Source organism: Dipteris shenzhenensis, chromosome 10 (assembly GCF_047967505.1).
Source record: "Dipteris shenzhenensis isolate YYH24624 ecotype China chromosome 10, Dip_SZ_1.0, whole genome shotgun sequence".
Lineage (NCBI taxonomy): Eukaryota > Viridiplantae > Streptophyta > Polypodiopsida > Gleicheniales > Dipteridaceae > Dipteris > Dipteris shenzhenensis.
In genome coordinates this window covers 56,489,100-56,633,278 of record NC_141605.1, presented here as the reverse complement: position 1 = coordinate 56,633,278, position 144,179 = coordinate 56,489,100, and the positions used below count along the sequence as shown (strand labels likewise).

Genomic DNA, 144,179 nt, shown 5'->3' with positions numbered 1-144,179 from the left:
GTAGCTTCATCGTCTTTGTCCTCGCTCTGCTCTGCAACCAGATTGGCATGTTCTTTGGCTTGTACCTTTGCCATCTTCTTGAAGCAACGATCCTCTAGATGGCCAAGCTTCTGACAGTAATTACATGTAAGAGGTTTTCCTTTCTTCTTGGGCTTATTCTTGAGAAAGAATGCTTTGCCAGATTCAAAGGAAGATTCTGCTTCCTCTGTAAGCCTACGGTCCTCATCAATGAGATGAGCTACCATATCCTTAAAGCTCATATTGCGGCTGACTCTTAGGACAGCAAGGATCTCATTGTACTTGGAAATGTCTTCAATACTTGAGAGAAGTACAACAACTTGATCATCATCTTCAACAATGGCTCGGATGGCAGATAATTGTTGGAGAATTGACCCAAGATTGCTCAAGTGTTCATTGAGGGTTTCAGTTTCCTTCATCTTGAGCTTGAAGAGTTTTTGTTTTAGAAATACTTTGGAATTATTGATCTTATTTCCAAACAAATTCTCTAATTTTTCCCAAACGTCATTTGCAGTCTTATCAAAATCCACATGGTGGACAAGGTTGTCAGCTAAAGCTAGACAATGATAGCCATTGCTTTATCATTTTGGTTCTCCCACCAACTGATTCTAGCATCATCACTTTGGGGTTTTGGCTCCTTGCCATTGGTGATATTCCATATCCCTTCTCGCATAAGAAGAAGCCAGAGTTTCGTTTGCCAAGTTGGGAAATTGCTCCCTGAGAATTTCTCGATGAACGAGGAGTTTTTTATGCTATCCATTGGTGGGAAGGTCTTAGTTGTTATTACAGCCAGTGTCTAAATCCCTTACAATGTTTACTCAAATTTTGCAAAAAAAGCCCCAAATTTTACATGGTGGAAGCTTCAATTATGCCAAAGGAAGACACAAGACAGAAAAGCCCTAAATTTTTGGGTTAGGGTTGCTGCAAAATTAGGGTTTGTAGAAAATTGGGGCTTTTCAAAATTTCCTATAGCATAATGTTCTAGCAATAGTAGGGAAGCTTCAGACCATAAAAGCCCCAACAAATTCACCCAAAATGAGGCAAAATTCTTGAAAATCGCAATTTAGAGTTTTGGGCTCAGAAATGGGCTGGAACAAGCCGCTCTTCTGGTCGTCATGGAGCAGAAATGCTGGGCTTGAGTTGTGGCGGCTGAAAGACGACTCCCGGGCAGCAAGATAGTGCAGCATACCTCCGAGTTCACAGTAGGGAAATGGACCCGGCAGGTTGGAACTGTTTGCAGAAGAGCTACATTGAGAGGCGACATACGAGTCGATGGCCACGGTCCTCACAAGGTCGTCTGTCGCCGGTATATGCGAGACGCCGCCAACATCATCGCAACGACACCTTCATAAGTCATTGGGGCAGAATGCTGCTGTAGAGCAGAGATAGATGTGCTTTGCGATTGTAATCCATCTTTATTCTGCAGTCCACGCTCGTCCGATGATCAATAGCGATGACCCAACATCGAGCATGCCGTTTGAGCTTCCCATATCTAGCCTTGAGCAGAAACATCAATGCTTAAATCTTTCTAGAGATGGTCCTGCAAAGGTGTCGCCCATCAAACTTGAAGCTTTCTTGGACAGGATCGAAGCTATCTCCATGAAAGATAGCAATGGACAATAGCGGGCAAAGCTGGATTAGTGACCAAGACTAGACAGTTGTAGCTTCATCGGGGCAGAAGAGTGCAAGGGATGACGAGCAGAATGGTGCAACATCAGGGAAGATAGTGGGTAGAACTGGAACGGCCTGCTGGTCAACAATGTAGAGATGGCGACGTGCGATGGAGACATACGGCAATGTTATCGCAGAGACATGGCAGGAAAATCGTGCGTGATGAGGCAAGGCTCAGTTAGGGAAAACCTTGCTCTGATACCAACTGTTCAAAATGGAAAAAGGGTGAGAGACAAGATCTGAGGCACGAACTGATGTTGATGGATTGTGTTATCACAGCAAGTACATAGCCTCATTTATAGGCTGGGCAAGCCTTATCTTCCCACACAGACACCTCATAGATGAGGTCACACACAAGAGAATCTAGATCCTATAATCTAAGGGAGGAATCACACCTACCACATGAGGTGGCACAAGTGGCCTCAAGACTCTTCACACTCACACAACTGTAGGACACTCCTAGGACTCTAGGACCACACACACACACTAGGACTCCGATTCGAACACAAGGTACCCGTTCCAAGGCGAGCCAATACCGGATAATGCATAGTGGTGGCCCCAACTTGTTGTGGGATTGTCTTTGGCCACCTTCTTTGGCCTTGTAAGCCTGTCCACTAGAAGATTAGAGCGCTTCGCCGCGCAGGCCAGTAGAGCTGGCTCAGCCCTACTGGCATTATGAATGCGCAGCCCCATGCTTCCACTCTCCCCCTTCCCCGGCGGGGGACTGTTGGACTGGCAGGCTGCATGAAGCTTCGATGCATCCTTGCACTCCTCAAAAGTCCCTCCCCAACTGTTATCTGGCCAGACCATCTCTGCCTTGTTGATTCATATACAGTATACTCACCATCTACAGTGTGCGAGCTACCACTTGATGCCTCCATAGCAGCAGTAATCTCGGATCCAATAGCGTGCACCACCTTGTTTTCCATGCTACGTTGCCTCCCTTCCGTCGCTACGTTGCCTTTCCTTCCCTTGAAAGTGCTTGGCTCATTGGATGGCCTGTTTGCATCTTGCCTTCCATTCCACCCAGTTGGTTGCTTGCTGAGATTCCCTCTATTGTGAGACAAGCAAGCTCTGGTTTCATCACACTTTCTTTCCTCATCGTGTAAATTCCGCACCATCCGTTTATCTGAAGCGTCTAATAGTTCCACAATTCCTCGTTTATTTTTCCACGAGTTTCATTGGTTGAGCGACAGCAATGCTACTAGCTTGGCTTTATGTCGTACTTCGGAAGGTTTTTCCTGGCGCCATGTCTGATTTCGGGCAATCTACCTGCTACTTCTCCGTGTTGCAAAGCTTTTAGACATTGTGAATCGTTGGTGGTGGGAGCAGGGAGATAATCGACTCTGTGTTGTGTTTGCGTGTATTTGTTTGTGTGGTTATGTTTAACCAACTCTTTATGGGTATGTGAGAATGTATTTGTTTCGTGTATATTAATCTCTTTGTTCCATTTTGTAAATTTGTAAAGATTTTCATATAGGGTAATGTTTACAGTTTGCATTTCTGTTTTACATTATTATGAATTGCTTGTTCCTGCCTTGTGATTTCTTTATGCTTTATGCTTTCTTTATATTCTTGCATGAGAGAGAGAGGTTAATAATTAATTTAGTTATTATTAATTCAATTATTTATACCCTTGATCTTTGTGTTTTACATTAATATGAATTGCTTGTTCCTGCCTTGTGATTTCTTTATGCTTTATGCTTTCTTTATATTCTTGCATGAGAGAGAGAGGTTAATAATTAATTTAGTTATTATTAATTCAATTATCTATACCCTTGATCTTTGTGTTTGCAGTTGAAAGATGGCATATCATCTGCCGTTTAGCTACTCAAGCTCCCCACCATCACAACCTCCTCATTCCCAACACCCCCCTCCCCATGCTTTTGCAAGTTCATCTTCTTTGCATGCCCCTAGTGTGCAACACAATGAAGTGCAGGTGACGACTCTCAAGATTAAATATGTATGATCATAGCTTGGATGTTGTTCCTTCCACGCAAGAGAATGTTGTCCATTCTGCAATGTATTCTTCCTTGCATCCTGATGCCTTGCGTCATGAAGCAGTGGCATTAAATACTCCACCTCCAGCAGTAGACTCTCAAGCTTTAGATTCTACCACAGTACCTCGTGCTCCCAAGTCTACCACCACTAAGACTCTAAAGCCTAAGACAAAAGCCAAAGAAAGCAAGGAAAAGGGGGTGGGGAAAGGGAGGTTGAAATGGACTTTGTGTTGGGGTAAAGGTCAATGGCCCAGTCTATACCCCTTTGTATCATACATACATAATAAGAGCTTACTTTGATTTGGGTGAGTTAGCACCCACCATTTTTCGGTGTTCTCCCTTTCTTTGTTGCTCTCCGATAAGATGACCTCGCCATCAACTGGTATCAGAGCATGGTTGAGCGAAGCCAACAAGGAGACTGTAGCATTGCGGTGTTGCTATGCCAAGAGCTCGAACTTGCTGCGTGGAATCTCCTACTGCTCGTGGACTGTCCCTGGGAGCTGTATTTTGACATATACTAGCTCGTTCTCGGGGGGGGGGGGAGGGGGGGGTCACTCATCATATGTAACCCTATCGCGTGAGTTCAACAGAAGGACATTTTTAATATCTAATTTTTACAAAAGTTAATCTACATAAGGGAGTATTTAAAACAAATTTGGGAAAATTTTACAGATTTGTATAGAAAAAGGGTACATTTTATTAATGAAAATTTTACAAATAAAGGATTTTAGAAATAGTCCTTGAACGCACATGATATAGAGGGTTTATACATAGTGACCCCCCCGAGAGCTCGTTTTTACTGTTGCAGTCTTATATATCAGGTTGCCTCGATTGTTCCAGCAGTTTATTGCCTTGTTTGAGTGGGGGAGAAGGAATATTATCCATCTACGGTCAAAAATGACCTGCTGCTCTATAATTCCAGCCTATCCGATCTTTATGGACAGTCTGTTGTCTTGTTTGAGCAGGGGACAAGAAATATTATGTATCTACGATAAAAAACGACCTGCTACTCTGCAATTCCAGCCACTGGAAGTTGCTTTTTTTTTTGCCCAAAAGCAAAAACGTTTTTTGCTTGTGGCAGATTTCAGTTAATCAATGGCGGCTGGTACATTCAGATTTCAATTGAGTTTATTTCAAGTTGATCCATATCAAGCCAAACGTTGGCTGATAGTGATTGCTTACAATTGATGCATTTTAAGCCTTTATTTGGTTGAGAAAGTAAGCATAAGTGGGCAATGTTTTTCTAAAGTTGTCCTATATCCCAGGAAGGGATTATTTTTTAGTGTAGCACTCTTCCCACTAAGGGAATTTTTTGGACAACAATTTAATTGTTGGACTATTTCATTGTAGTTTATGGCTCAAATGCCTCAGAAAAAGTTGGTGATTGGCAGTTTGCAATCTTGTGACAGCAGTAAAAAGTGAATAGGTGGCTGTTTTCAGAAGTGAATATCAGACAATTCATGAGGAATTGTATTCTGAGTTGAATTAAGAAGTTTTAGTTTTTTGGACAATCTACAATCTTGTTTTTAAAAGCGTTTCAATTCGAGATTTGGAGAAAAAGTTATGATGCCTGGTATGCCCATGATTTATAGTTTTGACAGTTAATGATAGTAGCTAGAAAAAGTGAGTAGGGGTTGCATTTAGCAGTGAATATGAAAAAATCCATAATTAATTTGGACCTATAGTAAACTAGAAGTTTGTAGATCTATTGGTTGTCTACAACTTTGGTATGTATACCAAAGGAAAACGAGTTACGGTTGGGAAGATATTGACAATTCAAAAGAGGCCAAAACTGTTGTAAACTATTATTACAGCAGTAAAAGTTTGCAGGTGGTGGTTTCCAATAGCAGATATAAGAAAATCTGTAAGGATTTTGGACCTGCTATAAACTGAGAAGTTATAGAGTTTCCTACAAGCTACATTTATTCTGTTTTACACTTTTTGCATCGGAGCTACCGTGCAAAAGCTATTGGCTAGTTTTGGGTTGATGCATTTCAAAAGTTCTTAGCATTTGCTAAAAATCAGTCGAGCAAGAAGATCAAATGCTTGTGCATTGATAACGGAGGAGAGTATACCTCTCATGCATTTAAGAATTTTTGTGAGCTACGTGGCATCAAGTGGGAGTTGACTACTCCTGAGAATCCTTCTCATAATGGGGTTACTGAGAAGATGAATAGAACTATTCAAGAAAAGAATATAAGCATGCTTTCTAGTGCCAGTCTACCTCATGGCTTTTGGGCTGAGTCTATCAAGACAGTAGTACATCTTATCAATAAATTGCCTAGCAAGGCACTAGATGGAAAAGTGCCAGAAGAGGTTTGGTCAGGCAAGCCACCATCTTATGGGCATCTTCGTGTATTTGGTTGTGAAGCTTATGTTCATATCCCCAAGGAAAAACACAGCAGCCTTGATCCAAAGTCAAGGAAAAGCATTTTTCTTGGATATGGTGATTTAGGCAAGATGGGATACCGATTGTGGGATCCAAAGGCCAGGAAGATAGTACGCAGCCATGATATTATCTTTAATGAGGACAAGATGCACAAGAAGCCAGAGAAGACTATTGAGATACGCAGAGTGGTGTTTCAGGAGGATGGACAACCACCATATGAGAGGCATGCATAGCCTGTTCCAGATGATGCTGGGCATGGACAACCCATAGATTGTGAGGTGGGAGAGCCACATCTAGGTGAACAACCTCAGGTTATGCAAGAAAATCAGTTGGGACCTCAAGATGCTCATGGTGAGCAAGTGTTGACACATTCCACTAGAGTCTCACGACCTCCACAGAGATATGCTTCATCTCTAGATTATGTAATGTTGACAGATTGTGGTGAGCCTTCATGCTTTGAGGATGCTATGTCTAGGGATGACAAGCATAAGTGGGAGAAGGCTATGCAGTCAGAGATGGATTCTTTGATAAATAATGCTACTTGGGATTTGGTTTATTTGCCAAAAGGAAAGCATGCATTGCCGCTGCAAATGGGTTTACAGGCTGAAGATGTCTCCAGCAGATGCATTGCCTAAGTATAAGGCAAGGTTAGTAGCCAAGGATTTTAAGCAGGAGAAGGGTATTGACTTTGATGAGATCTTTTCCCCAGTGGTGAAGATGACTACCCTTCGTACAGTGCTTGCATTGGTTGCCAAAGAGGACATGGAGCTTGTCCAAATGGATGTAAAAACAACTTTTCTACATTGAGATCTTCATGAGGACATCTATATGTAGCAGCCAAAGGGGTTTGTTGTGCAGGGCAAAGAAAGGATGGTATGCAAGTTTCAAAAAAGTCTTTATGGCCATGGGCTGAAGTAGGCTCCTAGGAAGTGGTACCATAAGTTTAATGCATTTATGCGATCCCAAGGGTACACACAGACTGATAGATCATTGCCTCTACATGAAGAAGGCATCAAATGGTAGCCCTCTTGTTTTAATTTTATATGTTGATGACATGCTTATTGCTCGAAAATCTACTTTGGATGTGGATGCCTTGAAGAAAAGGTTGCATGAGATCTTTGACATGAAGGATTTGGGTGATGCCAGTCACATACTTGGCATGAGGATTGTTCGGGATAGGAACAAGAAACTCCTTCATTTGTCATAGAAAGAGTACATTAGCAAGGTACTTGAGCGTTTCAATATGGAGAGGGGGAAGTCCACAAGTACCCCGTTGCCTCCATATGTGAAACTCAGCCAAGCGGACAGCCCTAAGTCAGATGAGCAGCGGGCTGAAATGGCAAAGATACCTTATGCATCCATAGTAGGAAGCTTGATGTATGCCATGGTTGCTACACGTCTACATATTGCTTTTGTAGTGGGAGCTGTTAACAAGTATATGGCAAATCTTGGCAAGAAGCATTGGGAGGCAGTTAAAGGTATCATGAGATACTTGAATGGTATAAAGAACATGTGCATTTTCTTTGGGAGGAAGGACACATCTATTGTTGGATATGCAGATGCTGATTTTGCAAGTAATGTAGACACCAGGAGGTCTACTATAGGATATGTTTTCTCATTCACTGGAGGTGCAGACCCTAAATGCTTAACCCTATTTTTTATTCCCTAAATCAAATTTGGGAGGCCACTAAGACCCTAGCAACCATATGCATCATTTTTAACCATTAAAAAACCCTGAAAACCCTAAATCCGACATCATGCGACCAGACACCATGCGACCAGAGCCCAATGTCTGAAATGATGTACATGGTTGCTAGGGTCCCAGTGGCCTCCCAAATTTGATTTTTTTTAATATTTTTTCCCCAAATTACAAAACCATAACCCTAATTGTTTCTAGAAATGGAGTGGCAGGGGCAAGTGGCAGTGGCAGGATGTCCTGAGTTTAAAATCATAAAATTTGGTTGGGTTTTGTACTCTAAACCCTAAACCCTAAACCCTATTTTTTATTCCCTACCAGTTGAAGAAAAAGCAATGATTTTTTTGCTCAAACGGAATCTAGAATTATACTGATGATTTTGAATCACATAATGAAGCTGGCAAAGCTACATACCTTTTCTATCTCATCGCGAAGTGCGTCAGCTACAGTGTCCAACTGGACTGTCCAACTGGACTCCCTTTTGTGGTTGGTCTTGAACTTCATGTTGCCTTGAGGTGCTAGCTTCTACATCTCTCTCCCCGAACAATTCCCTCTGCAAATTCATGAACTACTCATTGGACATGTCGTACTCTGGTGCGGCATCCTCGATTGCCTTCTGTGTTAGTTGGATAGCCTCTAGATCGGTGAGGCTTGCTCAAAGCATGCAATCTCATCGATTGCTGGATTGACTGGAGCATCAAAGTCAATGACATCATCAAAAGTGTCATTTGAGAGCTGACATAGTACCTCATCCTCTCAAAGACCGGTTTCTTCCATCACTTCCAATAGGGTAAGGTACTCCTCACCCTCAATCTTGATTGGATCAACCGAAGCAAGGTGTGGCTTGGTTGCTACCTCATTTGGATTATAGGTAGAGGATGGATATGCACGAGTCGGATATGAAGATAAGATGACCTCGCTTTCAACTTGCTCCTTAGCTAGGCTAATAGTATGCTCCTCAGGCTCCAAGTCTAGGTTTAGGTCATCTCCTCCATCACTTGTTGATGGACCTGAGCTGCTCTGCCAACATCCTCATCAGACTTGCTAGTCGGAAGGAGATCGGTAAGGACTGCATCTCTCTCGATCAAATGAATTGGGGAAGATGAATCATCCCCGATGGGAATAGCATACTCACAGAGAGAGATAGGGGCATTATCCATGGCCCTACCTAGTGTCTTCTTGAAGTTAGCACTCTGGTCAAAAGAGCTCAAAATATCCAATGAAACCCATTGGTGAGAGGAGTTAGCAATCACGACAGATGATAAGTCTATCAAAAAATTGAAGAGAGGGATAATCAACAGGAAGGAGAGCTTCCACGTGTGACTCAAGATGGAATGCCTTGCAGAGGATAGGATAAACCTGATCTATAGAGGCATGGGAATCAATGGATGAAATCCACTAGTCAAAAGCCTCTCTAGGGGAAGCCATGAGTGTAGGAGGATGCTCAGGAAGACAAAAGAGGAGGCTGTGAAATGCAAGGTTACTCGAGAGTGGAAAACTGAAAATCTAAAAATGACCTTAGAAGTGTATTTTATAAAATGGGCATTGCCCTTAACTCTCTCTCTCTCTCTCTCGTTGCCCTTAGCTATCTCTCTTTCTCTCTCTCATAGACCGGCAAGGTCTTCTGAGGATGTTAATATATCTTTCTTTCTTTCCCTCCCTTTGTGTCCCTCATTGCGCTCTCTCTCTCTCTCTCTCTCTCTCTCTCTCTCTCTCTCTCTCTCTCTCTCTCTCTATCTATCTATCTCTTTCCCTCCCTTTGTGTCCCCTCTCTCTCTCTCTCTCTCTCTCTCTCTCTCTCTCTCTCTCTCTCTCTCTCTATCTCTATCTATCTATCTCTTTCCCTCCCTTTGTGTCCCTACTCTCTCTCTCTCTCTCTCTCTCTCTCTGACACCTGATCATCATCTTGTTGCCTTGTTGCCCTTAGCTATCTATATCATGGACATTGATTTTACATATACACTTTTTGTATTTTGTTAGTGGCTCCACCCTTTGGATCAGTTGTATCTGTGTTTTTTTTCAATCTCATGGTCTCTCAAAGACCTTAATTAACTTTCTTATTTTTCTCTTTCTCAACTTAGAGGTGCAAATGACTAAATGCAATCTTAACTCTCTCTCTCTTCTCTCTCTCTCTCTCCCGACCTGTTTCCCAGCTAGTGGAGGACAAAGTGTGGTGGACTATGTTCTAGTTTCCACAGATATAATACATCTAGTAGCATGTTACAAGATAGGCTCAAAAATGCCTAAATCGGATCGTACCCCTCTCTACATCGAGATGCACATACCCCATTTGGCAAAAGTTAAAACAGCCACAGTAGAAAATTGGTCCCTCCGCATGCACACAGACAAAAGGGAATATTATGAAGAGGCTGTAGATACATTGCTCAAGAACACATGCATGCTAGATTGGAATAGAATGAGGGAAGCATTATTCTCTACTGCACAAACAGTTTTGGGACAGAGAAAAAATAAGAGAACTTGTACAAAAGGGCTACCATGTAATCGGTGGTTCGATAAAGAATGTAAGAGCACCAGACTGAAGATAAAACATATGCCAAATGGGAGTGAATGTAGAGAAGTTGAAAGGCTCTTTCATGCCCTCAACCGGAGGAAGAGAAGGAAATACTTGGTGGATAAAGAATGGGAAGATGCCATAGAGTTTGCAAAGAACCCGAAAGGCACTTGGAGGAAAACAAAGGGAAGAAAAAAGGATGTTCTGGGAGATTTTACAGCAGAGGAAATGCTTCAATATGTGAAGCAATTATACATGCACCCAAATGCCCCACCTATGGTTGTTGAGAGGTTCTTCTACAACGGTCCAGACATTTTCACTATAGATGCTGTAAATGAAGGTCTTAAAAAAATGGCCAATGGGAAAGCACCAGACACTCTACATTTTCATATTGAGATGATCAAGTGGACAAAGGATTATACAAGAGGGTGCTTAGCCCACTTGCTTAATGATGCAATTAAACATGGTTTCCCACCAGACTGGCAAGATAATTGGATAAAACCCATCTTTAAAGGGGGAGATCGCAATTAGCTCACCAATTACAGGACTATCATGGTAGGATCCATTATGGCAAAGCTCTTCAGCACAATTATTGAAAATGAGCTGAGTCTATGGGTTGAGCTGAATAGAAAAAGAGCCATTGGACAGGCAGGCTTCAAGAAGAACCACAGTACAGCTGATCATTTGATTACTTTGAGGGTACTAATGGAAGAACGCAGGCTAAGAGGACATCCCCTTTTTTGCTGCTTTATTGATTTTACAAAAGCATTTGACACTGTCCCCAGGAACCATTTGTGGGAAAGATTGGTGCATTTAGAAGTGCCTGATCATCTGAGAATGGCAATCTTCAGAATGTATGAGAAAGTAGCATGCCAACTAAAAGGGAATAATGGGCTGTCAGCCACATTTTATAGTAACATGGGAGCTAAACAAGGCTGCCCATTATCCCCAAGATTGTTTGGTCTATGCATAGACAAGCTGGAAGAGTTAATTCATATGATGCTATAGGGAGAGTAGCCAACGAGTCCCCAGATATGTGGATATACCATTCTACTATTGCTTTATGCAGATGATGTGGTCTTCTTCTCTTACGCAGCAGAGAATATGCAACGGATGATGCACACCCTCCATAAATTTTGCATGGAGAGTGGTCTAACAGTTAATGTCAATAAGACCAAAATGATGGTAATAAAGACAATACATCCAGCCAACATCCCAAGCATTATGTATGATAAGAAGGAAATCGAGAGGGTGCAAACCATCTAACCATAGATGGGGAGATTGTGTTCACAGGAGGATTGATGCAGGGATGGGGTAAGTACTACCGCTTTGAAAATGACTGCAGAAACAATGACACCACGAGATGGGATATTAGGCGTGTGCTATTTGATGCGTATGTCATTCAAACAGTGCTTTACGGTGTGGAGGTATGGGGAGGCAACATTTCAGCATCAAAATGGAATGACATTGAGAAATTGCAAAAGTCATTTCTCAAAAGGCATTTAGGAATTAAGTCCACCACACCATACTCAATCATGCTTCTTGAAGATGGTTGCAGACTCATTGAGCTGAGAGCACTGGAAAGAGTCTTCAAATATATAAAGAGGATTCAAGATATGCAAGCACATAGGCTACCAAAGAGAGCATGGGAGGCAAGCAAGAGACCTCAAAAAACAAACAAGAGCAAGATGCTATCATCTAGATGGGGGTATGACATTAAAGGCTGGTTCCAAAGATGGGAAGTTGCTTCTTACCTAGATGCAATGCCAAGGGAAGAGGAGAAAAGGACATTTTCTACAGCCCTTTTAGAAGCACTACACAGTAAATGGCAATCATCGAAGAAAAGGACCAAATATGAATATTATTGTGAGAATATCAACCCCAACTATTGGACCACATACTCTCAGAAAGAGAACAAAGCACACAAATATATATGCACACCTATCTCTCTCAGGGCAAGAAGAAGCATCGCAATCATCCGAACTCGATCACACTCCCTAGAAGTGGAGAAAAAAGCATGGGAAGGAGTATCAAGGGAACAAAGACTCTACCAGATGAAGTGGAAAATGAGGCACATGTTCTTTTGACATGTCAGCGATATGAGCATCTAAGAGAAGATTTCAGCAATGTCACGCAGCATCACAACAGTTTGGAGAGCTTGCTTTCCCATCCTCACCTTGCAGCCTTGGGCAATTACATTACCAAGGTCCTTGCATACTGTGACCAATGTATTACACAGGTAGCAACATGCTAGCTGTCCACTCCACCCTTCTTCAAAGAAGGAGACTTTTTGTAACATTCCATTGGGTCCCATGGGTCGATTTCAGGCCCCCAGAGGATGATAATAATAGTTTCTTTCTTCTTCTTCTTCTTTCTCTCTCTCTCTCTCTCCCACTCTCCATCTCCCTCTTTCTGTCCCCGTCTCCATTGTCGTGGACATTGATTTTACATATACACTTTTTGTATTGGGGGTTTTTTCAATCTCATAGTCTCTCAAAGGCCTTAATTAACTTTCATATTTTTCTCTTTCTCAACTTAGAGGTGCAAATGAATTAATGCAATCTTAACTCTCTCTGTCTCCCTTTGTGTCCCTCCCCCTCCATCTATCTCTTTCCCTCCCTTTGTGTCCCTGATTGCTCTCTCTCTCTCTCTCATAGTATATCTCTCTCTCTATTCATACATCTAACAATGTCTCATGGTGGCTAGGTGCATTATTTGTGTCCCTGACTGCTCTCTCTCTCTCTCTCTCTCTCTTTCTCTCTCTCTCTCTCTCTCTTCATGCATCTAACTCTGTCTCATGACCAGGGACATAACAGACTGGTTCATATGCTACATAGCAGGTCACCCCCAGCTTTAGAAACGTTTGTCTATAAGCTTTTCAAGCACAGGAACTCACCTAAGACATAAAGGTAGTTTCTCTTAATACCCTCCCCTCCAAGGGAGGAGTCTTTGTGTACGAGGATTTTGTATTGCTCAGGTCCCATAGGCCGATTTTTTGGTCTTCAGAGGACGATAATACATTCTTCTTCTTCTTCTTCTTCTTCTTCTCTCTCTCTCTCTCTCTCTCTAATTACTATCTATCTCTCTCACACACTCTCTCTCTTGCACAATACAGATATACAAATATCCACATAGATTTAAAATTATAAATATTTATCGCTTTATCATTCATAGACCATAGAGAGCCACCGATCTAGAGGTGCAGACTTAATAAATAAAATATTAACAATAAATGAAACAACACTTTGTATTATTTATGATTTCTTTTCATACATGTAACAATGCCTCATTGCCAAGTGCATTGTTGAAGCACTAAGGATCCAAGAAACTGGATATTATGAAATACTTGCCATCATGTCTCTACTATCTCTAGAGTATGGGGGGGGCAACAATTCTTATAAAGGATACTTGTCTCATACCTATATCTAACTTTGCAATTATCAAGTCTAAAATAATAGTCTTGGGGAGGGCTTGATGTTGCCAACTATAATTCTTCCATGATAAATCACATGGTCCACTCCTCTTCCAATTCCAACATTAGATCAGGATGTCCTTGCCAATAAATTGATACCTCGACAACAAGACTGTGAGTCCCATCGTACAGATCATCATCCATTGCTTCCCATTGAAGGTTCTTCCATCTAAACCTTCTATATGTGAAAGTCATGAAGAGATTTTTCCTTCCAATGAAATACCTACAAAATTTGGGATCTGTTAATACATAGTATCCTAATCATTTTTTATACAAATAAGAATTGTAAGATTTGCTCTCCGAAATGTCACATCTAAAGTGTTCAACTGACATTGTACTAAATCTTCAGCATGACGTGTTCTTGTTGTCCATCCATTGTCAAATAGCTCAAACAACCAGTCCATTTCTGAGCTCTTGCAAGTGTAAGTAATCTTTGTTTTCCTTAATTGCTTACAACTTGCAAAGAAATCTACAAAGCATGCAAATGGAAAAAACCAACTCAACCTAGCATTTCTTCCACTAGTAGTTGGCTTTATAGCATTTCTCACATCATTTAACATTATATTTCTATATGATTCACTTATCTCCATGCTTGGAAGTGGCCATTCTGGACCATCAAAAGAGGGCAAGGGAAAAGGTTCTAGTCTACCGTATTGTCCTTCTTCATCTGGCACAATGAACATTGAGTTGTAGAAGAAGATCCCATCCTTTTTTAATTCTGATAACTGTAAAACAAAAACAAGGCATAAGACAATTGTGTCAAAGTCCCCAAATACATGCAAATACTCTAAAAAGCAAATGAAGTACTAGTACACTTTGAAAAACTTACAATTGGGCCTACGATATGGAAGTCCTACATTCGGATGCACATATATGTTTGCATGGGTAAAGACATGGGGCTAAATATATACATGTGTCACTATGTTACTGCCAGGAGAAATTTCAAAATCTAAGATCCTTCCCTTCCAATGTTTGGAGATGTCCATTACATCCTTCCGACCCACTTTGTCACACCCATGATTAGTGGGTTGCATTGTTTCCAAGAATATTTCCTGTAGAGCTGAGGAATCCATTCCCCATGCTCATCCTTAATATTCTTCAATACAACAGACTGTAAACTACTTCTATATCTATTATTTTCTACTTCCATAGTTTTTGCCCCTATATCATATGATTAAAATTAGCTCTTTCAACTTCCAAAGACCCTCCAAATTTATGTGTTCTATTCTCTCTTTCTCTATATCCTGAGCCTTTCGAGTGAACCAGAGATGCTCCGCAAGTACCGTCATCTTGTACGCACGAAGAAACTTCACTTCGTGCGTCGGAACGAGGAGGAGCTACTGAACATTCTATTCAGTAACAACTCTAAGGGACAGTCCCCCCCACCACTCCTTGACACTCACGCATGGTCTGATTATGCATGTACGCTCTACGATATCCCAAATCAGCCAGTCCCTAACCTATCACATATGCCTCGCCCCACATCCTGCACCCTCTTCACTAGGGGGGGGTAAAGAATGCCATAATGAAACTTCATAATGGTCGAGCGAAGGATCATGAGGGACTATGCACTGAGTTCATTGCATATGGGATTAATCTCCTAGCCCCAATCTTAGCCAATGTATATAATGAAGCTATTTGCTTGGGGTTTCCACACACTTGGACCATCAACACTATCTCACCCATCCACAAGGCAGGGGATCCCATGAACCCAGAGAACTACAGGACCATTATGATTGGACATGTTGTGTGAAGGTTTTTGAAAACCCCAAACTCATCTTGTACATGTGTACATGTGTGATGTTCAACTTGTGTGTGTGCTTGCTGGCGTTCAATCAAATTTTGTGTAAGCAGCTTCTTTCGAGTACAGCATGTCTAGAGTGATGGTGTTGATCGTGGATGACATATGTCCATCATAGTAGTTCTTTACCAAGTGTTCATAGTGTCATGAGTGGAGTTTCATGTTGTGGTGGTCATGGGAGCACTCATGTACTCAGTGTGGGCGTCATGAATGTGTGGTTATATGTCACAATCAAGCTTTAAAGGCTTTGATGGAAGTGTATGTGCAAGGGAAAAGGTGAGCCTAAGGTTGGAAATGTGTGCATTAATGGCCTTGGTCTAAGTTTTGTGGGAAAACTTGGGAGTGGTAAAAAGAAAAGCATGAGGTGGCAACTCAAAATGACGTGGCTATTTTTGAAAGAAGGCAAGCCATGCATGCAAATGTGGCTACGTGAGGAAGAAGGGGAACGTCTAGATGGAAGCTGGGAGGTACGTAGAGATGGCATCTGTGGCGATGTAAGAGAGGGGCTGGAAGGGACGGTCGTTGCCTCACGGAAGCTTGTTGATCTAGGTGGTTGCATTTTTACAGGGCGAGAAGGAATGTTCTGGCGGGAACTTCAGAATTTGTCCGTGGGAGCAAGTTGGGGATGTTGTTTGAAGGACGGGCAGTTGCTCTAAGGCTGGGGGCTTTTGGACGATGGGGGCATCGCCACTACACAGGTTGGAGAACATTGAAAGAGGCGTGAGCTCTGTGAGCTTTGTGAGCATGAGAGAAGTCGTGAAGCTAGAGATGAGCGACAAGCTGTAGCAAACTGGCGTGGAGAGTGCGGGCTGTTGCTCTTATTGGGAGCTACTGGATTTGAGCAAGACAACTATGCAGACAGGCTGGGAGGATCTCACGTGTCCATGAGCTCCATGATGACAAGTGAAGCCACGCTGCTAGTTATCTTCACGTGAAGGAGACGAGAGGAATTACATAAGCTCTACTGGAAGAAAGGGCTATTGCACTAAGGCTATGAGATCTCTACGGTCATGGCAACTCTATTGTGCGGGTCTAAAGGCTCGTGGGCGACACAGAGGGTGAGCTCTATGAGCAAGTTGGCGGCTGTGGCGAGCTGGGATCCTGCTGGGTGTGAGTCGAATTCTTTTGCTGGGAGTTTCTGGATCGGGGTCAGCTTTTGCTTTGGAAACTCCTGGACTGTGGAGAGCTTAGGGAGTTGGCTGGGTGCGTCACTCCTATGTAGGCCTAGAGTCCGTGAGTGGTTTGTGCTCTATGAGAAGAGAGTAGCTGCATTGCTTTGATCCCTTGAAGATGACGCGCGGTGGGTGTCCTACTTGAAAGTTCAGTGATTGTTGTAGTTGTAAGGAGTTTGGGCTAGGCATGTCTTTTGTGCTACTAGAGGTCCTTCGAGGCAGGAGGTACGTGAGCTTGCATGAAGGCATCGGCTATTGTTGTCGATGGGAGTTTGAGTTGGACTATGAGAATCTCTTTTGAGAGAGCTTTGGGTCTTGGCTGTGGCATCTCTAATGGCTATAGGTCTCTACTATGCGAGTCCAAAGTTCTTGAGACAAAGAAAATGTGTGCTCTGCGAGCATGGGAGAAGCCACGAGGTTATGATCACTGTTTGAAGGATAGACAAGTGCCATCAATCCAAGTGAGACGTGAATAGTCTGATGCGCTTGAGAACCCATGCACTACTGAAAGGAGTACTGTTTGTAGAAGATCTCCAAAGTTTCAGAGTATCAAAGGACCAAGCATTCTCAAAAGGCCACTAAATGCACGTAGGAGAAGAGTATTACTTATTGACATGCTTGATGAATATGGTGGGCAAATCAGAGGCAATCATGATGTGGGATTTCTTGGCTTGACACGAAGGAAGATCAAGTTCTACATGAATGGAGATGTCTTGTCTTGAGCAACCTGTTTCCTGATGAGAAGACAGTTCTGAAGCTGCTGTGATTGTCTGTTCTGAGCAAGCATGATATGAAGCTATCACTGTGGGCTGTGTGTTTTGTGACAATGGATGATTGCTGGTCAATGAAGAGGGGACTTCAAATGACAGTTGAACAGATCTGAAAATCATCAATCTTCTGTGCATCCTAAATTGTGGTTCTTTTGTATGTTCCTGAGCTTGAGCTCACAGTCAGTAGGAGAGCTTGTCTTGAGCTGTATAATCAATTGGGTTTTTTAAGGTTATTTGGTTTCTAGAGGAAATGTGGCCAGAGTATGAGTTGTATATAGAGGTGTGTAGGGACAAGGATTTTCAATGAAACTTTTTACCTTCTGATGATGTTGTTCATTTGCTTTAAATGTGGATGAGGGTGGCTGTGAAGGCGGACTAGGATCTACTGCTTTTGTCCATCCAACATCATGTCCAAGATTTATGCATCAGTACTTGATTCTGAGGTCAGCAAATTTGCGGAGTGTCAAGGACTTAGAGCAGCGGGACAGGCCGGTTTCAGGCGGGATCATGGGACCATGGACCACATTCTTACACTCAGATGTATCATCGAGGAGGCGAGGGCACGAAAGAAAAGGGTTTACTATTGCTTTGTGGACTTCCGCAAGGCATTTGACACCATTCCGAGAGCCCTACTCATACGACGCCTAAAGGATCTGAATTACAACCAGGAGATCATTTGGGCTGTCATGGCACTTTATGAACGAGTTTCAAGCAGGGTACGGACAGGATCTGGATGTGGACAGATGAGATCATGAGCACTATTAGGGTCAAATAAGGGTGCCCATTATCACCTACCTTGTTTAGCCTCTACATACGAGCTCGAGATAGTGATGCAGACACAGGGTGGGGTAGGCTGCTCTCTCGCGAGCACGCTGATCCGAATATTACTTTATGCAGTTGATGTGGCTCTCTTGTATTCCTTAGCAGAGGGGCTCCAGAGACACCTTGACGCACTATAGTCCTTTTGTGAGTCTCATGATTTGAAGGTCAATTTGGGTAAAACCAAGGTTATGATCTTCAATGCATCTCGAGCCATCATGTGCAATGAGCATTTCGCATTTGATGGGTCCCCTGTTGAGGTAGTCTCATCATACACCTATCTGGGGGTCTTCTTTCTCGAACCCATCTTCACCATGAGACCCGCGATGTAGGCACGCCTGAGCAGAGGATATGCTTCATTGGCTAGAATAGAGAGACAGTGCTTCTGCTCTCACTTTCAGGATCCACGGACCAAAGGGTTGTTTTTCAACTCCTTGGTCTGCCCAGCAGGGATGTATGGCAATCCATGCTAGGGGCTAGACTTGTCGGATACAAAGTGGGCTAGGGTGGAGCGGCTACAAGTTCTGATGTTATCATGGATGATCCGTGGTAAGCCATCCGTCCCTCACCAAATCATTCGGGTGGAGTTTGGGTCACCCCCATTATAGCTAGATGCTGTATTTCAGGTCATTACATATCTGTACCGAGTCAGGGAGTATGGGGACTACACATCCGGGCGTAGCAAGATACCATGGCTAACGTTGTCCTCTTCTATGGCACTTGTAGCAGGGGGAGATCAGAGATGCTGGTATGCACGCACAGAGAGATGATTTGCAGGACTAGGGCTCCACATGGATAGACTACCTCCTTTCCAGTACAACATGGATGCTCCTTTCTCTCACCTCCTATCACACGAGGTCAACCAAGTTATCCGTGAGGATCTACTGTAATCTACACACATTCCGGACTTGGCTGGGCCCGAGTGATCTTCTAGTGAAGCTGGGCTTCTACAGAGATCACTTCTTACATATCACAGTGGAGGGTTTCATTGATCCACCAGGATACACGCACATTCACCTACCCCACTTGCTAAGGATCTCCCTTGGGCAGTTTCAGGTCTCTTCACACAGACTTCGTATCGAGAGCGGTAGAGCAGAGCAGTTACCCAGGGAGAGGCGCATATGCACAATGTGTGATATGCAGGAGGTTGAGACAGAGGAGCATTTCATCTACAAGTGTCCTGTTTTACTATGAGATCCAAGGGCGTTTCTACTACCTCTTCAGAGATAGTTATGGGATGTTGGCCTGTTTCCTCTCCTACCCAGACCAGTGATGTTTGGCTAGTTTCATTCATGAGGTGCTCAGACACCGCAATAGGATACTCTGAGCACAAAGACAGGAGCAGGCTCTCCCTCGATTGATACCTCTCAGAGCTCTATCACGGAGTTCTTTTAGCCAGATTACTTTCACGAGGCGAGACCTCAACATGACCGTGACCCCCAGAGCCTGTGACCCGACAGCTCAGACAGAGGGTTGACTCACATATCATACTTGGGGACATCCCCTCCTTGTTTAGGATAGGAGCCCGACCGACGGGGGTCACAATGGCCTTGGTTAGACGTAGAGCTACGACCAGGAGACGTACCTGGACTGCACCCTTGAGGGGGCGATAGTGTTTTATTGCTGACTTCATGCCTCCACCTCCACAGCCTCATCCATCCTGATGTCCTGCTATTGACGATGATGATGATGATGGTTATGATGATGCTGAGATTAATATATATAGTCGAGATATGACTATGTTGTACTTAGGACTTAGTACTGCCATTTTGCATTTTTTTGCATTCTACATTGGTGTGGATGCTCGTTTAGTAGCTCCACTACCACAACTCATTGTATCAGGTTTTTCACAGTCTCATAGACCCATCGATCTTCCGAAGACTTTAATAAACTCTCTCTCTCTCTCTCTCTCTCTCTCTCTCTCTCTCTCTCCTTTAACTAAACTTCTCACAAAAACAAACAAAATATTATTACAAAAAACATAGAATACTTCTCTCTCTCTCTCAGTCTATCTTCCAAGGTACCCCTCACACAAACAAACATCAAATTTTTTTGAAATACTTAGTTTATGATATGCTCTCTTCTTGCACTATTTCTCCACAAACAAAGAAAACATTATCAATATCATATCACTTTCTCTCTCCCTCCCAAAACTCTTTGATTAGGATCTCTTTTTCTTGCTTCTTTCTCAAATACTTCTAAAACCTAGCAGTTTGAAATACAATCTCTATCTCTCTCCCTCAATCATCCCCTTAACAGAAGAAAACATAGCAGTTCGAAATATAATCTCTCTCTCTCTTTTCCCTTCCTCTATTCACCCCTCCTATACTAGCAAAGAAAAAATTGACTATTTTCTATCTCTCTTCCTCACTCATCCCCTCAAACAAATAAAAAATCATCGTAGTTTCAAATGTAATCTCTCTCTCTCTCTCTCTATCTATCTATCTATCTATCTCTATCTATCCCTCCTATACTAATGAAGAAAAAAATGACTATTTTATGTCTCTCTCTCCCTCACTCATCCCCTCAAATAGAAAACAACATAGCAGTTCAAAATAATCTCTCTCTCTCTCTCTCTCTCTCTCTCTCTCTCTCTCTTTCCCATCCTCTATCTATCCCTTCTATACCAGTGAAGAAAAAAATGTTGAAAATCGTCTTGTAGTTTTAAATATCATCTACCTCGATCTCTCCCTCTTTCCTGTCTCTTGTAACAAGCATATAGACAAAGCGTGATACAAAAACGTATCTTCTTAATACAAACAAAACTTTCAAGGCGAAATCACTCCATTACCTAGAAAGTATGTGTTCCTTCTTCTGGTGTTGACTCTATATATTCCAAAAAGGTAGAGAAAGAGCCGAAAATGATTAAACACCCGTTTTTCTCACTCCTTCCAGGCAGATTTAGGTCGCAACTTCAGGAGTTGACTCTCTATACTCCAAAAAGGTGAGGAAAGAACCGAAAATGAGAGAACACCCATTTTTCTCTCCTTCCAAGCAGATTTAGGTCACAACTTTGGTTTCTAAGAGAGAGTGAAATAAGTAAAGAATGAATAGAAGAGAAGAGGGATAAACAGAGCTTAAACATAAGTTTCTCTTAGAGATTTTCGAATGTGGAAGAAAAACGTGATCAAAGAAGAGAGAGAGAATGACTAAGCAAGAGTGGAAAGAAGATATTTTGAAACCGACTGCTAGAAAGTGGCGGGAATGAATGTTTGAAACGTTTTGGAAGAGAGAGAATAGGGAGAGAGCTGGTTAGGAAGTCAAAGTTTGGGCCAAATGGTTGAACCAAATGGAAAACGTGTGCATAGTTCTAGCTAGGGGATAGTTTGCTATGGGAGGAAAACAAGGAGGCCTGACATGGTCAAGGCAGGCCTGCCATGGTCAGGGCAGGCCTGCCAAAGATAATTTTTTATTGTGAACCACCAATGACGTTTTTTGGGGTATTTTGAAAAAAAACTAAAATTTCCCCTAGATTTGGGGAGCCTTTGTTACAGAGAAGTCCACATGGCATAATCTCCTTCATGGATACCATATTCCCTTATCCAAGACTCTAATATTTTAGTAATTCTCCAAAGGGCCCCTTTTTGAGTCCAAAATTTTTGTAATGTCAGGGATTCAAATACCTCATTCATGAAATGAGTTCCTTGGTCACTTACAAATTCAATTGGGCATCCAAGTCTACATATGATATTTTTAAATAGAAACTTCGCCGCACTTCAGGCCGAGTTGTATCTCATTGCCTTAGCCTGAACCCACTTGGTTGCATAATCTATGGCTGCCAAAACATATTTGTTATGCACATATTGAGCGGTCTTGAATGGACCCATGAAATCCAATCCCCATCTTTTGAAACCTTCCCCAAGGTTAACTTGGTTGAATAGGCATATGATCTTTTGGAAGCATTTGGCATGTGTGTTGGCATACTGTACATCTAGCACATCTAGCACATCAAGCATAACATTATTTCTTTTTTCTAGGAAAATGCATGAGTATTTAAATAAGTTTTCCCACCATATCCCAGCTTGGAGCACTTTTTGAGTTGTTAAATCTCCACCAAAATGACCACCAGCACGCCTAGAGTGAGGTGCGGTGAGGAATATTTCTGGCTCATGCAGCTATACCCATCTATGTAATATGCCATTGGCTCCTTGGTGATACAAATAACCACCAATTAAGGTGTAACAATAGGCTTTTATAGTTAACTGTCTTCGCTTGTCCTTGGTCATATGCTTGGGAAAGGCTCCTTGAGAGAGAGATTGCATCAACTTATCATATTCAATATCCACAAAGCTAACAGCAAAGAACCAATATTCTGATAACTAGATTGAAACACCTTGAGTTTCTTCCAAAGCAAGTAACTGAGCCAAGTAGTCTTCTCTTGCATGGGTTTTTCCTAGTTTGTGAACAATTCTAAAGTTGAACTCTTGTAATAAAAGCATCCAACAAACCAATCGACCTTTAATCAAGTGTAACAAAGGTTGGTAGTCAACAAAAAATACAAATTGATTACTCATCATATAGTGGAATTTTTGCACACTATAAAGCATGACAAGTTCTTCCCATTCACCGTGGCACTGTAATTGCACTTAGCCTGAGTCATAAATCTGCTTGCATAGTAAACCGAGTAGTCTAGTTTACCTTCCTTCTAGGCCAAAATAATCCCAATGGCATAAACAAAAGCATCTACATAAACATGAAATATTACATGCCACCTTGGTTGCCACAGGATGGGTGTTTCAATAGCCCTTTTTTCTAAATCATTGAAAGCTATAGCCAGCTTCTTGGTCCACTAAAACTTGGTATCTTTTTTTATCATTTCATATAAAGGGCCACTAATTTTTGCAAATTCCTTAATGAATCGTCTATAAAAGCTGACGGAACCCACAAATGATCTAAGTTTAGTAAGATCCTCTAGTTTCTGCATCTTCTTAATAGCTTGAATCTTACCTAGCTCAGTGCAAATGCCACCTTTAGAAATCATATGTCCAAGCAATATGCCGACACATACACAGAAGACACTTTTAGCCAAGTTGAGCGATATACCTCTTTGACTACACCTAGAAAAAACCTTGCCTAGGTACATGAGGTGTTGACTAGCTTTTGAATACACATAGAAATGCTCCAAGTAAATAGCAATGAACTTGGTGAGATAGTCCCAAAATGTGTCCACCCTTGGCCTTCAAGTGCAATTGATATCTGGTATACCCATTGTTAACCATCCATGAATGAGTACATCTCATGTTCATCAGAATACCATTTGTGAAAGGAATTGGAAACGTATTTGGTACCCTTTGAGTATTAAGCTTCTAGTAGTCCACACAGACTCGGAGCCTCCCATTCTTTGGTACAACAACTATCAAAAATAACCAATCACTCAGATCAATGGCATATATGAATCTTGCCTGAAATACTTTATCCAGTTAGGCTTCGACTTGCTTGGCATAATTCGCATTCATACGGTACCGGTGTTGCCAAATGGGTTTGGCATCTGGAAGCAGGGGTATTTGGTGCTCACAGATCTCTAGTGGCACTCCCACATATCTGTATAAGTCCATGCAATGGCACCAATTGAATCATCAATATCGGTAAGTATAGCTTTGCATCCAAGGTCCACCTCCCATCTCTCAAGAGTGTCTTTGAGCAACTTGAGATGTTCTTGCCATAACTTACATTCGGCCCGAGTATGATTCTCACTACAACAGAAACATGTAACAGGATCTTTACCTTTGCCATTCCTTGCTTTCTTGTTGCTCTACTCGGCCTTAGGCAGCAGCCGTCCCTCCTTGGGCTTGGCATCTGTGGTAACTTGGTTCACATCGATAGTCCATTTCTTGGCAAACCAACATTCAGTCTCATCATGGCCCCACTTAGTGCATACATTGCAATACTTTGTGTGGCAATCTTCTTCCGTGTGTCCCTTTTTGAAACATTTATTACACCACCTTTCACTAGAGCTTGGCTTCTCTCGATAACCCATCTCCTTCACGGCTCTTTATCCTTCTTGAATAAATCTCCCTCATCATTACTATTCTTCTTCTTCTTCATCTTGGACTTGGCTCCGTGACTTTTCTCTAAGGCTACATGCCGATTAAGAAAATCTTCATATGTCTTAGTAGGATTAACAATTTCCAAGGACCGAATGTTGTTCGTGTACAGCCAATCAAAAGCCAAGCCCGCAGTGAATCTATGCCAAGCTAGTTAATCAAAGCCCTCATCCTTAACACAAAATCCTGTAGGGACTCGCCTTCCTTTTTCTTGAGCTCACTCAATTTAGTGTGAGCATTCTCTTCGTTGATTTCCTACTAGAAGCCCTTCAAAAATACTTCAATCATGTGTTCCCGATCTCGAAAATAGCCAATCCAAAATTTGTTATACCAACTTTGAGCTGTTTTAACCAAGGTACAAGGGAAGTAACTCATGTATTCCTCCTTGCTCTTAGCACTGTTAATGTGACACGCTCACACAAAACTCTACAAGTGTCTATATGGATCTCCATCATCGGCTCCTTTATGATTTTGAAATTTGACCTTAATTAGAGGGTTTCACCTTGGGTTTCACAACCACCGAGTCCAATTGTGGTTCCTCGATAGATTCTTCATCCGCGTCCTACTACTATGAGGGAAAACCTCCATACTATGTATGAAAGTGGTCCTGAACTGGAGGGGTCAATTCTTCTGGGTCAAGCCCACCTTCGATGCAAGTGGTCTCGATCCTCCACATACTGGCACTTTAGGTGCGACTAGGCTTGGCCCTCGTGGTGGTCTCCTAGCTCAAACATGTCCTTGAGGAGGTATGGGACTTGGTGCTTAATGTCAAGAACTTGGCATAGGGGTTCTTGGAGTACTCTACTTGGACACAGGAAATCTTCCTAGTAGAACTAGGCTTGGAGTACTTGGCCTACATGCCGGACCTTGGGATGTCTCCCGGTTGGCTTGGGGTCTCATACATGGTTCATCTCTTGGTCAGAAACCCTTTTACTGATGCAACCACATTCCTATTCTATCTTTGACTCACAGCGGACAGAATCCTGCTGTTGTACTTAGTTGGGAACTTATCCTAGCTCCGATCCGAACCTACTCCCAAGTCGTTGACTTCGTGTGAGTATGTGCTCTTCGAGTTCTTCAACATGAAGACTTTCTGTAGATGACTGCTTTGAATCCTCCATTTTAGTTCATCGTAGATGGCTTCCTGTAACCGGTTCACTTTTGATGTCAGTATAGTAGTTGAATCATGCCCCTCCTAGACCATGACCCGACCATGATCCATCTTTCCATGAGATTGTTCAAGCTATCGGGGGTTTGCAACTACACTGCGTGAATCCACCCACTCATCCATACCCATTCTGGAATTCATTGCAACTTCTATGTATCCTAAATCTTGCCACCCTTTCTAGCCTCGGCGCAAGTATTCCTCTCTCCTGGATGCATATCATTGTCTTCTTTCTACACATGAATCAAGCATCTCGTACTGCCTGGATGATATGAAGGGTTTTCTAGGAGCACTCCTCGGTCCAGACACCAGTCTTTAAATAGTTATGTATGATTCTGAAATCAACAACAAACACTTGGACGAATTTCCTCGACCAAGTAATTTTCGTAACTCACCTCACAGGTTAGCATAAATTGTTGCTTGGTGGTTCTATTTGTGCACTCAGAGCTAAGACCCTTATTCTCAATCCACTCAATTTTGCCTACTCAAACCTTCCAACACATATCCTTCCCCAACAAGAACGCCAAATGGTGATGCTTACCTCTCGAGTCACCTGGTGTCCAGTGCTCGATGGAGATGTGTGCGTAGTACCTCAGTGGAAGATGCTCTCTCTTGCACTCCTTGGTAACTGGATGTTGTAGAACCACATCGTGTATTATCGGGGTCTACGTTGTGTGGAAGAAAATCGTATGAAGATGGGTGAAAAGAAGAACAACGCAAGTACATAGGTATATTAAGCAAATGGCAATGGAATGTAATACTTGTATTAATCAAAGACACTCGGCCAATACAACCAATAAGGGCTTCAAAGAATCATGCCTCAACTTAAGGCGAACTACTCACCCTTCCCAACAAGACTCTGGACTCACTCAGACTTGCCTCTCATACAAGACACTATGAGCCAAAAGCTCGTTTCACTAATACAATCAATAGCTTATAGACTGGTTCCATCTACCAGGCAGTTCTAGCAATCGACTTACTAATTTCAAACTAGGAACCTTACTGAACCACTAACTACTATTAGACCGCTTCGATGTTGACGTGCTACTTGTCCTTGTTGCTCGAAACCCCACCGCTTGGCGCTTGGCTACCAGTTGAGCCAACCAGGGTTTCTGGTCACTCGATGCCTCGTCAAGTTCTTGAGTCAACCAAGAGTCAACAAGCACTAAATCAAAGGAGGACCATTAGTCTATCTTCCACTAGCACATTTTCAAGTTCAAGACATGGACCATTGCAAAGAAAGATTCTAGAAGCCAACAAAAGCAAACATAGTATATGCATAGGACATAGTTTCTACACAAAACAATCCAAATAATGGCAATCAACACAAGGACAATCACATAATGTAGATATGCACATAAATAATGTCAAAAACCAAGGGCCAACGTAGTGACAAAGAAAAAGTTACCACAATCAATGCCAACATACAAAAGTTCGAATGTGACAAATAGACTTGTGCAAATCCTGTATATCAAGATGACATCACAAAATTGGGAGAGGAAAAAAACTCAACATCATCCCTAGCATTATGTCATGCAATGGCCAATTTAGGCCCATTTTTTTAATGACATCTTTGAGGAAGATACAAATGGCATCAACCTGGCAACATGTCAAGAACAAAAGAATAAAGTGTATCAACAAAAATATACATCATGCAAAGTTCTAAATTCAACTTTGAAGACAAAAAGCTCTTATTGATCAATATGTTAGAATATGAAAAACATGAATCCAATGCCAATAGATTCGGTATGGCATCAATATGTAATTCACTTCGGTGGCCTCAAGGTTACGTGGACATGGTTGCACCCTCGTAAACCTTTAAGGTTGAGAAAGGTGCCTATTCATTCTTTTCAACTAATGGTAGTGGTACAGTTAGCCACTTATGTGTGTGCTTCTAGTCGTGCCCTCCCTCCTCCTCTCCTCTTCTCCCTTCTACTTTGTCACCTTGCCATTCAAATAATAGCTTTTCATGCACCTCAAAGTGACTTCTCTCAATTCTTTAAGTGCTTGTAGTTTTTCTATCATCTTCCATAGTTTCTTCTCGAGTATTGTGTCAAATGCTTTCTTGAATAGTATAATGCCTTATTCTTACCCTTAGCTCCTTCTAATATAGCTCCTATCACAATGGGGTGGTCAATAGTAGAGTACTTAGGTCTTAAACGAAGTTGAGATGTTGCCCTTATCCTAGTTTCTATCACATTAAAGCTTTTCCATCTACCATAATGTCTTATTGTTCTTTGCATCCTTCTTGTCCTCCCCCTTTGAAAATTGAGACTATTTGACTTATCTAACACTCTTTGGGAAAATCTTCCTCCAATGTCTTATTTTCTATTTATAATTTCTTGGACTTATAACTCTCCCCATTTTAGCATTTCTACTGAGAGACCCTATAGGTCAAGCACCTTTCCATTAATTTATTCGTCCCCTTCTCATGTGTATGATTTGTGTGTGCATGGAGTGGATGCGTGCAAATCGCAATTGGATATGTCCAAATCTTATGGGGGTAAATATCAAATCCCTCTTTACAATTATGTATCACAAATCTACGAATATCATTAAATATAATTACATTGTATGTGGTATTCTGCACGTGCATGCATATGTGGGTATTGTGCATGGGTGTACATGTACGTGTTGTGCGAGTACAATTAAAAATTCCTAGATGAGTTATAATTAGTTCTTAACTTGGGTACACAGGCACCTCTAATCTATGAACGGTCCAAAGACTACCTCTTTAACAATTTCAATCAATGATTCCATTAAACTATCTAATGGCAAGTGGGTTGTGGGTGCTAAATGCCCTTCTTCAAAAAGTGAAAGCTCATTTTTTAGCTTAACTTTCAGCCAGATCTCTCTAAGATTTCACATGTCAACCAAGTTGGATCTAACTTGCGACTACTCAAGCATACGAAGCTCCCTCTTGCACCTCAAAAGGGCCCCAAATCGATGAGATGGCCGCAGTTGCCTCAGAATTGCACCCTCCAAAAACACTTAGGTTTTAGACCATAGCAAAGGCAACAAAATTCGGGTTGCCATGCATGTCTTGAATTCAATCGCTAAGAGAAACATGAGGCACAGTTTTCAAGGTCTTAAACTGCATTTTCAATCAACCCGTTCACTTGCTAGCTATCTCTTCATTGCAATGAAAAAGCCAAGATAGCTCTCCTCAAGTTGGAATTACCTACATAGGCATGCTGGCTGTAAGAACTGCCTACGGAGCAGCCCACTACTTGTTTGGAGTAACATTATTTGTCCTAGAATGCATGTTTGAATTCCCCTTGGTTGATAGACCTCTCACATCATCTTAGCGAATTCTGCTTTCACTTCATCACCATACAAGACTAGGAAACTACCCATACAAGGTGCAAGCTCTCCCATATCAAGGACATGCATTTGCTAGTTTAAGAAGCACCATGGTCCACCCTGATTTCCTGATAGTAAGGGAGAGTTGGTATAGTTGATGGGGAAGAAAGTTACAACTCACTTGTATAGTTACAAGCACTTAACACCAAGAATTTTGGAATAACTTATTAGGAGATGATTGGGTCCCTCAGTTTGGAAATATGGAGCATGCTTACATAGACTGGATTCTCCACTATAAGGCCTCAATAACGGAAACAAATCCTATACTGTCCAACAAACACTCGGCATACACAGAAATCCACATCCACAGGGACTTCATGACTCTAAAAACGCTATGGGCTGACCTACTTCATACCCCTGTAGGCATATGAGGATCTTTCAAGCACCCCATTCTGCATTTCCATTGCTCCAAAACAAAATGGGTGAATCTGAGATGATCACTCCAAAAATGGCTTTTAGTTAAGGTATGTTGACTGAAATGGTGAGTTCAGAAATGTCCTTAGCGCTCCATCAATGTCTTTGTCACTCAGTGTTTTCTTAAAGTGAGTAAAGAGTTTGCCAAGAATATCATCTTCCATAATAGAGATCAAAAGTTCACTAAAACATCCAAACCGTGAGTAATCATTGCACGAAGAATGTACTAATCTTGGTGATATCCAGAATCTACATTAATATGATCAAAGCTAGAGCTGTTGTGTTAATCAAACGAGCTAGCCTTGAGATTGCTTCATGAGAGGAACAGCTAGAATAGTGTAGCAATGGCATAGCATCGATGCTTATCAATACATTGCATTTCAGTGGGCATTAGAGGGGTTGCTTCTGGAGGGTACCAGCTTTCCGTGGATATTTTATTGGAGTTTGTAGCTCCTTAATGCACAGTATTGCTGTTCGTTGGCCATATGGACCTTCAGAATCCACTGCAACAAACACAGAGAACATGATCGTGTAAATATTAGGAAGGGGACAGAGGAAAGCCAATGGAGCAACTGTTTCTAGTAAGGTATAAAAGATCTCAACAAGCACATATACACAGTTTCAGTTAAGGATCTGTGGCCGCCGAGCTGCTAGCTCCCTCCTCCCCCTGCTGCCCCTTCCTCACCTCCCCTCCAGCCCTCTGCCTCTCCCCTCCGAACCCCTTCTGCTTCCTTCACGCCTCCTCCAGCATCTTCTTCTACCTCCCCTTCTTGCTCCCCCCTACAGCGGCTCGTGCGGCCTTAGGGGCGCCTTCCCTCCCCGCTCCACCCCGCGGCTGTTCACGCGGCCTCTAGGGCTGCTTGCGCCTGGTGGCTGTGAGCCCCTAGGGGGCTGCTAGCGCAGCGCACTGCTGCGCCAAAGGCACGCCTAGCAGTGTGGCTACTCGCACAGCCATTGTGGCTGGCTGGGTGCCAAGAGCACCTGGGCCCTCGGGCTTGCGCCTCACCTTCACCAGCCCGAACTGGTGGGAGGCCTCTCAGGCAAGGGCGGCCTCCAGGCTGCCTTCCCTTGCAAAGCGGTCATGAACCCAATCTCGGGCTGCTCACTCCCTCCTAGAAGGTTTCTTTGTGATTTAGAAGCTCGTCCACAAGGCCTTCCAGTGCTCAAAGAAGCCTTAGCAGGTGTTCGTTTGTTCTCAGGGGCCACAATCGCTTTTCCCCTTTTTTCTCTTCTTTTTTCACTCCGCAGCAGGTGGTTCTTTGCATTATCTTGGAGCAGAAGGTTCTTGGTGGTGGCCTCGGTCTGGCCAAAGGGGCTCTCATGGCAGCACCCTCGAATCCCACTACGGGCAAGATCCTTCTCTCTCCGCCGAAGGATAAACAACAGGTTGAAAAAGCAGTCCAATCACTGCAAGACAAAGCAGTGGTAGGCAGGACCATGGGCCTTACTCCTACAAGGTGAGAGGTTCATGACTAGCTCCATGCGAGCTTAGCACTAGAGGGTGACCATAATACATATCCAAGAGGTCGCCATCTATGGTAGGGGAGTCTTTCTCCTATAGCTGCGCTCACCGGAGACTCCCTTGACCCTTGTGGAGTAGAGTCTAATCTTCCTCGGCCAGTACTTGGTATATCTTTTCACTTCATAAAATGGTCTTATGGTGGAGGATATGGACACGACACAACGGGCACCACGCTTTCTAGTGACGCTCCACTTCCCAAGGCCCCCGAGAGAGTACAGATCCATTCTCCCATCCATTGGTCAAGCTTTTGGCACGGTGTTGGGAGTCCCCACCGGACACAGCAACGCGGCAATTGTGACGGATGACGGGGTCCCCAGACTCCAGCTAGTGGTGGAGTGCCCAAAGTCGCTCCCAAAGGAGATCTACCTCGAAACACTAGACAGAGGGGGCTACGCCAGAGGATAGAGATCTCATGGCTTCCGAGCTAGATGCCTTCGATGCCTAGCAAATGCACCAAAGACCGCAGAGTGTGACACAGGTAGTGAGACCTCAACAAGCTTATAGCCAGCAGCACCAGTGTCAGCAGCATGAGTCACAGACCCCATCCGAAGGAAAGTGGACCAAAGCTGGGAAGAAAAAGAAAAAGTGAAGAAAGTAAGGTGAACGGAATCACAGAAGGAAGGCAAAGGCGAAGGAGAAGTTGCAAGCAGAGAGCAAGGCTGCTTCCCAAGCGCAAGATGTGCAACCAAGGAGCGCCCCCTCAGCGTGCCCTTAGATGCCAAAGGACAAAAGACTTTCTTTGACCTAGTGAAGTAGGCTCTGACGTGGCAGCTAAGAAAGGTGGCTCTGATACCATGTTAGAAACATGGTGGAAGGAGAGAGAGAGAAAGAGAGAGAGAGAGAGAGAGAGAGAGAGAGAGTTAGGGTGTGAGAAAATAATGCTCCAATGAAAACATGAAGAAGGATTTCATTCATCCATCAAGTATGACAAGACAAGTGAAGTACAAGCCTTATGTAGGCTACTCACTCACACTCTAGCACCTAGTGCATATGGGATAAGTCCCATGATGACACGTGGCACTCACACACATAAACTATTACTAGATCACCTAGTACTACACACTAACACTTCACACCAACACACTCTTTGACTATGATATCTCCAACAGGGGACTCTACCACTTATCAGCTACGCTTTTTCTTTTTTTTTTGGAGACGAACTTTTTGAGCTTCAAGTTCGTGTGCTCCTGTGAGCTTCCCCTCCCTACCGCCGCTCGCTCTACCTCCCCTTAGCTCCTCCCCCCGCCGCGACCACCTCCGCTCCCTTCCCTCCCCCTCCGCCCTCGCCCCCCGCCCCCCCTCCCCCTCACCCGCCGGCCACCTCGCTGCGCCCCTCCCCTCGCCTCGCCTCGCTCTCGCCCCCCCCCCTCGCTGTTCTCTCTCGCCCGCCGCTCCGCTCCAACCCGCCCCCCTCACTGTTCTCCCGCCCCGCCCCGCCGCGCCGCTCCATCTCCCCTCACCCCCGCCGCCCCCTCCCTTCGCCTCTACTCCCCCCTTCTCCCCCGCTCCTTCTCACCTCACCCTCGCCGCCCCCTCCTTACGCCTCCACCCCCCCCCTTCCCCTCGTCTCAGCCGCCCTCTCACCCCCCCTCCGCTCTCATCCACTCCGCCCCCCTCCGCCCCACCTCGCTTCACCCCTCCCCCCCCCTCGCTTCGCCTCACCCCCTCCCTCCCCCGCTCTGCCTCACCCGCCGTCCCCTCTCACCTCACCCGCCCCCCCGCCTCCATTCCGCTCTCCCCGCCCCCCGCTTTACCTCTCCGCCCCCGCCACCCCCCCCCGCCCCCCCGCGCCCCCCCGTTTTTCCCCGCACCCCGATCCCTTCACCCCGCCCTCCGCTCCAACCCCCCCCGCCCCCTCACCCCGCCTCGCCCGCCTCACCCCCAGGCTCCACCTCCCGCTTCGTCCCCCCTTTTTGGGGTGGCAGCCTGTTCATACTCCCCATCGGAAGCTTGCAGTTAGTCTTGGCGGTATGGCGGCCCCCTGCCCGGATCCGGAGGCCCAGTCGGACCCTCCCTCTCCAGATGCCTACCGCGTTATCCTGACAGAGCGACAGTCATCTCGTGTTCAGGAGGTTGCCATTGACTTTGCGCGTACCTCTGTTTACGGTAGAGTCATTGGTCACTCCCCCTCCAGGTTAGCCATCAGGGACTGGCTCCAGTCCACTCTCCTGCTAGAGGATGGCCATATTGAGGAGGTGGCCCTTATGGGAAGGGGCATCTTCTGGCTCAAACTCTCCACTGAGAAAGCTGCGAGCAACCTGATTGCCAGTTCCCCCACCTCGGTGGATGGGAAGATTATCATGATAGTCCCGTGGTACCGTGGATTCAGCGCAGCGGAGTTCGATGCTCGGTTCCGCATACCTCGACACCCAGTGACACTTGTTTTTCCAGGGCTTGCTGCAGAGTTGCGCCCGATTGTCAGGGACTTGGGCTCCCATTTTGGCTGGGTTATGCACGACACCTTTGCCGACGCGGTGACCACGGCAGGAGCCCCCCGAGTCCGAGTGGCGGTGGCGGATCCTGCGACTCTCCCTGCTGTGATCGAGATTGTGACAGGTGCCGGCAGTATCACCCAGAGCATGATAGTCACCGGACAGCCAGGTCAGTGCCTGCGGTGCCACGGCTTTGGGCACTTGGCGGCTGCTTGTCCACGTTTCGCCAGCTCGTCTCGACCTCCCCCGCCCCCGACCCCTCCGCCCCCACCCCCACCCCCTGGACAGCCACGTCAGGAGGAGCCGAGACAGCAGGAGTCGGGTCCAGAGGTAGTGGGCGGTTGGACCGAGGTTAAAAGGAAAAGGGGAAAGAACAAGAAGACTTCGGATAAAGGCAAGGAGGCAGAGGTTACCCTTCCTGCAGCAGCACCCCAGAGACCTGTCAGGCAGCCGCCCCAGGGGTCTGGGAGAGCTTCTTCTTCGACGGCAGCCCGCCCTCCACAGCCTCAGTTCCCCCTCTCTCCCGTTCCCCCGCCCTTTTCCTCCCCGCCCCAGCCCCCTCCCCAGTCTCCCCCCCCCCCCCGTCGCCCGACCCGCAGTTTCAGCCCCCGCCTCCTCTTCCTCAGTCTTCTCTTCCTCCCTCTCAGCCCCAGCTCCAGCTGCACCCCCATCCCCCCCCCCCCCTGGTCCCCCTCGCCTCTCCCTCAGAGTTAGCTGCACCACCGGCTTCCCAGCCGTGTGCAGCCCCCGCTCCACCTCCTCCACCTCCTCCGCCAGTCGCCTCCGTGGAGTCAGAGCTGCCTATCCCTCAGCCTCCTCCCCCTCCCCCCTCGCTGGCAGGACACCCGGAGTCTACACCACCAGTGGAGCAGGCTTCCCTTCCCGCTAGCCCCTCAGTGGTAGACTCAGTTGGGTCTCAGCTCCATGAGAGAGAGCTTCCGCGAGACTTCTACAGATCTGGCCCCTGGGACTACCTGGATGTGGCCGACCTTGGGACCTTCCCGGCTTGTCTCGACATCAGTATTTTCCTGCTCCGCAAAGGGGCGGATGGGAGGATTGGTGCCTTGGCTCCCAGGGATGGCCCTAGCTTCGCTTTCACGTTCCTCAGTGATGGCACCGAGACCTGGACAGACGACTCGGTTTGGGAGGCTCTCAGAGAGCAGACGCACGCCCAGGTGTGTTCCTGGATAGGCCCGTCCGGTGGGCAGCTCCTCGAGACTCAGTGGTCCGAGGGCGACGTGCGCTTGCGGTGGCGTTGCGCCGCCAAACGCTTCCGACTGATAGTGATCCTCCGACCTCCCCTGTCATGGCCTCTCCCCCAGGATGTCAGAGCTTGGTCCCAACAGAAACTCCGAACCTTCTACGGGATGACCTCTTCAGAGATCTCGAGCTGGCTCGAGAAAGCATTTGCTCATGGCACCAAAGGCCTCTCGCCTTTGCTGAAGGTGTTGAAGAACGGGCAGGACGACCCCGTCTCCCCCTCCAAACCTTCTCATAAGCGGCAGCGCCTCCATTCCGATACGTCTGGTTCTTCTTCGACTTCGACCGCGAGCAGAGAGTTGTTCGCAGCCCCCCTTCCCTCTCCATGAGCTTACACCTCGTATCCTGGAATGTGAACGGGTTTCACTCCTCTGGCACCCGTGGTCCCAGGAAGCTCATTTTGCGGCAGGAACTTCAGCCTGCAGTGATTGGTCGTTTGGATGTACTTCTGCTCCAGGAGCACAAGCTTTCTGTGGCTCATTCCCGTAGCTGCGGGAAGATTCTCCCTGGACGGTCCTACACTTATTGGGAGCCCTCGATCGGCGCTCAGGGGAGGAGTGGGGGTGTCTGTACTTCCGTGTGCGAGCAGTTAGCCCAGGGAGTTTTTGGTCACGGCACGTTGATTCCTGGCCGAGCCCTTTGGGTAGGCCTGGACTTGGAGGGATCCAAAATAGGCATCCTCAACATTTATGCCCCCACAGACCTCCGTTGCAGAGCCACCTTCTGGAGGACACTTACAGGGATTCTTCCAGACATGGATTCCTGGATTGTTGGAGGAGACTTCAACAACCTGGAGACCCTGGAGGACCAGCAGGGCAGAGGCCCGGAGTTCACAGGTATGGCCCAGGCAGAGCAGTCAGCTTGGGACTCTTTCATCTTCGAGACGGGAGGGAGGGACAGTTGGAGAGACCCGTCCTTCCGGCGTTGGCACGGGAGCCTGGACTTCTCTTGGGGCTTCCGCAGGGAAGGAGGCAGACTCCTGGAGAGGCTTGATAGATTTTATGTCAGTGACTGGGCCATCAGCAGAGGCGGCCAGGCGGGTATAGTTCCAGGGACGACACTCTCCGATCATGCGCCTGTGCTCCTTTCCTTAGATTCGGCAGCCCAGACCCTCCCCTCCCGATCATGCAGGATTCCCGACTCCATCTTCTCGAGGGTGGACGTGCGCAGCAGCATATGCAGTCTTTGGGACAGAGATTGGGGGGAGGGCGTGGATCTGGTAGACTCAGTCGCACAGGCTCTGCAGGAGTCTAGCCAGATCTGCCAGCTCGCAGCTTTACAGGTTCGACAGGATTGGTGGGGCAGAGAGAGAGCTCTTCGGAGGGACCTCGCCTCCATTCAGCGACTCCAGCAGGCTTCCCCGGGTTCGGAGGAGCTGCGGATCCAGGCCCTTCGAGCCAGAGCCCTCCTGGAGGAGACATTCCAGCGTCATTCCGAGTTTTCCTTTCACGCCTCTCGCTCCTTTTGGGCCCGAAAGGGTGACCGGATGTGCAGGGAGTTCTTTAGGACGCATGGCCAGAGAGCTGCAGGTGATCAGCTTCGGAGTCTCAGGACAGCGGAGGGTCACATCGTTACGGATCCAGGGGAGGTCCTGGGGTTGGCCACGGACTTTTACAGGACCCTCTTCCAGCAGGAGCCGCTTGCCCCTCGTGCCAGTCGTGCCCGTGAGGAGGTGTGGAGGCACATTCCATCCCTGGTCCAGCCTAGCATGCAGGCGACGTTGTTGGCGCCTTTCACCTCGGATGAGATGTTGGAGGCCTTGATGGCTATTGATGGTCAGAAGTGCCCAGGTGAGGATGGGCTATCCCGAGCTTTCTTCACCTCCTTCTGGGACCAGATCCATCAGCCCCTCCTTGCAGCTCTGCAGGGGATTTTCAGCAGCGGTCGGATGCCAGAGAGCCTCTCCTCGGGACTGATTTGCCTCATCCCGAAGGGAGGAGATAGACAGGAGATTCGCCAGTGGCGTCCGATCACTCTCCTTACCTCTGCCTACAAAATCCTCGCCAAGATGATCAGTGCCAGAGTTCGGCCTCTACTTTCAGACCTCGTCCATGACACTCAGACAGGCTTTGTCCAGGATCGCAGTATCCTGGATAACGTCTTCACCTTTTCAGAGGCGGCGGAGTGGGCTCAGCACAGCGGATCACACCTTGCCATTCTACTTCTCGATTTCGAGAAGGCCTACGATCGCGTGGATTGGTCCTTTTTGGAGGGGACTCTGGAGCGGCTAGGTTTCCCGGCAGGTTGGATTCAGGGTATCTCAGCTTTGTACAGGACAGCGTCTAGCAGAGTCATCATTGGAGGCAGGTTGGGCGAGCGCTTTAGCTTGGAGAGATCAGTACGTCAGGGCTGCCCCCTGGCTCCTTACTTGTTTCTCTTCTTCGCCGAGGCCATGACTTACTACCTTCGGGCGAGGTCCACAAGGCTCAGGGGTATTCGCCTTCCACTCCGGGAGGACACGGAGCTCTTGGACTCGGAGTACGCAGATGATACAGCCCTTTATGTCCAGGACGACGAGCGGATGCTAGAGAGGGTGCGGATGGCCCTGGAGGTTTTCTGCTCGGCCGCTGGGGCGAAAATCAATTGGAACAAATCCGTTGGTTTTCTCACAGACCCTGGGGCGTGTTCTCAGTGGGGGCGATTTTTGGGCTTCAGATGGATTCCACGTGGACAGACAGCTAGATACCTTGGCTTCCAGGTTGGCCTAGACATCACACCAGCTCAGCAGTTTCTCCCGGTGCTAGATTCCATCCGACGGAAGCTGGCTTTCTGGAGCACTGCTAAGCTCTCTCTTGCAGGTCGTGCCTTGGTAGTCAACCAGGTCCTCCTAGCCACGGCTTGGTATGTGGCTTCCTGCTGGTGCTTCTCGAGATCCAGCGTGGCACAGCTCAGGAGGTTGGTTCGGAACTTCCTTTGGTCTGGGGAGGATGGTCATAGAGATATCAGAGCCAGGGTTGCGTGGCAGACAGTCATTCTTCCGCAGGCTGAGGGTGGCCTGGGGGTCATTGATCCAGAGCTTCAGAGTCAGGCCTTGTTAGGCAAGCTTGTCATTCGCGGTTTGACCCCAGGGGGGCAGACGTGGAAGATGCTACTTCAGCAGGGAGTCGGCTCTTGTGTCTCGCGCCGAGGTGGAGATTGGCTACCGTCCTTCAGGTGGATCTTCACCTCCGCCCCGCTCACTCAGCCCCGTTCCCCTCTAGTTCGTAGCCTCCTCATGGTCTGGAGGCGGCTCCGTCTCAGTCTCATTCAGTCCCCTCCCAGCTGTCAGGAGGAGATCGATCGCCAGCCGCTTATCTGGAACAGTCAGGTCAGAGATGCCGAGGGCCTTCAGTTGGGGGAGAGATCACATATCAGGTGGGACGGTTGGATGAGGGGCCCAGCCCGATCCCTGCGTGTCTGGAGGGATACGTACAGACATCTAGAGATGACAGATCTTGCAGACGCAGCTGGAGGTGCACGTGGAGCCCAGGCGAGACGCATGGAGATCGACGGAGCGATCCCAGCGGCTTGGTTGGCCCCACCTGAGCCCCAGATCATCATGCCTGGTGACACCCGATGGCTGGGACAGTTCACCCCCCGTGGCATTCCACTGGTGGTCGCAGGACGTTTGGATGACTCTTCTATTTCCTTCTTCGCGGTTTCTGGGGAGGGACGACTCAGGACAGAGGGTGCGCTCATCGACCCCCTACTCGCGTGGCAGAGGGTTCGGGTCGTAGGCCTCTTGGGGAAGGTCTGGCATACCGACCCTAGCATCGAGCAGGACCAGGTGCAGCTCTGGCGTCTTTGGCTTTGGGAGGGGCGGGCCTTGGCAGAGCTTGATTGGGATCCAGGAGAGTGGTGGTGGCCAGAGATTGTGACAGGTCAGGGGCCGACCTCTTTCTTCGCCTACAGTACGACTTTGGGCAGGCGAGTTCTCGGGAGGATGCAGAGCCGCCCCCCCACCCAGCGACCCAGCTGGTACGCACAGGGTCTTTCCAGGTTCTTTTTACAGGCATTCTGGAAGGCCTTGTGGGAGAGTTGGCGGCCACGGAAGATCTCATACTTCCTGTGGCTTCTTGCCCACAAAGGTCTTCCAGTGGGGAGCTGGCTGAGGCAGATAGGCCAGGACGGATGTTGCCAGATTTGCCATGCAGATGAGGAGACACCAAAGCACTGCCTGTGGAGCTGCACTCGCGCCCAGGAAGTGTGGAGGTGGACTTTTGGGATTTTTACTCGCGCAGCACCAGAGCTAGGATTGATCACTTGGGGCGCGTTCTGTTGGTGCAGCACCGCACCTGGTCTTCATCACTTTTTTGAGGCATGTCAGCAGGACCCCACTTTCCTTGTGACACAGGGCACGTGGGGACCGCTCGAGGGTATCCCACAGCACCTAGCAGAGGCTGACACAGGAGTCCGGGAGAGGCAGCCAGTATGGGAGATTATTAGCAGCATTACAGGGTGGCACATCTGGACCTCGCGCTGCGCGCAGATCCTCGGTGGCACCTCCTTATCGACTGCCCAGATCATGGCGGAGATTTGGAGTGAGATTATCCATACCCTCAGAGGCCAGTGGGACCAGATTCAGGGAGACTCCCGGGCCGGTCAGGAGAAGCGGAGACGCTTCCTCCGGACTTGGGACACACAGGGCCTCTTCTTCGAGCAGACTACGCAGGGCCTTCGGTGGCACTACTCACCACCCCGATGGCTGTTCGTTCATACTCGTTTTCTCCCTCCGTGAGAGGATGGTTTTCTATTTTGCTACCTTTTAGGGCTGTGTCCGATTTGTGACCGCAGCCGTCAGCTATAAGCTGACCCCTTGTATCCTGTTCTCAAAGTAATATAATTAGCACTGTTTTTTCGGAAAAAAAAAAAATCAGCTAGGCTTTTTCGCATCGCGGCCGGGAGAGGGCTTGGCAATAGCAGTGATCTCTCTACCCCAAGAGGTGGAGATCATGCATCCGACCTACTGGACACTTCAGCAATGTGCCGACAGGTTAGGGGTTCACTAGGATTCCAGGCAGCCTCCTCTTTTCCTTCAGATAGAGGAGACACAATGGGCTGCTAGAGCGCCTGGACCAATTCTATGTTGGGGACTAGGCGCTAAATAGAAGGGGCTCTACAGGGATTTCGGCACGCACCACCTTAGCGGATCACTCCCATGCAGTGCTACACATTGATCAGCCCTGTAGAGGTCTCCCCCAAAAGGGAGTTCGCATCCTAGATGAGCTCCTCCAAGACGAGGAGGTGCAGCAGCAATTACAAATACCTGGCAGCAGCCAAAAGGAGGGCCTAGTAAGGGATCAGCCGCCTGGGTGGCTGATGCAATTCAGAGGAGCAGCACCGACAAGCCCTCAAATGGAGACATGTTCTTCAGCAACGAGAGAGAGCCTTGCGACGGGACCTATCTTCCATCGAGAGACTCTGAAAGCAAGATTCGAGCTCTCAGCGGCTTAGCAATTGATACGAGAGTGCGAGGCTGGAGCTCCTGGTCACGGAGGTTTGACGAGCAACGTTCTAGTACCATTCCGATCGCGCCAGGTGGGTCCAACAGGGGATAGGATGACAAGGTAGTTTTTTCAGAGCGCATGGCCTCAATCAGCAAGGACCTAGCTCCAAAGGGATGAGCATGGACAAATGCACTCGGACCCACAGGGATCCTTGAGCCACGGACTTCTAATAACGGCAGTTCTTCCAATCAGAGATGGAGACTCCCTCGGTCCTCTTAGCCACAGAGGCAGCCTAGGACCAAGTTCCATCAGTGGTCCCGATGAGCGTGAGTAGACAGCTAGAGACACCGTTCACACACAGACATAACATTCATCATATAGAGCTGCATGAGGCGACGACTCCTTCCCAACACCATCCTCCCATGGCTCCTGAGGATGGTGTATGGGAGACAGCGGCCAGCATCATGGCGTGAAACATTTGGGTTGTGCGTTGCAGCCTATTGATGGGAGGTCATCAAGTTCCACGGGCAGCCACTTTGGTTGCTATTAGGAAGGATATCATCTACACTCTGCGCGCCATCTGGGAGCATGGGACATCCGACTCTAGAGCGACCACTGAAAGGTGGGAGCATTTCTACAAGGCATGGCCTGCAGGGGTTTTTACATTCGCACAATGTGAGGGATTTGCTGGTTATCTAGCACCCCCCCCCCCCCCTAGGTTGATAGCCCCTGTCCCTGAGATACCTAGGCAGTGAGCTGGGTTCTCGGGAGGCAAGCTACCCTTCACCAGGCTTAAGGGTTTATTCCCGGTCGGCATCATCCGGACGGCCAACTTGTATGGTTTTATTTCCAAGCATTGGTAGAAAGTTCTTTTTTTGGTTTTTTGTTTTTAACAAGCACATATGAAAAGTAGAGTCTTTAAGCAGAAAAAAGTAATGAAGATGTAGAAAATTGAACCTCCTAGAAGCCCAAACAATCCTTAAAGCATGTATCTGTAAAATGCCAATCCCAAGGTTCACCCATAAACAAGGGATTTGATAAGGTATTTTGTACATATGTTGTTCCGAAGGATCCAATCACTCGACCTCATGATCTGCTTGGAGATGTAGACAATATGTCCCTCCTCAGCCACCATCAGTGACTCTAGATATACCTGTACCTTCTGACATGTGTGGTTTCAACAATGATACATGGAACACATCATGGACCTGGAGATATACCTTTGTAAGACTAGAATAAGTCCAATCATAGAAATTTAGGTTTTTTGTATGGACCTGGAGATAGATGGTAATAGTAATTAAAATGCTACTTCACTTATCTTTTGGATAATCATAAAGGTGGCCATGATACCTGTGGGATATCTTACCATTGACCCCTTGATGACTAAAATGTGTGCTACAACATAGCCTTTAATGCACAAAAGGTGCCTTCATTAAAGCCCCAGTAGCCCCTGATGTTCATCTGCACAATGTCTGCTTGGGCTGGGCATCCTGCATTGTCTTCTTGACCTCTCCGCATTATCGCTTTTTGCAGCCATGTCTAAAACTGCTGGAGAAATCCCAAGCTTGCATCCATACATTGCCTAAAGCAGATCGTCTCAATGCATAAAACTCTTGCTGGTTTCTTTGGCCTTTGTTGCTGCTACGCTAAGTTTTGCCATTAGTACAGGCTGAGTAAGGCATCCTTTCCAGCGCGCTCTTGGGCCTTCCACCTTCTCCGTTATCTTCTTCCCGTCTTTCTTTCTCTCTCATACCGTCCCCTTGCTCCTCTCACTGCCTTACTCCTTTTTGCTTTTGTTCATTCAACTCCTCTCTTCTTCCCTGTTCCATCCTCTCTTTCTTTCCTAGTCCATCATCGGGTGTATCTTGACGTTTTTATGCACTGTATTGTATTGAATTGGGTCAAACTGCATCTTCCATGGGGATGATGATGCCAAGGATGTCTATACTATGGTGACATGTATGATGATATCATTGACTATGTCTACACAGTTTTCTCTAGCATGGGTCAGGATGCTCGCGTAGTAGCTCCACCCTTTTGCTCATTGTATCAAGTTTTCTATCAGTCTCATAGACCCATCGATCTTTAGCAGACTTTAATAAACTTTCTTTCTTTCTTTCTTGTGCTGCTCTTCTCCCCATCATCTTGCACATGCCAGAAGATTTAGGAGTTGTGTTTTGAATTTGTAAGTCTGAGATGCTTAATCTAGGAAAGCAGATTCAGATATTGACGCTTGAGTCTAGCTAGAGGAACTCTTATGGAAGCCACCCTGTCTCCCCCTATTTCTAGCTAGAGGAACACTTATGGAAGCCACCCTGTCCCCCCCTATTTTCCAAATCACTATTTCCCCTGAGGATAAAAAGCAAGTTCAGCCTTCTGTCAGGAGATGGATAGGGCAGCGGTTGGGAAGTATGTGGGTCTCACCCACATCTACCGATAGATTTGTGATGGGGTTTTAGCAAGCCTAGCGTTGAAGGGTGACCCACATACACAAGATAACCATCAATGGGTGAAGGGTATTCTTGCTCTAGCTGACCACAATTAAGACAGCCTGGGCCCCACTTCAGAGGAACCCAATTTACTTGGGTTCACAACTTGTCTACTTTATCTTTTACCCATCCAACTCAGATCCAACTGATGTGACTCACCGAAAGATCTGATCTCAAATACCCAAAGATTCAAGACTTCTTCATAGGAGTAGTCAAGAGATGCCATGACCATAACCTTGATTCCAGACATTACACGTTAGCAAGAGACTAGACACAAGCCCTACGAGCAACCACCCCATCCGAGGCACCATCAATGCCGCATGCCACTTGAAGTTGCATGAGTACACCTTAAGGCTTACATAGAGGAATCGAGGATGCCAAAAGCATATCTTGAACATATTCTAGAGACATTGAGACTCTCCAGTCTGGCCCAGGTGGAGCTCAAGCTACTCATGATCAATACATTATACATTACACATAACACATGCTAGGACAGCAGGGATTACTCCCGACACACGAAGTCTTTTTTCCCTTATTGTTCCTAGTTTCATCAATTATCTGTTGGAGGTATAAATACCCCCATGGGGAGTGAAATTTCATGTTGATTTTAGTTCTTTGGTCTCATAGACTTTTTTGGCCTTCCACAGAAGTTGATAAACCTTTTCTTTCTTTCTCTCCATCTCAGCCCTCTACCACCCCCCCCCCCTCCACCCCACCCCCACCCCCACCCCCGGGCCTCAAATCTGTTGAAACATCTAGAAACACTGTTTCAAGATTTTTCTTGAAACATTGAAGACCTGATTAAGTGCCATTTGGGGCCAGTTTCCATGGGGCTCAAATGCATACACCTGTGTGCACGATGAACCCCCGCAACAGTTCCCACGATGAAAAAGGCAGGGATGGCAGTGCACCTTTGAGAAATCGGGTGGCGGATTGAGCATTTTGCAAAACGGTCTATCCTTAGTCGTACCCTGCAGCCTGAGCATTCTGCACGCTGCTCCTGTCCACTAGTCCTCTCTCTCTCTGCTTGCCTTGTCACTTTCCACAGCAATCAAGACTTTCAAAGCACCTTGTCACTTTTCATGTGTGACCTTAATGCCCACTCCTCCTCTAGCCACCGCTGCTCATCCAGACGTCGCATCTCTCACACATGGAAACATGCCCTTGGAGATTGGATGCCGTCCAGAAATGGCAAATTGAGCAAGACCTCTGTCTTCTTCCTTCGCTGAAAGATTCAGTTGGAACACTGAAGAGGAAGCGATGTTTGGTGTTTGCATCTCTGTTTGGCGATTGATTGCCGTGCATTTCACCGCCTGAAGCGATAGAGGTTGCCTAGCATATACCTGACAATAATTGACGAAGCCATGAACATCAAAGCATACGCCCAACACTGACTGACAATTAAACACTGACTGACAATTAAACACTGATGATTAGCGATACCCAAGTGATCAAGTACTACACTTGGTAGATACACATAGGCATGGGTTCTTCATTACATGATTGATGATCAATCATAGAATTTAGCATATGCCTGACATCTATTAATGATTAAGGGACTTGTGCTTGTAAGCTTTTAGGCCAGGGCTGTTGGGATAGGTGAAATCCTTGGAAACCAAACAGAACAGGATCATTTGTCTTCAACAAACAACCCCCCCCCCCTCTCTCCCCTTGTGAAATTTTCTTGGATCATGGATGCACTGTTAACTGCATTGTGAACTGTGAGCTGTGGACATGCTGAGAACTGAAGACAGATTGGGATATACACAGCAAGATGTGGATGGACTGAATAAAAAGCCAGTGTGAACTGTGGATGCTGAGGGGGAAAGGGAAGTGGATGCATATGCTTAGTGCACTGTGGATGCATTGAGAGAAAAAGCATAGGCGTTACCATATAAAACTTGCGCAGAATTCATGCATAGCAAGAGTACATGCGTTGTGCAAGGACCCTTAGATGTGCAGAAACGAAGTTTTATTCTCTTTGTGGGCTGCTACTATTTATATTTAGTTTCATATACACTCGCATAAAAGAACTTGAATTATCTCTCTCCTATGGGCCCTCTTGGGACATTAGAGTTTGATATTTCACTACTCTTGAGTCCTTTCTAGCACACTATAAATGTCTTAAGAAAAGAAAATCACATATCCTATTTTAAAAACTCACTTGTAATCACACTTGCAAACAAGAAGTCCTTAACTTATCGAGGCATTTGCATAAATACTCAAGAAAAGCAATAAAGCCCCTGCGAGCCCAACTAACCTTTATGGATTGGCAAAATAGTACCACCAAGTAAGCCAACAGCTCTTTCTGCAAGCTTCACCTCCTCCTAATATACAACCAACACAATGTTAGTCATACATCCAAAAACAATGTTTATGTGTGCTAACTGGATCGAAATAGTGGCACAACCCTGAAAGCATCGCAAGAACCCTCAAAGCATTGCAAGGGTAATTTGAAGCATGAAAGTCAGCTCCTGAATTTGAAGCCTCTTGAGCAAAGAGTTCAAAAGACATTTTCTCAAATTTATAAAGGTAATCCCATGTTTGCTTTTTGTAAGCATGCACATTTTGTCACTGATCATTGCAAAAGAGAACACTAAGTTTATTCTATATATACCTATATACAATGACAAATGTGAGTATTTGAAAAACAATAACCATATACGTAGGCACAGGCAAACATTTTGTAACAATACTTTTGGAAAAACAACAAAGTACAAATTCCTAAAGAAAAACACCTCAAGAAAGATAAAACAAAAGAAAAAACATAAATAAATGAATCCTCCCAAGAAAAATTTGTGATCACAACAATACCAAGCAATCTTGCTGTACTAATGTTTCGAAATCTGTCAGGCCTATGTCCCACTAGATAGCAATATTAAGTCTACACTAGGTTATGACCTGTATATAGCCCTAAATCACTTGTAGAATTCAGATCTAGAATTTGACTCCACTTCAATTAAGGGGTCTAGGAGCCTCCAAAGGTTGGAGCAATAATTTTTTTTCCGCTGTATAATTGGCACTAAGCCACATGGCGCTCTACGATTTAATCTTAGACTAGGGTTAAGTATATCTTACAAAACCAATAGTTTTCTTGTAGTTCATAGTCTGCCATCCATTTCAACTATCTCGAGTTTTCTCCAGTATAGTATGTTCTGTTTGTACTCAGAAACTTATAGCAATTACAAAGCCTCCCTCCCAAGGCAGTCTTGCACAAGCACCTGTACGTATCAACCCCCGGAGGCAACCTGAGATAGAGAATATGCCAGGAAACCAACAAGCTACTATATTCCAAGGTTCACACTGCCTAATTGATGCAACCTGAAAATCAAGCTTTCATCCCTCATCGCACACCTTAAGGAAAAAGCAATTGCGATTACAGCTTTCTAGAGCTGTACAAACATTTGCATATTATGTATTTTATACACACTGCATCTTGGGTGATTTGCCAAAAATGCCCCCAAAAAAACTTCTTTTCAAGAAATTTTCACACGTGGTCCGTATACCTTAGGCAAGACCCTAATTGCATGCAAGAATCTAAAACTGGAAAACGATTGCATTCACAAGTCATTTTCAATTTGGAAAATCTGTAAAATATATTTTGCTGAGTTTGCATCACATATGCATTTTTGGCACCTGTTGTGAAATTCGCATGTGATTTGATAGTGGGAGACCACAATGTGGCTTCAGAAACAACCAATTCCTGCTATGTTTTCCACCTTTTATGAAAGACGGATTTTGCATGGTTGCACAACTTTCAAGGTGAAATTACAGATTTGGCGAGTGTTACAACTCCCTTCTGCAACATACAACCATCAACATTTTTTTCCCCAACCTTCCATTAGAAACATTGAGAAATACAGATTCAGCAATCCGTTGATGAAAGAAAAGTGGTAGGGAACCTAGTGAAGAGCCTATGCAACTGAAGACAGGACGGGTGTGAAGCAACTCTTTTTCATTCCATGGAAATGTTTACCAGTTCAGCATGCATGGTCATGCCTCAAACAGCCAAGAGTAACGTTCATGAAAGCAAAAGGAGAGAAAAAACAACCAGCAAATCACTATAATTCAATTAGCTCTGTAGATGAGGTCGGCTCCCCATGGGATCAGACTAGCAATATGGGCTCCAATAGAAATAGAGCAAATGCACAACGCCCAGAGCATGTACCCGGACCACAATGACTTGAGATGATACCCTCAACAGGCCACAAACAAGCACAAAGACACCAGGAAGACTCTCAACCAAGATGGCACAAGTGACACGATGAACAAGACTCAGTCAGACAGGAATAATGCACATATGTGGTACCACAAGCGATAGGAATGAACCACAACTCCTGCAAATCGTCTAAGATCCTCCAGACTTCAGTCGAACAGGTCCTCACCCTTCCTTGTCCACACGTATGGGCAACTTCCCAATCAGCGTTGTCTTCACGTACGCAGCAATCTCTCCTTAGTGTATGAGCAGTCTCTTGCGCAATCCTTTGGCATTTGCTACTCAAATTCTCGTTCACCTCAAGAACAAGCGATCAGCAGCTCTTCAAATTCCAACGACAGAATTCCAGCGAAGGGGGCAGATATTGACATGACAACATTCCATGCACAGAAGACCATTTACCACACGTAAAAAAAAACACAAAAGACTTTTACATTTGACATTCAACCACCGACCCCGTCACACATGGGTACATTACTCTGGAGTGCATCCATATTGCGTTTTCATCACTTCCCATAGGAAGTTCCTACAAACATTTTATCTCATAGTCAAATATTTGCATCATATCATCTTTTTTGGGGAAAAGATGTCTTTGGAGCCATTAAAAAACCCATCACTAGCTAACTATGTGCACCTATGTGTCTCCCTACATTATTCATAGTGCTAGTATTTTATTGCTTTTTTTGTCTTATCATGTTTTGCCCAACCCCAAGCTGTAGACATTCATTTTTTTGCCGAAAAAACAGTTCTAATTATATTACTTCGAGAACAAGATACAAGAGGTCAGCTTATAGCTGACGGGCTGCGTTCACAAACCGGACGCAGCCCAAAAGGTAGCATAATAAATCATACTCTCACTGAGGAATATGCTGAGTGTGAATGAACAGCCATCGGGGTGGTGAGTAGTGCCACCGAAGGCCCTGCGTAGTCTGCTCGAAGAAGAGGCTCTGTGAATCCCAAGCCTGGAGGAAGCGTCTCCGCTTCTCCTGACCAGCCCGGGAGTCTCCCTGAATCTGGTCCCACTGGCCTCTGAGGGTATGAATAATCTCACTCCAAATCTCCGCCATGATCTGGGCAGTCGATAAGGAGGTGCCACCGAGGATCTGCGCGCAGCGCGAGGTCCAGATGTGCCATCCTGTAATGCTGCTGATAATCTCCCAGACTGGCTGCCTCTCCCGAACTCCTGTATCAGCCTCTGCTAGGTGTTGTGGGATACCCTCGAGCGGCCCCCACGTCCCCTGTGTGATAAGGAAAGTGGGGTCCTGCTGGCATGCCTCGAACAAGTGATGAAGACCAGGTGCGGTGCTGCACCAACAGAACGCGCCCCAAGTGATCACTCCTAGCTCTGGTGCTGCACGAGTAAGAAGCCCGAAAGTCCACCTCCACACTTCCTGGGCGCGCATGCAGCTCCACAGGCAGTGTTTTGGTGACTCCTCATCCGCATGGCAAATCTGACAGCAACCGTCCTGGCCTATCTGCCTCAACCAGCTCCCCACTGGAAGACCTTTGTGGGTAAGAAGCCACAGGAAGTATGAGATCTTCCGCGGCCGCCAGCTCTCCCACAAGGCCTTCCAGAAAGCCTGCAAAAAGAACCTGGAAATACCCTGTGCGTACCAGCTAGGACGCTGGGTGGGGGGGCGGCTCTGCATCCTCCCGAGAACTCGCCTGCCCAGAGTCGTGCTGTAAGCGAAGAAGGAAGTCTGCCCCTGTCCTGTCACAATCTCTGGCCACCACCACTCTCCTGGGTCCCACTCAAGCTCTGACAAGGCCCGCCCCTCCCAGAGCCAAAGACGCCAAAGCTGCAACTGGTCCTGCTCGATACTAGGGTCGGTATGCCAGACCTTCCCCAGAAGGCCTACGACCCTAACCCTCTGCCATGGGAGTAGGGGGTCAATGAGTGCATCCTCTCTCCTGAGTCGTCCGTCCCCTGAAACCGCGAAGAAGGCGATAGAGGAGTCATCCAAACGTCCTGCGACCACCAGTGGGATGCCACGGGGGGTGAACTGTCCCAGCCAGTGGGTGTCTCCAGGCATGAGGACCTGAGGCTCAGGTGGAGCCAACCAAGCGGCTGGGATCGCACCGTCAATCTCCGTGCGTCTCGCCTGGACTCCGCGTGCACCTCCCGCTGCGTCTGCCAGATCGGCCATCTCCAGATGTCTGTACGTGTCCCTCCAAACTCGAAGGGACCGGGCTGGCCCCCTCATCCAGCCGTCCCACCTGATATGTGATCTCTCCCCCAGCTGAAGGCCCTCGGCGTCTCTGACCTGCCCATTCCAGACGAGCGGCTGGCGATCGATCTCCTCCTGACAGCTGGGCTGGGACTGAATGAGACTGAGACGGAGCCGCCTCCAAACCATGAGGAGGCTACGAACGAGTGGGGAGCGGGGCTGAGTGAGCGGGGCGGAAGTGAAGATCCACCTGAAGGACGGTAGCCACTCTCCACCTCGGCGCGGGACACAAGAGCCGACTCCCTGCTGAAGTAACATCTTCCACGTCTGCCCCCCTGGGGTCAAACCGCGGATGATAAGCTTGCCTAACAAGGCCTGACTCTGAAGCTCTGGATCAATGACCCCCAGACCCCCCTCCGCCTGCGGAAGAATGACTGTCTGCCAAGCAACCCTGGCTCTGGTATCTCTCTGCCCATCCTCCCCAGACCAAAGAAAGTTCCGAACCAACCTCCTGAGCTGTGCCACGCTGGATCTCGAGAAGCACCAACAGGAAGCCACATACCAAGCCGTGGCTAGAAGGACCTGGTTAACTACTAAAGCACGACCTGCAAGGGACAGCTTAGCAGTGCTCCAGAAAGCCAGCTTCCGTCGGATGGAATCTAGCACCGGGAGAAACTGCTGAGCTGGCGTAATGTCTAGGCCAACCTGGAAGCCAAGGTATCTAGCTGTCTGTCCACGTGGAATCCATCTGAAGTCCAGGAATCGCCCCCACTGAGAACACGCCCCCGGGTCTGTGAGAAAACCAACTGATTTGTTCCAGTTGATTTTCGCACCAGCGGCCGAGCAGAAAACCTCCAGGGCCATCCGCACCCTCTCTAGCATCCTCTCATCGTCCTGGACATAAAGGGCTGTATCATCTGCGTACTCTGAGTCCAGAAGCTCCGTGTCCTCCCGGAGTGGAAGGCGAACACCCCTGAGCCCTGTGGACCTCGCCCGAAGGTAGTAAGTCATGGCCTCGGCGAAGAAGAGAAACAGATAAGGAGCCAGGGGGCAGCCCTGACGTACTGATCTCTCCAAGCTGAAACGCTCACCCATCCTGCCTCCAATGATGACTCTGCTAGACGCTGTCCTGTACAAAGCTGAGATACCCTGAATCCAGCCTGCCGGGAAACCTAGTCGCTCCAGAGTCCCCTCCAAAAAGGACCAATCCACGCGATCGTAGGCCTTCTCGAAGTCGAGAAGTAAAATGGCAAGGTGTGAACCGCTGTACTGAGCCCACTCCGCCGCCTCTGAAAAGGTGAAGACATTATCCAGGATACTGCGATCCTGGACAAAGCCTGTCTGAGTGTCATGGACGAGGTCTGGGAGTAGAGGTCGAACTCTGGCACTGATCATCTTGGCGAGGATTTTGTAGGCAGTGGTAAGGAGAGTGATCGGACGCCACTGGCGGATCTCCTGTCTATCTCCTCCCTTCGGGATGAGGCAAATCAGTCCCGAGGAAAGGCTCTCTGGCATCTGACCGCTGCTGAAAATCCCCTGCAGAGCTGCAAGGAGGGGCTGATGGATCTGGTCCCAGAAGGAGGTGAAGAAAGCTCGGGATAGCCCATCCTCACCTGGGCATTTCTGCCCATCAATAGCCATCAAGGCCTCCAACATCTCGTCCGCGGTGAACGGCGCCAACAACGTCGCCTGCATGCTGGGCTGGACCAGGGATGGAATGTGCCTCCACACCTCCTCACGGTCACGACTAGCACGAGGGGCAAGTGGCTCCTGCTGGAAGAGGGTCCTGTAGAAGTCAGTGGCCAACCCCAGGACCTCCCCCGGGTCCGTAACAATGTGACCATCCGCTGTCCTGAGACTCCGTAGCTGATCACCTGCAGCTCTCTGGCCGTGTGTCCTGAAGAACTCCCTGCACATCCGGTCACCCTTCCGGGCCCAGAAGGAGAGAGAGGCGTGAAAGGAGAACTCGGAGCGACGCTGGAGGGTCTCCTCCAAGAGGGCTCTGGCTCGAAGGGCCTGGATCCGAAGCTCCTCCGAGCCCGGGGAAGACTGCTGAAGTCGCTGAATGGAGGCGAGGTCCCTCCGAAGAGCTCTCTCTCTGCCCCACCAATCCTGTCGAACCTGTAGGGCTGCGAGCTGGCAGATCTGGCTGGACTCCTGCAGAGCCTGCGCGACCGAGTCTACCAGATCCATGCCCTCCCCCCAGTCTCTGTCCCAAAGACTGCAAATGCTGCTACGGACGTCCGCCCTCGAGAAGATGGAATCGGGAATCCTGCATGATCGGGGGGGGAGAGTCTGGGCTGCCGAATCTAATGAGAGGAGCACAGGCGCATGGTCGGATAGTGTCGTCCCTGGAACAATGCCCGCCTGGCCACCTCTGCTGATGGCCCAATCGCTGACATAAAACCTATCAAGCCGCTCCAGGAGTCTGCCTCCTTCCCTGCGGAAGCCCCAAGAGAAGTCCAGGCTCCCGTGCCAACGCCGGAAGGACGGGTCTCTCCAACTGTCCCTCCCTCCTGTCGCGAAGATGAAAGAATCCCAAGCTGACTGCTCTGCCTGAGCCATACCTGTGAACTCCGGATCTCTACCCTGCTGGTCCTCCAAGGTCTCCAGGTTGTTGAAGTCTCCTCCAACAATCCAGGAATCCATGTCTGGAAGAATCCCTGTAAGTGTCCTCCAGAAGGTGGCTCTGCATCTGAGGTCTGTGGGAGCATAAATGTTGAGGATTCCTATCTTGGATCCCTCCAAATTCAGGCCTACCCAAAGGGCTCGGCCTGGGATCAACGTGCCGTGACCGAAAACTGACTGAGCTAACTGCTCGCACACAGAGGTACAGACCCCCCCGCTCCTCCCCTGTGCGCCGATCGAAGGCTCCCAATAAGTGTAGGAGCGTCCAGGGAGAACCTTCCCGCAGCTACGGGCATGAGCCGCAGAAAGCTTGTGCTCCTGGAGCAGCAGTACATCCAATCGACCAATCACTGCAGGCTGAAGTTCCTGACGCAAAATGAGCTTCCTGGGACCACGGGTACTCGAAGAGTGAAACCCGTTCACATTCCAGGATACGAGGTGTAGGCTCATGGAGAGGGATGGGGGGCTGCGAACAGCTGTCTGCTCGCAGAAGAAGTCGAAGAAGAATCAGACAGATCGGAGTGGAGGCGCTGCCGCTTGTGAGAAGGTTTGGAGGGGGAGACGGGGTCGTCCTGCCCGTTCTTCAACACCTTCAGCAAAGGCGAGAGGCCTCTAGTGCCATGAACAAATGCTTTCTCGAGCCAGCTCGAGATCTCTGAAGCAGTCATCCCGTAGAAGGTTCGGAGTTTCTGTTGGGACCAAGCTCTGACATCCTGGGGAAGAGGCCATGCCAGGGGGGGTCTGAGGATCACAATCAATCGGAAACGTTTGGCAGCGCAACGCCACCGCAAGCGCACATCGCCCTCGGACCACTGAGTCTCGAGGAGCTGCCCACCGGACGGGCCTATCCAGGAGCAAATCTGGGCGTGTGTCTGCTCTCTGAGAGCCTCCCACACCGAGTCGTCTGTCCAGGTCTCGGTGCCATCGCTGAGGAACGTGAAGGCGAAGCTAGGGCCATCCCTGGGAGCCAAGGCACCAATCCTCCCATCCGCCCCTTTGCGGAGCATGAAGATACTAATGTCGAGACAAGCCGGGAAGGTCCCAAGGTCGGCCACATCCAGGTAGTCCCAGGGGCCAGATCTGTAAAAGTCTCGAGGGAGCTCTCTCTCCTGGAGCTGAGACCCAGCTGAGTCTACCACTGGGAGGCTAGCGGGAAGGGAAACCTGCTCCACTGGTGGTACAGACACCGGGTGTCCTGCAAGCGGGGGAGGAGGGGGAGGAGGCTGCGGGATAGGCGACTCGGGCTCCACGGAGGCGACTGGCGGAGGAGGTGGAGCGGAGGCTGCACTCGGCTGGGAAGGCGACGGTGCAGCTAACTCTGTAGGAGGGGCGAGGGGAGCAGGGGGGGGAGGGGGATGGGGATGCATCTGGAACTGGGGCTGAGAGGGAGGGGGAGGGGGAGGGGACTGAGGAAAAGGAGGCGGGGGCTGAAACTGCGGGGCGGGCGAAGGGGGGGGAAACTGGGGAAACCGGGGAGAAGGCGGGGGGGTGGGAGAGAGGAGGATCTGAGGCTGTGGAGGTCGGGCTGCCGTCGAAGAAGAGGCTCTCCCAGGTCCCTGGGGCATCTGCCTGTCAGGCCTGTGGAGTGCTGCTGCAGGAATGGTGACCTCTGCCTCCTTGCCTTTATCCGAAATCTTCTTATTCTTTCCTCTTTTCCTTCGAACCTCGGTCCAACCGCCCACTACCTCTGGCCCAGGCTCCGACTGCCTCGGCTCCTCTTGACGTGGCTGTCCGGGGGGGGGAGGTGGGGGCGGAGGGGGCGGGGGCGGGGAGGGTCGAGACGAGCTGGCAAAGCGTGGACAAGTAGCCGCCAAGTGCCCAAAGCCATGGCACCGCAGGCACTGACCTGGCTGTCCGGTGACTATCATGCTCTGGGTGATACTGCCGGCACCTGTAACGATCTCGATCACTGCAGGGAGAGTCGCAGGATCCGCCACAGCCACACGGACTCGGGGAGCTCCTGCCGTGGTCACCGCGTCGGCAAAGGTGTCGTGCATAACCCAGCCAAAATGGGAGCCCAAGTCCCTGACAATCGGCCGCAGCTCAGTAGCAAGCCCTGGAAAAACGAGTGTCACTGGGTGGCGAGGTATACGGAACCGAGTGTCGAAATCCGCTGCGCTGAAACCACGGTACCACGGGACTATCATGATGATCTTCCCATCCACCGATGTGGGGGAACCGGCAATCAGATTGCTCGCAGCTTTCTCACTGGAGAGTTTGAGCCAGAAGATGCCCCTTCCCATAAGGGCCACCTCCTCGATATGGCCATCCTCTAGCAAGAGAGTGGACTGGAGCCAGTCCCTGATGGTAGACCTGGAGGGGGAGTGTCCAATGACTCTACCGTAAACAGAGGTACGAGCAAAGTCACTGGCTACCTCCTGAACACGAGATGATTGTTGCTCTGTCAGGATAACGCGGTAGGCATCTGGAGAGGGAGGGTCCGACTGGGCCTCCGGATCCGGGCTGGGGGCCGCCATACCGCCAAGACTAACTGCAAGCTTCCGATGAAGAAAAACAGGCTGCCACCCAAGAAGAGATGAAGCGGCGGTGGAGCCTGGGGGTGAGGCGGCGAGGCGGGATGGAGCGGAGGGGGCGGCTGGAGCGGAGGGGGCGGCTGGAGCGGCGGCGAGGCGAGGATGGAGCGGAGGCGGGCGAGGCGAGGCGGGATGGAGCGGAGGCGGGCGAGGCGAGGCGAGGCGAGGCGGGATGGAGCGGAGGGGGCGAGGCGAGGCGGGATGGATCGGAGGCGGGCGAGGATGGAGCGGAGGCGGGCGAGGTGAGGCGGGATGGAGCGGAGGCGGGCGAGGCGAGGCGAGGCGGGCTGGAGCGGAGGCGGGCGAGGCGAGGCGGGATGGAGCGGAGGGGGGGGCTGGAGCGGCGGCGAGGGGGGGGGGGTTGGAGCGGGGGCGAGGGGCGGGTTGGAGCGAGGGGGCGGGATGGAGCGGAGGTAAGGGGCGGGGATGGAGCGAGGGGGCGGGATGGAGCGAGGGGCGGCTGGAGCGAGGGGCGGAGGTGAGGCGAGGGGCGGAGGTGAGGCGAGGGGCGGGATGGAGCGAGGGGCGGAGGTGAGGCGAGGGGTAGCGGGGTGCCGGCGGGGGGGGAGGAGAGGGGACGGGGGTCGAGGGCGGACGGGAGGGGTGGAGGTGGACGCAGCGAGGGGGGGGGGGGGGGAGCGAAGGGGAGGTAGGGGCTAACGGCGAGGGGGGAGGGGAAGCTCGCAGGAGCTCACGTTTTCAGCCTTCCTGAGCCTAGCTGTAGACATTCATGTCTTGCAGTCAAATATAGTTTTGAGGTCTTCAGAGATGTCCTCATCCATGAGTTCTTCAGTCCCACCTTCCTGCATCACAAGAGGGCCACATGTGTTTACTTGCATGATCCTGATCACATATTTCTTCAGCCTCAGCCCATTGACTCTATTTTTATGCAACATCCCGTCCAAATCAGCTAGTTGATAAGATCCATTTGGGTACTTCTTCACTACCTGATATGGTCCTTCCCACTTAGTCACAAACCGTAATCCAACTTACTGTCATATCTCAAAACTAGATCCCCTTCTCTGATATACTTATCTTTGTACTTCAGATTGACCCTCCTTTGATTTGCTTCTTGAGCAGCAACATAATGATCCACAGCCTTCAACCGGTCCAGTTGTGCTTCCTGCAAACTTAATAACCTATTTGCATATGCTGAATTTGGCTCTTCGTTCATCTTCATCAAAAATTGAAGGGCTGGAATCTCCACTTCAATTGGCAAGAGAGAGCTTCTTTGCCATACACGAGATGAAAAGGAGAAAACTGTGTACCTTGTTTTACAGCGACACGATATGCCCACAAACACCATGGTATAGTGAGGTCCCAACTTTTCTCATGGGTTCTTATCATCTTTCCCATAATGCCAGTTAACGCACCATTGAAATACTCATCCATAGCATTGCACTGTGGATAGTGAGGAGTTGCATACCTGTGTTTGTTTTTTAGTTTGTCACAAAGGAGATCCATCAATTCACTTCTGAACCCGGGTCCATGGTCAGATACAAGCTCCAAGGGTATGCCAAATCGGCAACAGATATCTTCATAAATAAACTTACTGACTGTCTTTGCATTGACCGACTTTACAGGCTTTGCCTCACCCCATCGAGACAGATAATCAACAGCAGTCAACAAGTAGCAGTTTCCTCGTGCAGTCATTGGCATTGGTCCGATTGCATCAATACCCCATTTCTCAAAGATATTAAAGGCAACCACTACATTTCGAAGCTCTGGATGAAGGATTCTCTTACCCATTTGCTGGCACTAGAAGCAGGACTTACACCAATGCGTGATGTCCCTCTGTAAGGAAGGCCATACATACCCCTCTGTCTAAATCTTCCTCATGGTATCCTCCTGAGAATCAAATCAGCTCCCTTCATGTACAGAACATCACCAATCATGACATAAGGTTGACAGGCTTTCACAAATCTGTATCTTTTTTGTTTGGGTATCTCATCAGGAACTTTTCCGGCCAGCAGAAAACTTTCTTCTTTTGCCAGGAACTCCCTACCTCTGTAAGGAGGCTCTTGTATTCTTGCAGCCTTCACATGTGCTTCAGTCATTCCCTGGGCAGCATCATGAGCAGCAGTATTCTGACTTCTATCCAGATGCTGTAGAGTCCAGGCTTCAAGCTGTCCCAATCTTTTCTTGATAATACTCACCCAGTTCCTGAGATGGACATGTTTTGTTTTCCAAACACCTAAAATCTGTTTTACAACCAGCAAAGCATCACCTTGATTATCAATCTCCTAATTCCCAGGTTAGCACATACCTGCAGGCCTTCATTAAAAGCTGTATTCAGCTTCATTATTGCTGCCTGCCTTGAGCTGAATGCATGCCCTGTGAACCTCCTTCCCCTCTGAATCATGCACTACAATTCCTCCGGTTGCTTTGTTTAAACTCTTTTTGAAAGAGCCATCAAAATGCAAGACAAATGCATTTTCCAAAACTTGGTCCTCCATCTTTGCTGTGCGTTCTTCCACTTCTTTCACCAATATGGGACCCTCTTTGCGCGTGAGCAGATCAGCCAATGATGCTCTTGTAGATTCTTCTACCACGAAGGTAAATGAATACTCTTACAATTCAGTTATCCACCTAATCATACATCTCGAGAGATTAGTATTGCTCAACAACTGCGGTAACAAGGTACAATTGGTCAAGACTACAAAAGTTCGAGACAACAAATACAGTCGGAACCTCCGACAAGCATATACCAAGCTGGCCAACACCAACTGAGCTGCTGTATATCCCCTTTCAGCTTCACTTTTCACCCTACTAGCGTAGTACACAGGCCTCATGTACCTCGAACTTTTACCTTGTTGCAAGAGTATTGCTCCAATGGCATCAGGACCCACTGAAGCGTTCACATAAAATCTCTGCTTGAAATCAGGAGCCTTCACACTAGAAATGTGACCAAGCATCTCTTTCACAGCTTCAAATACCTCTTCACACTCACAAGTCCATTTCAATGGCTCATGCTAAACCATTTGCTGGAGCAGAAACAACACCTGGGACAGCATGTGAATAAACCTTGCAAGATATTTCACTGTTTGAATGAAAGTATGCAATTGCTTGGTGTTCGAAGGAGTAGACAACATCATCAATGCCTTCACTTTATCTGGGTCAAGTGCAATTCCATTTTCAGAAACAATATGCCCCAAAATCTTGATACTACTTCTTGCCAAACGACACTGATTTGGATTCAGCTGTCCGCCACTTGCATCCACCCTTTCGAATACAGCATCTAGCTTTTGCAAATGCTCCTTGCGATTACTATACACACAGATATCATCAATAAATACATTGCAAAAATTATCCAAATAAGGAGCTAGTACCTCATTAGAATTGTCCTGATAGTGAGCCGGGGCATTCTTGAGACCAAAGGGCATCCGCTTGTAACAGAAGCACCCCCACGGAGTGATGAAGGTGATCTTCAGTCGATCTTCTGGCTCTATAGCAATCTAGAAGTAACCCGAGTAACCATCACAAAGACTATACATCTCATGGCCGGCTACCCTATCTAATATGTAATCCATATGTGGCAGAGGATAGTGATTGCTCTTGGTAGCAGCATTCGAAGGCTTATAGTCCACACATACTCTCTATTTCCCTTTTTTTTTTGGAACAATCACCACAGGGCTGGCCCAATCTGAATGCGTCACTGGCATTATAATATCAGCTCTCAACAACTCCACTATCTCTACTCTCAACACTTCTATTTGTTTTGGGCTTAATCTCCTCATCTTCTGACATACTGGCTTAGCATTCTCTTTTAACTCAATTCTTAGTGGCTTCCCCTGGAATCCCCTAATTTCTTCATACGAGGTGATGAACAAATTGGGGTACTTGTGCAACATCCTATAATATTCTTCTTTCTCTCCATAAGTAAGATCTAGATTTATTGTATGCTGAATCAGTTCTTGTATAGGCTCATGAGCATCCCTGGGCTGCATGAATCTCTCCATTACCTCACTTCTATCCTCTTCCTGTGCACTGAGTTCCGTTGTGAGATCCACTTGCAGATTTTCCATCCTTCCTATAAAGGCTACATTAGCATCATCATTGTCTGAAGTAAGGCTGCTCTCCTCTTCACTGTCAGTATCACTTTCACTGTCCACCTCTGCCACTTTTTCAGGATCAAAAACTTCAGCATGACTAACCATATCAAACCGCATCCTCTGTCCCTCAGAACTATGCACTGTAATCACTCCGTTTCCCCAATTCTGTATTGCTCCTACCTTCGGTAACCAAGGTCTTCCCAAAATGAGACGATAAGCTCCCAAACCAGCCGGCATTACATGGCAATCTACCTTGCAATGAACCTTGAATGCTTCAATCTCCATTCCAGCCACAATTCCCAGGGTCTTAACCCTAGCATGATTCGCCATTCGGATGCGGAACCTTGAAGGAGATGAAATCTTTAAGCCCAATTTCTCCACACATGACTATGTGACTACACAGATTTGAGCTCCACCATCGACATAAGCCTCACCAAGTCCCACTCCTTTGTGCCAGGCTTCTATTGAAGGCAAGATATCTGGAAGCTTAGAAACTGACATTAGTTTGATTTTTTCCTTCCGAGGGCTCCACTTACCAGGGTTTATTGCTCTTCTCCATTCTTTCTTCAACTTGGGACACAGGCTGATCATCTAACCAAATGTGATGTCGGGCTTCCGCTTGGAAAGATCCTCTACCAAATCATATTCTCCTTGCTACTTCCCAATTGGATAGTCTAGAGTCTTGAATTTTCTTCTAGGCTTCTTGACCCGTTTAATCCTCTTCCTATGGTAAGTAACCCCCTCTTCAGCAGGTTCTTCTTTCTTTGTACTTGTGCTTGCTTCATCTTCATGGTCTCTTTTCCCCAATGGCATGGCTGTCACCTCATCCTCTTCTAACCCAAGCAGGCTTACCACCTTCCCTTTGCCTTTTTCCTCAGCAATAGCCTTCACGACTCCACTATTACTTGGCTGGCCTGCGTCCTTCACCTACACACTATGATCATTAGCCCGGTTATTTAATCCAGCCGGCAAAGAATACATTTCTTCACCCACCCGAGGAGGCTTGTCACAATGAGTATTGTAATGCCCCCATTCTCCACAATTGTAGCACTATACATTAGACATCTCTTGGAGTTCTTTGAAGGATTCCTCTTTTTTAGGCTCTGCCTTAGATGGATCATCCTTCACAGCAAAGGTGACTTGAGGTCTAGGCTGCACCACAGGCATTTCATTACTTAACTCAACTAGCCTCCTTTGTTTTCTCTCCTTTTACCTGGCCTTCCTCACAGCATCATCACAAGTGGGCAACTCCTTGCACTCAACCACAACACAGTAAATCTACTCAGATACTCGTCCACAGTCTGGTTAGGATGCTGCTGCAAACTACACAGCTCCCTCCACATTTTATCAGAATCTTGGTTGCATGCAAACTATGCCACAAAGGCAGCCCTCACCTCGGCATAATTCGGAGCCCTTAGTGCCCCGTCTTCAGTATGTAAATCAGATATAAATTCTTGCAGCCAAACACGAGACTCTCCTACTAGACAAAAGGTCAATATCTGAAGTAACACTGCTGGTGCATTCCTATCTTTGATCAGAGCTGTAAACTCCAGATTTTCAATAAACTTTTCAGGGTCCTCATGTGGCAACCCATAGAAGCAGGGAAATTCATGAGCCATACCTTCCAGTTCTTGCTTATCTCTTGTACACAGTAGTCCCTCACAGAATCTCCGTCCTCAGTGCAAAGCTTGCATCTAACTCTACATCTTTTTCTTCTGAACAGCTTTTTTGAGGACTCTTTGGATTATAGCTCGAAGACGAATCACATGAACTCAATAATCAATGCAATCTTTGCTCCGGTGACCACACTTTTACATTCCTCGCAAGAATAAGCGATCAGCAGCTCTTCAAATTCCAACGACTGAATTCTAGCCAAGGGGGGGGGAAGCTTTGTACGAGCGCCTCAAACAGCAAAGCTCTCTCACAATCAACGCAAAAGGCAGCGTAGACCACCAGCGACATGCAATCAGTGCACACCTCCTTCTCTTCTCAAAAAACCCAGAGTCGTCACCTTCTCTCCTGCTTTCTGGAAAGCCTCTCTCCCCCCCTCTACAATCTGCGCTCCCCCTCTATAACGCAGCGTCAACTCCTTTTGGAAAATCCTTCATGCCACCCACGTAATGAGCCAAGTCCCCACGTATTGCAGCATTGGCTCCACATAAAATAATAGCTTCCTCATGCAAGCCACCTCTCTACGTAAATTTTCCACGTCATTGCCTCCTTTTACCACTCTTCTACCTTGCCTCAAAAACATTGCACCAAGACCATTGCTCACACAATTGGGGTCACATTTCACTAGCACACAACCATCCTTGAAAACAAGGTATTTTGATGCATGCCCACACATTTACCACATTGGATGTAACACAGATATTGACATGACAACATTCCATGCACAGAAGACCATTTACCACACGTAAAAAAAACACAAAAGACTTTTACATTTGACATTCAACCACCGACCCCGTCACACATGGGTACATTACTCTGGAGTGCATCCATATTGCATTTTCATCGCTTCCCATAGGAAGTTCCAACAAACATTTTATTTCATAGTCAAATATTTACATCATATCATCTTTTCTTGGGAAAAGATGTCTTTGGAGCCATAAAAAAACCCATCACTAGCTAACTATGTGCACCTATGTGTCTCCCTACATTATTCATAGTGCTAGTATTTTATTGCTTTTTTTGTCTTATCACTGTGAGGTGCTGAAATGTGCTCGCCATCCTACAACCTGCCTCCCAGGGTCAACAGCCAGGAGGGAGGACTCAAGGTGTACAACCAACGGATACCTTGATCGCTGAAAATGTAGAAGGTGCCTGTAACCTTGTGAAACTGCTCACGCTGGTGCTCGAACTCATCCTTGCATTGTGGGCTGCCCCAAATAGAAAGGTGCCACCATACCTTTACCAAGCTCTGTTAGAAAATGGAGTCAATTTGAGTGACTTTTAGTGTGTCTCTATTGAGTTCTAGAGTAGTACTATACTACTTTATATCCTAGAGTGCCACGTGTCACTATGGGACTTATCCCATATACAGGCATATCCTATAAAGGCATTGTACTTTCTCTTGTCAAATAATCAAGCCTCAAGCCTTTCTTGATCATGTAAGTACTTTGCTTGGTTGTACATTTCTTTCTAGCATTCTTTCATTTCCATTATGGTTGCCTAGTCTTGCTTTTCTACTTTCCTTTCCATTCCATGTCTTGCATCTTCATATGGTATCAGAGCTAGGCTAACTTCCAAGAGGTTGAGGTAAGAGGTTGAGGACATTGAAGCCTCTCTCCCTCATTCCCCTTGAAGGGCTGCCTTCTCTATTCCATTTTTTAGCTCCACTCCTTCTCCACTCGAGCCTCACCAACAATGGCAAATCAGCTCAGCTCCATGGTTCGTGGCAGCTCCTTACTCAGTTCATAGGCGCCACTCCTTTGCCTACTGCCCAGCCCGCCATTCTGCTCGTCTCTCTGCCCGCCATTCTGCCATTCTGCCCACTTCTCTGCCCGCCATGCTACTTCTCTGCCCGCCATTCTTTGCCGTACGATCTGCTGCAAATACCCGCTCAGTTTGCTACTGCCCGAAGAAAGCAGCCCGCTCCTAGGCGCCACATCTTTACCACTACGCCAGCTGCCTATCAAAGGGACACACTGCAGCTCTCTCTACTCACATTCCCAGCTCTTCCACAATGGGCTCACTATCGACAAGTTCCTTGCTCGTGGAAAAACTTACGGGGGAAGGATTCCCCACATGGCAAACGACGATTCAACTCCTTCTCATGAAGGAGAATGTTTGGGATGCTATTGAAGATGATGAAGATCCTGCTACAATGGAACCTCCAATGCGCAAGATTTGGAAGCAACACAACTAAGAATTTAAGCATGAGATGGCTGAAACATTTCTCTCACCTGTCGTTGTTGACCAATATGTTTGCCGATGTATGACCTGCTACAACGTAGTTCAGTCAAGTAGTATGTCAAGCAATTTTGGAGGGTATCTTTGTTTGTTGAGGGTGAACCCCATCATCTGATCTTGAGACTAGATTTACAACGAGCCCTAGTTGTGTGATCGGTATATGTTCTAATGATTTAGGAGGATATGTTTTCAGTAGAAGACATCAAGAGACACATACGCTTACTCCTAGGATGTGGTCCCGATATTTGGTCCCTAACAATAGGACGCAAGCCTTGACTTTGGAGGTTTTTGACCAAGGTGAGCTGATAGAGGGTAGAGTAATGTGGATGGGCACTTAGGTAGGGGATCTCTATATTGGGGTCTTCAACGAGTGTGTTGCTATAGCAAAGGGGCCCTTTTTGAAGGCAGCTCACGGGGTGTCTTCTGAAGGTGAACTCTTGGATTGTTGAAGGAGACTTCAACAATCTGGAACTCAGAGGACAAGCAGGGAGGGGCTTCCTTCTTTGTCATGCAGGGTAAAGAGAGACACACGGGAGTGTCTTTTTTCCATCCAAGCTCGAGACGCTTGGCAACCTGAGTTTACTGGCTCCCAAGCAGCCTCTCCTCCTCTTTTGGTCAGACACACTGAGGTGGTCGGCTAGACCGATCGGATAGATTCTACATTGGGAGAGTTGTTGAACTAAAGATTGAATTTTTGCTAGATGTGCACTCAAGGTATCACACTCTTCCATTTCAACTTATAAAATTGCATTTTCAAAAAAACCTTGGAGTTTGTGATTTTGTTACCAAATATATTCTCAAGGCGTGCCCAAATCTCCTTGGCCGTTGACTTGAAGTCGATGTGATGAATCAAAGAATTGTCTAGGCAAAGCCCGATGATTGCGATGGCTATCTGACACATAAAGGACATCGGACAACTGTTTTACAACTCCATCTGACTTGAGAGCAATCGTACCTTTTCCTTTTGCTGCACATTTTGCATCATTGCCGACTGCTATCAGGATGTCATTCCCTACCGGCTGTAGAGAGGTATACCAATCCTTCCGACTGGTCATGTGGCGTGACATCACTGTCAATAATCCACGGTACATGAACTGCCTCCGTGCAAATCTCCTCAATTGCTACGAACAGCTCTACTGGTACTGCCTCCGCGCTATTGCTGGACTCTTTCTTTACTCCATTCTTCTCATCTGCAATCTTCTTTCGGCACTCATTCTGCTTGTGCCTTGCCTTGTTGCAATAAAAGCACTTGATCTTCTTCTTTCTCTTTTTATCATCAGAAGAAGATGGGTTGTGGATATAAGAGGCCTTGTCCCATTGTTCACTTCATGAAGTTGGTGTCTCCACCATGTATGAGCATACTCTTCTAAATGCAATACTGCACATTGAATTTTGGCAGTGTCATCCCTGGGACTCAGTTTAAAGTAGTCCTCCAATATGCTCAGCCACTCCTCCAACTCATTAGGTGAGCTGGTCTCTCCTTTGAGCTTTTGCAAATTGATTTTATCCTTGTAGACTTGACCCATACCAAGCTCTTTCCCATTTCCCTTTGTAGGTCCCTTAATAGAGTCTTGGCAAATTAGGTGAAAGCCAATGCCCTAACATCAGGTTCTAGCTGAAAGTTGTCGAGACAGTATCTCTCCTTTCTTGAGGAAGGGATTAGGCACACCATCATGGGCTGTACCATGGCCTTGACCATTATCTGGACCACAAGTAGGAACTCTGAACAAACGAGTGATAGGTTTGGAAGGCTGCTGTAGATGTGCCCTTCTGGCTTCAGCCATGAAATCATGCTGTTCCAGCCTGCTCCAAATAAATAAGTCTCATGGCATCTCCTTTCCTTTACGCTCTACTCTGTTCCTTACTAAATTCACATAGTTCTTAACTGAGGGAAGGCATTATCAAACTTATTCCTGCAATCTTTTTCCACACCATCTACCCTCTGCTCCAAAGCTGAATTGAGTTGGCCAAACTGTTTATCCCCCAAATTGACTAGTTTGTCCCAATATGACCAGTTACTCCAATTTCCTCAGCTTTGCCAAGTTCAAGAAAAATCTAAATAAAAGGAATCTACAAGAGGTATATATTCATGAATCAAATCCAAAAATACAGATTATAACCAAAAGCCCCAAATTTGACTCCTGCCCTGACTTGCAGATCAAGTTTTTGGAAGAAAACTTGGGAAATCCCACAAGATTAAGCAATCGCAGTGCAAGGAATCAATAGGCCAAATAGAAGTAAAGATCAGTATGATTGCACCTGATTGCAAAAATAGCTGGAACGATACCTATAGCGCTGTCCTGACTCCTGAGCCTGTTCTACAAACCGATTTCTCATAACTCCACAAATTCTGATCTGATCGCAATCACACGTGATCAGCCCCATCCAAATAGCTCGCAACACTTTGCACCAAGGCTGATGCAAAACAAAGTTGTGTGAGAGCAACTTGCAGCAGATTGCGAGCTTCCTGCCAGTCAAAATTGTTCATAACTACTCCATTTGAGCTTGGATCTCCACCAAGCTCTAGGAACACGTAGGGATCAATTTGGTGCATCCAAACTGCTGATCGTTATTTTGATTTTCCAACAACACAGACCTAATCTTCCAATGTGGGATTCATCCTCAATATTGTCAAAATTCGAGCACATAGGGAGAATCAGGAAGCCAAAAGGTCTCCATTGATCCATTTCCCCTGAGCACTTGGAAATTTGACCTTTTAGATGGCTAACATATGGCAGAACAGGATTCGGGGTACTTCTGGCGACAGATTTTTGCACAGAGGTGGGCCTTGGTCTTAGGATGTGATGCCAAATCTCAGAATGAATGGCCCACAAAATCCCTATGATCTGGCCCAACATCGGAAAACTATAACAAGACTTCCAGTTCTATTTACTAGTGGTAACTAAGTGGGTAAACCAAATAGACTAAGTAGCAGACATAATAGAAATAGGATAGAAAGAAAAGGAAAAAAAACTCTCTTACTAGGAAGAGAGCATGGGATACAGGCACCTCCCATGATGCTGGCTAGCCAAGGCTAGGTTCAGTCCTTGCATTTGCAGCCACTCAAGGCCATGCTTGAAAGTACCAAACATTTAATGATTACAAAAGTGTACTGAACTGGAATGTCCCTACAAGTACAGTTGAAGCCCTTTTATAAGCCTAGGGAGGTGAGCCAGTACCTAATTGTATGTGAGATTATTGGATAGGGGTGCCACGTGACATGGCATCACAAAAAATCACTAAAACTACTATAAGTACAAAAGTACTAAGGAGACTAAAATTACTGTGACCCTTTTATAGCTAATAGGGCCAACTGTTGAGCTAATTATTGAACTAAAACTTACTACAGTTACAAAGCAACCACAATTGTAACAGCCAAAAGATGCCAAGAAAACTCTCAAAATTTACCCAGATAGCCATTGAAGACAGATGTAAAACTACAAAAGGGCAGCAACAAAGGCAATGGGCCAAATTACAACTGCCAAAGGAGGGTGGCATTTGCAGCCACTCAAGGCCATGCTTGAAAGTACCAAACATTTGATGATTACAAAAGTGTACTGAACTGGAATGTCCCTACAAGTACAGTTGAAGCCCTTTTATAAGCCTAGGGAGGTGAGCCAGTACCTAATTGTATGTGAGATTATTGGATAGGGGTGCCACGTGACATGGCATCACAAAAAATCACTAAACTACTATAAGTACAAAAGTACTAAGGAGACTAAAATTACTGTGACCTTTTTATAGCTAATAGGGCCAACTGCTGAGCTCATTATTGAACTAAAACTTACTACTGTCAGCCAAAAGATGCCAAGAAAACTCTCAAAATACCCAGATGGCCATTGAAGACAGATGCAAAACTACGAAAGGGCAGCAACAAAGGCAACGGGCCAAATTACAACTGCCAAAGGAGGGTGGCATTTGTAGCCACTCAAGGCCATGCTTGAAAGTACCAAACATTTAATGATTACAAAAGTGTACTGAACTGGAATGTCCCTACAAGTACAGTTGAAGCCCTTTTATAAGCCTAGGGAGGTGAGCCAGTACCTAATTGTATGTGAGATTATTGAATAGGGGTGCCACGTGACATGGCATCACAAAAAATCGCTAAAACTACTATAAGTACAAAAGTACTAAGGAGACTAAAATTACTGTGACCCTTTTATAGCTAATAGGGCCAACTGTTGAGCTAATTATTGAGCTAAAACTTACTGCTGTTACAAAGCAACCACAATTGTAACAGCCAAAAGATGCCAAGAAAACTCTCAAAATTTACCCAGATGGCCATTGAAGACAGATGCAAGACTACAAAAGGGCAGCAACAAAGGCAACGGGCCAAACTACAACTGCCAAAGGAGGGTGGCATTTGCCCTCATAATGCAAGTGTTGGGTGATGATAACTCTCAGGATGTACTCAGTCAAATAAGCATATGCACTGGAAGAATGCCATGAAACATCAAATGGATGACATTGTCAAGGATGACACTTGGGAACCTTTCGACCCTTGACCGAGCAAAATGTGGAATGATGTAAGTGACTATACAAAAGAAGTCCAGCAAATGGACTCATTGACAAGTATAATGCAGACAAGTTGCCAAAGAATAATCCCAAGAGCACGGGGTAAACTTTACACACATTTTTGCACAGATGCAAAAGCTTCCACTGTAAGAATAGTGTTATCCTTGGCAGCACACTTCTCATAGCTCTTGTGGCAAATGGACGTCAAATCTTTTTTTAAAGATGGAGACTTGAATGAACGTCCATATGGAGCCACCTCCTAATTTGTGCAGAAGGGAACAAGAGCAAAGGTTTGCAAGCTCAACAAGTCCCTTTATGGATTTGCATCCAAGTCATGGTACTCCAAAATAGATTATCCTTTTAGACACGTGACATGAAAAAGGCAAAATCAGATCCAATTTCCAGTATTTTACAAATAAGTGACATCTTCAGAACCTAGGGTCTTCCATAGATTGGTGTAAATAATACTTTTTCCATACATGTGCCACTAGGATTTCCTACAAAACCACAATCAGTAAGTGCAATCCATTTTAGTTTTTGCAAGCCTCCTCCACAAAATCCCTTGGATAATCCCAAATAATGACAAAATATCTCATTTTAATACCTCAGGGTTGGCACCTTTTGCAGCCACCAACAATCCTCCAACTCGAACTAATGGTAGACAAAGCTCCACTGATGAAAAATATCATATTAACAAAAGAAAACATAGCACTTCAAGTCAAATATTAGTAACACCAATGCAACTGCTATAAAAGACACTATAAAGGGCAAGAGAGTACTCACCAAGTATCCGCATTTCAGCAACAGCCCTTGCAACTGCTATGTCAAAACCTTCTCGACAATGTATCTCATGCCCAGCATCCTGTAAGTTTAATCTTTCCCCATGAATAAGAACGAGAAATCGTGATCAGACAAAATTTTCTATCAACAATTCTACCTATCGGGACAAGAGCTGCAATCTAAAAATCTTCACACCTCTGCTCGGGCACGCATAACTTTGATATTTGTTAAACCTGAAACTTGAGTCACGTGCTCTAAAAAGCTGCAACGTTTCTGAATAGATTCCATCAAAGTCACTTGCCAAGCTACAAACAAAAATGATGGTAAGACACTTAAGCAAAACATCTACTGACAAATCTTTAAAAACACAAATTCCTTCTTACATGGGCGAGCTATTGCAAGCACAATGCCAGGTAAACCAGCCCCACTTCCCACATCAATAACCTTCAAGTTTTCAACTGTGTCTGCCATGTTATATTTGGAATATGTAGTCTCTAAGACAGGTAAGAGAGCAAGTGAATCTTTAATGTGTCTTTCCATGATGGAAGTCCGTTCTGTAACTGCTGTGAGGTTCATACGCTGGCCATAAAATGTACAATGTCAATAAAGGAATGGTTATCCCACATGCACAGAAAAATCTTGTAAAAAAAGTCTCAACAAAGAGAATATAAGGGTTTTCTCAACACCTTACCACTACCATTATCATGCTTAGCAGCAAGAAGTCACATACCACATAACCATAGTCTTTTAAAAAGTCATCATACTTTGTAGGAAGATAGAGTGAGTGTTTAACTTAAAGAAGATTCCCCTCTACATTCCTACATAGACAGTCATAAGATCTTAGAACCAATTAAACATTAAACAGAAGGAAAATTGAATGCCCACCTATCCTTATTAGAAGGTCATAGCATCATTCAGCTTAGGAAAACACCAGAGAATATTCATGTTTGGTTTGATAGTACATAAAAAAACCACAAGACCCCTTCCTCCACTATATGGAAGCAGGCTGAGGCACCTTGAAATTTATACTTGTAGAGCTAACTTGATGAATAATACCATAGAGGATGGATGGAAACCAGCTGAAAGGCTTTTGTCTTTATGAGAAGGTAGTAAATGTGCTAGAAGCGATGTGTAGGGTGCAGAGCAAGAGATAATTTAGCAGAAGTGGAGGGGAGAAGGGGGGAGAGCAAGAAAGGAAAAAATAAAGATTTATTAATGTCTACGGAAGGCCAAACAAACCTATGAGACTGTGACTGGTATCATCATGATATAGGGGGGATCTAGAGGTGTCTATCGCATCTCCAAAAACTTTCGATTAAGCTAGGAAATGCTGAAAAGAAACTCCTTATGAACAGGAGGAGTTCTTATCATGTGCGCTATGTCATGTGCCAAGCATGAGTGACTCTGTGCTCTTCACAGTCCATACTTGGGTCCCATCTGGACTTTCGGCGTCTTTGAAACATGTTTGAAATTTGCTGCTAACATCCTTTGCACCTCTCTATAGGATGTGCCCATGGGCGGCATGATGCGGCCAATGCCACAATGATGGTACCTTAGATGCTATTAGCAAACTAAGATCTAATTGCTCAAGTCGTGGAAGCTTGTTAATCCTATGGCAACAAGGGCCAGAAGTGCAGTCTAGAGCAATAACAATGAGATCATTGTGTGTGTAAAGTAGCGACAAAGCTCTACTTGTAATATCTTCACCAAAGTCCGGTCTTTTGGTACTGTTCCTGCTCAGCCACCTGCCATTAATGCTCCATTGAGGCTCTGGTTCAGAGTTTTCGGAGCTATCTAGGACCTATTGCTGCTGTACGGACCTATTGCTGCAGTACGGAATAACCCTAACAGGCCAACCTGCACATTTCGGTGTTATTTGCTGCATTCTGAAGCCCTAGCTCAGCCGCCTTGCAGAAGTGGACCTCTTCCTCAACCACGTGGTCATTTGAAGGCTGCTGCAGCACTGTGTGAACTGTACGGAACCTGTACGGTGCATTTAAGTTCACACGTGTGGTCCGTACATTGTGTACGGACCTGTATGGCTTTATTTACTGCAGACAGGTGCATTTACAGCACGTACAGGGACTGTATCAGGGTCTTTTGCTGCAGGTACGGCCGTCGTACGGACTGTCAGAGCATTTACTGCTGCATTAATTGCAGTCTTGCATCTGCTGACAGGCCATTGACAGTTGTACGGACTGTGTTAGGGTCTTTTACTGCATGTACAGCCGTCGTATGGACTGTCAGAGCATTTACTGCTGCATTAATTGCAGTCTTGCATCCATACATAGCTGTCAAAGCTGTACAGATTGCATTTACTGCATCCACCTTCAGGGCTGTGGTCCGTACATCCTGTAGCGGGGTTTTTTGAGCAGTTACAGTTCACCTCAGGGCTCGTGCCAACCTTCATTTGCAACCTTTTGGACTGTTCTCCATTTGCAGCTGATAGCGTTGAGGCTTGTGTAGTCATTTGCATTCCCTTTGTCAATTGTGGTATTTGCACTCCATTTGCATCCATGACTAGCCACAAGAATGATCTGTTTGGAATGATTGGGGCTGATGATAAGCTTGATGGCACCAATTATCCCATGTGGTCATACATGATGGGACATGTTTTGGTTGCCAAAAATCTATGGCATTTTGTTTCAGGTTCTGAGGCAAGGCCTACACGCACTGTGACTTCTGGTGCTACACCTACAGCCTCTGCTGCTTCAGGTGATGGGTCTTCAGGTGATGGTTCTAATGCTCTAGGTGCTTTGCCTCCTTCATAGGAGCAAATTCAGTGGGATGGTCATGATGCCAAAGCACATGCCTTGATTGCTCTTGCAATGAAACGGGTTACTATCCCTCATATTCGGTCTTGCAAGACAGCTAAGCAAGCATGAGATTAGCTTGCATCTTTGTATCAGGTGCGGAATGAGGCAAGGGTTGCCTATCTCCATAGGCAGTTGAAAGATTTAAAGCTTGATGAGGGTGATAACATGGATGCCTATCTCACTAATGTGAAGGATTTGAAAGAGCAGTTGGCCAACATTGAAGAGATTATATGATTCTCAGCTGGTTTCTAATACCCTTGATGGGTTGCCTGATTCATATCAAGGCTTTGCTACTACATTGAGGTTGGTTGCCGGGGGTGATGCCAATCATTTCTCATTTGACCAGCTAGTTGCTCTTCTTCTTCAGAAGAAGCAAAGTCGTGTGAATCGCAATGCTACTATGGCTAGTGATCAAGCATTTTCTGCCTATCACAAACAAAAAGGTAAAGGCAAGGTTTCAGCTGGAAAGCCCTCTCATTCCCATGCTGATCATTCACATGGTGCCTCTTCTTCAAGGAATAACAAAAGAAGAAGAGATGTAATTATTGCAGGGAACCTGGGCATGATATTTCTAAATGCAGGAAGCGCATATTATTTGAAAAGAAAAAGAAAGAGTCTGGTCTTGCAGTATCTGGTTCTTCTATTGCAGAAGATCGACATGAGTCTGCTAATTTCGCACAAGTCCAACATTGGGCTTTCTTGGTTACATGTCAGTATAATCTTGATGTTCATGATGCTTGTATGGCAGTTTCAGATGTTCGTGATGCTTGGTTCTTTGATAGTGGTGCTAGCAAGCACATCACTTCCTGCAGGAAGTTATTCAGCTCATTGGAGCTTACATCTAAGGGGGGCAGTGTCACATGTGCCAATAATGCATCATATACCGTGAAAGGTATTGGGCAAGTTGCTCTTACTTTTGTCTCTGGTGGTATTGTCACTCTAGAGCATGTGCTTTATGTTCCAGGCATTCGTAAGAACTCATTTCTATTTCAGCCATTGATACATGTGGCTTTCAGATTCTTTTTTATGATGTTAGGTGTGCAGTGTATGATGCTACACATGCCTTTACCACGGTTTTGACTGGCACATTGTCTAGAGGACTTTATAGACTCGATGCTTATGATAAATGTTTGGATGATGATGTTGCACTTGCCGATGCACATGCCTTTGCTATTGATTCTACCATGGCAGATACTCATTTGTGGCATGAGAGGTTTGGACACCTCAATTTTGGAGCCCTGGTGAAGTTATATAAGGAAGATATGGTTGTGGATCTTCCTAAAATGCATATGCCTACCAAACATGTTTGTGAACCATGCTTGCTTGGAAAGATGCACCGTGTTGCGTTTCCCAAGGATGGGAGAGTTGGTACTTCACGCAAGCTTTATCTGGTTCATAGCGATGTTTGTGGACCCATGAGGGTTGCAGCTCTTGGCGGGCTCGACTATTTTGTGACTTTTATTGATGATTTCACCAGGTACACTTGGATTTTCGCATTGAAATCCAAATCTGAAGTTTCTTCATGCTTCAAGCACTTTATGGCCTTGGCTGAGAATGAGAGTGGGCTGCACATTGCTCACCTTAATATAAACGGGGGAGGTGAATACATGTCGAAGGAGTTTGATGTTTTTTTGGCTTCCCATGGCATTAATCATCGATGCACGATGCCTCATACTCCTCAACAGAATCCCATGGCTGAGCAAAAGAATAGATCAGTGATGGAAATGGCCAGATGCATGTTGAAAGGCAAACATTTGCCTAATAAGTTGTGGTTGGATGCGGTCATGTGTGCAAATTACATCTTGAATAGATGTCCTACAAAGGCATTGCAGACTATCACACCTTATGAGGCTTGGACGGGTCGTAAGCCTCACATTTCCCACATGAGGACTTTTGGATTCCTAGCTTATGCTTATGTGCCTTCACAGAAACACACTAAGTTGGATGATAAAGCTGTCAAGTGCATTTTTCTTGGGTATAGTTCAAAGAGTAGGGGGTATAAGCTATATCAGCCCCGCACGGGCAAGTGTTTTGTCAATCGGGATGTTGTGTTTGACGAATCTTCCACTATGTGTCACATGCACCCCTGCACTTGGGTGCTAGGTGACACACTGGCTACATCGACAAGTGCATTATAGTTCCCATATAGGAGATTTTGTCGTATGTTGTGACCCCTTTGTGAGCCCTTGTCTAGGGACAGTCAAGCACAAGCTGCGTAGGTCAGTCTCTCAGCCTTAGGTCAAGTCAGTAGTCAGTTCTTGTTCACTAGTACCCACTGGAGAACAGTAGGTTAAGTGTTTCCATCTTATAGTTTAGGTCTTAGCCTAGGTTAGCAGTCCCTTTAGGGTCCCCAAAGGCTGGGCACGTAAGCAGGGAAGGCTGCCCAAAAACTCCCCTGGCAAATGAGCCAGGGAGGGCTTTTTATAGGCTGGTTGTAGGCCAACCAGTCTGTAAAACAGACTGAGTCGGTCTGTTTACAGACTGGGTTGGCTCAGTCCAGCCCTATAAAAGGGCCCCTTGGCTGCCCTGTTTTCTCATTCAGTTTGCTCCTGCCTTCAGTCCTCCTACAACTCCACTTCAGCCTCCTGTGCAGCCCTTGAGATCCTCAGATCTGGCCCTGCTCTAGCCTCAGTCCCTTGGCCATCAGTTCAGCCTGATCTGAAGGTGACCACGCAGCACAACAATCGGAGGTTTGGACCAGCAAACGGAGAGAGGTTTGGACACTGTTTCCTCAGCTTTCTCAGCTCTCTTTTACAGTTTACACAGCTCACTCTCAGCTCTATATTTCAGTCATCTCTCAGTTCTCTCATAGGATCTATCACTTCTAGTTTTCACTCTCTCACTCACGCAGTAACCCTGCATTCCGGTAGACAGCACAAGCCTCTTCCTTGCCTTGCAGAAGCGTCCTACATTTGCCCTGCAGAAGCGTCCTACATCGTCAGTGTGGACAGCATCAAGGTCTCGGTATTGGTCGGCGTTGCCTCTCTAGTCTTTGGGTCTACTATACGTGTGCACAGTGAGCTCGGGAAGCACGTTCCGTGCTCTCTCGAAGAGTGTTCTTTGTATTTCTCAGTTCTCCAAGTATAAAGCAAATTCTCCCCTGATTGGGGGAGGGGGCCCTCAATGGGTACAGGGACCCAATCAGTTGTCGACTCTACTCTCTCTCTATCTTCATCTCTTTTCTCTCTCTATGGTAAACAACGCTCATTCCTCGCTAAAGGTTTAAAGAAGGTCTTGCTGTGAATTACACGATCAGATAATCGTTGCATGCTACATTGGTATCAGAGCTTCGGTCTGTATCCAGCTTGACTACTGCGAGTGTATGGTTGTGCTGAGATCCGGAAAGGACACACAATCAAGCGCCATGGAAGAGATTTCAACCGCGAAGACTTTGAAGAGGAGAAAGACTACCAACAAGATACGTTTCCGCCAAATGCTCAAGAAGTGATGACGAACCTTCTAGAGCAAAATCGGGTCCTGCTGCAGCAACTCGAAGAACATTCATCCCAGCTGGAACAAAGCAGAAGAAGACAGCTGGACCAGACAAAACAACGTCTCAAGGAAAAAGAAGCAAAAAAGCCGCTAGAAGAAAGAGGAACCACAAATTTTGAAAAACTGCTCTTGTTGATGTGTGAGGAACGCAAAAATGAGGAGGCACTGCAACGCGCAGAGCTCGCCCAGGCAGAGAGGCAACAAAAGCTAGACCGAGAGGCGATGCTTCTCCAACACAAACACATGTTAGCCGCTTATGCAGGCAAGTTTGAGCGCAGCAACCGTCTCCGCCACAGCTTCGCCATCGACAAAGGTAACACCACTCACTCGGTCCAGTCCAAATTTTGTTAAGTATGATGGTAAGTGTGACCATTCAGCAATTTTACAGTTTATTCATCAGTTTGTAGCTCATTTTCCGTTAGCACGGATTCAAGATGAGCAAGATAAAGTCCACCTTGCAACCCCTCATCTTACAGGTGAGGCGGTGACTTGGTGGCAGCATTGGGCTAGTAAGCAAACTGACCCAAACACGTTTAAGATGAATTTCATTTGGGCAACGTTTGTGGCCGACCTCAAAGCCCATTTTCTCCCACCCCAATATATGCTTAACCTGGAGGATGAGTTCGCTCGTCTCTCCCACAATGGTTTACCCGTGTTGACATACAGTAACAAGGTCATCACACTGGCACAACAGTTAGGCATGACGGAGAGCACCAAGATGAAGCAATTCATTCGAGGATTGGACACGAACATACGTTTTACCATTCGGAACTTTGACCCACCAGATTACGAGCGGGCGCTGACTCTCGCACAGAATCAGGAGATGATGCTCAACGGGGGAAAGCCCAAGTAGGTCCAGAAAGATTCCAAAGCCCCGCAGCAATCAAACAACACAGTGGGTAAGGATCAGAAGAAGGACAACCAGTTCCAAAAGAAAGACGGCCATGCTTTGGCACCAAGAACATCGCTGCTTTCATTGCCACCACATCGTTGGGCATGGCAAGAAGGATTGTCCGAAATGGCTTGCTCAAAAGGCTGCGAAAGCACCTACTTCGTCCGTCGCTAATGTATTGGCTCTTCTAGCCCCGCCTCCATCCTCAGCTACGAATGTCGTCTTTCTTGCTTTGAACGCCGTTCCCACGGTGGTCTTTCAAGGTAAGAAGGAGGGCGACTTCTCAAATCAAAAGAAGGCGCTCATTCGAGCGTACAGCACAGCTAACTGGCATCAACTTATTGTCCTGTTCGATATGGGGAGTTCAAAAGATGCGATCTCCCCTCAGCTTGCCAAGACAGTGGGGTGCACCTTGGTGCCTCACAAGCTTGCAGTGGATGGGTTCACGCCCGGCTTGCGCACACACGTCACGCATAAGGCCATCCAGTTCACTTTTTTAGTTCAGAAGGCCATGTTTACGCGGGATTTTACATTGACTCCTTTGATGGGATGCGACATGATCCTCGGGATTCAGTGGTTCCGTGAGCATGTTCCGACGCCTGATTGGCGACAGGACACCTTCACGATTGTGGAAGGTTTACCTGAGCCCGCCGTGATACGCGGTGATCGGAGCATACCAGGGATGCTATTAATCTCTCATATTCAAGCAGGTCGCGCCGCCCACAAGGGTGCCATGTGTGCACTTGTCTATGTCCAGTGCCAGATCACTGCAGTTCAAGCCGCTCCTCCGATGGGGCAAGCAATGGTGGATCTACTCCAAGAGTTCAAAAACATCATGCTCTGGGACGATCTGCCACCCCAGCTACCTCCCAACCGACCGGAAGACCACCGCATCGATCTACTTCCGGACTTGACACCTCCAAGTAAGTTCTCTTATCGACTTTCAAAGTCTATGGAGGGAGAGTTAGAGCAGCAATTATCTCAGTTACTATGCGCATGGTTTATTAGAACTTCTTCTTCGCCTTTTGCTGCACCCATTCTATTTGTGGCAAAGAAGGTAAGTCCACACGACTATGCGTCGACTACAGAGCACTCAACAAGCTTACGGTAAGCAACAAGTTTCCTATGTCCCGCATCGAGTACATCTTGGAAAGACTCAATGGTGCAAGATTTTTTTCAAATATTGACCTCAAGAGTGGCTACCATCAAGTCCAGATTTTTTAAGCTGACATACCAAAGACAGCTTTCCGAACTGAGCGAGCTCATTATGAGTTCGTCGTCATGCCCTTTGGTCTGAAGAATGCACCACCAACATTCAACAAGATGATGTCTTGGGTATTCGCAGAGTATATTAGGAAGTGCCTGTTCATCTTTCTCGATGATATCCTTATCTTTTCCGCGACAGCCAAGCAGCATATTAAGGATGTGCGATGTGCCTACAGTTATTACGTGATAACCAGCTATATCTCAAAGCAAAGAAAAGTGAATTCAGATTGCTGGAAAATCAGTATTTGGGCTACATCATTAGTGCTCAAGGGATTCGATTGGACCCTGAGAAGTGTTGGAAAGGTCACCTCCCCATCTGTAAGCCCCCATATGAGGAGAGCATGGGGGAGGGAGACCTAGGGCAGTACCCAACAGGAAAAGAGAGAAAGGGGCTGTCACATAGACAGCATCATGGCTGGACAGGCATTTTATAGGCTGGAGATATGCCTTGAAAGGAGGGCCAAAGGGCCCTGGAAGTTTGGGCCAGACAGCCCTGGTTTGTGTGCCTTATAGGTCTGGTCGGCCAGTCTGTAACAGGCTGGTCGGTTTTTACCAGCCACCCTTGGGGCCTATATAAGGAGGCCATTCAGGCCTCATTTCAACATCATCTGGAGCAGCAATTCCACCAGCAGAAGGAGCAGCAGCAGGGCTACCTTTGGGCCTACAGTCAGGAGGAGAAAGAAGTGCCTTGTGCTGCAGACTTAGCTTGCAGGAAGCTGCCCACCTAGACTGGTTTCCAGACAGCAAGGTGGAGAAGATCATTCTAGACGGAAAGTCTACTCACGCTCGAGGTGGAGCACGCGGACTCTAGTCTAGAGATAGCCAGCAGATAGGAGAAAGACTTTGTGGTAAGATCAGAGGACCACACCATTGGTGGGACTCTGGATCTGTCTCTCTTGTATTGTGTCCATAATTGTGGATGGAAATATATTATATGGTGGTTTCTCTATCTAGTTTGGTTTATTGTCTATTGATGAGTCTGCACACCTATTGAATGCACATAAGTAAAGAAGTTTGTGATTCCACACCCACACTGCACACTGTGTGAGCTCCTGGGCATTATTTTCGCTGCATGTACCCTCTGTTGGGTATTTTCTAACAAGAAGATCCAAGCTATCACAAGTTGGGCTGTCCCCACAACGGCCCAAGAGATCCGATCCTTTGTGGGTTTGTGTCAAGCATACAGCTCGCACATGGAGGGTTTCTCAACATACGCAGCCCCTCTTACAGATTTACTCAAGGGGGTAAAGACACGCAGACAAAAAGTTCAAGTCACAGGCAAAGCTTTGCAGGCCTTCCACGACATGCAACGGTTGGCCACGACAGCACCAGTTATGAAGATCGCCTCTTGGGATGATCCATTTTTGGTAATCACAGACGCTAGCAATGTCGCCATAGGGGCAGTTTTACAGCAAGAAGATAGGCCCGTGGCATACTACAACAGAAAGCTTAACGATGCCAAAAATAACTATTCAGTGTATGATAGAGAGCTCCTCGGTGTCATCCAAGCATTAAAACATTGAAAGCCTTTCCTATACGGACGGACTTTCACGGTGAAGACACATCACCGAGCCCTTAAGTGGCTTCAGACAATGCCTAGTACGCAATCTCAACGCAGTTACGCCTACCAAACAGTTGGACTATGCACAACGTGTTCCATGTAGCTTGGTTGAAGCCATATTTTGGACCTCCTCTTTCAGAGATTTCCGACGAGCAACAACCTGAAGTTCTCGATGAAGCCGAAGTTTTGCAGCCAGAATAGATCCTTCTTCATAAATTCAAGCATGGGTCAAGACGCAGGATCCGGGAGTTTTACACCAAGTTCCGTGATCAAGGTACCCATGAAGCAGTGTGGTTGGACGAATATTTTTTTCCAGGAGTTTCCCCAGATATTGGCGGACTACTTATAAGCAATGAACCTACCGCCAAGTTAAGAAGGAGGGAATGTCACATGCACCCCTGCACTTGGGTGCTAGGTGACACACTGGCTACATTGACAAGTGCACTATAGTTCCCAGATAGGAGATTTTGTCGTATGCTGTGACCCCTTTGTAAGCCCTTGTCCAGGGACAGTCAAGCACAAGCTACATAGGTCAGTCTCTCAGCCTTAGGTCAAGTCAGTAGTCAGTTCTTGTTCACTAGTACCCACTGGAGAACAGTACGGTAAGTGTTTCCATCTTATAATTTGGGTCTTAGCCTAGGTTAGGAGTCCCTGTAGGGTCCCCAAGGTTGGACAGGTAAGCAGGGAAGGCAGCCTGCAAAGGCTGCCCAAAAACTCCCCTGGCAAATGAGCCAGGGAGGGCTTTTTATAGGCTGGTTGTAGGCCAACCAGTCTGTAAAACAGACTGAGTCAGTCTGTTTACAGACTGGGTTGGCTCAGTCCAGCCCTATAAAAGGGCCCCTTGGCTGCCCTGTTTTCTCATTCAGTTTGCTCCTGCCTTCAGTCCTCCTACAGCTCCACTTCAGCCTCCTGTGCAGCCCCTGAGATCCTCAGATCTGGCCCTGCTCTAGCCTCAGTCCCTTGGCCATCAGTTCAGCCTGATCTGAAGGTGACCACGCAGCACAACAGTCGGAGGTTTGGACCAGCAAACGAAGAGAGGTTTGGACACTGTTTCCTCAGCTTTCTCAGCTCTCTTTTACAGTTTACACAGCTCACTCTCAGCTCTATATTTCAGTCATCTCTCAGTTCTCTCATAGGATCTATCACTTCTAGTTTTCACTCTCTCACTCACGCAGTAACCCTGCATTCCGCAGCACAAGCCTCTTCCTTGCCTTGCAGAAGCGTCCTACATCGTCAATGTGGACAGCATCAAGGTCTCAGTATTGGTCGGCGTTGCCTCTCAGGTCCTTGGGTCTGCTATACGTGTGCACAATACGTGTGCACAGTGAGCTCTTCAGAAGCGTGTTCCGGACTCTCTCGAAGAGTGTTCTTTATATTTCTCAGTTCTCCAAGTATAAAGCAAATTCTCCCCTGATTGGGGGAGGGGGCCCTCAGTGGGTACAGGGACCCAATCGGTTGTCAACTCTACTCTCTCTCTATCCTCATCTCTTTTCTCTCTCTATGGTAAACAATGCTCATTCCTCACTAAAGGTTTAAAGAAGGTCTTGCTGTGAATTACACGATCAGATAATCGTTGCATGCTACACTATGCCTTTGCTGGACTGTCAAAAACAGCCCGTTGTTGATGCCCCAAACATATTTGACAGCTTGATGCCTTTGTTTCCATCCGATGCTCAGGATGGTGTTCCATTTGAGGTTGTACCTCCTCCATCTGTTGGTCATTTGCAGCCACATGTGCAGCCAGAAATTCAGCCTGATATGCCTATCATTGATCAGGATCATTTGCACCGGGAAAGAGCAGAAATTCAAGAGCCCAAAAAGGTACCCCGTTGGCTCCTTGACACATTAAAAGACAGCAAACAAGACACTCCTCTGCCAGCCCGTACGAGAGCAGTTGTACGGAAAGAGCATGCTAGTTTGTTGCTTATGCTTTGGTTGCTATAGCATGCAATGAAGAGCCCTTATGTCATCAAGATGCCTTTCAGAATGATTGTTGGATGAAGGCCATGCAAGCTAAATTGGATTCTATCCATCAGAATGACACTTGGGAGTTGAGTGATTTGCCTCATGGCAAGAATGCCATTGGAACTAAAATCAAACAGAAAGCTGATGGTTCAGCAGACCGTTACAAAGCCCGTCTTGTTGCTAAGAGCTATGCTCAGCAGCATGGCATTGACTTTGAGGAGACTTTTGCTCCCACTTCCAGGATCACTACCATTCGCGTTGTTATTGATTGCCTTTGCTTCCCACTTTCATTGGCAAATACATCAGCTTGATATTAAGACAGCTTTCCTTCATGGGCATTTCCAGGAAGAAGTCTATGTTTCCCAACCTCCTGGCTTTGAGGTTGAAGGTTCTGAAAGTAACGTATGCCGCTTGAAAAAGGCCCTCTATGGATTGAAGCAGGCACCTCGGGCTTGGTATTCGAGAATTCATTCTCATTTGCTCATACTTGGCTTTCAGAACAGCCCTACACAGGCTACCCTTTACATCCGCAAGCGTGGGACAGATTTGCTGATTTTAGTCCTTTATGTGGATGACATGCTTGTGACTAGGACACATGCTCAGCAAATTGCAGATTTTAAAATTGATTTGCAGCAGACATTTGCTATGTCTGATCTTGGTCTTCTGCACTACTATCTGGGCATCCAATTTGCTAGCAGTGAGGGGGGCATTTTGATGTCACAATCCAAGTACATTGGACAGCTTTTGCAGCGTTTTCAGTTTGAGGATTGCAAGCCAGTATCCACACCATTAGAGACTGGTTTTCACTTCTCTTCTGAGGATGGCAGCGGTACATGTGATGTCACTCTCTATCAGCAGGCAGTTGGTTGTTTGATTTACCTATGCTATACGAGACTTGATCTACAGTATGCTGTCTCACAGTTGAATAGATATATGCACAGCCCATCTATGCACCATTGGCATGCCGTGAAGCGTGTTTTCAGATATCTTAAAGGCACTCAGCATTTAGGCCTTCATTATGGGGCTGATACTTCACTTGTCATGCATGGGTTCACTGATAGTGATTAGGCTGGTTGTTCTGACACTTGTGTGTCACATAGCGGCAACTATTTTATGCTTGGTACTTCATGTGTTTCTTGGTTCAGCAAGAAGCAGAGTACAGTTGCTACTTCTAGCTGTGAAGCTGAGTACAGAGCGGCTTTTACAACTACAGTGGAGTGTGTTTGGCTTCGGAAGATACTTGCAGATCTTTGTGCATGTCAAACTGCTCCTACTGTCATCTTTACTAATAGTCAGAGTGCTTTGGCTGTTGCACGGAATCCAGTTTTCCATGCTCGCACAAAGCACATTGAGGTTCACTATCACTATGTCAAAATGCGATTTTCAGCTGGTGATATTGAGTTGTCTTATGTTCCCACTAAAGACAACTTGGTAGATCTTTTTACGAAGGCTCTACCTCGACCTAAGTTTGAGGCTTTTCGACAAGCTTTAAACTTAGTACCTTTTGTAACTTGATCTGTTGTACCACAGTCATAGGTTGCTATATCCCTACGGGACGAACATGTGCAACCATGACACGAGCACAAGTGAGGCAAAATCCATGTATTAGAATGAAGGAATGACCTCCATTTTATAGAAAGAGAGGATGGTGTAGGCACCTCCCCTAAATCAGTGGCCATCAGCCCCTACATCAATGGGACTGGCCTAAATCAAAGGAACCTCCCATGTGGGGGCTTTTGTCTTACATCATCACTTAGGTCACACACTAGACACATCATAGCACTAGATGTGCCTCTACAACATACACACACATATGACTCCCCTAGATGCACACATGCACCATAGAGCAAGCCCTTGACCACAGTTATCCCAATAATGATAAAATGCTGCTTGGCACAGTATTGAAGGACAAGAAGTTGAGGTTTCATGTGGCATGAACCGATGAACGTTGGCCACAACGATGACTACCTTCTATAGGAATGTAAGATCATTAAGATCATTCACACACACGATGATGGGAAAAGGCACACGACTCTAGCTAACCATCATCCTCAACCATCATCTATGTAAACGACACATTATGATCAATACAATAGATCCATTCTATCTACATATGCGCACACCTCTGTTGATTTCTACATGGTATCAGAGGTCAGCTGGGGCCCAAACCATCCACGATTTCCGCCAACCAATGGCCTATTGATTCTCCTCACTGAAGGAGCAAATGCCCAATCGACACTCAGGTTTGCTGTGTGGTCAAGTTCTCCGCTGTAAATTCAGTTTACTGTTCTTTATTACAGCAAGGATGGAGGACAAAGATTCTACTGTTGCCTCTTCAGCCCCTTCTCTTCCTTCCTCCTCCTCCAGATTCCGCTCATTCACAATCCCGAACTTCGGAGAGTCAGGGAAGCTAGACGGGTCGAACTACCCCATTTGGAAGATGAAAATCCGGAGCCATCTTGTAGCCCGGAAGTTGTGGGAGCTAACAACGAGGGTGGAGGCAAAACCAGAAGACCTGCTGGACAGCAAGGGGAAGATTTTCATTCTAGTGGATGGTGAAGAGCTTGAGAATTGGGAAGAGAGAGATGCCCACTCCTTAGCATTAATCATTGGGACCACGGCGAACTCTGTTCTTCCGCACATCCAAATAGCCGAGATGTCTGTAGAGGCGTGGGCTATCCTGAAGGATTTGTATGAACCTGACAATACATCTTGAAGTCTGATGCTCCAACATCAACTGTACAATCTGGACATGTGTCATGTGCACAGATTGGTATCTGACGTGTACTGGGTACACAAGACCAGCTCAGGTAGCCTGGGGAGGCTTAGGGCTAGGCAGGCTTGATTCTCACGTTGAGTGGCAAGGGTACGAACTAGTTAGAGGTCTTCGCTATTCTTGGCACTTGGAGCCCGAATCTATATAAGGGGCCCAGAGGTTCAGTTCTTAGCGAGCCGATGGGAGCAAGTCTCGTTCCCAGGTGCTAGGTCTGATCCTGGATTGAGTCGCAGACGCACGCTTGCATCATAGCGTAGCCCAAGGCCCAGCAGTAGATCCCAGGCTTCACAACGCCACCTGGTGGTATGGGACACCAGGCTGTCTGGTTGGGAGTTCATGCCAATAGCTCAGCTCGTGGCTCAGAGGAGACATCTCCTGATTCGGGATCGCATCCCGTAGATGTCATGGTTGGGTGGTGAGCAGCCTGCTCAGTTTCCTCACGTTTGGTGTGTTCTTGTGTTTGCTTGCAGATCAGAGGTTTTAGGAGTGCTGGGGTCGTGTCACTTGATATCAGAGCCAACTCCTGAGGTAGGAACTTCTGTTGCGAGAATTTTGGACGAATTTTTCTCCAGGTATGCCTCAATTTCGAAATTCATGTTCATGCCTTGCAAGTGACTGTTGGTTCATCGTTTAAGGGAAGTGGTACTGGATTGGGATAGAAGGAAGGAGAGAGAGAGTAAGAAGGGTGATTTCGTTGCAAGATGTGACGGGCTGAGAGAGAGGGAGAGAGGTGTGATTAGGAGGAGGTAGTGAGGTCCGGGTAGAGGAGTGAGAAGGGAGTCGTGAGAGAGCATAGAGCTGGGGCGAACCAAGGGGAATTCCGCATGTTGCTGGCTACTCAGGGGACGTGATGGTAGGTAGAAGAGGAGCGCAAGAAGATGCGCAGCAGGATAGGGCTATATCGCAATCTAGGCCAGATGTTTTTCGGGGGGGCCTAGAGGCTTAAAAAAGCACTATCCCTCCGTTTTTGGAGGGTGAGCTTTTGAAAAGCAGGGCTTTACTAAAAGCCTGCTCTCCCGTTTATTAATTCGGCCACCTTGCCTTCTACCCTAGCCTGTGGACTGCGCAAGCTTCCAACCCCTCTACGTCTTCATGCTTGGGAGCCAAAAACGATGTACGACCTGCTGCAAAAATCCGTACGGACAGCCAGGAGCAGGAGTCCCGGGTCCAGGAATCCGAGCTGATCGTCAGCTCAACCCAGCCAACCTTCTTCATCGGCCAGCCTTCCCTTCTTCCGTCATCTCCTCCCTGGCCAGCTTTCACTTCGTCTCTACCTCCTAGCTCCGAGGCCACCTGCTTATTTCTCTTCTCTAGCCTATCTTCTTTTTCAAAGCAGATTTCAGTCATGGCTGATTCCGTAGACCCCAGGCTTGCGATGGGAGACCAGGATATGAACTACCATGCGGATGATCACCAGGGTCTCTACGATGATTTGATTACGAAGACTGCCTTCAGTGAATTTACCACTGCTCTCGATGAAAAGTTCGAACGGGTTAATACAAATCAAACGGGGTCTATGCAGGACACCTACGTTGATGCGGCGGCAGCCCAAGGGGTGCCACGTGTCAAAGTGGCAGTCCTTGATCCACAGAGCATCCCCTCGGAGTTCGAGATAGAGACAAACATAGGTGTGGTGACGCAGCGCATTCTGGTCATTGGTCGCCCTAACTAGTGTCTGAGATGCCACGGCTTCGGGCACCAGGCTCGCTCATGTCCTCGCTTCACGGGTACAGAACCTCAGAAGACCCTCGTTCAGGTAGCTCAGGATACTCCGCTCCAGTCAGCGACATCCCCTCCCGAAGGGGAAGGCTGGACGGAAGTCAAACGAAAACGGAAGGGTAACAAAGCAGGCCCCAAAAAACCTTCCCAGCCACAGCAAGAGCCCCCTCAAATGATCCCTACTCATCAGCAGCCCGGTAAGGGGAAGGAGAAGGGAAAGGAGAAGGTCAGCCAGCCTCCCCCTCATCCGGTGATCTTCGTCTACGTTGGCACCACAGCGCCAAACGTTTCCGACTCCTGGTCATTATTAGACCACCGCTGGAGTGGGCCTACGCGGAAGGGCTTTGCCCCTGGAGGACTTCAGAGGTTGCGGGCTTCTACAGCATTTCCTTGGCAGAGGCGTCGAGCTGGCTAGAGAGAGCTTACCACCATGGGACGAAGGGCCTTTCCCCTCTGCTGAAGGTTTTAGAGGATGGGTCCGATGATCCGACCTCCCCTTCGAAACCTTCACAGAAGCGCCTTCGTCTCCACACAGGACATCCTCCGACCACTTCGACTTCGACCGCAAGCAGACAGCTGTTTGTGGCCCACCTTCCCTCCTCATGAGTTTACGCATTATCTCTTGGAACGTTAACGGGTTCCACTCATCAGGCACCCGTGGCCCCAGGAAGATGGTGCTCAGACAGGAGCTCTAGCCAGCTTTGGTGGGAAAGGTAGACGTGCTCCTACTACAGGAACATAAGCTTTCGGCTTCACAGACCAGTATTTGTGGGAAGGTCCTCACAAGACGCTCCCACACCTACTGGGAACCTTCGATTGGCGAGCAGGGGAGAAGCGGGGGTGTCTGTACCTCCATCGACGCTTCTCTAGTTTAGCATGTGTTTGGTTTTGGCACTTTGATCCCAGGACGTGCGCTTTGGGTGGGCTTGCATATTGAGGGATCCCGCATCGGCATCCTCAATATCTACGCCCCGACTGATCTCATACGTAGATCCGTTTTTTGGAGATCCGTGACAGACCTGTTGCCAGAGATGGACTCTTGGATTGTAGGAGGGGACTTCAACAACCTTGAGACCTTAGAGGATCAGCAGGGAAGGGGCCCAGAGTTCCTCGGTATAGCTCAGGCAGAGCAGGCAGATTGGGACTCCTTCCTCTTTGCAGTGGGAGGTCGGGACAGTTGGAGGGAGCCTTCCTTTCGCAGATGGCCTGGGGGTCTGGACTTCTCTTGGGGTTACAGGAGGGAGGGAGGCAGACTCCTGGAGCGGTTGGACCGTTTCTATGTCAGTGATTGGGCGCTTGGCAAAGGAGGAGAGTCAGGAGTGGTTCCAGGGACGACACTTTCAGACCATGCCCCAGTCATCCTAGTCCTGGACTCGGCCTCTCAGTCCTCACCTCCACGTTCATGCCGGATCCCAGATTCCATCTACACCAGAGCAGTGGTTCACAGCAGGATAGTGGACCTTTGGGAGCAGGAGTGGGACCCTACCAGGGATATGGCAGCACAGGTAGCTCAGGCGCTTGCTGAGTCTAGCCGCATTTGCCAACAGGAGGCGATTCAGGTCAGACAGCGGTGTTGGGCGCGGGAGAGGGGTCTCAGACGTGATCTCGCTTCGATTCATAGGATGCAGCAGTCTTCTCCAGGCTCTGAGGAGCTCAGACAGCAGGAGGTTCGGGCCCGAGCCATGCTAGAGGAGATCACCCAGCGTCGCTCAGAGTTTTCATTTCATGCTTCCAAGTCCTTCTGGGCTAGGAAAGGCGACAGGATGTGCAGAGAATTCTTCAAGACTCATGGACAGAGGTCAGCAGGGGAACAGCTTCGTTCTCTTAGGGCGCAGGATGGTAGTGTCAGGACAGATCCAGATGAGGTCCGGGACTTGGCGACAGACTTCTACAGATCATTATTCCAGCAGGAGCCCCCAAACCCTCGTGGCCGCATTTCCAGGGAGGAGGTGTGGAGATCTACACCGAGACTCGTACAGCCCAGCATGAGCGACACCCTTCTCGCACCTTTCACTGTTGCGGAGATGCAGGATGTGGTGAGTGCTATTGATGGGCAGAAATGCCCAGGTGAGGATCGCCTCTCTAGAGCTTTCTTCACCACCTTTTGGGAGCAGATCCACCGGCCCTTGCTCGCAGCCTTCCAGCACATCTTCTCCAGTGGGCAGATGCCAGAGAGCCTTGCAACAGGCCTGATTTGCCTCATCCCCAAAGGGGGGGACCGCCAGGAGATCAGACAGTGGCGCCCAATCACCCTCCTCCCGACCACCTACGAAATCCTCGCTAAGATGATCAGCAGTCGCATCCGCCCCTTGCTACACGACTTGATTCATGACAGGTTTTGTCCAAGATCGCAGCATCTTGGACAACATCTTCACTTTCTCAGAGGCGACGGAATGGGCCCATCACAGTGGCCAGCACCTTGCCATACTTCTTCTCGACTTTGAGAAGGCGTACGACAGGGTAGACTGGTCCTTCTTGGAAGGTACACTCGCTCGGTTCGGTTTCCCAGACGAGTGGATCAGAGGTATTGCTAGCCTTTACAGATCGGCCTCCAGTCGGGTTATCATTAGCGGCAGGATGGGGGAGAGATTCACACTCGAGCGCTCGGTGCGTCAGGGCTGTCCATTAGCGCCTTACCTCTTCCTATTTTTTGCGGAGGCCATGACACACTTCCTTCGAGCTCGTACCACTGGTCTTCGCGGGATGCGTCTCCCTATTCGAGAGGATGCCAAGCTGATGGACTCCGAGTATGCAGACGACACAGCCCTATATGTGCAGGATGATGTCGAGTCACTGGAGCGAGTGAGACTGTCCCTAGAGATTTTTTGCCTTGCGGCTGGGGCGAAAATCAACTGGCATAAGTCAATTGGTTTTCTTACGGATCCGGGAGCCAGCTCACAGTGGGGTATTTTCCTGGGGTTTCGCTGGATCCCTAGAGGACAGACGACACGTTACCTGGGATTCCAGGTAGGCCTGGACATCACACCGGCTCAGCAGTTCTTGCTGGTCCTAGCCTCCATACGACGGAAGCTTGCTTTCTGAAGCACGGCTCGGCTTTCCTTGGCAGGCAGGGCCCTTGTGGTCAACCAGGTCCTTGCCATTGCTTGGTATGTGGCCTCTTGCTGGTGTTTCTCGAGGTCTTGTGTAGCCCAGCTGAGGAGACTGGTGCGGAACTTCCTATGGTCTGGTTCAGATGGTTCCGGCACCACCAGAGCTAGGGTCGCCTGGCAGACGGTCATTCTCCCCCAGGCAGAGGGCGCCCTCGGCATCATAGATCCAGAGCTGCAGAGTCAGGCACTTCTTGGCAAGCTAGTCATCCGCGGTCTGACCCCAGGAGGACAGACGTGGAAGCTCTTGCTACAGCATGGTCTCAGTGGGTGTACTCCCCAGAGAGGGGGTGTTTGGCAGCCTTCTATCCGATGGATCTTCACTTCAGCTCCTTTGACTCAGCCCCGTTCCCCCTTCCTCCGTAGCCTCATTTCGGTCTGGAGGAAGTTGCGACACAGCCTTTCCCAGGTTCCCCCTAGCTGCCGAGAGGAGACAGACAGACAGCCCCTGATCTGGAGCAGCCAGGTGACAGATGATGCAGGTCGTCAGCTTGGAGAGAGATCCCATATCCCTTGGGCACTCTGGGTGCATGGGCCCGCGTGCTCGTTCCGAGTTTGGAGGGACGTCTACAGTCAAATGAGCCCAGGCGAGCTGGCAGCAGCAGTAGGTACGGCACGTGGGATCCAGGCTCGGTGAGCGGAGATTGATGCTGCCATCCCTGCAGGTTGGAGGATTCCCGTAGGCACCTGTCATGTGCACGGATTGGTATCTGACGTGTACTAGGTGCACAGAACTAGCTCAGGTTAGCCTGGGGAGGCTTAGAGCTAGGCAGGCTTGATTCTCGGGTTGAGTGGCAAGGGTACGAACTATTTATAGGTCTTTGCTATTTTTGGCGCTCGGGGCCCGAGTCTATAAAAGGGGCCCAGGGGGTTCAGTTCTCAGTGTGCAGTTGGGAGTGCAGTTGGGAGCAAGTCTCGTTCCCAGGTGCCAGGTCTGATCCTGGATTGAGTTGCGGATGCGCGCCTGCATCTTAGCGTAGCCCAAGGCCCAGTGACAGATCCAGGGCTTCACAGCGCCACCTGGTGGTATGGGACACCAGGCTGGTTTGGATCTGATTGGGAGTTCGTGCCAGTAGCTCAGCTCGTGGCTCGGAGGGGACATCTTCTGATTCGGGATCACATCCCGTAGATGTCACGGTTGGGTGGTGAGCAGCCTGCTCAATTCTGATGTTGTGTGTGGTTGTTTTGCAGATCGCCCTGAGCGCCAAAAATAGCGAAGACCTATAAATAGTTCGTACCCTTGCCACTCAACCCGAGAATCAAGCCTGCCTAGCTCTAAGCCTCCCCAGGCTAACCTGAGCTAGTTCTGTGTACCTAGTACACGTCAGATACCAATCCGTGCACATGACATACTCCCCCTCCTCTAAGAACTCACTCCTGAGTTCGCTAAGAAATCTGGAAATGTTCTTTGGAGGTTTTGTAATGTCTCCCATGTTGCATCCTCCTCAACACGATCCTTCCACTTGATCTTGTATTCCGTGATAGTACGATTACGAATCTGTCTTTCACGAAATTCAAGAATACACTCAGGTTCGTGAGGAATAAAAGTCAAATCGGTAACTTCTATAATCTCATGAGGAGAAACAAGTTGATCATCTGCACCCAAGACTTCTTTCAGTCTACTGACATGAAAAACTGGATGGACTTTCACATCAGGAGGCAATTCTAGTCGATATGCAACTGGTCCAATTCTTTTAATGACCTTGAATGGGCCATAGTATCTGGGGGATAATTTTGGAACCAAACCAGTACTTAGGCTCTTGGATTCCTTAGGAATTCTCAAATATACCATCGTTCCTTCAGAGAACTCTCTGGGTGAACGATGTCTATTAGCATAATATCTGTCCCGATCTTGGGCACTTCTAATAGACTCCTTGGCAAACTGCAACATTTCCTGCATATCTAGCAAGAAGTTCTTAGCAGCATCATTTTGAATCCCTTTTAATCCAACCATAACTGGTGACTTAGGTTGAAACCCGTACATAAGCATAAAAGGACTGTAACCTATACTAGAATGCTTTGCACTGTTGTAAGCAAATTCAATCATAGGTAGATAATCTTCCCATGAAGACTGTCTCTTAGATACATATGCCCGAAGCATGTCTTCAACCAACTGGTTGACCTTTTCTGTACTGCCATCAGATTGTGCACGATCCGAGGAACTCATACTTAGAGTAGTTTCTAACTTCTCAAATACAAGTGTCCAAAAGTTACTTGTAAACTTTGAGTCCCTGTCACTGACTATGTCAGATGGCAAACCATACAGCTTAAACAAGTGGTCCACAAACTCGTGAGCCAGCTGAACAGCTGAAGTAGTTGTTCTAGTAGGTAGGAATCTAGCCATTTTTGTCAAACGGTCGACTATGGTCATGACCCTTGCGCGTTCGAGGCAAACCAGTAATAAAATCCATGGAAATACTTTCCCATTTATTACCTGGAATCTGTAATGGCTGTAATAAGCCCGCGCTTCTAAGGCGTTCTGCCTTAGTAACCTGACAAACCCGGCAACCTACTACATAGTTCTCTATAAATGCACGCATCTTAGGCCAATAAAAGGTATGCTTCACAAGAGACAGAGTCCTATGTATACCCGGATGTCCAGCACTAGGAGCATCATGACACTCCCAGAGAACCTTGGATTTAAGGTCCAAAACATCCGGCACACAAATCTTTTCATTCCGGAACAGCATGCTGTTCCTAATCATCCACTGACCTCCCGCCGCCTGTATCCTAGGTGGCACAATCCCTGAGTCCTGGTCAACCATGGAGCTCCCATCCTGGACTCTCTGCCAATAAGAACTGAAATGACTATCAGTTGCGTATAGCCCTCTCAAGGATTGAAATAGGTCTGAGGATATTTTTCGTAAATGACAAAGCATTTACAAACTTAACTCGACTTAAGGCATCCGCCACACTATTCAACGAACCCTTACGATAACGTATTTCGAAATCAAAATCCTGCATTAATTCTGCCCATCTAGCTTTCCTTCCCCTCAATTCTGATCCATCACACACATACTTAATTGACTGGTGATCAGTCAATACAAGGAACTTTGAACCATACAAGTAGTGTCTCCAAACCTTAAGAGCATACACTACAGCATAAAGTTCCTTCTCGAGTGTGGGCCAACGATACTGAGTGTCGTCTAGCTTCTTACTCTCGAAAGCTACAGGTCTGCCCTCTTGGAATAGAACTGCCCCAATCGCATAATCACTCGCATCGACCTCTAAAACATAAGGCCGGGTAGGATCGGGTAATGCAAGAACGGGTGCTTCCTTGATAGAAAATTTCAAGGTTTCAAAAGCCTTGTTCATTGCATCATTCCAAGAGATCGGCTGGGTAGACCTGCGTCCACGACCTTTCAATATGTTGGTCAAGGGTGCCGTGATATGTGAATAATCACGCACTGACTTCTGAAGAAATACCGTAAATCCTAGGAAAGAACGAAGTTGTTTCACAGTCTGAGGGATAGGCCATTCTAAAATCTTCTGGATACGATCCAGATCAATGCTAATACCTTCAGAAGAAATCTTGTGTCCTAAGTAAATGATCTCCTTCATAAAGAAGTCACATTTACTCATCTTGGCATAAAGCTTATGCTGTCTTAGAACAACTAGGACAATCCGGAGGTGTCCTATGTGATCTTCAAGCGTTTTACTATATACCAAGATATCATCTAGGAACACTACAACAAATTTGCCCAAAAAATCCCTGAACAAATCGTTCATCATCTGTTGAAAAGTAGCAGGAGCATTGGTCAAACCAAAGGGTAATACGAGGAACTCGTAATGACCATACCTAGTCCGGAATGCGGTCCTATCTATGTGTTTAGCATAGATACGGATTTGGTGATAACCCGTACGCAAATCAATCTTAGTGAAATACTTCGCTCCGGCCAATCGGTCTATCAAATCATCGGAACGAGGTAAAGGATAGCGGTTCTTAATTGTGACTTTATTTAATCGTTTATAATCTATACACATTCTCCAGTAAGAATCTTTCTTCTTTCTTAGGAGGACAGGTGCACCCCAAGGTGATTTACTTGGGCGGATATAGCCCATATTCAGGTAATCCTGAAGCTGGATAGCTAACTCATCCTCCTCTACCTGGCTCATCCTATAAGGTGGTACACTGATAGGTTGAGCCCCTGGGACTAAGTCTATGCGATGATCTACTGCCCGTTCTGGAGGTAAACCTTCCGGCAGTTGAGCTGGGAATACGTCCTTAAAATTATCTAACAACATTCTCAATTCACGGTGTTCAAACACACTTAATTCATTCTTGTTAATTACCGAAACAACAAATGAAGAAAGTGGAATCAGAACACACTGATAGACATCATAATGAGAATTGTTTAATATATTCCGAAGCTGCATCGCAGATACAATAGGCCCCTGAGAAGGGGGAATTTGATCACACTGAATACAAAATTGGGTGTCCTTATCTACAAAAGAAAGCGTACGCTCCGTCCATCCGATCTGAATATTGTGGGTCTTAAACCACTCTATCCCGATCAACAAGTCTACATGCTCGAGAAGGAACTTTATGCTGTAGTGTATGCTCTTAAGGTTTGGAGACACTACTTGTATGGTTCAAAGTTCCTTGTATTGACTGATCACCAGTCAATTAAGTATGTATGTGATGGATCAGAATTGAGGGGAAGGAAAGCTAGATGGGCAGAATTAATGCAGGATTTTGATTTCGAAATACGTTATCGTAAGGGTTCGTTGAATAGTGTGGCGGATGCCTTAAGTCGAGTTAAGTTTGTAAATGCTTTGTCATTTACGGAAATATCCTCAGACCTATTTCAATCCTTGAGAGGGCTATACGCAACTGATAGTCATTTCAGTTCTTATTGGCAGAGAGTCCAGGATGGGAGCTCCATGGTTGACCAGGACTCAGGGATTGTGCCACCTAGGATACAGGCGGCGGGAGGTCAGTGGATGATTAGGAACAGCATGCTGTTCCGGAATGAAAAGATTTGTGTGCCGGATGTTTTGGACCTTAAATCCAAGGTTCTCTGGGAGTGTCATGATGCTCCTAGTGCTGGACATCCGGGTATACATAGGACTCTGTCTCTTGTGAAGCATACCTTTTATTGGCCTAAGATGCGTGCATTTATAGAGAACTATGTAGTAGGTTGCCGGGTTTGTCAGGTTACTAAGGCAGAACGCCTTAGAAGCGCGGGCTTATTACAGCCATTACAGATTCCAGGTAATAAATGGGAAAGTATTTCCATGGATTTTATTACTGGTTTGCCTCGAACGCGCAAGGGTCATGACTCCATTTGGGTCATAGTCGATCGTTTGACAAAAATGGCTAGATTCCTACCTACTAGAACAACTACTTCAGCTGTTCAGCTGGCTCACGAGTTTGTGGACCACTTGTTTAAGCTGTATGGTTTGCCATCTGACATAGTCAGTGACAGGGACTCAAAGTTTACAAGTAACTTTTGGACACTTGTATTTGAGAAGTTAGAAACTACTCTAAGTATGAATTCCTCGGATTGTGCACAATCTAATGGCAGTACAGAAAAGGTCAACCAGTTGGTTGAAGACATGCTTCGGGCATATGTATCTAAGAGACAGTCTTCATGGGAAGATTATCTACCTATGATTGAATTTGCTTACAACAATGCAAAGCATTCTAGTATAGGTTACAGTCCTTTTATGCTTATGTACGGGTTTCAACCTAAGTCACCAGTTATGGTTGGATTAAAAGGGATTCAAAATGATGCTGCTAAGAACTTCTTGCTAGATATGCAGGAAATGTTGTAGTTTGCCAAGGAGTCTATTAGAAGTGCCCAAGATCGGGACAGATATTATGCTAATAGACATCGTTCACCCAGAGAGTTCTCTGAAGGAACGATGGTATATTTGAGAATTCCTAAGGAATCCAAGAGCCTAAGTACTGGTTTGGTTCCAAAATTATCCCCCATATACTATGGCCCATTCAAGGTCATTAAAAGAATTGGACCAGTTGCATATCGACTAGAATTGCCTCCTGATGTGAAAGTCCATCCAGTCTTTTATGTCAGTAGACTGAAAGAAGTCTTGGGTGCAGATGATCAACTTGTTTCTCCTCATGAGATTATAGAAGTTACCGATTTGACTTTTATTCCTCACGAACCTCAGTGTATTCTTGAATTTCGTGAAAGACAGATTCGTAATCGTACTATCACGGAATACAAGATCAAGTGGAAGGATCGTGTTGAGGAGGATGCAACATGGGAGACATTACAAAACCTCCAAAGAACATTTCCAGATTTCTTAGCGAACTCAGGAGTGAGTTCTTAGAGGAGGGGGAGTATGTCATGTGCACGGATTGGTATCCGACGTGTACTAGGTACACAGAACTAGCTCAGGTTAGCCTGGGGAGGCTTAGAGCTAGGCAGGCTTGATTCTCGGGTTGAGTGGCAAGGGTACGAACTATTTATAGGTCTTCGCTATTTTTGGCGCTCGGGGCGATCTGCAAAACAACCACACAACATCAGAACTGAGCAGGCTGCTCACCACCCAACCGTGACATCTACGGGATGTGATCCCGTATCAGAAGATGTCCCCTCCAAGCCACGAGCTGAGCTACTGGCACGAACTCCCAATCAGATCCAAACCAGCCTGGTGTCCCATACCACCAGGTGGCGCTGTGAAGCCCTGGATCTGTCACTGGGCCTTGGGCTACGCTAAGATGCAGGCGCGCATCCGCAACTCAATCCAGGATCAGACCTGACACCTGGGAACGAGACTTGCTCCCAACTGCACACTGAGAACTGAACCCCCTGGGCCCCTTTTATAGACTCGGGCCCCGAGTGCCAAAAATAGCGAAGACCTATAAATAGTTCGTACCCTTGCGACTCAACCCGAGAATCAAGCCTGCCTAGCTCTAAGCCTCCCCAGGCTAACCTCAGCTAGTTATGTGTACCTAGTACACGTCAGATACCAATCCGTGCACATGACAGGTGCCTACGGGAATCCTCCAACCTGCAGGGATGGCAGCATCAATCTCCGCTCACCGAGCCTGGATCCCACGTGCCGTACCTACTGTTGCTGCCAGCTCGCCTAGGCTCATTTGACTGTAGACGTCCCTCCAAACTCGGAACGAGCACGCGGGCCCATGCACCCAGAGTGCCCAAGGGATATGGGATCTTTCTCCAAGCTGACGACCTGCATCATCTGTCACCTGGCTACTCCAGATCAGGGGCTGTCTGTCTGTCTCCTCTCGGCAGCTAGGGGGAACCTGGGAAAGGCTGTGTCGCAACTTCCTCCAGACCGAAATGAGGCTACGGAGGAAGGGGGAACGGGGCTGAGTCAAAGGAGCTGAAGTGAAGATCCATCGGATAGAAGGCTGCCAAACACCCCCTCTCTGGGGAGTACACCCACTGAGACCATGCTGTAGCAAGAGCTTCCACGTCTGTCCTCCTGGGGTCAGACCGCGGATGACTAGCTTACCAAGAAGTGCCTGACTCTGCAGCTCTGGATCTATGATGCCGAGGGCGCCCTCTGCCTGGGGGAGAATGACCGTCTGCCAGGCGACCCTAGCTCTGGTGGTGCCGGAACCATATGAACCAGACCATAGGAAGTTCCGCACCAGTCTCCTCAGCTGGGCTACACAAGACCTCTAGAAACACCAGCAAGAGGCCACATACCAAGCAATGGCAAGGACCTGGTTGACCACAAGGGCCCTGCTTGCCAAGGAAAGCCGAGCCGTGCTCCAGAAAGCAAGCTTCCGTCGTATGGAGGCTAGGACCGGCAAGAACTGCTGAGCCGGTGTGATGTCCAAGCCTACCTGGAATCCCAGGTAACGTGTCGTCTGTCCTCTAGGGATCCAGCGAAACCCCAGGAAAATACCCCACTGTGAGCTGGCTCCCGGATCCGTAAGAAAACCAACTGACTTATGCCAGTTGATTTTCGCCCCAGCTGCAAGGCAAAAAATCTCTAGGGACAGTCTCACTCGCTCCAGTGACTCGACATCATCCTGCACATATAGGGTTGTGTCGTCTGCATACTCGGAGTCCATCAGCTTGGCATCCTCTCGAATAGGGAGACGCATCCCGCGAAGACCAGTGGTACGAGCTCGAAGGAAGTGTGTCATGGCCTCCGCAAAAAATAGGAAGAGGTAAGGCGCTAATGGACAGCCCTGACGCACCGAGCGCTCGAGTGTGAATCTCTCCCCCATCCTGCAGCTAATGATAACCCGACTGGAGGCCGATCTGTAAAGGCTAGCAATACCTCTGATCCACTCGTCTGGGAAACCGAACCGAGCGAGTGTACCTTCCAAGAAGGACCAGTCTACCCTGTCGTACGCCTTCTCAAAGTCGAGGAGAAGTATGGCAAGGTGCTGGCCACTGTGCTGGGCCCATTCCGTCGCCTCTGAGAAAGTGAAGATGTTGTCCAAGATGCTGCGATTTGGACAAAACCAGTTTGGGTGTCATGAATCAAGTCGTGTAGCAAGGGGCGGATGCGACTGCTGATCATCTTGGCGAGGATTTCTTAGGCGGTCGGGAGGAGGGTGATTGGGCGCCACTGTCTGATCTCCTGGCGGTCCCCCCCTTTGGGGATGAGGCAAATCAGGCTTGTTTGTAAATGCTTTGTCATTTACGGAAATATCCTCAGACCTATTTCAATCCTTGAGAGGGCTATACGCAACTAATAGTCATTTCAGTTCTTATTGGCAGAGAGTCCAGGATGGGAGCTCCATGGTTGACCAGGACTCAAGGATTGTGCCACCTAGGATACAGGCGGCGGGAGGTCAGTGGATGATTAGGAACAGCATGCTGTTCCGGAATGAAAAGATTTGTGTGCCGGATGTTTTGGACCTTAAATCCAAGGTTCTCTGGGAGTGTCATGATGCTCCTAGTGCTGGACATCCGGGTATACATAGGACTTTGTCTCTTGTGAAGCATACCTTTTATTGGCCTAAGATGCGTGCATTTATTGAGAACTATGTAGTAGGCTACCGGGTTTGTCAGGTTACTAAGGCAGAACGCCTTAGAAGCGCGGGCTTATTACAGCCATTACAGATTCCAGGTAATAAATGGGAAAGTATTTCCATGGATTTTATTACTGGTTTGCCTCGAACGCGCAAGGGTCATGACTCCATTTGGGTCATAGTCGACCATTTGACAAAAATGGCTAGATTCCTACCTACTAGAACAACTACTTCAGCTGTTCAGCTGGCTCACGAGTTTGTGGACCACTTGTTTAAGCTGTATGGTTTGCCATCTGACATAGTCAGTGACAGGGACTCAAAGTTTACAAGTAACTTTTGGACACTTGTATTTGAGAAGTTAGAAACTACTCTAAGTATGAGTTCCTCGGATCCTGCACAATCTGATGGCAGTACAGAAAAGGTCAACCAGTTGGTTGAAGACATGCTTCGGGCATATGTATCTAAGAGACAGTCTTCATGGGAAGATTATCTACCTATGATTGAATTTGCTTACAACAGTGCAAAGCATTCTAGTACAGGTTACAGTCCTTTTATGCTTATGTACGGGTTTCAACCTAAGTCACCAGTTATGGTTGGATTAAAAGGGATTCAAAATGATGCTGCTAAGAATTTCTTGCTAGATATGCAGGAAATGTTGCAGTTTGCCAAAGAGTCTATTAGAAGTGCCCAAGATCGGGACAGATATTATGCTAATAGACATCGTTCACCCAGAGAGTTCTCTGAGGGAACGAGGGTATATTTGAGAATTCCTAAGGAATCCAAGAGCCTAAGTACTGGTTTGGTTCCAAAATTATCCCCCAGATACTGTGGCCCATTGAAGGTCATTAAAAGAATTGGACCAGTTGCATATCGACTAGAATTGCCTCCTGATGTTAAAGTACATCCAGTCTTTCATGTCAGTAGACTGAAAGAAGTCTTGGGTGCAGATGATCAACTTGTTTCTCCTCATGAGATTATAGAAGTTACACATTTAACTTTTATTTCTCACGAACCTGATTGTATTCTTGAATTTCACGAAAGACAGATTCGTAATCGTACTATCACGGAATAGAAGATCAAGTGGAAGGATCGTGTTGAGGAGGATGCAACATGGGAGACATTACAAAACCTCCAAAGAACATTTCCAGATTTCTTAGAAAACTCAGGAGTGAGTTCTTAGAGGAGGGGGAGTATGTCATGTGCACGGATTGGTATCTGACGTGTACTAGGTACACAGAACTAGCTCAGGTTAGCCTGGGGAGGCTTAGAGCAGGCAGGCTTGATTCTCGGGTTGAGTGGCAAGGGTACGAACTATTTATAGGTCTTCGCTATTTTTAGCGCTCGGGGCCCGAGTCTATAAAAGGAGCCCAGGGGGTTCAGTTCTCAGTGTGCAGTTGGGAGTAAGTCTCGTTCCCAAGTGCCAGGTCTGATCCTGGATTGAGTTGCGGACGCGCGCCTGCATCTTAGCGTAGCCCAAGGCCCAGTGACAGATCCAGGGCTTCACAGCGCCACCTTGTGATATGGGACACCAAGCTGGTTTGGATCTGATTGGGAGTTCGTGCCAGTAGCTCAGCTCGTGGCTCGGAGGGGACATCTTCTGATTCGGGATCACATCCCGTAGATGTCATGGTTGGGTGGTGAGCAGCCTGCTCAGATCTGACGTGGTGTGTGGTTGTTTTGCAGATCAGGGGTTTCAGGATGCTGGGACGTGTCAGCACCGGACAGCTCTTCCCGGGAGATGAGAGGTGGCTAGGACAGTTCACTCCACGAGGCATTCCTTTGGTGGTGGCAGGCCTCTTCTCGGACTCTTCGGTACACTTCTTCTCCATCACTGATGACAGTCGCCTACAGAGCAGAGAGGCCGTGATCGACCCCCAGCTTCCCTCGCAACGCCTTCGCATTGTAGGGCTGCAAGGGAAGACTTGGCATTTAGACCCCCTGATTATGCAGGACCAGGATTGGAGAATCTGGATATGGGAGGGCCGCTCCTTGTCAGAGGTGGAGTGGGACCCAGGGGAGTGGCGTTGGCCACCATCGGAGACCTCAGAGAACCCCACCCCCTTCTTTTCTTACAGTGCACGCACGGGTCGGCGTGCTCTTGGGGCTCTCCAGCGTGGGCTACCCACACACGCACATAGGTGGTATGCCCAGGGGATATCCTTGGTCTTTCTTCGCACTTTCTGGAAGACTCTTTGGGCTAGCTGGCGTCCGAGGAAGATCTCCTACTTCCTTTGGATGGTGGCACACAAGGGGCTTCCAGTTGGCAGCTGGCTGAGACAGATGGGGCAGGAGGGGCATTGCCAGATGTGTTTTCAGGAGGAGTCGTCCCTGAAGCATTGCCTTTGGAGCTGCTCGCATGCGCAGACGGTTTGGAAGGGAATCATGGGGATCTTAGCTAGGGCTACACCCGAGCTAGGACCGATCACTTGGGGAGCCATTTGTTGGTGCAGCACTGAGCCGGGACATCACTTGGCCTATGAGTTCTCCAGACAAGATCCCGTCTTTTTCATCACGCAGGCCACTTGGGCATACATGGACAGCTTCCCATGGCATCTGACAGAGACAGATGCAGAAGCGATGCCTCGGCACCCAGTTTGGGAGATCATAGGGAGCATCGCAGGCTGGCATATCTGGACTTCCAGATGCGCGCAGACTGTAGGAGCTCAGACTACTACTACCCAGACCCTAGCAGATATCTGGAGCACGATCGTTCACACGCTCAAGGGTCAGTGGGATCAGATTCAGGGCGAGTCCCGGGCAGGGAAGAACAAGAGACGACATTTCCTTCGCGACTGGGACCACCAGGAGTTATTCTTCCAAGACTCCACTCAGAGTCTTCGGTGGCATTACGCCCCTCCACCGTGGCTGTTTGTCCACTCTCCGATGATATGCCCTAAGAGGCTTGTATTTAGCATTTTGACTTCTCGGGCTGAATCCGTTTTGTGATTACAGCCCGCTGGCCTTCAGGCCTTCTTGTACTCTCGCTTTCAAGTAATATAACTAGCACTACTTTTTGCGCAAAAAAAAACAAAATCAAACGGGGTTGACACAGCAACTCCAAGGGATTCAAACTTCACTCACTTTTGACTAGCACTTCTCAGGTGCTCACGCATGTGGATGCCTTGGCTTCAGTGTTAGGTCCGAATATCACTCCAGATCCTTTTCTCGGAGATCAAAAGTCTCGTACCAAGGAGGTTGTTGACACTTGGTTGCACAAGTGGCAAGTACACTTCCAGTTTCACCCTTATCCAGATAACAAGAAGATGCAGCTTGCAGTAGGGTATATGTCAGGGAAGGCTTTATTGTGGTGGAAGGAACTCTGACCCAAGCCTCTAACATGGATAGAGTTCGAAGAGGTCTACACGAAAGATTTTTCGAAGGAGGAGGAAGATTACGATATCGAAGGCAAGCTCAAAGCCCTCGACATGTCCAAGCTGAATTTGACTTTTGAGGTCTATCTTCACACGTTTCGAGATTTGCAAACCAGAGCTACAAAGATGGATCCAGTGACCTTGTTAGGTTTCCTTGTGGATGGTTTGCCTGACTCGTACAAGCTACAGATCAAGAATAACAAGTGTACCACTTTGCAAGAGGCCATGAATTATGCGCACATCTATGATGATACCATGGCCAGCGCAAAGGGAACCACCATTGCCGACACAAGTGGGAAGAACAAGAGGAAGTTCTTCCAGTCTACCACTGGTACCGGGGAGTCGAAGTCTATAGACAACGCCTCAAAAAAGCACTCGACTCAGACGAAGAATGGTCATGCACGTTTCCTCCACACATTGAAGTTAAAGAAAGAAGGACCTTGCTTCATATGCGAGGAGCGGGGCCACACTGGGAATGATTGTCCTAAGCGCAAGAACCAGATGCAAGCGCAAGGACCGAAGCTCCATGCGGGTCCAGGTACCAAGGCTAAGGGAGCTAATCAAGTTTCAATGACAGGTATTTCTGTAAATGTCATTACCTGCCCCCTTTCTTGTAATTGCACTTTTAATAATTCGTTATTTGGTTCCCATGATCTTTTCCGAGTTTATGGAGAAGTAAGGGACCAAAGAGTTCACATTCTCTTTGACCCGGACAGCTCTCACAATTTTGTTAATTACAAACTTGTGCAGAGGATGGGGCTGTCCACGATACCTAGTGATCACACCTACGAGGTGCAGCTTCCAGCTGGGAAGCAGTTTTGGGATCGCAAGATTGAAGCACTTTCTATCCGGATTCAAGACTACACAGCTGCTCTTACGTGCTATGTCATGCACTTGGAACATGTGGACTTGTTAATCGGAATAGTGGTTTAAAACCCACGATATTCGGATTGGATGGAAAGAGCATACACTCTCTTTTTTGGATAAGGACACCAAATTTTGTATTCAGTGTGATAATATTCCCTCTTCTCAGATAAGAAACTATAGACCTTCAATCTCTTTTTCCAACTCTTCTATTTCATCCCTATTTATCCTATCAGACGCTCTACACAGAAGAGAAAAACATTTATTCTCTGTCCATACTCTACAATGAATATGCCTACTCTCTATTCAGTTCACACTTGTTTTTTAGAAGTTGGAAACTACTCTAAGTATAAGTTCCTCAGATCATGCACAATCTAATGGTAGTACAGAGAAGGTCAACCAATTGGTTGAAAATATGCTTCTGGCATATGTTTCTAAGAGACAGTCTTCATGGGAAGATTATCTACCTATGATAGAATAATGCAAAGCATTCGAGTACTGGTTACATTCCTTTTATGCTTATGTACAGGTTTCAACCTAAGTCACCAGTTATGGTTGGCTTAAAGGGAATCCAAAATGATGCTGCAAAGACATTCTTGCAAGACATGCAAGAAATGTTGCAGTTTGCCAAGTAGTCTATTAGAAGTGCCCAGGATCAGGACAGATCTTATGCTAATAGACATCGTTCATCTAGAGAGTTTTCTGAAGGAACGATGGTATATTTGTGTATTCCCAAGGAATCCAAGAGCCTAAGTACTGGTTTGGTTCCGAAGTTATCCCTCAGATACTGTGGTCCGTTCGAGGTTATTAATAGAATTGAACCAGTTGCATATAAACTAGAATTGCCTCCTGATGTTAAGGTACATCGAGTATTTCATGTCAGCACACTGAAAGAGTTACTGGGTGCGGATGATCAACTTGTTTCTCCTCAAGAAATAACAGAAGTTACAGATTTGACTTTTATTCCACACAAACCTGAGAGTATTCTTGAATTTCGTGAAAGACAGATTTGTAATCGAACTATCACGGAATACAAGATCAAGTGGAAGGATCATGTTGAGGAGGATGCAACATGGGAGACATTACTGAACCTCCAGAGGACATTCTCGAGTTTTTTAGCAAACTCAGGAGTGAGTTCTTAGAGAAGGGAAGTATGTCATGTGCATGGATTGGTATCTGACGTGTACTGGGTACACAAGACTAGCTCAGGTAGCCTGGGGAGGCTTAGGGCTAGGCAGGCTTGATTCTCGGGTTGAGTGGCAAGGGTACGAACTAGTTAGAGGTCTCCGCTATTTTTGGCGCTTGGGGCCCGGGTCTATATAAGGGGCCCAGAGGTTCAGTTCTCAGGGAGCCGATGGGAGCAAGTCTCGTTCCCAAGTGCTAGGTCTGATCCTGGATTGAGTCGCGGACGCGCGCGTACATCATAGCGTAGCCCAAGGCCCAACAGCAAATCCCAGGCTTCACAGCGCCACCTGGTGCTATGGGACACCAGGCTGGTTAGAATCTAGTTGGGAGTTCGTGCCAGTAGCTCAACTTGTGGCTCGGAGGGGACATCTCCTGATTCAGGATCGCATCCCGTAGATGTCATGGTTAGGTGGTGAGCAGCCTGCTCAGTTTCCTCACATTTGGTGTGTTCTTGTGTTTGCTTGCATATCAGAGGTTTCAGGAGTGCTGGGGTCGTGTCAACATGACTGAGGCAGACAATTTTCATGACCATCTGACAAAAGTCAAGGTGGTAAGGTACCAGCTCGCGAGAGTTGGTCAAAAGGTAGATTCAAGTCAACTGGCACTGTTGATTTTACACAAGCTACCTCGAAGCTTTAAGAGTTTCATGACTACAGTCACAGTAGGACAGAGGACCAAGCCTCTCACCTTCGAGCAGCTTGGGCCTTTACTATTGTAGGAAGAGGCTCAGGAAAAATTGTTTACTCAATCGGAAGAGAAGGCTCTCGTGGCAAAGGTCAAGCCTGGCAATGGTAAGTTCGAAGACTCCAAGAACAAAAGCAAGACCGAGGATGCAAAAAAAAACAGACAGATGAAGTGCTTCTACTGTAAGAAGTTTGGTCATTCTGCTAAAGAGTGCCGCAAGAAGAACCTCCTTCTGAACCCTGGAACCTCCTTCTAACCCTGGAACCTCCTTCTAACCCTGGAACCTCCTCCTAAACCCTACAACCCCCAATGAAGGCGAAAGCCTTCATTACCTCAACAAAGATGATTTACGTTCCTTTTACACATGCATGCACTTTGTTTGCTTACCACACTTAAGCCTACGTCTCTCACCGGAACACGACTCAAGGTCCTAAGCTACACATATACTACAACCGACAATCGCAATATATCTGTAGGTGACGTGGCTCAGCTTGCGAAGCCCCGTTCCTTCCAGGAAGCAAAGGATATACCAAAATGGTAGGAAGCCATGCAGGCGAAGATGTATGCCATTTTGAAAAATGACACCTACTAAAAGGAAAGAATGGAAGGGGAAGGGAGATATAACAATGAACTTATTCCTTTTCCTCCATTACCCCAAGGAGAGAGAGAAAGAACACCTTCACCCCCTCCTGAAGAGGATGGATTAGGTGAGAGTTACACACATCTTGAGTATGATAACCCACAAATAGATTTAAAGCAGTCTCTCCTTCAAGAAACTCTTGATAGGGAGTTCTCCTTTCGTAATGAAAGAAGAAATGAGACCAGCCAAGAACAAGGTGATGAGTTTACGCCTTCAATTCAAAATCCAACACACATGGATTATAATCCAAGTGCAAGAGGAAGAGAGGAGACTCCTGTTGATAAGCTGATTTTCCAGCTTAGCAATATGATTGAGCAGTCCATTATAACAAGATTAGGGACTAAGAGGACTTTAAACTTTGGGGATGAAGAGTTGAGTACCCCTTCTACGAGGTCCAAATTCCAACCGCGAGAAAGAATTCAGTTCCCCAAATATGATGAGGCAAGGGAGGCTGACAAAATCCTCAATTGGATTCACCATTTTGAGCTATACTTTGCCCATCAAGACAAGACCGAGCAAGAGAAGCTTGCTCTTGCCACATTGCATCTACAAAAGGATGCTCTAATGTGGTGGTCTTTGTCACAAACAGGATAAGATCCTATTCATGAATGGGCTAAGTTCGTGGAGCAACTAAAAGCTACTTTCATGCCACCGAGGCATGAAGAGAACCTAATCTTTCGTTGGGAGAGGTTTAGGCAGTTCGATAATGAGAGTAATACAGATTTTATAGCTAGATTTTGGAAACTCTCTCTAGAGTTACCCGAAAAGAGTGAGGAAGATAGGAGAAAGAAGTATTTAGCAGCCTTAAGCCCAAAAGTAAGATACAAGGTTGAAATGTTTAACCCAACCACGCTTAAGGACCTCACTAAGCTGGCTGAAATAGCCGAGAGGAAATTGAATCCTCGTAAACCCTTCAATAAGGAGGGTGGGTCATCATCTAAGACCAACAATATACCCACTTTTAGAAAACCAAACCGGTTTAAGAATAATAAAGGGAAGGGTAAAGCTCTTGTAAGGAATGTGAACAGCCAATTACGTCTTGGATGGGTGCCATTTCCTTCTATGACGGACGAAGAGAAGAGGAAGTTGATTAAGGAAGGAAAATGTTTCGGGTGTAAGAAACATAAGCCAGGGCACGTATGGCATAAGTGTCCCATTCTGTTGGCTAAGATTTCCAAGACGAATTCAGTAAAAGGGAAAGCCAAGGCATCCAAGCAGGAGGGTGAGGCTTATACCTTGTCACCCTCAAAATCTACCATGACTATTGAGCCAATAGTGAATGCTGTCCATTCAGCCAATACCTTTGGGCCTCATGATGTTTTTAAGGTGTATGAATTCGTGAATGGATAGAGAATAGTGGTTCTCCTAGACGATGGATGTAATTATGACTTAGTGAGTGATAGATTGGTAAAATTACTCCATCTTAAACCAGAACCTATAAAAAACATGTCGCTCTCAGGAGCTTTTAGGGGACACAATGAAGAAGACACATCCATAGTACGGAATATTCCTTTTCGTATACAAAAATATAGAGATCAAAGGGATTTTCTAGTAGCTCCTTTACAAGACGTTGACATGATTCTAGGTAAACCATGGCGGTATGATTTTAACCCTGCTATTCATCCTCATACTCATCATTGTTGCTTTGTACATAAGGATGAAAACATAAGGATCGTAGGGGATCGAGACGTATATACAATTCCATTGATTACTCCTACCCAAGCGAAAAGATTGGTAAAAAGAGGAGTAGATTGTAATCTTGTATATATACGGGATTCACGAGATCTTCATATCTCAAAAGAAGATCGAAAGAGAAATGAGTTCCTTAGAGCTTATGAGGATCGATTTTCAAGAGATGACTCATTCGAATTGCCTATGGAGAGAGAAGATGATCATGCCATAGACTTAGAGCCAGGAGCTTCTCCTCCATGTGGAGCCCCATACAAGATGAACAGGATAGAAATGGAGGAGGATTGTTCCTAAATACCAAGAAGAGTGAGTTCTTCAAGACAGAAATAGAGTATTTGGGACACATTGTGTCTGCTGAGGGAATTCGGGTTGACCCTAAAAAGATCAAGGCCATAATTCAATGGCCAATACCTAAAAATATACATGAGCTGAGATCCTTCCTAGGGATGTGTAGTTATTATCGCAGATTCATTAAGAATTTTGCACGTCTTGCTTCTCCACTAACAGATTTGTTGAAGAAGCATTCCTTGTATGAGTGGGGAGAGGTTCACCAAGTAGCTTTTCAGGAGCTTAAGAGAACATTGGTCACTGCACCAGTGTTAACATTTCCGGACATGGACAAAGAGTTCTTTGTTGTATGTACGGATGTGAGTGGTACCTCGATTGGGGTAGTGTTGATGCAAGGAGGGCGTCCCATTGCTTATGAGAGTAGAAAACTTCAAGGGGCTGAATTGAAATATATCACGTATGAGAAGGAGTTACTGGCAGTCATTCATGCTTTAAAGTTATGGAAGCATTATTTATATGGTTCTGCTTTCAAGATTAAGACTGACCATCAAAGTATCAAGCACTTGTTTTCTCAACCCATTGTTTCTTCAAGGCAAATCAAATGGGCTGAATATATTCAATCCTTTGGGCAACCAAATATTGAATATCAACCAGGAAAGGAGAATTTAGTAGCTGATGCTTTGAGTAGACGGCCCCAAGTTAATCACATTTATGTGATTAAGGAGAAATTATTAGGAGCAATGGTTGAAGCTTATCCTTTAGATGAGGACTTCGCTGACATTTATGGGAAGATTCAGCATAATGAGGTCGGGGGTTTAGAGGCTTATTCCATCGTGGATGGATACTTATTTTTGGGACGTGCCATATGTGTACCCAAAACATTTCGGTATCTAGTCATGAGTGAGTTACATGCGAGTCCATATTCTGGACATAGAGGCATTAGAGGGACCATTGACAATATTGAGAGGTACTTCCATTGGCCTAAACTTCGTAAAGAAATTTCGACCTTTGTTCAACAATGTGATGTATGTCAGCGCATTAAATCTGGCACAAGTAAGACTGCTGGTCTTTTGCAGCCTTTGCCTATTCCCTCTGAAAGGTGGGAACACATTACAATGGATTTTGTGTCAGGTGCCCCCAAGGTTGGTCAGTTTGAGCAGATTTTCGCTGTTATAGATAGGCTGAGTAAACAGGCTCATTTTATTCCCTGTAAAAAGGGTTTTTCATTAGGGAAATCTTTAGGTTATATGGGTTACCAAAATCTATTGTATCCGATAATGATGGCCATTTCGTTAGCAACTTTTGGACAGCCCTATTAGAGAATCTCAGAACCAAACTGAAATTTACTACAGCCTTCCATCCTCAAGGAGATGGACAAAGTGAGAATGCCAATCAAACCATAAGTAGAAGGTGGCCAGAGTTCTTACCCATGTTAGAGTTTGCTTATAATAACATTGTACATACTTCCACCAAGAAAGCCCCATTTGAAATCATCTATGGGCAATGTTTACCCACTCCAATAACACACTTGGGGGAGCGAATTTTTGCTGCTGACCAGTTTGCTGAGGATATGTCACAAGTTATTGAGCAGGTAAAAGAACATATTAAGAAGGCCCAGGTTCAACAATCCAAGGCATCCAATAAAAAAAGAAAAGAAGTTTATTACAAGGAGGATGATTGGGTTTTACTGAAGATTGATAAAAGAAGAATCAAGTCAGTGAGAGGAAGTACAAAACATGTCAAGTTAGCACCGAAGTTTTATGGTCCATTTCAAATTTCAGCAGCTTTATATCCAGAAGAAGGATCCAGAGCATATGAGCTGAAATTACCAGCCCATTGGCGTATGAAGAATATCTTTCATGTGAGCAATTCGAAGAGATACCATGGCGATACTTCTGCGTTTTTAGATACTAAGCATCAAGAAGAACCTGAACTTGAAGATGGGACTGAAGTTCTTACTCCGGAACAGATCATGTACCATAAAGAGAAGAGTACTCGTGGAAAGGAGATATATGTATTTACTGAAGTTTAAAAACCAGCCAGCTAGTGATGCACAATGGATGGAAGAAGAGTTCTTTACAGATTTTCCACAGATACTCGCAGATTATAAAGAGGCGATGCAATTGCAGAAGTAATAAGAAAAAGTGCACGTAAGAGGAAGAGACAAGCAATAATCCAGAAGAGGACTTCTGCTCATTCAATTAGAAGGGAGCGTCATGACAAGAGAAATGATTATTTAGTTAATTAATAGTCATAAGAACCTTATTATTGTTAGGCGCCAATTTGATGGTGCGGTTATATGTTTGTATATATGATCGATCAAGCGGTGTAAAGAGTACCGCCAAAACTATGTAGCATTGGCCAATGATTAGTAATAAAGATGTGCACACACGTGTCTAGGTCCTAGGGGCAATAGGAAAGGGAAAGGGTGCATTAGAGTGCATTGAATGGTAGGTGCATGGGTCATAGGATAAGGGTAGGTGTAAATGGGAAGATGGAACTTAAGTGATCTCAAAGGACATTAATGAAAGGGTATCACCCTTTCATTGTGAATCTCACGTAGCATTCTCTTTACCACATTGCATTCATCCGCCATCTCTCTCCCACCTTGCATGTAGGTCAAAATAGAAACAAGTACTCTCACGAGGGCGCTTTTTCCCATTGGAGGGCCAATTGGCATTCAAATTCTGCATGCATTGCACGCATTTGCATTCTCGAAAAGTCCGGTTTTTCACAGGAAACTGGTCTGAAGTTGAGTGTGCGTGATCCATCTCAACCGGTTGATTCATCACTGTATCGACGCTTGGTGGGGAGTTTGCTTTACCTCACCGATACCCGACCAAATATTTCCTTCGCAGTTGGATTGCTCTGTCAGTTCTCCGCCACACCCAAGAAGGCTCATTGGGACACAGGTATGAGGGTGCTAAGGTACTTGAAGGGTACCCGCACCTACGGCATCACTTATACCAAAGGCATTGAGTTGGGAGGTTTTTGTGATAGTAATTGGACAGGTGACATTGCTACCTGGAGATTGACCTCTGGATATTGTTTCTTACTCTCATCAGAAGCTATGTCATGGCTGAGTAAGAAACAACCTACTGTCGCCCTTTCATCTATAGAGACGGAGTACAGCGGCAAGTGAAGCATTGTGGCTCAGGTGGATCTTGGAGGACATGAATGTGGCCCAAGAAGATGCGATTGCGGTTATGTGCGACAACCAGAGTTGCACAACGATCGCCAACAACCCCGTGTTTCATGCACGGACGAAGCACATCGAGGTCCACTACCACTTTGTTCGAGAACTCATTGACGAAGAAGTCATAGAGTTGATATCCTGCTCGACCAATGACAGCATCTCAGATGACTTCAAGAAGGCGCTACCCAGGGAGCAGATGGAACACCTCATTCGACGCATGGGGATCAGCCCACAGTTGTGTCATTGAAAGGGGGTGTTAGAAAAGTCACTCCCCAGCTGTGAGCCCCCGTTTTGAGGGGACAAGGGGGCAGGAGACTGTAGGGGGAAAGGGGCAATGGCTACCTAGCTGTATGGAGGACTGCGCCTGCATAGAAATCAGTTGTTGTTAAATTGTTTGATTCAGAACAACTGGTTCGTCAGACATGGCTGGCTGTTGACATAGATGTGAAAGAGGTCGGGATGGGCACCTTGAGAGCAATTTCCTCTGATTCAGGCCCTCTGGTGGAAGGGCTGGTTCGTTTGGGCCTCCCCTTACACATACCCACAAATGGAAGGTCCGTGGCGATGGACATTCTGGTAGAGCCAACAATAGAAGATGTGCATTAATGCAGTTGCTTACATGCGTTGCAAGTTTGGGATTGCCTTATTGCAAATTGGTGTTGGTCGTCAGGCAATTGTTTCATCAAGTCGTTAGGCAGCTGGTTCGTCAAGAACATTGATTGGATTGACAGCCAGCAATGTTGAAACCCCTCCATCGTCAACGATGGAGCAACGATCAATGTTTTCCTCATGAATCGTGCTGCCTTGCGATGTGGAAAGGTCAAGGATGAAAGTGAAAAGAGGGGAACCATTGGTGCCAAGATCGGAGCTCCGATACCAATGTAGAAAAGGGGGTAGGGGCAGGTTAGAAAGGGGGGTACAAGAGCAGAAGGAAAAGGAGAGAGGATGAGGGGAAGCACGAAGGAGAAGGGCGTGGGGATAGAGAGAGAGAGAGAGAGAGAGAGAGAGAGAGAGAGAGAGAGCTTATTGAAGTCTTCAAAAGACCGATGGGTCTATGAGACTATGAAAAACCTGTACAACAGTCAACTGGTAGAGTGGTGCTACTAATCGAGCATCCACTCCCATATAAAGCAAGAAAGAGAGAGAGAGAGAAAGAGAGAAAGAGAGAGAGAGAAAGAGAGAAAGAGAGACAGAGAGAGAGAGAGAGGGAGAGAGAAGAAAGTTTATTAAAGTCTTCGGAAGACTGATGGGTCTATGAGACTATGAAAAACCTGTACAACAGTCAACTGGTAGAGTGGTGCTACTAATGGAGCGTCCACTCCCATATAAAGCAAGAAATGCATATCCTTACATGACCAAATAGAAAGAAAAGCAATCGTGTACAACCTCAATATCACTGTGGTCTCTCAACTCCCCCGTCAAGGGTGAGGGAGCAATGTCATGAAATCTGATATAGAATGCTGCTGTCCCCCTGTGGCTATGGCTCTGTGCTATCTCCGGGCCCTAATCCTGCGTCTGACAAGGGCGACAGTCACTCCTGTGGGTCGAGTACTCACCCTGAACATGGATGGGATGTCATCGAGTGTAATCTCCCCTCTGCCTGAGTTGTCATGTCACTGGCTCGAGATCCCAGTCACGCCTAGAGCTAGTAGGGGGAGTATCCCTATCATCTGGCAGGAAGAAATCAGTGATCATGCGCTAAGGGGAATCCAAAGATGCACCACTCCTATGTCTCTGTGATCGCAAGAGGTGCTCACGATGCCTAAGCGCCTCATGGATACAAGCAGCCAAGCATCTCTGATCTGGTCCTCTAGCAGGGGTATAAAGTCAATATAGGTGAGAAGTGTGGAGGTGTGCCGAATACCTAGGTGAGAGGCTACAATCAAAGTGTATGTCGTGATAAGTACTGTGAGAAGCTAGGGGAGTGTGGGATACTGCGAGGTGAGGAGTGGAGATACAAAAAAAGAGATAGGTGTGGTCAGAACCCCAGGAGGGAGTGGTGCAATGGAGAAGTCACTAATGCGGGAGGCAAGGGGATCCCATGATATAATCGACGACGCTAGATCCTCCCCCGTGGGAAAAGCAAGTAAATCCACCCGAGGAAGGCCATCTCTAAAGCCCATTATAGATAATGAGATCGTGCATCCTCCCTAGGTCTAGCAATGTCTGCCCATAGGATGTGATAGGAGCTCTTCTGTCAGCCGAGTGTCGCAGCAAACTTGCATCCTCTAGGTCGACATCTGGCAGCATAATAGAATCATTCCGAAAATCAATAAGAGGCACACTTGCCGCGCCCCAATCCTCGCGTTGAAGTCTCCCACAAGGAGGACTTCTCCACGACTCGAGAAATCAACAATGTCCTGAAAAAGAGCTGCGTAGGATGGCGACTCAGTCTCATCTCTGACCTCTCAAGCAAAGTGTGATGTCTCGGGGGGAAAATAGCATATCGCTACAAACAAGTATTGGTAAACTGAAAGGAAAGAGTAGAGTGGACACAAATTCAGAATACTTGCATTATAGAATGAAGAAGAGTGAGGTCCTTATGTAGGCACCTCATACATGCTCACTGACATCATTGATGACTTCAGAGCTCCACAATCATCTCCTCAATCTGCTCCTAGATTCTCTCAATCATCCTATGTGGCTTTCCACCACCTAACTGTGCTTATGGGCACCTAACTGTGCCTCTAGCACTCACACATAGAAACCAAGGTGTGCCTGAGGCATACACCTTGAGATATCCCATCAAACCCCCCCTCAAGGGAATGCCTCAGGCTATGTCAAGGATACAGCTAGCACAAGGTGTCTCATGCCATCTCATGGTGGTCATGGATCTATCAATGGCTAGGATCTCAAGCTAGCAAGGGTTCCCATGGGTGTAAGGTAAACAAAAAGGGATACAAAAAGACCTTCCAATGGTTATCTCCCCTGCATGTACATGCACACAATGTCTGCAGGAGGTACCATGGAGCAAAACATACACATGGCCTACATCATAAGGTGACCAGAGGTGTTTACAAAACACACAAAACACAATAGTTTATTTCATTCATTTTGGAGGACTATCCAGGCTGAGTACCTTGACATAAAAAGAGAGATCTGGAGCATACATAGAGATGAATTAAAATGCATAATCTTCAAAGGATGCCTCATCTTGTGGAGGCACATCAACTGAAAGTAAATTTGCATTTTCTGTCTTTGCTTTGGCTCTGCAAAACTTCTCATGATGGTTGTTTTTGCCACAGTGTTTGCATGGATTGATTTTGAAGCAGTCCTTTGAAAGGTGATTTGTCTTTCCACAGTGATTGCAAGGTGTAAACTTGCCCTTCTGGATTTTTACAGCATAAACAGTGTCATTGCCTTTCCTGAGCTCCATGTGCCTTTCTTCTTCTTGGAGAGCAGAGATAATACCTTCAAGATTAGGATTAGGAACATTTTTCAAAGTGGTAACTATATGATCATAATCTTCAGGCATACTCTTAAGTAACACTGCCATAGCATCATCTGTAGTAATAGGAGAGTTGATAGAAGCAAGTTGAGTCATAAGACTCCGCATGTAATTGGCATGAGCTGCCAAAGCAGTACCACTAACCATCTTCAATTCAAAGAAAGAGATTTTAAGTGATAATTTAGAGATGTGAGAGCTAGCACCAAAAATCATGTCAAGCTTCTGCCAAGCTTCTGAAGGAGACTCTAAGTCAGAGATGTGATGAATATAATCATCTCCTAAAGCAAGAGCAATGATACCATATGCTTTCTCCTCTCGCAGGATCCCTTGCCGGGCGTGTCGGAGTTGAGGATTCTCCAGCATTGGAGGCTGTAGAAGAAGCGGTTGAAGTCGGTTTGACAAGTCCCCAGAGGTTTTCCCTCATCAATGCAAATTTCACCTTCATCTGCCATGTGTGGAAGCCCTTTCCATTGAACTTATCTATATTCAATATGGTTCTTCATTCTATAATGCAAGTATTCTGAATTTGTGTCCACTCTACTCTTTTCTTTCAGTTTACCAACATGGTATTAGAGCCATTTGATCCCCCTTGATCCATTTCTGCCAACATCATCATCTTCTTCTCCATCTTCTTCTTCACCATCTCTTCCTCTTCTTCCCAAAGGTTGCTTAAGCCTGTTCTCCTCCGATTCTCTACCATTTTCCACGCCCTTCCTGCTGGAGATCCACCTCGAAGGGGCGAACCCCTGGCTGAAAGGAATTGAAGAAACACGCGCTCGTTTCGTCGCCATTACACGCAGTTCGTCGACCTTTGTTCCTGCGTTTTCTCTCAGCATACTCCATACTTCTCTAATTCCTTTCAGAGGGAGCTAGTCCATACCTAGAGCTATCCTGTGCTCAAATCTGAGCAGCAATGGTTGCATATTCAAGCTGAAAACAGAGAAAAACCAGTCGAAATTGGAGAGACTAGCTATGGCGCCCTGACGTGTTTTTGCGCCTTTTCTTCTCAGAGGACCTTCTGTGGTATATCAGCTCTCTTTTGCCTCAGAAACCCCCTTTTCCTTTGCTCTGAAGAGTAAGATACAAGCCCTCCAAGTTCAGTCTTTTGATTTTGACAGTTTTGACAAGTTTTTGAAGATGATGCTACATAAGATGCTATTCTAGCATTTCTGGTTTTTTGAAACTTTCAATAACATCAGTACAAGTGTGGCTTCAGTTGTGCTTTGAATTGCTATACGTGGTTTTGATTGGAAAGTTTTCATTTTAGCCACCTCTATGAAGCATGTAAGAAAAAGCATCATTGATTGAATATTGGTCACTAGTCTTTGCTACATCAAGTGCTTATATTTGGAAGCCTTTCAGTTGTTTTTGGCCTTGTAAGAGAGAAAGACACTGCCCAATATCTGGGTTAGACCCTCTCATGGCTAGAGTGAGGTCCTTATGTAGGCACCTCATACATGCTCACTGACATCACTGATGACTTCAGAGCTCCACAATCATCTCCTCAATCTGCTCCTAGATTCTCTCAATCATCCTATGTGGCTTTCCACCACCTAACTGTGCTTATGGGCACCTAACTGTGCCTCTAGCACTCACACATAGAAACCAAGGTGTGCCTGAGGCATACACCTTGAGATATCCCATCAACAAGTCCTGGCTGTCCCCATGTCAGATCTGAATCCAAAGAAACCTAGAGTGTAAGTCCTTCTCCAGAGAGAGAACTCCTAAGAGAGAAGACCTATAAAGGACCGCTACTCCACCGGATCCTCGTACTCCCCCAGTATCTCTAGTCTCATCTCTGTAAGCTGTCTCCCAAATGTAACCATTAACCTCTGGTAGAGGGCGCTCTAGGCTCTGATGTGTCTCTGTATAAAAAGCTATGTCATGAGCTGTGTAAGATTCCGAGAAGTTCCTTGGTTCCGATTACAGTTCCAGATGGTGCAGGAAAGGGTCTCGGTAGTCTGAGTCTCATAGACCCCTCCCCCCTATGCAAAAGGGGGCCCGTGCCCAATGTGGGCCTGTAAGAAGTCTCCCATCACGTACCACTGCCCACTTCCCATCCTTCCGAGCCTGGTAAGAGAGAGAGAGAGAGAGAGAGAGAGAGTCATATTAACGTCCGCAGGAGACCTCGCGGGTCTATAAGACAAAGTACAAAATGTCAAAAAGACTTACAACATCTGGATAGGCCAGAGGGTCGAGGAGTGTACATGGCATCTCAGCTCGATTATTATATCACACCGATACATATTAGGACTATAAAACTAGACCCCGTCCCCCTATGCAAAAGGGGGGGCCCGTGCAATGGGGGCCTGTAAGAAGTCTCCCATCTCATACCACTGCCCACTTCCCATCCTTCCAAGCCTGGTAAGAGAGAGAGAGAGAGAGAGAGAGAGAGAGAGAGTAGGCTACAAGGAAGAGAGAGGAGGAGGGAGTAGATAGGATTAGATGTCACATTAAAAAGTGTTACAAGGGCTTGGACTTATATAGTCCCCTCCATTGTTCAAGCTGTTGCTCCTCATTGTGTGTAAGTTTACTTTGGCATCCTTTCCTATCATCTATGTGGTCTTCGATAATTCCTTCCTTTACGGAGACCATACAATGCTGGATACTCACCTCCGTCTCAAAAACTTTGTCCTCAAAGTTTGGATGCCTAAAAGTATCAAAGTGCAAGCACATCCAAGTCCTTTCCTTGCTGGTCAACATCTCCAACTTGAGTTTTATCATATATTTGCTCATCATTGCTTGGCTCAATATCTATCTTTTCATCCATTAGGCCTGCATCATTGTCACAGTTATGTAGGCTTGTTCCATCACACTGAATATAGGTATGTCTTCCATTAGTATGCTGAACCTCCGGGGCATCATCTGGAGCAATGTATTCCTTCTGCAAACGGATACAACAGCACTTCTCTTACTGTCCATTTTTGTTTCCATTATGTGGGCTGCTCTTTGCATTGTGTTGCTTCTGCAAACTGATATAACAGCCCTTCTCTTGCTGTCCATTTTTGTTTCCATCATCAGGGCTGTTGTTTTTATTTGAGCAGCTAGCCCCACAAAACCTTTTTATAGTTGTTTCTGTAATCACCTGCAAATAACCAGATTTTTGTCCTGCATACAGAGGCATCGACAATAGCCTTGAAGCGTGATTAGCACGGCTGGGCTGCATCACCAGCATTGGCATAATTGTTTTCTCCTCATGTGTTGGGTATCCATTGTTATAGGCTTGCTTAGCCTTTGTCATAATGCTAGGCATCATAGCTCCAACAACAGGTGACTGCTTTAAGGCCTTTGTATATCCACATTGAGCATAGGACCTCTCTATCAAATCTAACAGCTGGATATGTAAGGTACAACTACCATCATATATGTCCCGACCATGCAAGGTGTTTCGTGCTTGTAATGCACTAGACCAAGAGGTGAAGTGAATTTCAGCTTGGAGACCACCTGAAATCTGATGCATGACAATCTTCTCAAGAAGCCCAAAATCAGAAAATACTTATGCAACACAACCAATGTAATGGGGTACAATAGATTGTGGATGGTAATCAAAAGGAATCCACTGGGCTGGGAATCTTCCTCATGTTGAACTGCCCTAAGCTTTTTGCATGCTGCTCAAAGCTTCTTATAAGCTGCCTAAAACTAGAGGCATGTTGTCCCATGTTCCATCCATGTGCATTTGGCTGTCCCCATGGTGTGTATGCCAAATGTATGCAGCTGTGAACTCCTACCTATCTCACAGCTCAAAATGAGATGCAGAGGCTTGAAAGAAGGTGGGTGAAAAGGTTGCAATGAGCTCGGCCAGCTCCCTGATACAATGTCTAGAAACACTGAAAATGTCAATGGCGAAGCTCAAGAGGAAGATTGATGACGAGGCTTTAAAACGGAGCCCGGATGAGCCCAAACGGGGCTGTGGAAGGCCTTGAAAAGAGGCTGGAAAAAGGCCCTCTTTCCCCTTTTTCTTTTGGGGGTGTTGGGGGGGGGGGTTGGGGAGGTCCTAGGTCACCTAAGACAAATAGGACAGCACTAACCTAAGACCTCTAGGACAATTACTAGTTAGTCTAACCTAACCTGCCACTATTTAACCTAACTCAAGTTAGCTTGACCTAACTCAACCCAAACTAACCAAATCTAACTAGACCTAGCTTAACCCAAACTAACTTGACCTAACTAGACCTAACTTAACCCCACCTAAACTAGACCTGCTTACTTAACCCAAACCTAGCTAAACCAACCCCAGTTGCTAAGTAACCCTGGTTGATTTAACCTATGAGATAATATCCTATCCTAAGGTTTTGCACATGCACAGGACTGGGCGGCAAAATCCCGGCGACATTGGGCGGAGTTAGGCGCAGGCGACGACGCGACGAGCTGGTTCGCGTCAGACTCGAGCAGTTCGTCTGATTGATTATTTGATTGACAGCCAACAACGTTGAACCCCATCCGTCGTTAAAGATGGAGCAATGCTCAAAGCTTTCCTCTTGTGAATCGTGCTGCCTTGCGCTGTGGAAAGGTCAAGGATGAAAGTGAAAAGAGGGGAAGCAATGGTGGAAGGGTCGGAGCTCCGATACCAATGTAGAAATTGCAAATTGCAATAGGGGCAGGTTCGAGAAGGGGGATAGAAAAGCGTAAGGGAGAGGATGAAGGGGAGCAAGAAGGAGAAGGGGTAGGGAGGGGGGGGGGGGGAGAGAGAGAGAGAAAGAGGTTGGGAAAGAGAGAGAGTGTAGGCTGCAAGGAGGAGGGAGGAAAGTGTAGATAGGATTAGATGTCACATCAAAAAGTGTTAGTCCCCTCCATTATCCCCTCTAACCCTCACTAAAGCACCCCTAAATTAACCCCTTTTTCCCCTTCATTACACTTCCTTCAAGGCGTGGACCATTCTTCCTTCGAGCGTGTGGACCATGTATGAGCTCAACGACAAAGCGAGGATCATGGACCTCGAGACGGAGCTGTATGGCATGAGCATGGATGAGGGGGATTCATTATAGGATCACATCGCCAAGATGAAGGTGGTGCAGGATCAATTGGCGACAAAAGGTCAAAGGACGAGCTCAACTAGGATGGCTAGGCTATTGCTAGGAATGCTCCCCCAAAGCTATAGTAGTTTTGTGACTACAATGATTGCAGGGCCGAGGGCGACGCCAGTGACATTCGAGGAGCTGGTTCCATTGCTACTACCAACGAGAAGCTCGGGAAAATAAATATTATGGAACAGATGATAAAGCCCTTACAGCTCAGGACAGGAGCAGAGGCAAGGGTAAGGGTAAGTTTGGCAAAGGAAAGGCCAAGATGGAAAAATCATGTGACGGAGCGAACTCTTCAGATGAAGAAAACAAGAAGAAGAGGAAGGAAGTGAAGAAATGCTTCTATTGTGATGAGCCATAGCATTTTGCTAAGAGAAGAAGAAGGGGGCAGCTCAGAATCAGAGGAGTCAAATTCAGCTAATGTGGTAGGTAAAGAGGAACTTTTCTTGGTGGCATCTCCTAGTGTGTTGCTGAGATTAGGTATGCAAACCCCGGTGTGACGGTAAGGATGGTTGACATTGAGAAATGGTCAAAAGAGGAGTCAAATATCTTTGTGAAGGTGAAGTACAGTGATGAGTGCCCGGAGCCATATGTGTGCTTTCCTGGTATTATCGACACAGAGTATAATTCTTCGACAAGACCCACAGCTTCAAAGTCAGATGGAGGTTGTGACTTAGAGGGGGGCAACACTTCTAGAACCACACGAGGATGCTGATGGTCCAAGTAATCTGGAGGAATGCTTGGGATTTGATTTCCAAAGTATGTTATTTGGTTGCAAAGGTTGCCAGTTGAAGGACGGGTTGAAACAAACCCTAAGAGCATGGTGCCTAGAGGACTTCAAGTGTTAAACGATCATGAGGGGGACAATTGGAGAATGCTGGTACCTAAAGTGCTCAAGTTCGAAGGCGGGTACGGACTGAAGGAGGTGGTGTCATCAAGTGCTACCAAAGATGGACCTATGTATCAGGAAGGTGTGCTTATGTGGAACCAGACCTTGCGAAGCAAGAGCCACTAGATGAAAAGCTAGGAAGCGACATCAACACCACACTGATCTAGAGGGCTACGATGGAGCTTCTGGAGCATCTTCATCCACGAAATGGCATTGGGTGCAAAGTTACTGTTTTGAGATCCTTAGATTTTTGACCAGTCATAGTAAGCCCTTGGAAAATCCCATACTATCATTGACGACTATAGTAGGAAGATTTAGGTGAGCTTTCTCAGAAAATTTATCCTATACGAGACCTTAATTAAACAATACTAAACAGACAAAATATGATTCAGAAAAAAGTCACCTGGTTCCATTCAAGAAGAGCATCAATGTATATAGACACCTGCCCGACCTGCTTGCTGGTCAGTGTCTCAAAGCAATTCCGAGGAAGGAAACGGGCACGGCTAGAACGTGACAATCTCGCGCAACCTGATATCTGGAAGGAGGACCGGGCCAATGCAGGTGAGCCGCCCATATGCTGAAACGGTCTACTTCCATGGCGTACAGACATGAACCCAAACAACACCATAGCAATGGGGAGGCTCTAGCCCCCTCCGCGATTTGACGTATATCGAGCCGATAGAGATAATCATGGGCCTCCTTGGGTAGAGGTCTGTCGCACACTAAAACTATTCATGGAGCAGGAAATGCTTATACAGTTCATGTCATTTCCATAGCCATGTCCGAGATGTGATTCTCTTATTTACGTGGTAATTAGCATGTTTCCCATGACACTTGTTTAGTCATATGTCTGGTCAAGCCATGTGATAGTTCTACTCAGAGACTCCTTGTTGAGCTTCCTAATTGCAGGCTCGGCCTCCTTGCTCCATTCCAAAATGAGGCTGGTTGCTTCGTGCAGGGGCTCGGCCCTTCCCCTCATGCCACTTCCTCTTTCTTTGATTTGAGCTTCCTGGTTGCAGGCTCGGCCCTTCTTACTCCTTTCCTGAAGGGGGCTGGTTCCTCCCTTCAGGCTTCTTTTCCTTGCAGTTAGGCTCGGTCTTGGCCTTCTTCAATTTGAGCTCCTTGTCTTTAAGATCTTTTGCCCAAATGGCAAATTGAGCTGTAGCATCTACTTTCTCGTTATAGATAGCTGTAGCAGGTAGGCACATTTAATCTATCCATGACATGGGTAATGGCAAATGGCATTCTCTACATAGCAATTTTGTGTGCACAAACGCTCCAAAGCAAAAAACATGCACGGAGTGGTAGCATGCAGGCCATCGAATACAACAGTCGTCTATGATGGGGGTATGGTAGACCATGCATTTTGGACCCTTCTGCATAGCAGAGACCTTCTGCATAGCAGAATAAGCATCCGACTTAACTATTATGGCCGCCATCAATACCACAGTCTTGCTCTGTACATGATGAAGTTACTTCTTGATTCTTTTCTCCCTCATCCTAAGGCTGCGGATGTTCTCCTTCATCTCCTCCACTTTTTGCTTACTCTGTGCAACAGCTTCATCTCAATCCCTCAACATCAGTTGAAGCTACGTAAATTGTTGAAAAGCATCTTCATGGGCCGTTTCCAAGACTTCCACTGTAGTTTGAAAATCTCTCAGGACGATGGAATGCTTTTTATAACTGTCAAAAGCCATGGCAAGCTTGTGCAAACATCTATCCTGATTCTTCTTGCAGGGTCTTGTAGCTTGCTCTTTGGACTTCCAACAGTGTTTCGAAAAGACAACCCTCACCATGGCTTCTGCAAATTGCTCCACCGTGGTGGCTGGAACTTTTGCTCCACCATGGTGTCATTTGTTCTTTCTTCTCAATACCCACACCAATGCAATCCTTAACCAATAGATCAAAATTTATAGGGTCACCCAGGAAAACGTACAAGATCACACCTTTCCCCATGGTCTTTTCTTTTATACCATCCCACAAGACAAACCTTTTTATGTTTCTAAGATTCATTAATGTGATTGTCAGTTTCAAATGAAGAAACTAGCATTACCTCAACAAAAGGTTGCGCAAGCTCACTTGGTGCAACCTCTTAAGTTACTAGCTCACCTAAAGAATCACCAACATGTTTGAAGGTCTTAGGACACTTGACAATACTCCAGAGTTCCTCACCAATAAGCACTGCATCCATAGTGGGAAATGGCAAGAGAGTGTCACTATTGATAGACTTATAAGTTATCCACTATCAACGACACATTTGTTTCTCCAATCTTCACACTACTATAGTAGCCCTTTGGATCGGAACCGCACCAATTGCAACCACTCTCCAACCACTTCATTGCCCACCATCATCATGATCTTGTCCCCATCTGATAGCCATCCCCTACAATTATGATTATAGGAGATAAAATCGAGAATAAATTACAACCAAAGAATTTCATAAGACAATCCGAAACATGTTGAATTGACAAGTCCAAAATCATTAACCGTGTGTGGTTGTGGACCCTGGCAGTAGTGCAATTCTATGCATTAGTGCCATTCCCCTATATCTCTCTTTGAGTTTGTGGAGAATGGCAATTTATACATTCTCAATATGAGGTGTGAAGAAAGATACTCATAGCCACTTTTGCACTAGTGCCATGTCCCCTTGCAATGCAAGAATGCCAGTCTAGCTCCTTTGCAAAGGGCAAAATGGAACTAGTGGTGAAACTAGGGTCATTCCTCTCATTGAAAAGGTATACTAAGCCTAGAAGAGAGAGAACAACAATAGTTCCTACAAGGGGAAGAATGGCATTGGTGTGCCAATCTTCATGTGGAGAATGGCACTAGTGCCAATATCCATGTCAGTCTGGCTTTCCTATGGAGAATGTTACTGACGCCAATCCCCATATGGGTTTTTGGAGAATGGCACTGGTGCCAATCTCTAGAATCAAGGAATGGGTCTAAAATTTTTTCCATGAAAGCATACATTATTTGCCTAAATATTCTGGTAATTTAGTAAAATTTCCTCTAAATTCCAAATGTGGAGATTGGCACTGGTGCCAATCTCCATAAACCGACATGGATATTGACACCATTGCCATTCTCCACATGGAAATGTGCAATTTGTCAGACTCATATGGAGATTGGCACCAATGCCATTCTCCAAAAGCGCACATGGAGGATGGCATTAGTGCCAATCTCCACATGGGATTGTAGAGAATGACACTGGTGCCATTCTCGATAAACCCACATGGAGATCGCCACCAGTGCCATTCTCGATAAACCCACATGGAGATTGCCACCAATGCCATTCTCCACAAACCCACACAAAAAATGGCATTGGTGCCAATGTCCATGTGGGTTTGTGCAGAATTCCACTGGTGCCAATCTCTATGCGGCTCTGACAAGGAGATTGGAACCAATGCCATTCTCCACAATCCCACGTTGAAAATGGAATTGGTGCGAATCTCTCGGGGGGTCACTATGTATACACCCTCTATATCACATGCGTTTAAGTCCTATTTGTAAAACTCCTTATCTGTAATTTTTCCATTTATAAAATGTGCCCGTTTGCTGTACGAATCTGTAAATTTTTTCCAAAATCATTTTAAACACTCCCTTATGACTCACCCCCCCGAGATGAATCTCCATGTGGGTTTGAGGTAGAGAATGCCACTGGTTCCAATCTCCATGTGGGTGTGAAAATTGCCAGATTCACATGGAGATTGGCACAACTGCCATTCTCCATAATCCAATATGCAAAATGGCACTGGTGCCAATCTCCATGGGGGTTTGAAAACTGTCAGACTCAAATGGAGATTGGCACCAATGACATTCTCCATAATCCTAGACTCAAATGGAGTTTGGCACCAGTGCCATTCTCCATAATCCTAGCTTCAAATTGAGATTGGCACTTGTGCATGGATTCTGGAGATTCGCACCAGTGCCATTCTCCATAATCCCAGACACAAATGGAGATCAGCACTAGTGCCATTCTCCATAATCCCAGCTTCAAATGGAGATTGGCACTCTTGCATGGATTCTGGAGATTCGCACCAGTGCCATTCTCCATAATCCTAGACACAAATGGAGATCAGCACTAGTGCCATTCTCCATAATCACATACTCAAATGGACTTGGACCCACCAGTACATCAATTCTAGACATTAGCACCAGTGCCATTCTCCATAATTCCAGACTCAAATAGAGATTGGCACTCATCCCATTATCCATAGTCCCATATGGAAAATGGAACTAGTGCCAATCTCCATGTGGGTTTGACAAGCCCACATAGAGATTGGCACTAGGGCAAGACCAGACTCACATGGATATTGGCACCAGTGCCATTCTCCACAATCCCAGATGGAGAATGGCTCTAGTAACACTCATCATGTGGATTTGTGGAGAATGGACATTGGTGCCAATCTCCAGAATCCATGTTGGTAATGGGTTTAGACGAAATTTCCATAAAAGAATTATTTATTTTCTGTCACGTTCTTCAATGTAGAGATGCACGTGTGTAGATGATGCATAAATTGAGAAGTATTGGCCCTCCAAATGGGGTGGAAGGAGTGCCCACGTGAGTGTATTTTTGCTAGACTCTTCTCTACATGCTCCACACAATTTCAATCCATATGCATGCAAAAATGCCCATACTCACACACCATGAATGACACGAGAGGGTGCAACCCTCATGCCTCTTGGGATCACATCCCTTGGGCATACCCCATTATTCTACGCTTAGCCTATGACTCTTTATGCCTACCATTGATTAATGCAATACCCATGCACAATGCTACCCTTTCCTAACCATCCTAGGACCTAATGCATATGTGCATATTTTATTATATTCAATTGGCCAATTTACAATGTTACAACCATAGGGTAATCGCCAGATTCCCTAGAATGATCCACAAGGATCTAATACAAATAATCATGTCGTGACATGCCCTCTTGCTTAAAGATGCAAATGTCCTCATCTGTGTGCGTTCAAATAATCCTCAACAAGTGCGGGGTAATCCTTCAAGTGATCTTCATCGAACCATTGACCATCTTCCATAGGATATCCTTTAAACTTTACCAAATATCGAGATCTCTATCTATTCCTGGTACTCCTGACCTCATGGAATAATATTCATTCCAAAATAAGTAATTCTACCCCGTCTCCAAGTTCTGGTTCTTCTTCTTCAATAGGCTTGGTTCTCCCTTAAATGGCTTCAAGATGCTAACATGGAAACCATTCTTCATCCTCCAGCTAGTAGGCAATGTCAACCTATATGATGTTGGAGTTCCTTTTGGATGTATAACCTCCGATACCTGAAAAGGTCCATAATATTTTACTGCTAGATTTACAAACTTGGTATTTCCTCGGATTGTCTTTATATGCCTTTGTCAATCATTAAAAGAACCCAATCTCTATTCTCATAATGTACATCCTTTCGCTTCTTGTTCGCAAACTTCTTGTACACCTCTTGAGCTCGCTGAATATGTGATTTAACCTATGTAAGTACTTCTTGCACATCCTCAGCAAACTGATCATCAGCAGCCAAAATCCTATCTCCTAAGTGTGCAACAAGTGTGGGAAGGACTTGGCCATAGATGATCTCAAATGGTGCCTTGCAGGTAGCAGAATGGGTAGAGTTGTTATACGCAAACTCTAATAGAGGTAAATATAATTCCCATAGGGTAGGATTATCATGGACATAACTACACACAACAATTGGATAATAGCTTGGTTAGCTATTTCACTTTGTCCATCAATCGATTGGTGATCTGCAGTGGAGAATTGTAATTTAGTGCCTAAGTCCTCAAATAGAGCTTGCCAGAATTGGCTTTGAAACTTGGGATCATTATCTGACGTAATGGATTTAGGTAATCCATGTAATCTATTTTTTTTAAAAATAAATAACTTAGCGGTTTTGATTGGCAGTGATGTTCTTCTTACATGGAATGAAATGGGCTTGTTTACTAAGTCTATCTATAATAGTAAGGATTTGCTCATTTTGTGTCCTTGTCTTTGGAAACCCTGACACAAAATCCATAGTAATATGCTCCCATCTTTCACTAGGTATGGGTAATGGCTGAAGTAATCCTAGTGTCTTACCATGATCACTCTTAACTTTTTGACAAGCACTATTGGACTAAAGTAGTTACGTCCTTTCTCAGTCCTGACCAATAGAAATATCTTTTAATTCTATCAATGGTTCCTCTAATACCTCTATGTCCAAAATAGGGACTACTATGCATCTCTTCAAAAACTAGGGATCTAAAAGTGGAGAGTACACAGATGAAACGTCCTCTAAGAAGATACCCATCATGAATTGCATATCCCTCCAAGGAATCACCTTGTCCTTAAAGTAATGCATCATAAATAGTCCCAAATTCTTTATCACCTTTGTAGTCATCCTTCATTGCACTAAGAGATTCTTCGATCACTACGGAGACATAGTTTACACTAGGTCTACGACTTAGTGCATCTCCAATTACGTTCTCCTTACCAGGTTGATATTCTAACTCAGGTTGTCCAAACCCTTGGAGATATTCTACCCACTTGATTTGCCGAGGTGAAACTATTGGTTGAGAAAACAAATGTTTAATACTCTGATGATCTATCTTAACCTTGAAGTCGGATCCATAAAGATAATGTCTCCATAACTTCAAAGCATGAACTATGGCTAATAGTTCCTTCTCATACGTGCTATACTTTAATTCAGCACTTTGAAGTTTTCGACTTTCAAAGGCTATGGGATGTCCCTCTTGTGTTAGTAGGGCCCCAATAGATGTACCACTAGCATTAGTACATATGACAAAGAAAGGCTTATCAAAATCCAGCAAAACTAATATAGGGCTAGTCATTAAAGCAACCTTCAAATTCTCAAAGGCACTCAAATGTCTATCACTCCATTGATTGCTTCTTAGGTAGATCAGTAAGTGGTGATGCAATCTTAGAGAAATTCAAGATGAATCTCCTATAATAACTACATAAACCGAGAAAAGATCTTAGTTCATGTACATTCATAGGGACAGGACATTCCTTTATAGCTTTCACCTTGGTTGGATCAACTTGAATTCCTTGTTCATTGATGACATGGCCTAAATATTCTATTTCCTTCGTAAAGAACTCACTCTTTTTAATATTCAAGAGGATTTGGCTCTCTCGAAGCAACTCCATCACTTGTGCAAGATGTTGCTTGTGTTCTTCTTCATTTTGGCTAAAAATTAAAATATCATCAAAGAACACAATTACAAACTTGCCTATGTATGGCTGAAGAACTCTTCTCATTAGCCTAAAAAAGGTAGCAGGTTCATTAGTCAACCCAAAGGACATAACTACAAATTTATAATGTCTTGTTTGTGTTCTAAACGCTGTCTTATGCACATCTTCTTCCCTCATCCTAACTTGATGATATCCTGACTTTAAATCCAATTTGCTAAATACCCTGGCACTTTTCAAGGAGTCTAACAAGTCATCAACCCTAGGTATAGGGAGCCTATTCTTAATTGTCAACTTGTTAAGGGCTCTATAATCAATACACATCCTAAAGATTCCATCCTTCTTTTTCACTAGAAGGACTGGAGCCCCAAAAGGCGAACTACTTGGCCTGATTAGACCTTTCTCTAGCAAGTCTGCAACTTGCTTTTCCACCTCCTCTAGCTCTACCTTATTCATTTAATAGGGAGCTCTACATGGAGGAGAGGACCCTGGGATCAACTCAATAGTATGATCTTCAAGTCTAGAGATAGGCAACTCATGCCGATCATCACTAGCAAATCGATCATTGAATTGCTTAAAGAACTCTAAATGTTGACGTTCCTGATTACTATGTTCGGGCTTCACTTCCCTAACATATATCACAGTGCAACACACTCCCTTACGTAACTCTCTTTTAGCTCTAATATGAGATATGAGCGGAATATGGGAAATATCTCGCTCACCTTTTAAGGTGATCCCCGTACCTTAGTGCTCAAAGGAACAAGTATGTTTCCTTACATCCATAGATGGTTGGAAATCATACCTCGAAGACTTGCCTAGGATCATGTCAACTTCTTGCAGAGGAGCAACAAGAAAGTTTCTATGATCTTTATACTTTTGGACCTTGAAGGGAAAGTTCTGGAATTCAGAAGTACATTGCTCTTCATTACCTCTAAACGCACCACTAATACTCATATCCCTTAATGCCCATTTCTTAGCTTTGACTATATTAGCCAACCTATCTGAGATAATATCATAGTTACTACCATCATCCATGAGGACAATGATACGTTGACCCCCAACATATCCATGTAACTTAAATAAATCGTGTCGACCAAAGGTGTAATGCAGACTAGCATTATTGCTCTTTTTATTATTTTCAATATTTTTACAAGAAGGTTCACCCTCTTGCTTAGGGTGAGAAGCCCTAGTTACATTGGTCTTACTGGCCATCTTCTTCTTTAACTTTGGACAATCATAGAATTTATCATCTGTCGCCTTTTTGCATCCAAAACAGTTTCTTTCCTTAAATAATCTATCCCTTTCTTGAGGAGACATGAATGGAAGTTTCACATGTCCTCCTAGAGTAGGTTTCCCTATTGGTTTGCTATTAATTGTTCGTACTCCCACTCGCCTAGGAAAACATCGTCCATTTTGTTTAGAGTTAGCTGATCAAACAAAGGGTCTACTTTGTGAAGTTGACGCCTCATATGTTCCTTCTTTCCTTCTAGGATTGACTTTCCTTTCCGCTGCCTCGGCCAATCTAATGGCATCCTTTAATTTCAGACTCAGAAGTTCCAACTCATATCAGATGTTGGGTCTAAGACCCGAGAGATACTTATATAATTTTTCCTCTTCCGTCTTCGTTGTGAATTCTAGAGATAAACGCCAAAATTTCATAGTGTATTCGCTCACTGTCTCCCTATCAAATTGCCGTAGTTTCTCCCATTTAAACATTTGGTCCTCATACTTAAGGGGGAGAAACGTCATCTTTAATTCTTCCAAGAATTTAGACCACTCCTTGATTGGACTACTTTTTGATTGGTGTACGGACCACTAAAGTAACGCATCCTTCTCCAAATGTAAAGTAGTTAATGCTAACTTCTCATGTTCCATACGATCAAATTGTACAAAGTACAGTTGGAAATGTCTAATCCAATCAAGGAGTTTCTCCGGATGCCTAGCCCCGTCATACTTTGGAAACTCAAGCCGCTCCTTAGGATCAAACCTTCTTTTCTTAGTATTTTCTAAAGGGTCTGCCTGATCCTCAAATAATTTCCTTTTTAAGGGCATTTCCCTTTGAATTGTGTCACTTATGACAACCGACAATCCTTGAAGAAATTATCGGATTGCATTGTCCGGGTAGTGCGGTGGTGATGGTGTTCTTGGTGGAGGTTCGGTAGGTGGTTGAGGGTTATCGGATGATGGATCAAATACATTTTGGTGGATAGGGGTGTAAGATGCTGTTCCCATGAGGTTTAATGTGAGTTCAAGAACGTTGTCAGGTGTGAATTCTTGATTATCTTCTATGTTTAGAAAATGCAAATGAAACTAATCAAGTTTTCAATTAAGCTTCGTGGTGAGCTATGAATGTGTGAATGAACTTAAATTAGATAGAAAGAATGGGTTTAAATGTGAGTGAAAAAAAAGAATAGTGGTACTTCCCCTCGCCCGTTCGATGAAGCGCCCACTTCACGATCTTGCCGCGACTCTACGGTGCTTCCACAACCCTCAGAATGTAAAGGGCCCCTTCTCCTTCCCTTTCTCTTTTTTTTTTTTCTCTCTAAAATGACGATGTAAAAGGGGGGGGAAAAGAGACAAAGGGGAATGAGAGAACAAAAAAAAAAGAGGGGGGGGGGTTTCGAAATGCAAGGCAGGGGGTACTTATAAAATGTAATAATGAGGGGGGGGTTTTCAAAATGGTAAGGTAAGGGGTTTCAATGATGACTAGTACAATGGAGGCTACGCGCGATGACAAGGGCAGAGACGACGGTTGGAGAGGCAGCGGGTTGACACATGGTAGAGGCGAATGAGGCATAGTGCAGAGCTGGCTGGCACCAGACTGAGGCGACGTGCAGAGTTGGCTGGTAGGCAGGCTGATGGGCTAGATGGTAGTGGTAGAACAGGGCATAGAAGAGGACGCAGGGCTGGCGGCCAACCATGGTTAAGGCTACAAGGGCGGCTCTCCAGCGCTAGTTGCGGCATAAATTGCAATGCCGCATGCCACCCGCGTGCCACATGGCCTTCCAAAAGGCCTATACAGGCCTTATAGGCTCCTTGTGTTGAAGACTACGCATAATTAATGGTGTGCACCGGCTGCACAAGGGCCTGAAGGCCCATGATTGGCATGCGCGGGGCCGGTTCCCCACCAAAAAAAAAAAGCTCTCTCGACTTTACCAATGAAGTTGCTAATCACAAAAAAGAAAGCGACTTTCAGAGAGGGAAAGGAAGCCCCTTGGTGATTTCTTGATGGATGAATCTTGATTCTCTTCGATGACTTCATGCTGATGTTAGCGATGACTATTGCAACTTCCACATGGCAGGCTCTCACAGTCAGAGGATCTTGGCTTTGAAACCACTTGTCACGTTCTTCAATGCAGAGATGCACATGTGTGTAGATGATGCATAAATTGAGAAGTATTGGCCCTCAAAATGGGGTGGAAGGAGTGCCCACGTGAGTGTATTTTGGCTAGACTCTTCTCTACATGCTCCACACAATTTCAATCCATATGCATGCAAAAATGCCCATACTCACACCATGAATAACACGAGAGGGTGCAACCCTCATGCCTCTTGGGATCACATCCCTTGGGCATACCCCATTATTCTACCCTTACCCTATGACTCTTTATGCCTACCATTGATTAATGCAATACCCATGCACAATGCTACCCTTTCCTAACCACCCTAGGACCTAATGCATATGTGCATATTTTATTATATTCAATTGGCCAATTTACAATGTTACAACCAAAGGGTAATCGCCAAATTCCCTAGAATGATCCACAAGGATCTAATACAAATAATCATGTCGTGACATTTTCCTAAATTTTTTGGTAATTTAATAAAATGTTTCCTAGCTCCCCATTTTTTTGGGGCAAATTCGCAACTGTTAGGGGATATTTTCGTGTTTTTTGAAATTAATTCATGAATATATTTGAGAGGTAGTCTTACTAGGGAAGTAGAAGTCAAGATAGAACCACTCGTCACAAAGAAGAAGAAGCTACTATTTTGAACATGCATCTTGATCATCATTATGCAGCAATAATGGAGATTCTACCATGATTAGAGGGGTTACCATGATTGATGACAAACCATCCAAGTACAAAGGTGTGGCATGAGGATCATGAACACGTTCTTCCTTTTGATACTAGGGCTCCCTATAAGAACTTAAATAACCAATGAATAATTATCCCCAACCCCATGTGCATTTGGATCAAGGTGTGACCTTTTATTAATGATGTACTATACCATTTGATGTCCCACTCATCATGGAACTGAGGTCTCTTGCTCCTCCTTTATTTCATCATGCTAATGTGACAGCTATGACTCTAGCTACTCTTGTGCCATCTAGAGTTGATGCTATAAATACATCATTTGAATTTGAAGATCCTATAGCAAAGTTTTAAGGGTATCAATGGAAGTTGATACCCTTAGAGGGAAGTCCATATCTTGAAAGAGCTAAATATCCTATGGCAAAAGGGTCGAATTGAATCTATTATGCTTGAAAAATTGTTTATTAAAGGCTTTACAAAAGGGGACTTAATGATGTATTTGACAGGTTTGTGATGTATTTATTCGGGGGGGGGGGGGCGGGGGGGGCACTATGTAAAAATACCATATAGCATGTGCGATCATGGGGTATTTAAAAAAACCCTACGTATGGATTTTTATAACCTATATACACGCCTTTTATAAATTCTAAGATGATTAAAGTATCCCTTATGCAGGAAAATTCTCTCTTTTTCAATTAAAAAACCCCTTATGTTTGTATATTCGTAGTAATTGCATAAAAATATAAAACCCCTTCTGTTGATTGCACATGCTATCTTACATATGTTTTGGTGGGCCCGCCTGCATATTTATTGGTTATTCTATTAGATCTTCTTAACCTTTTTGAGATCTATTTAGGTCCACTTTTAGCTAGTTTTTTCCCTCGTAGAGAGAGAGAGAGAGAGAGAGAGAGAGAGAAGAAGAAGAAGAAGAAGAATGTATTATTGTCCTCCGGGGCCGAGAAACTGACCCATGGGACCCATAAGCACAACAATACAAGTGTCTTCTTCCTTTTGTGGAAGGGAATAAGAGGGCAACTATTCTAAGACAAATTGTGTGATACAATATTCACGATATTTGAGAGTCCTGGCAATAAAATTACCTAGAGTGGCTAGGTGGGTATGTGAAAGCAAGCTTGCGAGGGTGTTGTGCTCCTCTGTAATATTGTTAAAGTCCTTCCTCATGTGGGCATACCATGGGCATGTAACGAGGACATGTGCCTTTGTCTCTACTTGTCCTTGGTCACACAACTTACAAAATCTTTGTTCCCTTGAGACATCCCCCCAAGCTCCTTTCTCTACCTCCAGAGTGTGATCGGGTATGTATTAGTGCAATGCTTCTCCTTGCATTTGCAGGTATGGCCATAGTTATGTATTTTTGTGCATTTTCTTTTTCCTGAGAGTAAGTGTCCCAATAAATGGGATTAATATGTGTACAGTAGCTACTCATACTTAGGCCTTTTTTCAGTTGATTGCCATTTTTGCTGCAATACTCCCAACAAAGCTTTATGGAATGCCTTCTCATCCATTTCCCCAAATGACATCTCTAGGTAGGATGTTACTTTCCATCTTTGGAACCATCCCTTGATGTCTTGCCACCAAACACAGAGAGAGAGAGAGAGAGAGAGAGAGAGAGAGAGAGAGAGAGAGGGGGGGGGGGGGGGGGGAGTTGCTCAACATGCATTGAGGTGATGAAGAGGAGAGGGATGTCCGTTGATCCTTCAAGTCACTTGCATCATCTAACCCGTGCAAATCACGTGTCAACTTCATGTGTAAGTCTTATTTAGGACACTAACCTCATATTGACCTCCGCAATTTGGTATTCTTATCAACTCTACCCAAATTGTTTTGCCTTATCCTTTTCTTTCGGGGAATAAAGCCACTAAATATAATGCTTTTTCACTTGCAAGTTTTCATATGCAAGCCATTCACGGGTGCTTTGAGAAGTTTCCCTCGTGTGTGCCTACATAGACACCACTAATTGAAGAATCTCTGCAAGAAAGAAATACCTTTTATAATGATGTACTAAAACATTGATGTCCCACCGATCATGGAACCCAAGTCTCTTGCTCCCCCTATGTTGCCTTGTGCTTCTATGTTGCCTTGTACTAATGTGACACTTATGACTCTAGCTACTCTTGTGCCATCTCAAGTTGATTTTGTAACTACATCATTTGGATTTCAAGATCCTATGGCAAAGTTTCAAGGGTATCAGAAGAAGTTCATACTTTGAAAGAGGTTGACATCCTATGGAAAAAGGGTTCAAGTGCATCTATTAGGTGTTTGTTGAACTTGGCTTTACAAATGAGGACTTAATGAAAGGTTTGTGATGTATTATTGGTCCTATAAGAGCTTCACCTTTTTTAGATTTATTTAGGTCCACTTTTAGCTATTTGTTTCCCTCCTAGCTCAAGGGGGTCACCTAGTGTAATATGTCTACATCACGTGCATTCAAGGATTTTTTTCTAAATCCCTATGTAACATATTTTTATTATTTCCTTACACCCCCTCTGTAAGTTTTCTCAAAATTAATAAATCCCATAATATGATTAGATTTTTTCTTCTAGAGGAATTTTTAATGTCCATATGTGAGAGATACATTACTACTTTTGGAGTCATTTCGAAGGCAATATGAGAGATATCAAATGTATCATGCATGTTATTTGAGTCTACAAGAGAGCTACAATAGTGCAACAATAGGAAACATGTAGTTTCAACCCTGATGACAGTGCCAAAAGACTAAGAGAAATAGAGGGTGAACAAGGTAGTGCACGCTCACACACATGCATGCACTTACACACACGCCAATGCATGCACACATGTATACATGCACAAACACACACATACACATGCATGCATGTACACACACACACATGCACAACATGCATGCACAAACACACATGTGTCGTGGGTATGACAACGGGTTTTATTAAGCGAGTAATGATAAAGTAAGAGACTAGGGGGGAGTGTCAAGCCCTCCTTGCGTGAGGCATCTTCCATCGAGAGAGTTTTCTGTCAGAGAGAGCGCTAAGCCCTTGTTCTGTCGAGGCGACAAGCCTTCCATTTGAGGCATCTTCTCCTCTTCATTTCGGTATAAGAAGCTCTCCATTCCGGTACATAGAGCTCAAGATATCCTCTTTTGAGTGTTGTTCATTCCTTAAGTGATCCATTGTATTTGAGAGGATTCTCGTTCTGGTCTTCTTCTTCGATCTATTGTACAAAGGAAGCAGCAACTCTCCAGCTCCCTAGTTCGACACATGACTTTCCTAGGACAGCAGCTGCTCCTAAGCTTTGTAAACGAACAAATGTCCTATTTCACCCCCTACAGTGATGCTCCCATCCACAACAAACGGCCCCACAAGCAGTTATTGGCTCACAAAGCCAGTAGCATCTTTCTCCAGCCCCCGCTCCAATGCCCATGGACTCCTAACTCCTACAACAGCCTGCCTACGCTCCTTGAACAACGCCATGCATTGAATCAAGCCTCAACCCGGCATCCACGAGGACTACAACGGCAACTATTAGTCTTCCTTCGACGACGCCTGCTACGAGCATCTCCAGCAAAGTCTCATCTAATCGGCCAATAGTAGCCAGCAGCCACCACCGAACGACGGCATACGATTCCAACCAACGCGTTAGCCGCCGTCGCGGGGGACTCCAGCTGCAAACAACCGTCAACATCGCGCTAACCATCGACCCTCGTCTTCTACAAGATGCCACTCAAGCTCCATCTATAGCAATGGACCTGACGACAGTTCTCCATGCAGACTCAACGGCCATCCAGAAGAGACGTCATCAACTCTACAAGCCCAGCAGCAGCAACTGCGCCTCCACTACATCAACACAACTGAGTGTCGATCTACCTAAGGTAGGCTAAGTTCTACAGCCAACCGACAAGCAAGCCTCTCTAAGGCTCCATTCGAACTCAAAACGGACCTCCACGCAGTTAGGCGCCCAGCCCAATGAGACCATGCAGCACGGCTCCACCCGACAGACAAAGCTCTGCAGCAGCGGCTTCCCTGGCAAGCCAAGATGCCCACACGACCTCTACATCAAAGGCTCCCACAGAGAGGCGGCTCCTGCACGTCTCCAACGCCACCGAACGAAGGCTCACGACACACCACCTTCCGCCGACGGAATCTCACGAAGATTCCGTCAGCATATTTCGGCGAATCAACACGTGGCACCCTATTCACAAGGGCCACATCAGCAGAGGGCCACGTGGCAAACTTATCTGCCACATCATCAATAGAATCCCTCCGTGTGCCATGTCACATAGCTCGCTACGTCACCACCGACACGTCACATGGGCCACATCAGTTGCCCATGTAGGTTGACTAGCCACTTCACCACTACAGGTCCATGTCATCACACAAGCCACGTCAGTTGCCATGTAGGCTAACTAGCCACGTCACCTCTACAGGTCCATGTCACCACATAGGCCACGTAGGTCGTGCCACATCAGCAAGACACGTGACACCTTGCCACTTTAGCAGCCCATGCCACGTCATCAAGGTATGTCATCCTGCCACGTCATGTGGATATGTCATCACTACCATGGTGGCAGTCTACTCATGGCTAAGACATCAATTGCCATGTCAACAGCCCCACCTTGCCAACTCAGCAGTCCCATTCCAACTGCCATGTCATCATGATGACATGTGGCAATGCCACATCAGCATGTGCCTTCTAAGCACACTATCTCCCCACAGGCACAATCCTTCATTAGCATGTGCCCTCATAGTGCCACATCACCCTTCAGGACACCTCATTAATTTGGACCCTCTCCTTGGACAAAGTTTGGCCCATACTTGCCCGAGCCATAACTTTTGATCCAGGTGGAATTTGGAGGTGATCTAGGTTCCAGCATTGGTTCAGTTATGCCGCATTGCACCACCGTTGGATCTTCTGATCACCATCCTCGGGGGGTCACCTCCAAAATTTTTAGTGTACCAAGTGCATTCAAAAGGCGTATTTTAATTTCACTTTTGAAAAAATTTTAACAGGTTTATAATAAGAGGGGGTTTTTTATTTCACTTTAGAAAAAAATTCCGTTAGTTCATAAGTAAAGAGGAGTTGTCTTATTGGGGAAATTCTTTTAGTTGAGGGGTTTTTTTAAATACCCATGTGATACCAAGGATTTCTTAGTAGTGCACCCCCCTGAGTCACCACCTCTTTCGATCAGCAGATCATTCCTCAGCACAAGGATACTTAGTGCAGTCCTGTCCCATGTTAAATTACACGGTGCAATGGAATAGAAACTGAACAAAGAATAGAGAGTACACAGCAAACTGGAGATGAATAAAATATTCCTTCAATACTGTACAGATGATGGCTCCGTCTACCCGTGCGCTCCCACAGTGGAGCTTAGATGGCGATCTCGACAGATACTAGGTGAAGAGCTACTAGCTGGAAGATCTCTGCTAGAAGATCTGATCTGGTACAATGGACTGGGGAGGTCACCTCTTTATGGCGATCAGGGCGGTAGTCGGATCAACGTAGTCGGTGGAACCGACCAGTCAACCTAGTCGGTGAAGCCGACTAGTCAACCTAGTCAGTGGAACCGACTAGTCGTCCATGGAATATTCAAGGAATATTTCCTACACCGTCGCCTCGGGGGCTCTTGCCCCTGAACCGCCGTCACCAGGGGGACCGCTAGCTCCCCTGGGACCCCCCAGCTGGCCCCCAGGCCCCAGTAAGAATAAGGGGCTCCCACACAATCACCTCTCTACCATCAACAATCTCATTGATAGACCTCATCTGACATGCAAAAAGTCAGGATCCAGTTAGGACCACATCCAGTGTCCCAGGCTCACACATGGCTTCTCCTCATATGGGGGCCTTACAACTTGAGCACCTTGGACCATTGGTGGTTACCAGGAGGGTGGGGCATTGAGCATATCTAACACCCCCCCTCAATGTCCACCCGCAGGTGAACTACCTTCTCGACCCAATGCCGAGACTCTGAATATGGCCCTGAAGCTGATCTACTAGCTGGAAGATCTCTGCTAGAAGATCTGATCTGGTACGATGGACTGGGGAGGTCGCCTCTTTATAGCGATGAGGGCAGTAGTCGGATCAACGTAGTCGGTGGAACCGACCAGTCAACCTAGTCGGTGAGCCGACTAGTCGACTAGTCGTCCATGGAATATTCAAGGATGGGGCATTGAGCATATCTAACATCCCAGTGTAGTAGACATTATCAGGTTCATCCATAGCGTAGTCTGGGGAGACTCAATGTTTCATCATGCATTTATGGATGTAGTATATAGTCCTTACTTGATGTAGATTAGTTGTTGGATCCAGTACTACAGATTAGTCTCGCCATCAGCGTTCAGCACCTCATATGCCTCAAGTGCATCTTGTGTTTTCACAATTGTATTCCAGGATTCTAGGTCTTTATACTTTCAGCTCCTTGAGCCTACGACAGATGCTACATCCCATGCCAATGGATGTTTAGCTATGCACACATCAGACGACCTTCATCGCATGATAGTTGAGCATGCATTTTGGACAGGTTCCTATGTGACCTTGTCATTTGTATGGGCCTCTTCTTCTATAGAGCAGTGTATCACACCTGCACCTTTGGCCCCAGCTTTTATGTAGCCCCGCGGATCACTCTGTCCACATCAACTATGCGGTTTTCTTCAACCTGGCATCATTTGATAGATAATCTACTTCTACTATAGCATACCTCTGCCATTGTTGTCAGTTCTTTTGGATTGGTGACACTCTTGTATGTCATAGAACCGAATCACGTCAAGATTCACAACGACATCGATAGCCTCACATCCGGATGGATCTTCTAGAGAGTAGTTGCACAGTCCACGGTGACTTATGACATGTTCAGCCTTGACATGTTTAGCATGCAACTTTACACACAATCATTCACGCAGTCATCTTTTGATCGACGAGTCTTTGATCCAGGTGGACTTCACTTTCTACATATTTCGTTTCTTTTTCCTTCGGCCTATCTTCTGGGTTTTGTTCCCAAAGGTGAAGGATGACCCATAGCTTAAGAGGGGGAAATGCACATTATGTACATGATTGTAAGTTGTAGTCATTATACGTGCTTCCGCTATGTAGTCACTGTGCTCACACACGCCCATACTATGATTCTTTTTAGTATTGGATGCTAGCATACGTACCAAATGAAACCCACAAAAGGGTCTTGTACATGCACCCTCTACTTACCCAGTGCAATTTAAGAGGGGGTGTTAAGGATGGTGTGAATTGCACCATACCTCTAGGGCATTAGGGTAAACCCTAACCCTAACCCTAACCCTAAGGGGTTCACATGTATATCTTCATGTTCATGTTCAATACAACTTAGTGTACATCTAGCTATATCGTGTGCACTCCTCTCTCTCACTTCCGCTATCAACCGTTGCTTTACGTCAAACATGAGTACTATCACACCTAGATCTATACACCTACTACTAGTGTAGTCACCAAGAAGAACTTACTCTATATAACATTAGCTAGCTCTTTTGTAGGTCTCCCTAGTCCTCTTGGCGCTTCTTTTGATTAGTCTTTTTCTTCCAAAAATATCTTGCTAGATATCCAGGCCTATCACAATAATATTCTTTCGTTTCCTTCTTCTTGTTAGCTTTGTCATAAGCTTCTTTATCTTCACAAGAGTCCTTGCTTTTCTTGTTAGACTTGCCATTCTCTTCATTTCCTTTCACTTTTCTTTGGTGTTGACATTGAATGCCTTCTCAGTGCCATCATCCTTCTTAGATGAATAAGGGATCAAGCTCCTCAAAAGTCAATGGACTTGAGAGTGGCCAACTGATTGTTGTTCACCTTCTCAACTACAATGGTTAGTTGATCTTTTAACACTCATACTTTGACTAGATGCTCACTTACCATGTCACCTTCCTCCATCTTTAACATGAACAATTGATTTTGGAGCATTACAAGGCAACTGATTTTCACCTTCTCATACAAGCCCTTCACAATCGTAGATGCATCAAAAAAAGTATTCACCAGTTGAATGTGTAGAGGCACCAAATCTGCAATCGTCCCCATGATCATTGATAGTAGCTCAACATGTGTCTACACCCATTCTTTGACATAATCTACAATCCAGATTAACTTCCTTGCCGCTTCCTTTTGGTCCGTAGTTTCAAATTCCCATCCTTCAATTATCTCCCACAATGGATGCACAATCTTATGATGGTACTTAATGCTTCTTAGGATGGAGGATAAAAACCTGCCAAATGAGCACATGGAAGCTTTCTTGACAAAGGCACTCGGAGCCTTCTGTTGGTTGGTGGACTTTGTTAGTGTGAAGCTATGTAAGAGTGTTACTCCTAACAAATGAAGACTTCCCAGGGAGGACCAAAGGAATGAACAAGAGTATTATTTACCTTGGTGGGATTGGGACTTGAACCTCATGGGATCTCATTTTGAGCTTGGGTTTGGAGACAACGTGGAGTAGTAATGGGTTTCATAGACGGTTGAAACAGGCCCAAGAGACTCGATACTTTTTAGGGTCAAGATGGTTCCCAAGTTCAAAGTTTAACCTTGTACAAAGTGTGCACAATGTGCCACCATCTAGTAGTAAGGTGCTACCTAGATGTAGACCCTTGTCACTAGAAGATTGTTCTTCTACCTCCTTGTGGCACCTTCAAAACACTATCAACCTACATGATCTCATAGAGCTTCAGTGGGCTGCATAGTGATGCCTTGCAAACACACCTTCTTATACCGCTCTAGTGGATGGCCAATCATAAGGAAATGTTTGCTTCTTAATCCTTGCTGCTTCCCTCTCCATTATTCTTGTCCTCCTTAAGGGAGGTTTCTTTGTTCAACAATATTAAGTCATTTTGTAAGAGAGTAGACACTACCTAACAAAGGTAAGACCCTCTCATGGCTACTTATAAAATTGACAAGTTCAATGGCCAAGGCTTCCATACTTGGCAAATGAAGATAAAGTTTATGCTTACGAAAGAAAATCTATGGGACTTAGTCAAGGAAGGAACTCAAACCTCTCAGGAAGGTGAATGAACTACAACCAAAGGTAAAGGAAAGGCCACTGACTCTACGTCTACACCTGTAGATGCAAAAAGGATAGAGAAATCCTATGCCATCATTGCATTAGGTTTGGGTGATGATTATGTACACCACATTTTAGATTTGGAATCCCCTTTTGAAGCATGGTATAAGTTAGACATATTGTTTGGTGCTAGCTCTCATACTTCCAAATTAAATCTAAAAATTAAGTTCTTTGAACTTAAAATGGAGGGAGATAATGTTGATGCTAATGTCAACACTATGAGGAGTATTATGACACAACTAGCTTCAATTAATTCTCCTGTCACTGAGGATGATGCTATGGCAGTGCTTTTAAAGAGCATGCCTCAGGATTTTGACTATGTAGTTACTACTTTGAAGAATCTTCCTCAACCCTCATTAGAAGGCATCATCAGTGCCTTACAAGAAGAGGAAAGAAAGAACACTTCAATAATGGGCAAAATGCATACAAAAGCAGTTGCAATGAAGTTTTCAAAGAGCAGGTACAAGGCTTGTAAACACTATGGGAAAAATAATCACCTTGAGAAGGATTATTATAGAATCAACCCTTGCTCATATTGTGGCAAGAATAATCACTTTGAAAAGTTTTGCAATGAGAAAAAGAGGACTATGACAAATCTAGTTGAAGAGAGAATGCCATTGGCAAATGAAGCATCCAACTTTGTGGTAGAAGACAAGGACATTGCCTTTTGAGCAACTTGTCTTTGAATTTTTGTTTATCATCACTTGGTCAAATTTTGAGGTTCTCTACCTAGAGTAGTACTCCAAAAAGAATGCTATGTGTTTTGTCTTTTGTAAATCACCTCTGGTCACCATATGATGTAGGCCATGTGATATGTGTTTGGTCTATCCCATTTTTGTAAACCTTGACCCTTGGGCACCTTTGCTAGCATGAGATCCATTCTAATACATGGATTTTGCCTCACTTGTGCTCTCACTCTTTGTGCCATGATGCATCTCTTCTACCCCACACTCTTCTATACTTATGACCCTAGGTATGATCCCATTACATCAAATTTTCCTTCATTTTTTACCATCATGGATTTCATCATGGACTTGTTCGACATTTTAAATAAAATATGCATTTTGGAAGGAGCAAGCTACTTCTCATCCAAATGATTACATGTACATTATTGTAGATGGTATGGATCAAAATACAACAACATTACCTCAATTCATTAACAGTCCACCTAAGCTATAAGGCAAATACTTTTTGAAGACACATTTATGTGGAGTGTTAGTGCATGGAAATAAGTTTTTTGCAGACATATGGATTTATTCCTTGCATATACATGATAGCAATCAAGTTGTAACATACGTTATGAAGGAAATTCATAGTGTAAATGCTAAAAACGTTGCCTATCATAACAAATTTGATAATACAGGTAAACAATTTTGGATGAGAGAATAAGAATGTACTCTACTTTGCATTTTTCTTAATGCTAATTGCTTATCAAATCTTCAATGAGATTGAAGTTGGGCTTTTGTTGGTTGGGCACACACATGAGGATATCGATTAGTCTTTTAGTACAGTCTCAAGAGAGCTCAAACACAAGGACATGGAGACAACGGATGACTTGATAAGAAAATGTGGGAGGCTAGTTGGTGGCCACAAGGTATAGTATGCTCCATGGTTGAAATAATGTATGATTGGAAGAGCTTTATTCTACCTTTCATACAAAAAGGTGGTGATGCCCTAATAGGTCATAGCGCTCCACACTACTTTAGCTTTTTCTTAAAGGATAAAATACGAGTGACGCAGTGGCAACACATTCAGTAAGAAATCCAAAGGTGAAATAAAAGGCTTAAAAGCTTTTATTACATACAAAGAGGAAATGCTTCAAAGATTCCTTATTGGAAGCCCTCTTGGAATGAACACACTACTGTTGTAATTCGCAAGAAATACCAATTGATAAAGGACCTTGCAAAAATGGAAGAAGTTGATATTAAGACAAAACGGCCTTGATTTTGGCCAAATCTTGGTAATGACTTACGCCTAGCTTGTGGTCTCTTTGAAAACGAGTTGGAATTGCTGCTCCCACGTCCATATTGTGGACCAAAGAAGAGAGAGTTAATGCCACAAATTGACATAGATGTCTATTGTTTTGTTGCAATTCGACCATCAGATGATGAACATGAGAACGTGAAGTTCTGGGTTGCAAAGGTGGTGGACATGAGCGTGGAGGAGGCTGTCAAAGTGTCTTCCGGATGTAGACTCCTAGATTGTTGGAGGGGATTTCAACAACCTGGAGTTTGGGGAAGACAAGCAGGGTGGTGCCTCCTTCTCTAAGATGCCAGCAATAGAGTGTAGCACTTGGGAGTAGTTAATTTTCATGATCAGTGGTGTAGAGACCCGTGGCAAGAGCCAGATTTCAGTAGGATACTTAGCAGCCTCCTCTTCTCCTTCAGACAGAGGAGACATGATGGAATGCCTAAGAGACTAGACCATTTCTACATTGAAGATGAGGCACTGCACAGAGGTAGATCTATCGGGATTTGGTGGTAGGTACCATGATGTCAAACCACTCTCTAGTAGTACTTCAGTTAGATCAACCCTACTGAGGTCTTCCCCAGAAGGGGGTCCGCATTCCAGAGGACCTCTTGCAAGATGAGGAGATCCAGTAGGTCATGGCAAGGATTTGGGAGCAATCAGACACCGTGTGAGGGTTGGGCTTCGTGGGTGGCCGATGTGATCCAGAGGTGCAATTAGGAGTTGCAGGCTCAAGCCCTTAGGCAGAGGAGGACTCTTCAGGAGCGCGAGCGGGCTTTGAGGAGATACCTCGCCTCCATAGAGCGGCTTAGGGAGCTGGACCCAGGTTCTTAGTGGCTTAGTGATAGGTTTGAGAGCGCTCGCCTTGAGCTTATGGACATGGAGATTCGGCGGGCTGAGTTCTCCTATCACTCTTCTTAGGCCTGGTGGGTATAGCAGGGGGACATGATGATAAAGCCATTTTTTTAGACCACTGGGCCTAATCGATAGGCACATAGCTACAGCGTCTCTGAGACATGTAGGGCATCATGCACACTAACCCATAGGAGATTTTTGACCTAACGACAGGTTTTTATAGCCAGCTCTTTTAGATGAAGAGGATGGCTCCGTCTGGTCTTGTGGCCCAATAGGTAGTTTGGGATCACGATCTAACAGTAATCTCACAAGATTTATGCAGCAGACTGGAGGAGCCTTTCATGGATGAGGATCTCCAAGAAGTCGTCAAGGCTCTCCCAACCCAAAAGTGTCCTAGCAAGGATGGCTTGACTCCACCAACCTTCTTTTGAAACTTCTACAAGATTATATCCACCCCTTTCTAACTAGCTTGCCATGAGATATTTGACACAAGCTCCCTCCCTCAGTCCCTAAGCAAGTGGTGGATTTGTTTGATCCCAAAAAGGGGGAGATAGGTTAGACATCCGGTAGTAGAGACCGATCACTTTACTTAATATTGCATACAAGATCCTCACCAAGGTCTTGAGATTGAGGTTACAGCAATCTTATTGACATCACCCATGACACACAGACCGACATCCAGAAGAGCAGCATCGTGGACAACATCTTCACATTTTGGGAGGCAGTAAATTGGTCGAGGAAGGAGTCACAGCCACTGGCCATCCTTCTCTTGGACTTTAAGAAGGCCTATGACAGGGTGGAGTGGGCCTTCCTAGAGGGTACTATGTGGAGATTGGGTTTCTCGGACAGATGGGTTAGAGGAGTTTCTGATATTTATGCGGGGAGCTCTAGCCAGATGCTTATCAGAGGACACACGGGCAAGGTCTTTCCTCTCTCTCACTCGGTCTGCCAATGCTGTCCACAGGCTCCCTTCCTCTTCTTGTTTGTGGTGGAGGCTTTGGGCTATTACTTGAGATCACAAGTGGCACGCCTCACAGGGTTGAGGCTCCCAATCAGACAGGAGGAGGAGCTGCTTGACTCTGAGGTTGCAAATGACATGGCCTTGTATGTTGAGCTCACCACAGTGAGATTGGAGAGAGTCAGGGGAGACCTGGGTATTTACTGCGAGGCCTCGGGTGCACAGATCACGGACAAAGTCCATAGGTTTCTTCACAGGCTATGATGAGACACAGGAGATTCATGAGTGGGGGATTGACTTTGGCTTCAGATGGATACTGTGGGGCTAGACAGCGAGCTACCTTGGATGCCAAGTTGGTATTCGTGGGGCTAGACAGCGAGCTACCTTGGATGCCAAATTGGTATTGATATTACAGCAGAGCAATAGATTGCCTGGGTCCTTGAGAGTGTTTGGTGCAAGCTTCTCTATTGGAGCTCGGCCAAACTATCCCTAGCAAGTTGTGCCTTAGTGGCAAACCAGGTCCTTCTTTCCATGGCCTGGTAGATCGCCTCCTACTAGTTTTTTCACAGAGGATGCATTGGGCAGCTCTAACGGTTGGTTTGGAACTTCCTTCAGGAAGGTTGGATGGCAAGGAATACTACAGCATGAGTCGCTTGGCAAACGGTGCTGCACACACTAGGAGTCTTGGGTATCATTGATCCAAAGATGTAGAGCATAGCCCTCCTGGTCAAGTTGGTTGTTCGCGGCCTCACCCCAGCAGGTGCAAAGCCTTGGAAGCTCCTCTTATAGCAAGGGCTTCTCTAAATCAAATTAGCAAGACAATTCTTTGATGTAGAATGGTATTTGTGCCAATCTCCATCTTCAAAATTTGAATTCGGATGGCACTTGTGCCATTTTACATGTGAATGACACAAATCCAACACATAAATCTTCCAAAATTTTCCCCACCTTTAGCATGGCAATAGTGCAAATTCTACATGTGATTGGCACTAGTGTCATGTGGCAATGGCATTTGTTCTAATCTCCACATGATTGGCATAGATCTTATGCATAAATCTTTCAAACAAAAATTCATCTTTCATTGTAGCATGACACTAGTGCCAATCTACATATGATTGACATAAATCTTCTACATAAGTCATTCACATTTTTTCCCATCTTTAGAAGCTTTTTCATATTTATTAAATTTAGAATGGCAGTAATGCCATTTCCATAAGACCAACATAAATCTTACACACATAACTATAGCATTGTTTTACATCTTTCGCTTGAGGATGGTGTTGGCCGAATATGCAAGACAATTCTATCAAATTTCGCCTCTATTAGCATCCACTAAAATTACATTTGAGGCCATAAATCATAATAAGTATGATAATCAAGCTCTAAAGAAATATAAAATTGTGTTATAGTCATCCTTAGACTCTAGGACTTACAACATCGTTCACCCTATGGCAACAAGGGCCATAAGTGTAGTCTAGGTCTATAAGACCAGGTGAGAGATACCCATGGACAATAGAAGACATGTGCTCTTACTAGGGGCACCAAGATGCTAAAACTACTGGTCACAATCCATCAAGTAGTCATGGTAGGTGCAAATCACATTTTGATTAGATGATGCCTATTTAGATTCTCTACTGCATTGACTCACATGGTGCCTAGGGAGGTATTGCATTCATCAAAATTTTCACATGCTCAGAGGCCCCACTGGATAAAGGTATTCACACAATAAAAGGGGGATGGATGTTATGATAGCTTTGCACATTGATACATTATGCATGATGATGCTTTGGTAGATGGGAATACTAACAATGATGGTGAGTGCCCCTTGAGAGAGCATTTTGGCATAGATTGGTCACTATTCCCATGAACACATTTGTGCATAGTAGAAAAAGAATACTTATATACAAAGGGATGAAATAGATACACATGGAAGTGTCATTGAAAGAGGCCGAGGTAGGGATATAGCTAGTGGTGGCGAGGCAAGAATTTTGCAACTAACCAAAAGGGAGTTTGGAATTGACAAGGACAAAGGAAAACAAGAGAATGATGATGATACATCAGCACCAGAGTACATGTATGTATGAATATTTTATTGGACACTAAGATGACACATGGTAGGTAGCATGTAGGACATTCATTATGAAGCACCCAAACTTCCACTTTTGGAAGGCCTCTTAGTAAGCAACTCATCATGAACTTAAATATGGGTAACCTCCATCAAACACCCCTATCATCAACTTTTTAGAATGGAACTAGTGCCAACATCCAAATGACAAGCATAAATCATAGACACAAATCTTTCACATTCTTCCAATCTTTCACTTTAGCTTAGCACTAGTGCTAATCTGCATGTGATTGACATAAATCTTTTATACAAATCATTCATGTTTTCCCCATATTTTTTCCACAATGACTAACTCGAATAGGACACTTATGAGTTTTGGTCAAGAACTAAGATATTAGGTTTTAGGAAATTTTAAGATCATTTCTCCATTTGTTACAGCTATATATGCTTATAAGAAATCATATAAATTCTAGTCTATGGTAAGAACAATTTCAAGGTCTTTGATATTGTCAAATTAACAAATCTACCAAAGGATCCAATCTATGTGTTTCTAGTTTGAACAAGCATTTTCTAAAAAAACATGCCAATGAATCAACCTTTCTTTAAAGGAGTTACACTTCTTAATCCATTCAAAGTAAAATGAATGAAAGGTGAATTTCAAAGGTGCCCAACCATTGTCCAAAATCAAGGTTCCTACTACAAAGATCCTCATGCATCCATATAAGTTGCGAGAACCCTAACATAATTCATTGACAATACATCATCCCAAAAATCACTATGGACATTCTCATTGATCCACATCTACCCATTTTCTATAGGAGATTAATGGGGCTTTTCATATTGACTCAAAAAAATTTCATCGACCAAGATATGAGATTCTTAAAATAATTATCCTTAACAATGACAATTAGCATGCCAAGGCCATTCTAGTGAAAATAATCCATGTGATATTATTTTATTTATATTATATATATATATATATATGAAATAAATATATTTCTAGAGATG

The 144,179-nt window shown here is 45.9% G+C and overlaps 1 protein-coding gene across 2 annotated transcripts; it reads right to left on the bottom strand.

The window, feature by feature from the left end:
* Window positions 1–29,527: 29,527 nt before the first annotated feature.
* On the bottom strand, window positions 29,528–117,841 carry LOC147898004 (S-adenosyl-L-methionine-dependent methyltransferases superfamily protein). Of its 2 annotated transcripts, none has more exons than XM_087380743.1 (7): window positions 117,442–117,841; window positions 67,624–67,819; window positions 67,436–67,545; window positions 67,244–67,322; window positions 67,065–67,132; window positions 44,696–44,762; window positions 29,528–29,809 (listed from the first exon to the last, which is right to left on the bottom strand). In XM_087380743.1, the coding sequence occupies exons 1-7, from the start codon at window positions 117,664–117,666 to the stop codon at window positions 29,697–29,699; spliced, it is 858 nt and encodes a 285-aa protein (XP_087236869.1). In that variant the 5' UTR covers window positions 117,667–117,841; the 3' UTR covers window positions 29,528–29,696. The 2 variants fall into 2 exon arrangements, with proteins under 2 accessions (XP_087236869.1, XP_087236870.1); XM_087380744.1 differs by having other exon boundaries at window positions 117,490–117,841.
* Window positions 117,842–144,179: the final 26,338 nt, after the last annotated feature.

Coding starts and splice junctions, on each gene's coding strand:
- LOC147898004 (XM_087380743.1), bottom strand. CDS start 117,666: ATGGTGTTGTTTGGGTTCATGTCTGTACGCCATGGAAGTAGACCGTTT. Junction 67,820..117,441: donor CTCTTCTTGAATGGAACCAG/GTGACTTTTTTC, acceptor TTTTATGGCCAG/CGTATGAACCTCACAGCAGT. Junction 29,810..44,695: donor TATTTTGCCAATCCATAAAG/GTTAGTTGGGCT, acceptor TGTTTGTTGCAG/TGGATTCTGAAGGTCCATAT.